The sequence below is a fragment of the Asterias amurensis genome, chromosome 21, assembly GCF_032118995.1.
Source record: "Asterias amurensis chromosome 21, ASM3211899v1".
In the NCBI taxonomy this organism is placed as follows: Eukaryota; Metazoa; Echinodermata; class Asteroidea; order Forcipulatida; family Asteriidae; genus Asterias; species Asterias amurensis.
This window is the reverse complement of record NC_092668.1, coordinates 7,466,507-7,607,873: the sequence shown is the minus strand read 5'-3', so window position 1 is coordinate 7,607,873 and position 141,367 is coordinate 7,466,507. Positions and strand designations below refer to the sequence as shown.

At 38.0% G+C, this 141,367-nt stretch overlaps 7 protein-coding genes across 13 annotated transcripts; 4 read left to right on the top strand and 3 right to left on the bottom strand.

Annotated features, from left to right (window-relative positions):
• Nucleotides 1-837: 837 nt before the first annotated feature.
• On the top strand, nt 838-26,054 carry LOC139953197 (ras association domain-containing protein 2-like). 2 transcript variants are annotated; one of them, XM_071952655.1, is made up of 11 exons: nt 838-974; nt 8,830-8,892; nt 13,442-13,561; nt 14,818-14,899; nt 16,259-16,768; nt 17,265-17,418; nt 17,932-18,050; nt 20,143-20,240; nt 22,687-22,743; nt 24,515-24,598; nt 24,767-26,054. In XM_071952655.1, the coding sequence occupies exons 3-11, from the start codon at nt 13,503-13,505 to the stop codon at nt 24,783-24,785; spliced, it is 1,182 nt and encodes a 393-aa protein (XP_071808756.1). In that variant the 5' UTR covers nt 838-974; nt 8,830-8,892; nt 13,442-13,502; the 3' UTR covers nt 24,786-26,054. The 2 variants fall into 2 exon arrangements, with proteins under 2 accessions (XP_071808756.1, XP_071808755.1); XM_071952654.1 differs by lacking the exon at nt 8,830-8,892.
• A 10,869-nt stretch (nt 26,055-36,923) lies between these two features.
• LOC139952978 (marginal zone B- and B1-cell-specific protein-like) lies at nt 36,924-50,317 on the top strand. Its single transcript, XM_071952331.1, has 5 exons — nt 36,924-37,720; nt 40,523-40,654; nt 42,258-42,370; nt 43,166-43,270; nt 47,031-50,317. The coding sequence occupies exons 1-5, from the start codon at nt 37,607-37,609 to the stop codon at nt 47,209-47,211; spliced, it is 645 nt and encodes a 214-aa protein (XP_071808432.1). The 5' UTR covers nt 36,924-37,606; the 3' UTR covers nt 47,212-50,317.
• A 133-nt stretch (nt 50,318-50,450) lies between these two features.
• On the bottom strand, nt 50,451-60,565 carry LOC139952977 (renalase-like). Its single transcript, XM_071952330.1, has 7 exons — nt 60,336-60,565; nt 57,652-57,757; nt 56,975-57,126; nt 55,773-56,042; nt 54,780-54,953; nt 53,082-53,257; nt 50,451-51,858 (listed from the first exon to the last, which is right to left on the bottom strand). Exons 1-7 carry the CDS (start codon nt 60,454-60,456, stop codon nt 51,682-51,684), a joined length of 1,176 nt encoding a protein of 391 aa, XP_071808431.1. The 5' UTR covers nt 60,457-60,565; the 3' UTR covers nt 50,451-51,681.
• Nucleotides 60,566-61,051: 486 nt separating this feature from the next.
• LOC139953005 (uncharacterized) lies at nt 61,052-81,815 on the top strand. Of its 2 annotated transcripts, XM_071952389.1 has the most exons (7): nt 61,052-61,191; nt 65,968-66,040; nt 66,598-66,720; nt 67,307-67,482; nt 70,300-70,373; nt 71,530-71,622; nt 75,654-81,815. In XM_071952389.1, exons 1-7 carry the CDS (start codon nt 61,148-61,150, stop codon nt 76,355-76,357), a joined length of 1,287 nt encoding a protein of 428 aa, XP_071808490.1. In that variant the 5' UTR covers nt 61,052-61,147; the 3' UTR covers nt 76,358-81,815. The 2 variants fall into 2 exon arrangements, with proteins under 2 accessions (XP_071808490.1, XP_071808491.1); XM_071952390.1 differs by lacking the exon at nt 71,530-71,622.
• A 488-nt stretch (nt 81,816-82,303) lies between these two features.
• LOC139953159 (cilia-and flagella-associated protein 96-like) lies at nt 82,304-91,534 on the bottom strand. Its single transcript, XM_071952587.1, has 8 exons — nt 91,265-91,534; nt 89,637-89,807; nt 88,491-88,710; nt 87,234-87,371; nt 86,848-86,923; nt 86,113-86,292; nt 85,327-85,502; nt 82,304-84,888 (listed from the first exon to the last, which is right to left on the bottom strand). The coding sequence occupies exons 2-8, from the start codon at nt 89,746-89,748 to the stop codon at nt 84,843-84,845; spliced, it is 948 nt and encodes a 315-aa protein (XP_071808688.1). The 5' UTR covers nt 89,749-89,807; nt 91,265-91,534; the 3' UTR covers nt 82,304-84,842.
• A 3,195-nt stretch (nt 91,535-94,729) lies between these two features.
• Nucleotides 94,730-104,427, top strand: LOC139953268 (tsukushi-like). Of its 3 annotated transcripts, XM_071952744.1 has the most exons (6): nt 94,762-94,836; nt 97,213-97,333; nt 97,998-98,109; nt 98,522-98,665; nt 99,564-99,734; nt 101,273-104,427. In XM_071952744.1, exons 3-6 carry the CDS (start codon nt 98,043-98,045, stop codon nt 101,434-101,436), a joined length of 546 nt encoding a protein of 181 aa, XP_071808845.1. In that variant the 5' UTR covers nt 94,762-94,836; nt 97,213-97,333; nt 97,998-98,042; the 3' UTR covers nt 101,437-104,427. The 3 variants fall into 3 exon arrangements, with proteins under 3 accessions (XP_071808842.1, XP_071808845.1, XP_071808844.1); XM_071952741.1 differs by lacking the exon at nt 97,213-97,333 and having other exon boundaries at nt 94,730-94,836; XM_071952743.1 differs by lacking the exons at nt 94,762-94,836; nt 97,213-97,333 and adding an exon at nt 96,659-96,930.
• A 7,077-nt stretch (nt 104,428-111,504) lies between these two features.
• On the bottom strand, nt 111,505-140,053 carry LOC139952822 (cell division cycle and apoptosis regulator protein 1-like). 3 transcript variants are annotated; one of them, XM_071952065.1, is made up of 20 exons: nt 139,914-140,053; nt 137,589-137,661; nt 135,491-135,783; nt 134,856-135,067; nt 134,049-134,163; nt 133,608-133,746; nt 131,862-132,219; nt 131,166-131,391; nt 130,103-130,383; nt 126,345-126,573; nt 124,146-124,223; nt 123,804-124,019; nt 123,112-123,297; nt 122,400-122,498; nt 121,056-121,166; nt 119,664-119,760; nt 118,772-118,965; nt 117,341-117,497; nt 115,426-115,620; nt 111,505-113,844 (listed from the first exon to the last, which is right to left on the bottom strand). In XM_071952065.1, the coding sequence occupies exons 2-20, from the start codon at nt 137,653-137,655 to the stop codon at nt 113,528-113,530; spliced, it is 3,570 nt and encodes a 1,189-aa protein (XP_071808166.1). In that variant the 5' UTR covers nt 137,656-137,661; nt 139,914-140,053; the 3' UTR covers nt 111,505-113,527. The 3 variants fall into 3 exon arrangements, with proteins under 3 accessions (XP_071808166.1, XP_071808167.1, XP_071808168.1); XM_071952066.1 differs by having other exon boundaries at nt 119,664-119,748; XM_071952067.1 differs by having other exon boundaries at nt 126,357-126,573.
• Between the last annotated feature and the right edge of the window lie 1,314 nt (nt 140,054-141,367).

The window sequence follows — 141,367 nt, the reverse complement described above, 5'->3', positions numbered from 1 at the left end:
AACGACAATCAGATAATCTTAACTCCCAACTTTTATTCAACTTCTCAAAAACACGTCCACTCGGGACAACATCAGCTTCAGAACACCTCAGCAATAATCAATACACGCTAGCAAAAGGGCGCCAAAACAACAAACCGCATCCGCTCAGCACACCTGGATATCTCTAATCCTATACACATGTTATACAATTGTTATACAATTGTTATACAACAGTCAATGCACGTCATTATTGTCCAATCACAGCACAGTTCACACGTAGCTGGTTTATACACGCTGTAGTTGTCGTCAGATTAAATTTCATAACAAAATTCCCCAGCAAAGGCGAACGTCTTCGGAAAAAACTAGCATTTCAAAAAGGTTAAAAAAGAAAGATGTCCAACTTCTGGCACTACAAAAAAAGGCAGTTATTAAGTCGCAGCGCTAGTTAATAAGTGGCGGCCGCCAGTTAAATAAGTGGCGGCCGCCACCTAATAATCGGCGACCGCCAGTTAATAAGTGGCAGCCGCCAGTTAATTAAGTGGCGGCCGCCGGTTATTAAGTGCCGCCGGTTATTAAGTGGCAGCGGCCAGTTAAATAAGTGGCGGGTGACGGCAACCAGGTGAAAGAGAGACACTACAACGTTTAAGAGAAACGCAACGTGGCACTAATGGGCTTCCGTAGTAATGTAATGTACACGATACATGTACTACTACACCGCTGTCTTCCTGGTTCCGACCTCTATCTCAAACACACAAATATTCGCTCGGTCCCAGCACACTCCCTGTTATGAGATAACAGGGGCCGGGTGAAACTAACAAACCACCAGCAGAATAACTTCCCCTTATAACAGAATACAGAACAAGTCGTTCTACTCCTCCCCCCATAATTCTCTCCAAAGCTCAGCTAGCTGCAAACACAGCTCCAGAATCTCCTCATACTCTATTTCTATCATGTCTTTTCAACAGAGAAAGTGTTTCTAGTAGTCCTATTCTTAGGTAAGTAGGGGGATTCCTACTAAATTGTTAAGATTTGCTTAATCTAATGTTTATTTTAATAAATTTTTTATCGGAATGCAATTTCAATTTGAACATCGATCGGATTGCCTGTTATTCTTTAAAATGCAGTGGACACTATTGTGGGTGCGTTCGTTTAGCTTCCCTGGTCAGCCCCGGTGTGTGGCGGTTTTGTTTTCCAGGACGAACGTGTGCAGATAATTACTCACGTTCGTCCTGGAAAAAAAGGGAAGGTAAACGAACGCACCCACTAATTACTCAAATTAGTTATTAGCATAAAAAAAGGGGTGTCACTATCAGTCCGCGCAAAGTGCAGATAAGGCAACGTTGCCTTATTGTGCAACATTGAGTAGCAGAATTCGGAAACGTTGACGAATTGCACTACTTCAAAGTTGCACTATTCAGCAACTCTTGCATTCAAACACAAAAAGGGAATCGAAAAAGGCTTTGTTGGAATAGTTAAAATCATATAATAGTATTGTACAGTTCCTTACCCAACTTTCTATCTGTGCAAATCAAAAAGTTATCTGTGCATTTTCGCGCAAATGGCTTTTGAAAATCATCACTCCACACTTGCCGTTCAGGAAAACTGCGACGCCATTTTACTGTGTCAGATTGTATCCTCGTCCAGCGGTGTTAATTTATGCAAGTTTAAAACCCACTCTTTTTTTAAAAATAATATTGTTTATAGTCAATCAAAAAAATAATATTACAGTTTTAGATTAAACTTAATATTTTTTATTGTTAAAATTAAATAAAATAAAAAACTTTATTGATGTTAAGTTTTTAAATGTATTGACGTGCCTGACCATTCATGAATTGCGCGAAACATAAACAGATGGCGGGAAACTTGGAAAAGTAATAACTATTTTAGTAACTTTGCTCCTTGCCTTGGCTGAGTAGTTTGGATAACAAATTTTGTATGTAGACGAGAATTTCATATTAAAGCAGGGAACCTAAGTAAATATAGTGACAACTTTGGCAAGAGTAGACCTGTCTATGTCCATGGGACCGTGGTTTGAAACTTGAGATCGGCCTGATGCCGGAATTTTTCATTTACGCCAGACAAGTTCGTTGTGGTGGACCCAAAATATTTTGGAGGTTGAGAGAGGGGGAGATGTGCAGGCGGGTCTCTAACTTAGCCATCCCGGCCCGTCCCATTGACATAATTGATTTAAAACAGTAGATTGCAACCAAATGTAAACAAGTAAAAAGGAATTAAACATCAGTGATATAAAATAATTAATTTTGGTTTGTGCAATCTTTATTAATTAGGGCAGAACTAAACTTGGTATATCCACTGTTCAACAAAAACTATTGGGCACGCCAATCAGCAGGAAGTTATGTACTAATTAGATGTCCTATTCAACATTCTGAACACACATGGTGGCAACATTTTGTTAACTTGGTAAAAGTGTAACATTGTTGTAATTGCTGACTTCCATTTGATTTGAAAATCACATTTTTTGTTAATTTTTGAAGATTTATAAAATGTTTATTTAAGAAGTGTTTTTCACTTTGATGTTTACTAAAATTGTGCAATCTTGATTAATCATTACCATAAATGAAACTTTTGTGTTTTTGTATGAGACAAATTTTTAATTATTTTTATTTACATTTTTTTTAGTGACCATACAGTTTGCAATTTGCCATTTTTTATTTTAAATTATTCAATCACTGTCAGTAAATTTTTCTAGAAATAACTTTACTTTAAACACAAGTTATAGTTTATATTTAATATTTATTGCTCTTTCAATGTTAAAAATAAAACCTAGAAAATGTACACTTTTGAAATATTAGACTTAGAAAAAAGTAAAAAGTTTGAGAATTGATAATATTAATAATAATATAGGTATTTATAGCGCCTGAACTAAACAAGAACCAAGCAAAGCAACAAGAAAAACAAAACAACAAAATATTAATGTCGAGGCTGACTGAAAAAGTAGGTTTTGAGGTTTTTCTTGAAAATGGCAGTAGAAGATGATTCCCTGACGAGTTTTAGGTAACTTGTTCCATTCCTTCGGCCCATCCAGAGAAAAAGACTTGGAGCCGGCAGATCGGGAAAGCCTATGCTCACAGAGAAGGAATTAAATCGTCATTATAAATATAAATACAAAAAAGAACTAATCAACGTTCAGAAATAATTTTATTAAAGAAATGTGTTACAATTAAAAACTCAATGTAAATACAGAATATAATTATGAAGCTTAAAAAATGAATAAATAAACCTTTAAAGGAACACGTTGCCTTGGATCGGTCGAGTTGGTCTTTGAAAAGCGTTTGTAACCGTTTTTTATAAAATGCATATGGGTAGAAAGATGTTGTAAAAGTATAAATACAAAGATCCACACAAACATGACTCGAAATTGCGTGGTTTTCCATTTACCTCGTCGACTAGCACGTCGGCCATTTATGGGGGTCAAAATTTTGACTCCCATAAATGGCCGACCGTGTTAGTTCGCACAGTAGAAGGAAAACCACGCAATTTCGAAGCAAACTTGTGTGGATCATTGTATTCTACTTTTAAAACATCTTTCCAACCATATGCATTATATAAAAAACGGTTACAAACGCTTTTGTTTTGACCAACTCGTCCGATCCAAGGCAACGTGTTCCTTTAATCATGATGCTATTCTCACGTGTAGTATTAGCTCCGCCCCCATACCCCACCCCTCCTCCATGCTCCACCCCACCCCATCCCCAACCAGCCCAACTGTCCTAAAACAACAGTAAAGATGTTTTATTTTACCCTCAGACCACATAAGCTGATTAGCATTGACAGTATTTCACCTTGTTTTCAACGTAGCTTACATTTTTCCACTTTTACACCGGAAGTTGCATTATTGCGCTACTGGTTGCACAATAAGGCAACGTTGCCTTATCTGCACTTTGCGCGGACTGCTATATACTGGAAAACACCGGAAATTACCGGAAAATACCAGAAAAATACCGGAAAACACCGGAAAACTACCGGAAAACTACCGGAAAACTACCGAAAAATACCGGGAAAAAAAACAGAAAACACTGGAAAGTACCAGAAAATACCAGAAAATACCGGAAAACCCCATGAAGTTACAAGAAAATAACTAGTGTTTGGACCAGTCCATTATGATGCGGGTAAGTCAGATTTAGCAATAGAGGGCGGGCGTCATGCACAGTGCACACTGCGGTGAAGGTCTTCACATGAAGCCCGCCCTCTGTTGTTGACAAGTACTAAATCTACCCGTATCATAATGGTTTGGTCCAAACACGGTTTTTAAGCCAAGATGGCGTCCGACCGCTTTCCGTGCAAGTGAAGTTTTTTTCTGGTTAAAAAATACACACTTTTCGTGAAGTTTTTCCATTAAATTTATGTATACATATAGTTCTAATATATCTATGGTTTATTGGCCATTTTGGAGGTATTTAAAACTTGTTGGCGGCGCTGTGGTCTTGTTGTCGGCGTTATCGGCTTGTTGTCGGCTTTTAGTAGGACCGCGTTTTGAGAATTATTATTTGCTGGTGTTTTCCGGTAGCTTTCCGGTATTTTCTGGTAGTTTTCCGGTAGTTTTCAGATGTTTTCCGGTGTTTTCCGGTAGTTTTCCGGTGTTTTCTGGTAGTTTTCCGGTGTTTTCCGGTAATTTCCGGTAATTTTCCTCAAATCCCATTTACTCAAATCCCATTTGGTTTTTGCTTTTTATGTTTTGCTGAGAATCTATATAATCATAAAACACAGACAACTTAATGGGATCATATTGGCGCGTGGATTTCTAGATGACGCAAAATCGCCCGAAATAGGCAGTAGTGTAGTTTCATATGACCTTTGACCTTTGTTATATTGGTGGGCCAACATGATCCCAATTTTTTTTCAATTGAAATCTGTTTAGGAACACTCAACTTAACCAAATACAAGGAAACATTGATGGGATCTTGTTGGCATAGATACTTACAGTGATGAAAAAAGTGAATGTTGTGCCAATTTAGGCCAAAATGTGTGGAATGACAATACTTTAGAAAATTTTCAAAAAATCTTTTGACATGCAAGTTGCAGAGATCCCAAGATTCTTTTTTCATTTGTCATTAGATGAAAACTGTTCCAATACCCAGTTGCCATAAAAAAAAAAAATTGTTGTTGGCGCGCGAAGTTACGGAGGTGCGAAAACGCAATATATTGGTAAAATTTGAACTTTGACCTCTATTATCTCTCTGCGCCAACGAGATCCCACTCACTTTGCACTTAAATTTGTTTGAGGGATGCAAGCTCTTTCATTTGAACTTGTTTAATTCATGGGATCTTATAGGCGCGATGAGTTATGAGGCATTGAAAATGGCACGAGGGCACTGTTCGTCAAAGGTTCAGGTGCGCGTAACATGATGCGCCAACGAGATCCCAATTTTTTTTTTTACTTTTGTTATGAGCCCAACTGGAGGTTTCAAAAAATGTTTTACTTTTGTTGGGATGACCTTGGCGCACATTTTTGTGTTTACAGGGATTGTACTATTCGTTTCTCGAGGGCTTTTAGGCCGAAACTTTGATAACTGGTAACTCCAAAACCGAAAGCGTCAGCAAACTAAAATTTTGGATTTATTCGTTTGGTATGATGATGTATCACTCTAATTTTTTAGAAGAAGATCTGAGAACCCATGAATCACCACTTGGTACACTCTTACAGGCAGGGACTCTTAATATTTTAGTGGGAAATTACCTCTTTCTCAAAAACTACAGTACTTCAGAGGGATCGGTCGTTTCCCACAATGTTTTCTACTATCAACAGCTCTCCAATGCTCGTTACAAAGTCAGATTTTAAGTTAATATTTGTTTTGAGTAATTACCAAACGTGTACCTTCCCTTAAAAGGAGAAGAGGAATGTAGTTTTCGAGAAAGAAGTAATTTGCCACGAATTTGATTTCGAGACCTCAAGTCAACTTAAGTTTAGAGTTTGAGGTCTCGAAATCAAGCATCTGAAAACACACAAAAGGTCACAACTTTGTGTGACAAGGGTGTTCTATCTTTCTTCTCGCAACTTCAACGACCGATTGAGCATATTGTTGGGATACACCAACTGTGAAGACTAGCCTGAACATGCTGAATACCAATAGTGTCCAGTGTCTTTAACAAGAGGTATTATTACCGGTACTATGTTATGTATTTGCAAATAAGATTATAGTTAGGCCGAGCTTATTATAATAAATAAGAAGGAAAAAACAAAGAGAAAAAAAATACTGTATGTTGGAAAACAGGAAAGCAAACAATAACTAGATATAGTGTTTGTAGAAACAAACACTAGGTGTTCAGCTATTGTTGGGTCAGTGTTATGAAAAAAAGTGTTGTTAAAAGCTCGTCAAATTGCAAAGAAATCAAAGCCAAACAGTTTTCTCGATGTGTAATAATTTTAAAGCATCAAAAAGTGTACATTTCAACCTAAAAGCCTTTAAATAATGCCTTTTCAAAGCATTTTACAGACACTTCCGGTTTAAAAAGGTCAAAAGGTCAAGGGAAGGTCACCAACATACCCATTTTTGTGTGAAGTACGATGTTTAGATTGTCAAAATAGCTTTTGTGTAGTGCTGGGCGAATAGTGAAATTTTGATATTCGGATACCGCTGGCCAACTATCCGAAATTAACCGGATATTCAAATAGTTTTTTCGTCGCTAGAGGGCGCTGTTCGTTTGTGAATGAGATCGTATGGGCGGATTGATGTTAGTTTTAGACAGTGTCACTCGGTCATTCATAAAAATGTCAGTTGTCGCCCGACGTCTGTGGATATTCGGATATTAAAAGAATATCCGGTTACTTAGTTGTAATTACAGAACTATCCGGTTTATAAATAGCTATTCGCGCCCTATGCGGATATCCGGTTAAGAAAAAAAAGGCATTCGCGGTTACGGATAGGAAAACCTTTTCGCCATTAACCGGATATTCGAATAATTCGCCCAGGCCTACTTTTGTGGTAGAGGAAATGTGAACTGATGAATAATGACGGCTGGAGAAGAGACTAACTAACCGGAAGGGATTTTTTTTTAAACACCTTGAAAACAGACTACGTACGTAAAGCCCTTTCATATGATGTAGATTGTCGAAATAGCTTTTGTGGTTGAGGGCATAGGAACTTATGCATAATGACGACTGGAGAAGAGACTAACTAACCGGAAGGGAAATGTTTGTTTGAAAACGCCTTGAAAACAGACTACGTATGTTAAGCCCTTTCATATGATGTATAGATTGTCAAAATAGCTTTTGTGGTTGAGGACCTTATGCATAATGACGACTGGAGAAGAGACTAACTAACCGGAAGGGAAATGTTTGTTGAAAACGCCTTGAAAACAGTCTACGTACGTAAAGCCCTTTCATATAATGTATAGTGAATCGATGAAAAGAATAATTGTTAATAGCTCGTAAAAATGCAAAGAAATCAAAATGAAAACGGATTACTTTCATACATTTAATTTTTTTATTTCTACCACTATATTCAACGGGATCTATAAACAACATGCATACAACAAATATTCACAAGAAAAAGCCAAGCTGAAAATCTTTTTGCTCATGAAAAATGATAGGATATTTCAAAACAATAAACTTTCGTTAAACAGCAAAATAAGCCATGCCATTGTTAACTTTAGACTATTGAAAGAGGCACTTGTTTTAAATCAAAATAATGTAAAACGAAGACAAATCAAGGAAATGGCAAACCTAAGCCCCTCGTGTATTTTGACTTAAAGGGAAGGTACACTATTGGTAATTGTCACAGACCAGTATTCTCAACATATGTATAAAATAACAAACCTGTGAAAATTTGAGCTTAATTGGTAATTGGAGTTGGGAGAAAATGATGAAAGAAAAAACACCCTTGTTGGACGAACCCGTGTGCTTTCAGATAGGAATAAGAGACTTCTAGCTAGAAGTCTTTTATTATTTTAGTGAGACATTAACTCTTTCTCAAAAACTATGTTACTTTAGAGGGAGTCGTTTCCCACAATGTTTTATACTATCAAAAGCTCTCCAATGCTATGTTACCAAGTCAGTTTTTAAAGTAATATTTGTTTTGAGTAATGACCAAACGTGTACCTTCCCTTTAAAACATAAAATGAGTTAAGCAATATTTCTACCTGTGGCTGTAGGTTGTATCATGGAAATGAGGAATGCAACACAGCGAGTGGAAATCTGTCACTGGATCAAAAACCATTCCGCTGAATTTTTCATAATTTGTCGTATTCTGAAGAGGCAAAAATAACAAGAAAGTTAAACAAAGTATCTCAAGGAAAATCAATTCAAGCTGAAACTGTTAAAATAAAGTCTTGAAATTTATTATGATAGATTAATCAGTTATTGAATTATATTGTGTTCTCTAGGATCAGCTGGTACTAGTAGAAAAAAATCAAAGTTAGGAGTTGACACAAGGAAAAGTTAGTGGAAAATGCAATTATACTGTTTTTGAAATGAACAACTTATCAACGAAACAAAAGGAAAATGTCACCGCAGGCTTTTTTAAACACGCTTGTCATAAAACATGACTGACATAAAACTTAAAACAGGCTGCCCATTATTTCTTACAAGTCACACAGTTTTACCTCACCGTTCGACAGCCAATGGTCATGAATACCAAACGTTCCCTAGTTCAAAAGCATTACCACATTCACCAATTAATAATAAAGGATAGTATTTATAACACTTGTTTTGAAAGCATTGATTTTCAAACAAAGCTTACCATTATCACCGTGTAGACTGCTGTTAATTCGGTCCAAAGCACCCTTCACTTTTGGGGACTGGTTGATCAATGTTACGTCTCTGCTTCTCTGTGTTTGATCAAAACACGACCAATGCCGTCTTTTTCTGCTTGTATTTTCTCACGTAATTAGAAGTCTTACGAACCACTGAAGTAGGTGGCCATCTCAGCGTAACTTTGTCTTCAACCCTGCAAGGTAATTTTAAAACCTTTAGAACGAGTCAAACTACTCTTTTATTCCCATTCATGTAATCATAATATGCCTTTTCGGGTAAAAAGTAATGAAAGTATAATAAGTAAAGAATGAAACTCTGTAAAACTTTTCGACGTCCTCGCATTTTTTTATATATGTTGCATTTTTATGACGCTTAGTATTATGCATCTAAACGTTTCCGAAAGCAATCGGTTATAAACAGCTCCAGCTTGTCTTTATCAAGCATGTAAACACCCCCACATGACGCGCTCTCCACCAATGGGAACAGCGAAATTGTCTTAGAGATTTATGGATAATTATTTTTTTACAAACTATCGCCTTTATTTTAGTTTCTAAATTCAAGATGGGCCACGCAAACTCGAGCAAATTTGCACATGCTAATGAAGTTTGGGTGCCAACCTCGACATGGACTGTCATGGCATAAAATGACCCATAGGGTGCCACTCAAAAGTCAACTCGCCATTAAACAGTACAAGATGGCAGCAGAAACAATTGAAGATTGATGAGAAATTCGTTAGGCCTACATTTATACAAATTAGACAGATCGATGATGTTTTAGCTTTATTTTAAATGTACAGTGTATGTATGCAGTGAGACAGATAGCTTCAAGTTCATGTTCAGACTGTTCAAAAAGACTGACTGACGAAGATACTTAGTCCCAGGCAATAGGAATTATGATTCGTAACATTTAGAGCAAAAAACAAGGAAATCTGCCGTTTTGGACTGGTTGCCTATATGTAGGCCTATAGATGTGTCTACAGAATGGCCCTGTGAACTTATTCCCTGAGTAACTCATTGCCTACCAGTAGTTTACCACTCTCCAGCTAAACCTAAATTGTGGTAAACTGCTGAAATTTAACCTCAGGAAGTTCTGGCATTGGGAGGTAAATCTGAGATTTCAACACTCTGGGTCGGTTTTCAGCAATGGCTTAGATTTGGTCAATTCGTGAGTAACATGACCCTGCCTGTTTTAAATGGCTGTGAAAGAACTCGTCGCTTCCTGTCATTCCCTTTTACATTGTGCAACCTCTTTTGAGGTTCAGTTTTGAAGTTGTTTTTTTAAAGAAATTTTTGGGAAGATGCTACATTTCAGGTTACTAAAATATTCATTTACTTAGTTAAACAATCTAGTATTGGCAACACAAAAAGAGAATTTACCTTTCTGTATTGAAATAAATGTAAGAGTTGTAAGAATTGATTGTACACGTTACATAGAAACTGTAATTTACACAACACAATAACCAAATATAGTTTCACTAATTATTTACATAATTTCTTTTCTTCAATAACAACTGACTAAGAAAAGTTTATAAATTCCTCAACAAATAGGCCTTTATAACCATTTAAAATGATAATATTTTTAAAGTTGTTTCTTTTCTTTTCAGATCGGATTTTTATAATTATCTTGTCTTTGCCCATTAAATTGCTTATTGCGTTTGTTTGATTACAGAGACAAGTTGAGTTATAGGGTATGTTCAGACAGCGTACTATAGACCCGAAGAGCAGCAGGGGGTGGTCGTAAAAATAAAATCCCTTGGGTTCAGACAGCACTGAGTTAAACCCGATACGGTTTATCTTTGGTTTTAAGAGGTCAAAGCAAACGCGACCCCATTACTCTTAACATCCTGTTTATTGGCCTGTTCATTGGTCACTGTGTTTTTACATAATGATTATGGAGGTCAATGGGTCGACTGTTGTGAGTTAAACCGGATGTTGTCTTTTTATTCTGTCCACACACAGTGTTAAAGGATAAACCCGAAGCGGTCTAAAGATAAACCCCCTCCCTGGACGGTTTATCTTTTGTGGGTTAAACTCGATTCGGACTAACTTTAGAACCGTTCAGACACACAGAGTTGAACTCGGTCGGGTTGAACCATGAGTTAAACCACTTTTAGTACTGTGTCTGAACGACCTCTTAGTTATGATTGTACTGATCTGACTGTGCTGTAGGTGAGTATAAGTAAAATCAGGACTTCCTTGACCCATTGTCCTGTGTGTTAGACCTTCCTTCCTCATTGAAAATACCACAAGCCTACGTACATGTTCATGCCTTTGTCATTCAGAGTATGCACACATTGTTTAGAAAAACATTGTAACAACATGAGAATGCTGTTAGTGTATAAATTATACATTGTATATACAATACAATACAATGGGTTTTTATATAGCGCCATTTCATTTAGACCACAGCGCTTTAAACGAACAATAGCAATGCAGATAATACAACAAATGAATAATAAAGCAATAAACAGACACTAAGGAAAAAGATGTTTTTTAAGTGCTTTCTTGAAAATAGGCAGTGAAATTGAGGTGCGTATTGTGATGGGAAGATGGTTCCACAGTCCTGGAGCGGCTAAGGAAAATGATTTAGATGCAGCGGATTGAAGAGATTTGCTGCTCGGTTTATTTTCAGCAATACGGGTTTTGTCTGATGCTGAGCGAAGCCCAGCCCTAGTTTGAATGTGAAAAGAAAAACAAGATGAAAGATATGCTGGTGCAAGTCCATTTAAGCATTTATACACATGCACCAATATTTTGAATTGAATGCGCTCTTTCACCGGGAGCCAATGTAGCTTTTTGAGAAAAGGAGTTGCATGATCATGTTTAGACGCACAAAATATTAGTTTGGCAGCCCAATTCTGAAGATGTTGAAGTCTATTAATTTGAGTTGTGTTCGCTCCAAGTAAAAGTGCGTTGCCATAGTCCAATCGTGAAAGAACAAGAGACCTTGTAACACTGCTACATGTGTCAACGTCTAGAAACCTTCTTATACGTATAATGTTACGCAGATGGTATGACACAGACCTAGACAATGATGTTATTTGTGAAGACATAGACATAAGATTGTCAAAGACAATGCCAAGGTTCCGAACAGTTTTAGTGGGTGTGATAATTTCATCTCCAATATGCAGTTGAACACTGGGCATGAGGCGATTGAAATGAGGTGAGGTTGCAACAAAGAACTCGGTTTTATTGTTGTTTAGTTTCAACATATTTTCAGTCATCCAGGATTTTAATTCTACAATGCACTTTGTGAGCGCCTGTAAGGCAGACTGAATAGATGATGAATCCGAAGGTGTGAAACTGGTATAAATCTGAATATCATCAGCATAGATGTGATAGAGTAGATTGTTCCCCTTGATGATTCTACCAATGGGAATGGTGTAAATGGTAAAGGATTTCGGTCCAACAATTGATCCTTGCGGCAATCCATAAAGCATATCGTGTGAGGCTGAATAAGTATTGTCTATCAAAACCTGTGTTGTTCTACCACTGAAGTAAGACTTAAACCACTCAAGAGCTGTCCCTGTAATGCCAATCTCACATTCTAATCTGTTGAAAAGGACATTGTGATTAACAGTGTCGAATGCGGCACTTAGGTCTAAAAGCACCAGGAACACGCCCTTCTGATTGTGGATCATGCCCATGATATCACTTTTGACTTTCAGTAGTGCGGTTTCAGTACTATGAGACACACAATAAGCTGACTGAAATTCCTCACCCAAACCGTTTTTAACAATGTGATCATTGATGTTGTTGACCACATGTTTCTCTATCAGCTTAGATAAGAACTTGATGTTAGCGACAGGACGATAGTTCTTGAGTTCGTCTGGATTCAGTGACCGCTTCTTAATGAGAGGGTTGAGTACAGTATGCTTTAGAAGCATACTGTACTCACATGTCTATGACCTATTGTACATCTTACATCACAATAAGAGCTAAACCTTCTCATCTCGAAGCCTCGGCTTTGAATTTAGCTTGAGGCTCCGTTCTCTCGTCTGAAACCCTTGGCGCTGAATTACATGCATGCGCAAAAACAACTGCAAATTGTCGAATCCAAAGCAAAATCCAGTCATTTCAAAAAGTGCCATAGTCTCTTCCCCTATGCCTGCCCAGCCATTCATACACTTCCCTGCATGTAGGCCTACCCTGGTATGTATCACCATGGAGGAAGAAAATCCACACAGTCTGCATTGTTGATTGTGTGCTGCTTGGTTTTCACATGGCCCTAACTTATTAGTTTTCTGTCATGTCTATACAAGTTCTTTCATATTTCTCATTTTTTAAACATTATGTAAGTACACAGTATTTGATGCATCCATCCTTGTTGCTGTGTGTCCATGGAATTGCTATTTAAGGCGGACTTGTACACCTGTACCTAGGCATGATCTGACAATCAACAGCACACAACAATTCGCATTTTACATGAAACTATGTTTGGCCATTTTAGCTTAGACTGCTCCTAGCTTAATTCACACAACCCATGGGGACACCTGTACCATGTCACTTATGACTACTGTCCACCATGCTTTTCATTTTAAAACTCAAATAACATAATTATTTACCTTGACTTCCCATGGCTGTCCAAACTGGAAGTAAACAAATTATTTGAATTTTCTTATCGTAGGCAATAATAAAAGGGAATTCAGTCTTAGTTTCTGAGGATGAAATAACCCTGGCTCTCTGCCTACTAATCTTAATGATAGTACGTGTTTAATGAAACATTTATACAACATTTCTTTTTGTACAGTTGAATGGCAGTTGGATGAGATGTGTTGATTCTTGATTTACACATACGAGACTTTTACAGCATGGATTCTCAGGACGTAGAGGAGCATAGAGATAGAATGTATAAGACCATAGTACAAAGGTAATTACCCAGTGTATCATTCACCATTTCAATACCATTGTCGAGTTTACTCGACCACGCAATGCAAGCACTTCCTTACCATTGTCGAGCGAGTTTTCTCGACAATGCACTGTGTTGTGTCTCTGTACCATTGTTGAGTTTACTTGACAAAAAACGAAAGGCCCTGTGTTTGAGAGCCTGTATTTATTTTGTTTGGCGCCCTCTGTTGTTGGGTTTTTGATAGACATTTTACTTCAAAGCATTTTACAGGCACTTCCGTTTAGACAAGTCAAAAGGTCAAGAGAAGGTCACCAACATATCCATTTTTATGAAGTACGTGAAGCTCTTTCATATGATGTTAAGATTGTCAAATAGCTTGTGTGGTTGAGGAAATATGAACTTATGAAATACTGACGACTAAAGAAGAGACTAACTAATTGAAAGGGGAAATGTATTTTTAAAACGCCTTGAACGTAGACTATACACGAAAGTAGGGCGCTCTATTGATGAGCACTGGAGTGTGACACTATACTACACGTGTTGATGTACAATTTTTGTGTAGTTCTTTGGATATGAATTTCTTATCTACTTTATTATTATTGTTATTCCAAAAACGAATTTTAAAAAACCCAATGTACAACATGTACAACATTTACAATGTACAACCCCCTGGCTTAAACCAGCAGGAACAAACTTGTGAAAATTGGAGCTTGATTGGTCGTCGGAGTTGCAAGATATTAACAAAAGAAAAAGACACCCTTGTCACACGAACTTGTGTGCTTTCAGATGCTTGATTTCGAGACCTCAAATTCTAAACTTGAGGTCTCGAAATTAAATTTGTGGAGAAATACTTCTTTCTCGAAAACTACGTCACTTCAGAGAGAGCCAGTTCTCACAATATGTTTTATACTATCATCCTCTTCTCATTACTCGTTACCAAGTAAGATTTTATGCTAATAATTATTTTGAGTAATTACCAATAGTGTCCACTGCCTTTGCGTCATAATGACAGCTGTTTTTTTCTTTCAAAGTGTTAATTTTGTTTATGCTAACGAGAATATAGGATATGAGGGAATTCATAGTGGGGTATCAATAGAAACTTGGTTTGTGGTAACAACATGTTTGTATCTACTTGCCAGTTCTTAGAGAACTGTCTTTCTTATTCTACCATGTCGGTAGTGCAGTTTATTACGATCCTAGATGCTAAAGTACACAAAGTAGTCCCAACCTTGTACTTGTTTTGTTTGTTTTATTTGTTTATTATTTGTATTTTACAGTTCATCATTTGCACTGAATTTGAAAACGTTCAATATATACTTCAGTGACAGCAAACTGAATCAACAGCTTCAAATAGTACAGGTATGTACATGTACGAGGTTTAATGCCCACTGCCATTAAAAATGCATTCTGTGAGTGCTTTATTAAAATCACATGTGTACATGATTTTAACTTGAAATGTTTTCCTGAAGATGATTGCTTTTTGGTACATTCAATTACAAACATGAGACAGATATTTTAGTGCAGACATTATTACAAGACTACTACATGTATGTGTGCCCATATTGTTTATTGATAAATACCTCGGACAGTTTCGCTATTCCTATTGGTGGAGAGCACGTCACATGGGTGCATATTAACCTTTGTTTATGACCAGTAAAAAGTGTTGAAACATGGGCGTGACACGCGAGCTTGCACCTGTTGCAACGGCTGAAACAGTTGTGCCACATCACGCAATACACGCGACGGGCACAGCATTCCCTTATACGGAGTTGTTAACCGGCCATTTCATAGCTGGAGGGGTAATGCGTTAAAAGATATCATTGAAAAATTATAATTTTTGCATTTATTTTACTTTATGACCAAAAAGTGTTGACTTTTTTTGACCAAAAAGGTATTTATGAATGGGAATCAAAGTGTTTTGAATCGGTTTTCAACAAGTGGTTTAAACCTGCTGTGGCCTGGTTCTTGATAATTTACCTCGACTGTGTCTCGGTAAAATTATCAAGAACCAGGCCTCGTTGGGATTAAACCACTTGTTGAAAACCTCTTCACCACACATTAATTTACTCATTTAAATAAGGGAATAAAAGGGTGGCGACGAGTTTTTCAACGTACGTTTAAAGTCGGCATGGTCGGCGGCCGTCGGCACGGGCCTTTATCGCACGACAGCGACCCTGCAAGGTTTTAAACAGACATTGAAGAACGAGTCACTACTCTTTTATTCCCATTCATAATTGCCCTTTTGTTAAAAAAGCGTAAACAAATACAGTTATAGACACTTTAACAATTGAAAATTTGAGGTTTGAAATATTATTTTCCATAACTTTGTGAAGCATCTGTACGAGGCGCGTGGGTTGTGTGTACGCGTGCGTGCTTAGATCACGCGCTGATAGCTTTGATTTGCGCGTTACGCGTGATAATCTTGCACGCCCGACACGCGGAAGCCAGCTCAGCGTGCATAAACAGAGCTCAAGTGTACATTAACAAAAGGTTTATGCACACCCACGTGACGCGCTTTCCACCAATAGGAGTAGAGAAACTGTCTGATGTATATATAAATTGTTTTTCTAAGATGGCTCCTGAGTTAGCATATATGCTCATTTTGAAAGAAACTTGTGAGTTTGATGTGTACTTATGATTGGTATACATGCTGGTGACCGACTGTTTGTGATTCTTTATTTGAGATCCATTTTGACTGGCAATGTGTGCTCTTTGTAGGAGAATGGGGTTTACATTCTGTTTGGAATGCTAAAGATTTACTGGGGAACTCAGAAGGTGATACGACTGAAGAAAGAAGAATTGAGTTGGAAAAGGAAGACTACACGCCTCGGGTATGACAGTGGGCTTGATGAAAAGCTGATGAGTGCTATGGGAAGTGGTGCTAAAAACAGACGCTCGCTGACAAGACAGCATGAAAGTCTGCCTGAGTTCTCTGCTAATGATGGCAATGATCATGATAGCCAGGATGACCAAGAAAGAACCCAGAATAGTTCAGACACTACTGCACGAAGAGATCGTAACTCAGATGCTGGTTTAGATTATTGGAATAAACAGGCAGTGAAAAGAAATGATGACAAAAGGAGTGAGAAAGGTGACACTGGGGAAGAGGATGAAGAAAACACAGTGGACGAATCCTTTGGAAGAATGGGACTTTCTGTAACAATGCCTCGCAAGTGTAACCTACAGAGAAGAACTATGTCATTTAGTGGTCATCTCTACAATAGCAAAGTAAGGGACTAACTTGCATGATTAACATATGTACCATGTAGTTCATTTTCTTTAATACAAAATAAATTTGAAATAAAAGTTGCATCCCCTGAAGGTGATCCCTGGCTGCCGCTTCCTAGATTGTATTGTAAACTTGGGTGTGATCCCTAGCTAAACGACAGTAATAGTGGTATGGCTTTTTTGAATGGCACCCAAACAAAGATACGGTAAAAAAAGGGGAGAATGCCAACACGGGGCTAGATAGCTCAGTTGGTAGAGTGCTAGCATATTAACCTGGAGGCCGTTGTTATGTTCATTACAAAAAAACACTACTTGTATCTTGAATAATACAACGTTGTAACAAATAAAGCTTTAAAGCCTTCTGTTATAACTTAAATGCATTCAACTGTTTATGTGCATTAAACAGATTTAATCCAACTAACCCTCACGTTAAAGATGTTAGTATTGAAATTGTGAATCTATTCTCAATAGCGTAGTTACACCTGATTCTTTCCAGACAGCAGTATTCAGACCAAAGTATGGAACAATCTCTAATGTCAGGGTTTCAAGCAGACAGACAACATCGGAAGTTATCAGTATGCTACTGAAAAAGTTTGCAGTGGAAAATGTTCCTGAGGAGTTTAGTCTTTTCTGGGTTTTGCAGCATGGAGGTTTGTATCATTTGATATTGAAGTTTAATCAACACGAACAAGGTATAATGTGGTAAAAAAAACCACTGACAACCTACATTGGATGTTACGCATAATAGATTTTATCAAAATTAATTTGATACATTCATTTATACATGGCAAGGTACAATCGAGATGCACTTAACCTTGCTCAATGTTCATTTTTTCCTTATCTTGTTTTTCTTGATTCTACTTCAAAATATGAATATTATAGGCTCTGACCTTTCCCAAATTAGTCAAAGATGGTTGGCATAAGTGGACTGTCCTACAGCATAGTACATAACAAAAGGGTTGGTTCCTCAGGTTGTACATGTTGTAGTGCACTTGTATAGTATTTGACAGATCACCTGCTAGAGCATTGCAGCAGCCATTCTTTCTCTCTTTGTTGCAACCAATATTGCTATTTCTCCATTGTATTTATTTTGTGTATATCTTAGCAAGATCTTATTCTATTGAACCTTTGTTTTGCAATGGTTGTCATGTTTCTTGTTTCAGAAACCCATGCATTCCAGCCCAATGACTTTCCATTGTTAAAGAGAGTACAGCTTGGACCTGATGAGAATGTGGCCAAGATATTCATCAAGGAGAAGAAAGCTGGTGAAGTATCTCCTGAGGTACAGTTGTTTTTCCTTTTCTGGGTCACATGTTTGTTTAGCTCAACAACAGCAGGTATTTGTCAAAATTGTCATTACATGTACAATGTACATATATACGCTTGAGGCTGAGTTACAAAAATTTAACATAACATCAAAATGTTCCGTTTTCTTTTTGTATCATTGGACCCAGCACCAACGCAAGTCATGTCTCTTGGTATGGGGGAAACTTGGCTTATTGACATGTCATCTGGCATCAGACTGCTATGCAAATCCAACAGTGTGCTGCAAAATAATAGCAAAGATGTACAAATTCAAAACATTGTTCTGGTGTAGAAATACTTATTTTTAAGTAAAAGAGATGTGTTTTTGGAATCTTTTTTATTATTGGCAAGCTGTAGAGCATTGCAAACCTATGTAATACCAATTTCTGATCGGCGTCCGTCCGTCTGTCCGTTTGGCCGTCCGCGTTTTTGGCATGTAAATCCTTATTGCAATGATGTTCTGACCGGAAACTTAAATCAAATATTGCTTTTTACATACAGATACATATGGAAAGATAAATATTATAATAATTATAATAATTTGGGGGGCTAATCATCCTTACTCGCAGCTAAGAGCTGGATTGCGAAGAACGCGGCTACAACGTGTCAAGAAGCTGGCATGCAAGGGCGCCTTTGGCTGCCAGCCACATCAACCCATTATGACCACGGAGCACAGCCAAAGATCGAAAGTGTTTGATTTTTTTCCCGAGGGAGGAAAACCGGATGGTCTGACAAAACCCTTGTGGCACAGCAGAGAATCAAGGCACAACTCAACTCACATACCACCTAAAACTCAAAGAGTGCATCACTGGATCCAGTTGAATGAGCTGAAACAATGAAAAACCTTATGGTCTTAACTTTTATTGTAATGATGTACACATGTACTGACTTGAAACTTAAATCAAATATTGCTTCTTACATACAGATGCATATGAAACGATAAAACTCAAAGAGTGCATCACTGGTTTCAGTTAAATGAGCTGAAACAATGAAAAACCGAAATGGTCATAACTCCTTATTGCAATGATGTACTGAATTGAAACTTAAATCAAATATTGCTTCTTACATATAGATGCATATGAAGAAAAAAAAACCTCAAAGAGTGCATCACTGGTTCCAGTTGAATGTGCTGAAACAATGAAGTCCTAAATGGTCATAACTCCTTATTGCAATGATGTATATTGACTTGAACTTAAATCAATTATAACTTCTTGCATGTAGTTTCATACATAAAAAATAAAATTTAAAGAGTTTATCACTGGTTCCAGTTGAATGAGCTTTAATAATAATAATAATAATAATAACAATAACAATAACAATAACAATAGCAATAGCAATAGCAATAGCAATAGCAATAGCAATAGCAATAGCAATAGCAATAGCAATAGCAATAACAATAATAACAATAACCGTATTTATAACGCGCCTTTTGCCAAAGGATACAAAGCGCCAGGTATTATTACTGCAAGGAGTGGGCGAAATTTTGAGATATAAGACCTAATCCTTAAGCACCATGTAATGGTTTACAAGGTGCTATGGCGCAATATGCTGCCAATCCAGCCAGGAACAGGCAAACCCCTTCTCTTTTCGATAAGTGCACTGGGTTCTTTTACATACGTTTACACAACACATGGGACCAACTTAAATCAAATATTGCGTAGATAATATAAAAAGATGAAACTCAAAGAGTTTATCACTGGTTCCAGTTGAATGAGCTTAAGCAATGAAAACCTTAAATGGTCATTACTTCATACTTGTCAATGTCTCCATCCTTTTGCCCATCAGTTGATCAAATAATTGGTTTTTCTGTCAGTCATTGGTTCAATCTGGCGATTGACAGCTTTCCGTGGCAGCTTCGCTGTCTAGTTATTATTATTAAACGCAAACTGTGTGAAGTACAGTGCTCATAAAGAACTGAATGTAAAGTAGTCTACCTTCTACAAAAAATGCAAAAAAATACATGCACTTATTTGGGTCTGAAATTATAAAAAATAATGATTCCATTGTTCCAGTAAGGTAGATTTTAATTGTTACATAGATGTATAATTTATATCTACGTCTATTAACAGGTAGCACAGTATGTCAATCTTCAGTTCTCTGAGTTGCAAGCCATTCTGAGGAAATTCCAAGAGGAGGAGGAGAAGGAAGTTTTGAAGATTAAACAACGGTAAATTCTTGCTCTTTATAGTGATTAAAGTGTGTGGATCATCAGTAAACAGTCGACTCTCGTTAATACGAGGTCCGTTTCCAGCAGCTCAAAATATTTCCGATCAAGCTAATTTCAATGCACTATGCACAAAGTGCATGACAAAATAGCCGCACGTGAACACATAGATAAGGCTGCTGCAATGGATAACTACATTATGAGCATAGGGTGAATGTACTGCCAAAATCAGACTAATAAAACTGTTTTAACTGAGTTCGTTTAGTTTGAAAGTTAAACATAAAGATTCATAAAATTTACATCATTGAACAAATGTTTGAGATTTTAACTTGCTATTCTGGTTTAGTAGCCAAGTTACGGTGAAAAACTTTGGTTGCAGCTAGCTGCAGTTAACAAATATCTTGTTTTCATCAGTAACCACCAGTGTAATGCTACATGTTGATGGTTCATTGCTAACGCGGGCTATCAGGGAAATCTTACTGATGCATTAAGTATTAATTGCGCAAATAATTTAGCTTTTCATTTTCTGTGAAAGTGCACTTTTAAAACTCAATGGATAATATTTTTTTTCTCTGAAGATTCCACATGAATTAATAAATACTGACTCATATGGAATCTGCTTGTTTGAAACCGTTGTTTGAGGTAGGAATGCCTCCTAATCCTACCATTGTGCAGAGTATTGATAGAACAACCCTGCTCACTGACTCGTTACTCCAGTTTCTGATGAGTATTGCTAGCTTTAACATCCAGTTAGCACCTCTATTGATAGTCTTACCAGCCATAAATAATAACATTTTTGTTGCTGGAAGGTAAATTTTAAATATTTTTTTGTTTATTGTTTTCGTTACAAAAGGGTTGAAAGCAACTATTTGCTCTTAAGGGCCGACGAAATTATCTCTTTGTAAACGTGTTCTCGCTACCACAGTGCTCTTATAATCCATATTTTAATTTATTGAAACACGCACGGGGCAGTTCGGGACCAGCAGAAAACTTTGCATTAACCGTAATTCGTAATATGCGAGCTCATAATTAGGGGAGTTGCCACTTGCAGATATACCAAGGTCAGAGACCAGCAAGATATATTCCCCCTTCTCCGGCTAAAATGATGTCCAAAATCCTCCAATCATGACATCTGCCTGTCGAGTCTATGCTTGAGGAGCGTATTTAATAAAACCAATAGGGACAACCTTGTGGGCAATCTACATTTTGCGCTCTGCAGCATTGTGCCGAAAAGCGTGCGCAAACTGCATTCACACTCTGTTTGTATAGTACATTGTACATGTAGCTGATGATTTGGAATAATTGCGTGCAATCTGCGGATTGTGCACATTTTGTAGAATGCGCTTTTTGTACACACAAGCGCCGTATGCAATGCGTTGTCGATATGGATCACGTTGTGGATCACAAAATCATGAGCCTCAAATCACAAAGATAGCGGTTTAAAAAAATTAGTTTCCATGTTATTTACAAATTTGAAAATAAGTCCGACCCGAGGGCTAGAACTTGTGGCTTTATAAGAGACAATAACTTGAAACGAAATAAACGAAAATCCTTTACAAGTTCTTTAAGGAGAAAGTGTCATTAATTGCAGCCAACTCTGTTTGTAGTTCTTCTTGCTCCAATATGCAGCGAAGGTCCAGCAACCTTGAGCTCATGAATTAAGATACAGCTCTGACTTTGTTCGACTCTGTCAATGTCATAAAAAGCAATTTTGTATGAAATTCTCTGAACATAGTACTGGAGCACTTTACTTGTACGTATATGTATGTACTTTGTAAAATACATTAATGTTGACATTATTGAATTAACAGCTACATGTAATAGGCAATACACTGTACATCAATCTTTAAAAGGATTACATAGAAATATAAAATGCAGCCTTTACCAATCATGATCAAGGATATAATTGAGTACATTGTATAGTGATTGACATGTATTGACATGTTGCAGCTGACATTGCTGCATGACACATGTTTTGGGGACTTTTGAGGCATTGCATGGTGAGGTATCAATGTATACAGTTTGTGGTAACATCATGTGTAAGTTAAGTAGGATTTGAAACTTGGCATGGTGGAAATACAATATGGAAAGGTTTGCGGCAACACCATGTCATGACTATCTTGACCAAGTAAAGCATACCAATATCCTAGGAATACATCAGTTGACAAAAACCTATCTTGGAACAAGCATTTAAATGTTTTGGCATGTACATGTAAAGTTTCAAAAAACTTACATTTTGTAGTTCTGAAAAGAACTGTCCTAAATTAAGAAATCTGCCGGGACTACTACTTTTGCTTAGTGGATTGAGTGGACTTCACTGCCACAGAGTGAATTCTTTAATCTACAACCTATGCATCGACCATCATGCATACAGTGTCATTATTAGTTACACACATACTGTATGATCATTAACAAATGTGACTTTTATTTGATATTATTTCCTTTTCAGATACTCTCAGTATAAAGCTAATCTGCAGAAGAAGATCTCACTCTTGCCAGTAGAAGTGTAGGTATCATTCAATATCCCTCCTGAATCCTTAATGTACATGCAACCACTCAATGTGAGCCATGTGGTGTACATACTTTGATTGGGTTTGGCCACACACACCAACTACTCTATCCTGAATCCATTCTGCCTAATGCATACATGATGTCATTGGCCAATGCTCTATATTTGAATACTTGTTGCAATAGAGGATGAAAGAGATTAAAAGAAATTACACAGTGACAAATAACACTGTGACAAGAGTATTTTACAACCATCTAAAATACAAGGGTGTCACCCAACAAACTGAAACCTCCGAAAGTAAAGGAGCAATTTAAACTACAAAAGGAGGTCTACAAAAATAGGAAGCAAACAAAGAAAAAGAATACAGGGACAAAAAGCAGGGGATTATCTTTTATATTTGGAGTTGACTATGTGGCAAGTAATAGGCAGGAATGACATTCTGAAGCGATTAGTGTGGATTCATGGGGGGAGAAGAGTAAAGTGAACGGGTAGGATTTTGCATAATGACGCGAGGCTGTAGAGATAATGGCAGATTCAAACGTGCAATGTAAATATTTAACATTATGCCAATCGTTTTGCAAGCCATTTTGATGACCTGTTCCACTCCATGACTGGAATGGTTTTAAGACTACCACAAGACATTGATGCAGAAGGTCATAATAGATGAGGTATTAAACACTTTGGTAAACATAAAATAAAATGTTGTTGCGAACATTAAATGATTTAAGATACGGACAAAATACGTCGAGTGTCTATAGCCCCTTTCACACGAGAGCAATTTAGCAAGGGTCCCTTGCTAAATTGTAGCATGGTTGTAAGATTTTACAAAATGTACCTCGTGTGAAAGGACAATAATTTTTGGAGTGTCCAGGGTCCCTTGTCAAATCTTGTCCAACATTGCTACATTTTGTCGGAGGTCGGACCTACGACAAAATCTTACACTAGCGGAAGTTTTGACCAAGGACGTGGGCTACATCATCGTGTGAAAGGAACCCTTGTTTATTGAACGACGTTCTAGGTGAAAATGCCCATACAGCGCGTGCTATTGTTGCCCATACAGTGCGTGCTATTGTTGGTGCTACAGTATCTTGTCCAATCAAGTTGATCAGGATTACCAATTCTTCATACCACTCTCATGTCGCACAAGGGTTGTTAGGTTTTTTTAACTTTGCAGTGGGAAAGCTCACAAAATCAGTCACACATGGTGATAACAAATAAACAATCCACGCTTGTAAATTTGTAGCAAGGGACCCTGGCTACATTTTGGCTGTGTGAAAAGGGCTTAAGTGACCTTAGCAAAAAGTTTCTCATACATGTAGTATTGATTTTCCATATCGAATTGCTTGCAACAGAAGTGCCAAGTTATTTTAATTTATTCACCATTTCAGCTCTACTGCCATACAAATAGATTCAATATCAGTCTTGGCTTTAAGGTAGTCAAACACAATTTCTTGTTTTTTGACGCATTCAGTGCTGAATTATGTAGGAAGATTTGTCTTACATAGAAATCAAACCAGTCCGTGACATGTGATCAGCAGATTTGTTGATGAAACATGACTTTTCACTGATTCTGTAGTTAATAGAATGAAATGAAAAAAAGAACTTAGGAGAACACACAAACTTGAGGAGCACTGGTATTTGAATGAAATTTTTAGTTAAAAAATAAAACCCTTAATTAGTTGCTTAAAACGTATAGTACCAACACCTATTACCTATTTCTCTTTTTAATTTGTTAATTTTTTTCCTATGTTTTGATATTCTCCTGCAGGGTTAAAGAATCAAAGTCTCAAACCAAACACAAGGGAAAAATCAAGAAGAAAGGCAAAGACAAAGGCAAAGATAAGAAGAAGAAGTGAGACAAATACTTAATCTTAAACATATAATGATTAATTAATTAGCATTGTGAGGTAGTATCCTTTTGTGTACCACACACAAAGATCCTTGTCAATTGATTTGTATAACATGTGCCATCCATTAGTCTGCCATGTACATGTACTTACTGCTGTGACATTCCATACAGGTCCAATACTGATAATTAAAGGACACTTTGCAGTGACATTCCCAAAGTAAACATTTCCTGCTCCAAATGAGTCAAGATTCTGAAAAGGCAGAAAAGGTAGGGTCATGGAGTCATCTATGTTTATATATATTGGGTTTGCGGTAACACCATGTCTTTATCTACAGCAAGTATATATTGATACCTCTTCATGCAATGCCGTCATTTACACTGTACATAGTTGTTTGGAAGTTTTTTAAAGAATGGCATTTTAAAAATATATTTATTGTTTATTATGAACAAGTTTCAAAAGACAAGCATCTATGTGCGAGTTATATAAAATACAAATTGAATGCATTTTATTTGTCCATTGTGACGCAGAATATAATCAATGAAATTGATTGGAAATGGAATAGTTTAGAATTCACCTGGTGATTATGGTTTGTCACGCTGCACTCAAATGCATCCTTTATTTGTAAAACAAAAATTATTACAAAATATAAACAAGCCGGTGTCATTTCTATTTGCTACACCCTACATTTCGTACATGTCAAGCCATGGTTCATTTCAAGATTGTACATGTACATGTTGGTAGCAGTTTACATAGCCTAATGAGCCTTGTAGTCTCTTGTCAAGCTGTCCGCATATTCACACTGCATTGTTTGAAACTCATCAAACGGACAACACGCCACCTCAACAGTGACGTCATCAGTGTCAAAGTAATATTTGAAATTCTACGTTTTATATTTGAAAACCCCGACTCCTAAACCACACAAGGGTTTTTGACAATCTATACATCTTTGGAAAGGTCTTTGAAAACTAAATAAAATCAAACAGACCCAAGTCTAACCTTAACGTCTGGTCTAGACTAGAAGTTAAATTGAATAAAAAACCTATTTTTAACTCTGTAGCCAAAATGGATGGGAGTTTGAACATAGTAAATGTGTATGAAATGACCATTCATAAATACCTTAGACAGTTTCGCTATTCCTATTGGTGGAGAGCGCGTTACGTGGGTGTGTATAAACCTTTGTTTATGACCAGTAAAAAGTGTCAAAACATGAGCGTGACACGCGAGCTTGCACCTGTGCTTATAAGACAGTTTCTTCATTCCTACTGGTAGAGAGCAGCTGCCAGGACAGTTGTTCCACATCACGTGATATGCGCGACGCGCACAGCATTCCCTTATAAGGAGTTTTTTACCCGAGGGCCTTACCATTTCATAGCTGGAGGGGTGTTGGGTTGAAAGAAAGATTTAACAATTATAATTTTTGCATTTATTTTACTTTTTGACCAAAAAGTGTTGATGCACATAGTAAAATAAGGGAATCAATGTGTGGTGAAGAGGTTTTCAACTAGTGGTTTAAACCCGCCAAGGCCTGGTTCTTGATATTTACCTCGACTTCGTCTCGGTAAAATTTTCAAGAACCAGGCCTCGTTGGGTTTAAACCACTTGTTGAAAACCTCTTCACCACACAATGATTCCCTTATTTTACTATGTGCATCTCCACAATTTGGCCTTGAAAGCCTTTTGGGTAGATTTCGGCGTGTTTTAAAATTGCATTATTGCAAAAAATAGTTAATGGCCTGACGTTTCGACCCTAGCAGAGTCTTTCTCGAAGGCTAAATGACAACACAACAAACATGAACAGGTAACTAAGTGAAACAAAAGCAGTGAAGTGGAAATACATGAATGGGGTTAGAAAGCATGCATGAAGAAGCAGGGGACCCCCTGATACTGAATTATGCCAGTCAATATGTGTTTTATAACACAGCTCGGTCTTAAATGTCAAATAAGAACAGAAATCTGGAAAAGAAAGGAAGTTTTGTAGTTACAGTTCACGGTCAAGAGAGGGCACTGTAACCGGGCACTATTTTCAAAGACTAGTGCCCGCTCGGGTACTAGTTCCCGCAAAACACACGCGCGCGATCACTAGACTATATTAGTCCATCCCACGTGACCGTGTTTCAGACAACCAGAATACAGAACAAGAAAGAGGTGTGTTATAATGTCGTCTATTCTCACTCGGGCCTTTGAGTGACCAGAAGAGGGACTTATTTCAGGTGGCCGAAGTCAATATGTGTTTTATAACACACCTCGGTCTTAAATGTGAAATAAGAAAAGAAAGTTCAGGGTTCAAATCAAGAGAGGGCGCTGTAACCACGCTCTATTTTAAAAGACTTGTGCCCAGCGAACACTATTCCCCCAAAACATGTGTGGGCAATCACTATATTATCTTAGTTCACCCTTAGTGACCATGTGTCAGCCAACCAGAGTACAGAACAGGCAAGTGGTGTGTTATAATAAGGGAATCAATGTGTGGTGAAGAGGTTTTCAACTAGTGGTTTAATCCCAACGAGGCCTGGTTCTTGATAATTTACCGAAACGAAGTCGAGGTAAATTATAAAGGACCAGGCCTCGGCGGGTTTAAACCACTAGTTGAAAACCGATTCAACACACTTTGATTCCCATTCATAAATACCTTTTCGGTCAAAAACATCATCACTTTTTGGTCAAAAAGTAAAATAAATGCAAAAATTAGAATTGTTATTAAAAATGATTTCTTTAAACACAACACCCCTCCAGCTATGAAATGGTAGAGCCCTCCTCTGCCCTCGCGTAAACAACTCCTTATAAGGGAATGCTGTGGGCGTCGCGCGTATCGCGTGATGTGGCACAACTTTTCAGCCGTTGCTCTCGACCAATAGGAATGAAGAAACTGTCTTATAAGAACAGGTGCAAGGTCGCGTGGGTGTCACGCTTATGAATTAACACTTTTTACCGGTCAGTAACAAAAGGTTTATGCACACCCACGTGACGCGCTCTTCACCAATAGAAGTAGAGAAACTGTCTGGGGTATTTATGAATAAGGCAATAAAAGGGTAGCGACGAGTTCTTAAAAGGCCATTTAAAACCGGCAGGGTCGTTGCTGTGTGATAAAGGCCGAGCCAAAGGCGAGGCCCATTGCATGGCGCTGACCCTGCAAGGTTTTAAATGGCCGTTTAAGGACGATTCACTACTCTTTTGTTCCCATTCATAAATGCATTTTTGGTTAAAAGGTGTAATCGAGTAGGAAACTCTGTAAAACTTATCTGTTTCCGACATGCTTGAGCTCTTTACTGTACGTCCATATGTTGCATTGTTATGACCGAAACGACAGTCACACACAGCGTGGCCAACTCACCGACAGCGCCCGCATCGCCAATAGAAACGTCTTGCACCAAGACTAGTGTGCAGTATCCGAAAACAACCGGTTATAAACATAGCTCCAGCTGGTCATTATCATACTTTTATACACCCCCACGTGACGCGCTCTCCACCAATAGGAATAGCGAAACTGTCTGGGGTATTTATGAATAGATAATATAAGTAACGAATATCTGAAAATGAACAGCTCCAGGTGATGGGACGCAGCATTCAGCATTCAGTATTCAATTCATTACAATATTATTAAAAGACACTGGACACTATTGGTAATTGTCAAAGAGCAGTCTTCTCACTTGCTGTATCTTAACATATATGCATGAAATAAGAGAGAGAGACTGGAAGGAGAGAGCCGGTCCTTTACTTAAAAAAGGACGAACATTCGCCAAAATACCATCAATAATAATAAATGCCATAAGCCAATTACGCTTGTATGAAAATCTCTTCTGTACAGGTTTTAATACTTCCAACCCATAGCAAACATACAAAAAGTTACAACACTACAGTACACATACACTACATGTAACCTACATTACACAGTGCACAAAGTTTACAAAAAGGTCAGCACACAGAGGCTAATAAGTAAAGGGGCACTTGGGACCTACATAACAAACCTGTGAACATTTTAGCTCAATTGGTCATCAAAGTTGGGAGATAATAGGAAGAGAAAAAACACCCTTGTCACACAAAGTTGTGTGCTTTCAGATGCTTGATTTCAAGACCTCAAATTCTAAATCTGAGGTCTCAAAATCAAATTTGATGGAATTACTTCTTTCTTGAAAACTACGTCCCTTCAGAGGGAGCCGTTTCTCACAATGTTTTATATTACAACACCCCTTAAAATTATTCTGCCTTTTCATTGGTTTAGAGTGCGTCACATGATATGTCTTAGTTTTACTAAACGGCAGCTGTGTGATAGTGCGTCGTTTGCCGTGTGATAGTCCGACGACTATCACACAGCGTGCGGTACCCAGACGTCTTTTTACCCACCTCGAACCCAATCAGTTGTGCATATATGTATCTGAAACGCGAGTACGAAAGTCGTGTACGAAGATGATAAATAGTCTGTTGGGGTTTTATAAAAAAATATTGACTGCTTTAACTTGTGCTATGGTGAAAATTACAAGTACAACTCTATTTCGGTGATCCCGGGACCGTTCCATTTTCCCTTGGCTGCACCTCGGGAAAATAGAACGCTGCGGGGAACACCTCGGGTGTCGTAGTTTTAACAATAGCACTCAAAGCAGTCAATATTTGAATACTATCAACCTCTCCCCATTACTCGTTACCAAGTAAGGTTTTGTGCTAATAATTATTTTGAGTAATTACCAATAATGTCCACTGTCTTTAAGGACACCATATAGAGGTAACCGCACCACCTAATGACATCAAATGTCTGTTATGAATTCTTGTACATTGTATCTAAAGTCTTGGAACATGACACTGACACCTTGTTGCGATGGAATAACAAATAGTCTTCTAGTTTTTTGGAATGAAAGTTGCACACTCGTAGATGTACATACTGTACATGTATACATGACTAGATATAATATCTGAATACTTTTGATAAACCAGAAAATATTTAAAACATATATTTTCAATAAATATATAAAGTTTTAAGGTTAGATTGTTTTATATTTTTAAGAGTAAATTTATGAAATTGTAATGTTGTTGTAACATATGCAAGCATTTGTAAAGACTATGGAATTACACTACATGATATTTTGTATCTTTTTATCAGTGTAAACATATATATTAATAGATTAGGGATAACTAAATTCCTTTCATGCATTCCATATCTCGTTAGTATAATATAGTGGTAAGACCACATCCTGGCAGACCCTACCTCACACATGCAATACAGATGTTCTCCAATCTATATTGTTATCCTGTTCCTATGTGTGACTATTTCACTGACACAATCACACTTGCCAGACCGGAAAAGAAAATGTCTTGAGGTATGTATGAAGGATTTATTTCTGGAATGCTTTGTTTCTGGAATTATCATTCAGGCTCCTCTAAGAAATTGTATTGAATGAATAAATACAAAAAAAAATTTTTGTGTGACATTACACTAGCTTTGTAGCTGGAACAGCCTAACTATTACATTTATAGAGTGTAACATCCTAACATGTGTACATGATTAATGAGACTGTCAAGCAGTCTTACCAGCAGAGTAGGTATCGCTCTCCATTCTCTCTAAAACTGTAATTATATGAGAAAAGAATGTTAAATGTTTGTCAATTGTGTAAGAAATATGTTGTATAAAGAACTACCACCCAGATGAGCAAGTTATTAAAAAGCAATAACAGATGATATTTTAAATATTTTTAAAATAATTATATAAAAAATGCACAAGATGTGGTTTTGTAAAAGACATCATCAAGTTGTGTGCATACGTGTTGGTTTTTGTTAATCAAAACAAATTTACATTACAATGCAGATTATAGTTTTTTAATTTTTTAAACATATATTGTTTGTTTACTCCAGTATAAGTTTAGTTTGTATTTTTGTTTAAATCCTCACACACGTAAATTTTCCCAACATTTATTTTGAATTGAGAATGAAATAGTGTGGTTGGACATTTTGAGCCAACAATAATTTTTTTACTGGAAATATGCTCGTCAATGTCTTTGTTTTTACAAGTGATAACTGTATTGCTATGCACTGTTATCAATAAGAACATGGAATTTAATTTATTCACACGTGACTTTTTCATGATTTGTGGTTCACTTTCACAACTAATTATAATTGATAGAACCTCATCGCAAGTGTGAATCAAAGCTTTATATTCCACGTTTGATTTGAAGGTGTTTTAGTTACAACATGTAACTGTAAGGTCACTTTACTACACCAATTATGGGCCACATTGAGTTATACAAATGTATATTACAATCAACTTGAAAAATAAAAGGTTATTATTTTGAAGCAATCAAGTGTTAAGTGAATACTTATAGGTAAGAGGTTTGTTCTCCAATTAAACGTTAGCGTAAGCAAACTTTTCACATAACCAATTAAACGTTAGTTACCATTTTCAGTTAGCAAACTTGTCACATAACCTATTAAACGTTACCATTTTCAGTAAGCAAACTTGTCACATAACCAATTAAACGTTACCATTTTCAGAAGCAAACTTGTCACATAACCAATGAAACATAACCATTTTCAGAAGCAAACTTGTCACATAACCAATGAAACATAACCATTTTCAGAAGCAAACTTGTCACATAACCAAGATAAGTTACTCTCAACCCTTTTGGTAAAACTTCCCAAAATGTCTTACTAAAGTGAAGAAACAAATTTTTAACCAAGCTGTATTGGCCAAGACCACTGGCACATTAAATAGCACTTGTATAACCGTAGAAATCGTTTTCAAGTATTTGAAAGAATTAAAAATTGATATAAAACTTTCAATTTAAAGCTAAATCGTCGCAACTTATCTTGTTCACAAGAAAAACAGTGCCAAACTACTCTCTCAGCCTCTGCCATAAAATAGGTACATAATTCTGTATTCACCATCGGTATAAAGTATTATACACAACACTAGTCAACTCCACAATCTCCCAATGCAAAAAGAACCAATTTCTCTTGACACCAGTATAAACAAAGTAGTTGACAAATTTGGGGGTCCGATTAGCCTTTTGGATCTTAGAACAGCGTGTTTGTTTCATTGGAATTGTCATAACTTTTTAGACATGAGATGACACAACCCACATTTCTGATTTGTTAAAAAGAAATGGGCTATCCATTCTTTATTCTCATATCAAAAACGGACATCTTACAGAGATGGTTCATTAACAGTCATTTCTGACTTGCTGATAATACTACTCCCCGGTTTTCATCCCAAAGTTATACCTTTCAAACGCAATACAAATGGGAGAAGATGTATTTGTGTCTACGGCACTCCCTCACCGTGCAAAACAGCAAGCTTGTGTACCTCAGATCAGAAAAATAGTAACACTAAACTCGGATGCTTGTATTCGCATGAACCATTAAGAATAAGTATTGGAGTTACTATAACTTGAAAATAATCGTATAACATTACACTTTAACTAGTTTTATCTTCAAGAACGATATGTCATACAGTTTTTGATTATAGAGTGAAATTAAAATGCATCAGCTATGTACCCAATGCAATGATTTACTACATAGAATAATCGGTATATATAATTATCAAAAGTTAAACAATCCGATACAGGAGGCTTATAAGGAACCATCATATGAATTGTTTGGAATGAACTAAATAGTGCGAGTTTAATTTGAGAGAGATCCCGGAAGAAACCCATGATTCAGTGAGCCATGATCTAGATGGATCAAGACAGTTGTCAAAGGTATATAAAAGAACACTTTACACATGATATAGAAAACTTTATTTAATCATTATTAATATTATTATTATAATTATTATTATTAAATAAAGTTAAACAATACGATACATGAGGCTTATAAGAAGCCACCATATAAATGGTTTGGAACGAACTATAAACCGAAGTTTTATTAGGTATCCGCAAGAAGTAATCACGCTAATTCGGCTTTTCGGGGTGGCTCTAAAAAGTTTATTCCCCGGGCAGTGAAAAGGGAAGAGCGGCCATCTTGTTTTTCTAATAGTCAATTAACTCTGGAAATCGCGTTTTTACGGTGCAAATCGACCAAGTTGAGCAGCCTGAACAACTTTCCTGTGTGTGGAGGCATGCAAAATTCTCAAAACCTTGTGAATTACAACTTTTTTTGTGCAAAAGTGACGTCATAATTTGACCAAAAATCGTTGATTACCGCCATAATATCACAGTGACGGAGTTCAAATTTGCACCGGCACATTCGGGTGGGGTATCCGCAACAAGTAATCACGCTAATTCTGCTTTTCGGGGGGGCTCAAATATTTAAAAAGGGTATTCCCCGGGCAGGAAAAAGGGAAGAGCGGCCATGTTGTTTTTCTAATAGTCAACTCTGGATATCGACCAAGTTGAGCATCCTGAACAACTTTCCTGTGTTGAGTCATGCAAAGTTCGCAAAACCTTGGGAATTACACCTTTTAGGTGCAAAAGTGACGTCATAATTTGACCAACAATGATCGTCTATTTCCGCCAAAATATAATACTGACGGAGTTCAAATTTGCACCGGCACAGTCGGGTGGGGTATCCGTAATAAGTAATCACGCTAATTCGGTTTTTCGGGGTGGCTCGAAAATTAAAAAGTTTATTCCCCGGGCAGGGAAAAGTAAAGAGCGGCCATCTTGTTTTTTCTAGTAGTCAATTGGAAATCGCTTTTTGACGGTGCAAATCGACCAAGTTGAGCATCCTGAACAAGTTTCTTGTGTAATGGCATGCAAAATTCCCAAAGCCTTGGGAATTACAACTTTTTGGTGCAAAAGTGACGTCATAATTTGACAAAAAATCGTCTATTACCGCCAAAATATAACAGTGACGGAGTTCAAATTTGCACCGGCACACTCGAGTGGGGTATCCGCAAGAAGTATAACCAAGCTAATTCGTCTTTTCGGGTGGCTCGAAAATTAAACAATTTATTCCCTGGGCAGGGAAAAGTGAAGAGCGGCCATCTTGTTTTTTCCAATATAGTCAACTCTGGAAATCGCGTTTTGACGGTGCAAATCGACCAAATTGAGCATCCCGAACAACTTCCCTGTGTGGAGGCATGCAGAATTCGAAAATTTTGGGAATTACAACTTGTTGGTGCAATAGTGACTTCATAATTTGACCAGAAATCGTCGATTACCGCCAAAATATAACAGTGACGGAGTTCAAATTTGCACCGGCACATTCGAGTGGGTAAGAAGTCGACACGCTAATTCGGCTTTTCGGGGTGGCTCGAAAATTAAAAAGTTTATTCCCCGGGCAAGGAAAGGGAAGAGCGGCCATTTTGTTTTTTCTAATAATCAACTCTGGAAATCGCGTTTTGACGGTGCGAATCGACCAAGTTGAGCATCCTGAACAACTTTCCTGTGTGGAGGCATGCAGAATTCGCAAAATCTAGGGAATTACATTTTTTTGGTGCAAAAGTGACGTCATAATTTTACCAAAAATCGTCGATTACCGCCAAAATATAACAGTGACGGAGTTCAAATTTGCACGCGCACACTCGGGTTGGGTATCCGCAAGATGTAATCACGGGCAGGGAAAAGGGAAGAGCGGCCATCTTGTTTTTCTGAATCGCGTTTCTGAGTAACCCCGCTTACTTGAGCTTTTTGCTACCAAGAAGTGTGCAAGTCGCCCTAAACTTTAAAAAATAGGATTAAGGGACATGCCAGGATGACTAAATTACAAACTGCATCTCTCTAGCATTTTTAGTTCCAGAGTTATTCCAGTGCATTGCTGAAAGTTTTTATTTCTCCTGGCTAATTTTTGAATGAGTATTATTTTTGGTTGGGTTCCTGACTGCGCCGTGTGTTTGTGTACATTGTATACACGCACAGTGTACGTCAACCTTTAAGGGGTGCCTGCTCACTCCGTTGCGTCTAGCCCCGCCTTAAAAGTCGTCACAGCGTTAAGTTTCGTACGAGAGGAAAGCCCTTGAAAATGGTAATCCAGTGGTGGAAAGATTTTTAAGATTGAGCATGATACTGGGATCGAAATTAACCGTTGTAAATTTTGTTTTTTTTCTCTCCGACAGCTCTGTGCACAAAACTCCCTTAGGGGAGGTTGTTAAAATCGTTTCTGAGCAACCCGGCTTACTTGAGCTTGTTGCCATCAAGAAGTGTGCAAGTCGCCCTAAACCTTTAAATTGGATGCAGGGACATGTCAGAATGGACTAAGGTACAAACTGCATCTCTCTAGCGTTTTTAGTTCAAGAGTTATTCCAGAGCATTGCTGAAATATTTTATTTCTCCGGGCCAATTTTTGAATGAATATTATTTTTGGTTGGGTTCCTGACTGCGCCGTGTGTTTGTATACATTGTATACACGCACAGTGTACGTCGATTTTTAAGGGGTGCCTGCTCACTCCGTCGCGTCTAGCCCCGTCTTAAAAATCTCTCTCTCTCAATACAATTATAAATGTGTTATTTATGCGTGAAGTCTCGAAATCAGTTCAAATATTTTACTGAGAAGTTAACTTATCATTATCTCAAAAAGTAGATGGTGTATGTAAAACGATTATCAAGGCCGGGCTCGAGCGCTCATTATGCCGGTGGTATGCTGGAGGGTGGAGGCTTGTGGCAAATGAGGTTACTTTTGATTATACATTTCATTATTAACATTGACCCCCTTGCCATTAATGACGTCACAAGCTCGAAACAGCGCCCTCAATGAGATCAAAGGAAGACATATCAAGTTGGGTGAGAGTTGTCCGTGGTTTTGTAATGGTGTTTCCAACAACATCAAACCTTCCTTGCTCTATGATCAAACGAAGCCGGAGACTCAGGGCCAGTGTAGCAGGAGATCCCCCATACCCTTTGGCCACGTGTGGTATGCTTTGTTTTCTTGAACCCTAAAAATGTGATACATAAAAATTAAGACTCAATTCTGACAGTGAATGTCGAACTCTAACTGGCATCTCTGAGTTCATTGATGTTTCTGCCAATTTCAGAGATCACTCTTTGTTCCATAACCAATGTGATTTGTGGTTCCAATGTTTAATTGTAGAATGGAAATCATATATGTGCTGGGCTCGTTGAAATACGAAGAAATCTACAAGGCTTACAGGGAAGACAAAGTGGGCATCTTTCTGTGTGACGATCCCAAGACGGGTTTCTGTAAAAACACGAACGCTGAAGAATTGGGAGTCGAGCCAAAAACACCACTTGCGGGGATACAGGACGCCGATTTGAAAACCGAAATGTTGGCGGTATTGCAGACGTTTTCACAAACTTAAAAGAAATGGACAGGATGTGAAGGGAAAAGGGGAAAGTTTGATGGAAGGAGCGAGAGGAGAATTGAACAAGAAATAATTGTAACTGTTGTTATTTTTGGTATTATTTTGTTTTGAATGACACTGCTCTTGTTTGCTAATTTATGTAAAGTATCTCTTAGTGGTTTGGTCGGTGTTCGTTGGAGGTTGGTGGGTGTGTGGTTTGTTTTTAGTGTGTGTGGTGTGTAGTGTGAAGTATATAGTGCATGCAATGCCCGGATTAGTCTTGCTCAAGGCAGTCGCATTATTCGCTCCGAAAAGACGCCGCTGTAAACCCACCCGTATACCCTGTTCATGGTGCGTGCGATCACACCGCATGACCCAACCGTATACACACTGTCAGATCGTACGAATACTGTTCACACAAGTCATCGCACTCGTACCACTAACCGCATGCGGAGGCCGTGAGGCCGACAGCCTTGTCGGGTCTGTATCTTTCGGGTTTAATGTGTTGTATTGAAAAAATTCCACTAGTGGACGAAATTGGGGGGGGGGGGGGGGCTCTCGGATATGCTAATATGCAGCTCATGAATATGTATATCGTTCGTCAGACCTATCAGACAACACAGGATGTGAGGCAAATGAATTATTCATTTTGACGTCCAATCACGCACTTCCCTTATCACGACCTTTGGACCCTATCATGCTCGTGTGTGGTGTAAACATGTCTCGTCTTTCGCGGGCATTATGGTAATGAGCTGACCGTGGGAACTCTTCGCTTATTATAGTAATGAGGTCAGTGGCTTCAACACAGACCCTACAAGGCTGTCGGCCTGACGGCCTCCGCATGCGGATAGTGTACGAGGGCACCGTGTCGTGCGATATTACGCAGAGTGATTACGGGTGGGTTTTATACAACGGCGGTCTTTTTTCTGAGTGAATAATTCGACTGCCTTGAGCAAGGCTATGCCCGGATGGGGGTCACGGGCATTGTTGAAAACAACTTTGCCGAAACCACGCGTCGGCACGGTTAATTTGAACGGGATACTCGTATTCGATTTTAAAGGCAATGTAGTGGACACTATTCGTAAATACTCAAAATAATTATTAGCATAAAACCTTTCTTACTGATGAGTAATGGGGAGAGGTTGATGGTATAAAACATTGTGAGAAACGGTTCCCTCTGAAGTGCCATAGTTTTCGAGAAAGAAGTAGTTTTCAACGAATTTGATTTCGAGACCTCAGATTTAGAACTTGAGGTCTCGAAATCAACCATCTAAACGCACACAACTTCGTGTGACAAAGGTGTTTTTTTCTTTCATTATTATCTCGCAAGTTCGGTGACCGATTGAGCTCAAATTTTCACAGGTTTGTTATTTTATGCATATGTTGAGATACACCAACTGTGAAGGCTAGTCTTTGACAATTACCAATAGTGTCCACTGCCTTTTAAGTGTTCAAGATGTATTTTGTTTTATGGTGTTTAACTGGGCAAGTTCGGGTGGCGACCATTTTGGTCATTGTTCCATGGTTACCTATGCATTGAATACATCCTACAGGTACCATGCAAATTCAAAGTGGTGACCCCGAAGGCCGGCGTGGTGAAACAATCCACTTTGTAGTAAGAGTGACAACAGAGGGCGCACTTCTGGTAATTGGTTTTTGTTTTTATAGCCTCGATCCACCTGCTGCATAAACAGTGTGAGCGTACGTGTCCCAATGTAATTCGTCCACGCGTAGTTTATCCGTCGACTGCTACGGCACTGCATGGGACACTGACACTTGATTTTCGCTGTTAATGTCAAAATTTCAGTTACAATAAATATCTGAACCTTGCCAAAAGTCATTCTGAAAAATGGCGAAACAAAACTGTGTCGTGGTGTTAATGTTTGCGATGATAAGTCTTGGTGTTATTGAACGTGTGGCTGCCGGGGGAGGTATGGAGTTTGAGCCCGATGAAAATGCCGAGGTAAGCACGGTTACGTTTTTACGGTGAAAAATAATAAAATGTCTACTGTGTATTTATTAGTCAATTATTTAGCTGCGAGGATACAACAGATATTATTGTTGGTGTATTGACCTATGAATGCAAATTGCAAGCCTATTTATAAAGTATTTAAATGCTATTGCTACCTGTGGGAGTGTGGTTTAGCAGTTTATAGCAACTGTTGCATCCAGCAACTAGCTCATGACACCCCAGAACCAGTGACCTGGTGACGGTCACTGTGGAGATTGTTTCAGATTTTCACAGGTACAGATACAGATAAATCCTACAACAAGTGGTACGCTAGCATTAAAAAAAACAAAAAACAGTATCGTAGGAGGTCCTGTTTTTGAGGTGTCCCTAAAATCGTGGCACCTTTTACCTCTCTTTGCGCGATGTAAACAGTCCCTAGATAAAAAATGTGTGTTTTTTTGCCAAGCAACGAATCTCCTCTCCCTTGACCAAAACTTAGAAACACGTAAGGCTCCACTGGTTACTTGCACTTGTAAATGCAAAAAGTTTGTTATTTTCAGGCAATTCTACAAGGTACAAAAATATGTCATAATGTTGAGGCCATATAAAATATTTGCCAACCGAAAAAGTTTCATCAAACACTATTTCAATTCACAATTCATGATGATCAAATCATGTGACTGAATATTTTGCTGAGCATTCTGGAAAAAAAATACAGAGGCTTTAAGGAACACGTTGCCTTGGATCGGACGAGTTGGTCAAAACAAAAGCGTTTGTAACCGTTTTTTATAAAATGCATATGGTTGGAAAGATGTTTTAAAAGTAGAATACAATGATCCACACAAGTTTGCCTCGAAATTGCGTGGTTTTCCTTCTTCTGTGCGAACTAACATGGTCGGCCATTTATGGGAGTCAAAATTTTGACCCCCATAAATGGCCGACGTGTTAGTCGACAAGGTAAAAGGAAAACCACGCAATTTCGAGGCATGTTTGTGTGGATCATTGTATTCTACTTTTACAACATCTTTCTACCCATATGCATTTTATAAAAAACGGTTACAAACGCTTTTCAAAGACCAACTCGACCGATCCAAGGCAACGTGTTCCTTTAAAGAAGCCATGTGCCTTAATCATTTTCTAATATTTTTGGAGATTTTTATTTTTTAACCCTCATACCAGTATTGTTATTAATTTTAAAATTTAAACATCAGCTTGTTGATTCAATTATCACTGTTATTTATATTGTAGGAGGTACTGTTTTCGAGTTGTCCCTAAAATCGTGGCAAATCTTTTACCTCTCTGTGCGCGATGTAAACAGTCCCTAGATATAAATTGTTTGGTTTTGTTTGCCAAGCAAAGAGTCTCCTCTCCCTTGACCAAAACTTAGAAACCTGTAAGGCTCCACTGGTTATTTGCACTTGTAAATGCAAAATTGTTGGTATTTTAGGCATTTCTACAAGGTACATAAATATGTCATAATGTTGAGGCCATATAAAAATATTTGCCCACCCAAAAAGTTTCATCAAACACTTTTTCAATTCACAATTCATGATGATCAAATCATGTGACTGAATATTTTGCTGAGCATTCTGAAAAAAAAAATACAGAGGCTTAAAGAAGCCATGTGCCTTGTATCATTTTCTAATATCTTTGGAGATTTTTATTTTTTAACCCTGGTATCAATGTTATTATTAATATTAAAATTTAAAATTAGCTTGTTGATTCATTTATCACTGTTTATTTATACGCTTTATTGTAAATTTTTAAGAAAAGAAAGGGGAAAAAACTAACTAAAAGTCAGATTTGAAAGCCAATAATTATTCACACTTTTTAGTAAATTATTTTTGGTGTGTTATTTTTTTGCAAATTACCATGGTAATTTGAAAGATTTAATTAAAAAATATTTTGAATAAAACAAAGACAACTGCTGGCTATACACAGAGTCTCAAAGAACACTTGTAGTAGCTGCAGATATTTCTTCCATGTATGGCTTCACTGGGAAACCATAGGCTACTTTCTTGTTTGCCGTGAAAACAGGAAAAACTCAAAACAAATGAGGCTATTTGAAGTCATCGAAGATCGGTGTGTAGTGTGAACATTTCAATGTCCATCAAGTTTTAATATATGTTTGCATACTTCATATTAACAAATGAAGATAATTAGGGCATCGGTTTATGTATGGCATCATTATTTTTTTCCCCAAATCAAAGAAAAAGGCATAATACTGTGAAAACTGGTAAGAGGAGGATACATCACATACAAAACCATTGAAATATTGAAAGAAATCAACTTTTATTTAACAACTTACTTTTATTTTACAATAGTCTAGTTGAAAAACATCTTCATGAATTTTTCATTCAATTTTGAAACCAGGCATAATACATTACCAAAATTATGAAATCAAGTGACAATTGATCTCAAATTTTGGCTGTAAATTAAATAAGAACAACAAACTTGTAGGAAAAGTTTCCGTTTAGCGGCCACCACTTTTTCATTCAATAAGTATCTAATTAACCTCATGGAGATATCCCTTTTTCTAAAAATTAGTGAAATAAGTGGTGGCGCCATCAAAAAGTTAATCTTGTAAAAAAAATCTAAGGTTGGCTCCCCTGTAGTTTCTAGAAGTAATTGAAGGTTACCTAATTTACGCACTAGACAAAGAAACTGAACTGGGGCGCTCTACTATAACTATGACCCAGTAACTGGGACACTCTTACTAGACCCAATAAATTTTGACTTCAGAAGTGATACTACAGTATCAGTTCAACCCTGAAATTATGCTTAATCCTGGCCCTACTAATTTTGCTTTGATAGGTTTATGATTCTGGTTTTGCATCATCCGGTAAATTGTCCTACACTACACCGGATCTTGACGATGAAGACCAGCACTCTATGCACATGCCTGACCAGCTACTGTGTGATGCTTGCCTAGTACTGGCTCATATGGTGAGTTTTAGCCCCTTTAAATATTGCTAATACGTCAGACGAGAGAGTCAGTGTATTAGCAGTATGGAGCTAGAAGAGTTCTTATATTGTTCAAAAGCTTTACATGGTGTGGATAATTAGGAATAACTATGAATAAACAGTAAATGTGTGGGTACAACCATACCGGTCAAGAATAGCTTGAAACCTTCCCACCAAAATGAACATCCCTCCAGCGATAGTTAAGCTCAACCACCACCAGCATTTTCTTGAAGATGGGCAGAGTGCACTGTTCAATGCGTCGAGACCATGCACGTACTCTGGCTCTTTTTAGAGTTAAGGCCGTGTCCGAACTGGCGACTTCGGCTACAGCTACGTCTAGATCAGCGCGTCTGTCAGTGTTGAAGAATAGCAGACGCGCGCGCCCTAGCCGTAGCTGTAGCCGAAGTCGCCAATTCGGACACGGCCTAACACTCCCCCAAAAAATATTTTCACTTGGTTGCACCCACAAGTTGACTATTTAATCGATAGTTTCTTCCTAGGAGTGTTCTTGTCTAGATTTGATACTGTCTACTGAATTTACATGCATTATTGGCTTGTGAAATCTGTTTTTTCTTTTCAATCAGCTTCATCTAGTGGTGTGTCAAGGCTGAACAGTTTATTTTACCAAACCTAAGCCCTGGTGTTGTCAGCAGCAGAGTTTGGTTTTTAACCCCAGTAATGACACTTGTGCCCATAATTGCTTTGTTATAAGTTGGGAAGGTAGTGCATTCTGCTCTACCAGCCAGGCTCCTAGTGGATGATACCCATGCCTTCATCCCAATGGACTGTGAAGGGGGTAACCCTGTTGGAACCCCAGGAGTAGGTGGCAACCTGCGTGTGGTTGCAGTTGGTTTGGGCCGACAGCCCAAATAGTTTAATGGAACACGTTGCCTTGGATCGGTCGAGTTGGTCTTTGAAAAGTGTTTGTAACCATTTGTTATAGAATGCATTTAGATTAGAAAGATATTTTAGAGGTAGAATACAATGATCCACACAAGTATCACTAGAATATGCATGGTTTTCCTTTTACCTCGTCAACAAACATGGTCGACCATTTATGGGAGTCAAATTTTTGACTCCCATAAATGGCCGACCATGATAACTTGAAAATAAAAGGAAAACCACGCAATTTCGAGGCAAGTGTGTGTGGATCATTGTATTCTACTTTTTAACATCTTTCTACCCATATGCATTTTACAACAAACGGTTACAAACGCTTTTCAAAGATCAAGTCGACCGATCCAAGGCAACGTGTTCCTTTAAGTATAGCCCTCAATCTGAAATAGCCGTTAAGCGATCTCTCATAAATAATATAAATCTCCCCAATCTCTCATAAATAATATAAATCTCCCCAATCTCTCATAAATAATATAGAAATAACTCCAGGTTTCACTTCTTGATTATATTCTGCAGCGATGCATTCACATGAATCTAATAGGCCTATTTGTATAATATCAGTTGCTTTACTTTTGGGAAAAAAACATACAGAAATGCATGAACTGTTAAAGTAGCTGTCAAATTAACCTTGCCATTAATCTCTCTGAGCTCTCTTTTTGTTTCAATCCCAAAACATTTCTCCCTGCAGTTTCAAGAAAAGTTTGACAAGATGAATGCAAAGAGACCATCGCTAAAGAAAAATCTCCCAGAGTCGGACATTCTTGATGGGTTTGAGGATGTTTGCACAAATGATTTTAATTCGTAAGTGTCTATGTGCTCAACAGGTCAAAGTTTTATTTTCCACCTTCTTTTAAGGGCCAGGTATTGCGCCTGCATAATCAGGCCTGGTTGGAGAGGACAAGGCCATTTTCATTTTTCAAAGGGCACTTCCATTGAAAAATCTTTAAGTCTATGGGATTTCTGAAGAGGCACCAACGCCAAGACGAGGGCCCAATTTCATAGAGCTGCTAAACACAAAAATTTGCTAAGCATGAAATTTCTTCCTTGATAAAAACAGGATAACCAGCCAAATTTCCATGTGCTTTTCAGGATAAGCAAACAACAGCTGACTGAGTATTAAGCAATATGCAACAAATGGAAATTTAGTCGATAATCCTGTTTTTATAAAATCCCCCCCCCCCAAAAAAAAAAAAAAAAAAACCCAAAAAGAACTGACCAGACAAGAAACATCCTTGTGACTCAAAGGGGAAATAAATTTGAATTTAGGTTGGTTTTGGTAACTGACATAAAGCCACCATATTATTTATGTATGTGAATGACTTCAATTTCTTCAGCTACACCATTCATCTGGAACTCTCTACCACATAATTTTAGATGTTGTCTTTGTGCCGCAAAATTCAAATCTCTTCTCAAAACTTATCTTATGTCAACGGTTTTCATGGACTAATTTAATTGTGTCTGTTTTTTTTTGTTTTACCGCTCATTGAACACCCAGCAGGGTGGATATGTGCTCATCACAAGTCTTTATTATTATTAACAAGAAAACATCAAAGTCTTATTTCAACTAAATTCATTATTGGTTTATTTTCTTGACAGAATTGGAATAAAAGAAATCAAAGGAGTGAAGAGATTATCTGGACCTGGACTTGACACCAAAGATGTACCTGGAATAATGCAAGGAGGTGGCAAGTGGCCTGGAAGGTATGTTAAAACCGGTTGAGACACGCGCTCCAGAGTCGCAGTAATGCTTCGCAGATTTTGGGGCATTAAACATTTTCCGCATAATACTTTTACATAACCCAATACTAATTGTCAAAATGCTTCATACTACCAAAAGCTGCTGTAGGCTTTTAAAGGGAAGATACACGTTTGGTAATTGTCAAAGAGCATAAGTTTTATCATAAGCATAAAATAACAAGCCTGTGAAATTTTGAGCTCAATTGGTCATCAGAGTTGCGAGAAAATGATGAAAGAAAAAACACCATTGTTGGACGAATTTGTGTGCTTTCAGATAGGAATTAGTGAGAAATTACCTCTTTCTCAAAAATTATGTTATTTCAGAGGGAGTCTTTTCCCGCAATGTTTTATACTACCATTTTCATTCATCATTCATTCAGTCGATGCGGAGTATCGGATGATGGCCCTCCAAACACGTTGGTCCTCCATTGCTGTTCGCAGCTCTTCCCGACGCAGTCCAAAGTCCCGACACAAGGTGTCCACATAGGTGGTTTGTGGTCTAACTCGGGAACAGTGACCTTGAGTAGGGGCCCAAAGCACAAGCTTGCTCGCTGCCAGCTCAGCATGTCTGAGACAGTGACCTGCTAGTCTCAGCCTTCTTGCCCTAATCTTGGTGCTAACTCTCGGTAGCCCACCGTAGAGCTCCAGGTTTGTGACATGCCTCTCCCAATGAATCTGTTTAACACAGCGAAGCATTCTCGTATAGCAGCCGTCCAGTCTCTTCTCTAGACGACTGGCTAGTGTCCAGGACTCACATCCATAAAGCAGTACTGATTCCACAGTGGCAGTAAAGAACTTCACCTTCAGGGACTGGGACATCTGACTTGACCATATGTTCTTCATGGAGTTGAGTGCCTTCCAGGCAAGAGCGATACGACATTTCACATCTTTCTCAGTGTTATTAACCCATGAGCCCAAGTATTTGAAATCTGCTACCCGGTTCAGCTCGGAACTGACGGTTGTCTTTAAGGGGGTGGTAGTGTTGCTGTTAAATATCATGTACTTTGTCTTCCTGGTGTTGAGAAATAGCCCCACTCTGGCACATTCGGTCTCTGTTCTTTGCAGAATCAGTTGAGCCTGCTCAATCTCATCAGATATCAGAATGATGTCATCTGCAAAATCAAGGTCTGTGACCATGACTGGAGCCATCAGTTGCCTGTCTGAGTGCATAGTCTAGCACGACAATGAAGAGATATGGTGCCAGAGTATCACCCTGTAACACCCCTGCTGATATTAGGAACTCATCTGTTTCTCCATCTGGTGATATTACCTTAGCTCTGGTGTTGTTGTAACTATCGCTGATTGCATCCACAAGCTTAGCGGGTATACCATATGCCCTCAGGATATTAATCATCTTGCCACGATGCACTGAATCAAAAGCCTTCTTAAAATCAATGAAGGTCATCACGGCTGGTAGGTTGTTGGATTTTATCCCTTCGATTATCCTCCTTAGGGCAAGGATCTGTGCTACTGTTGATCTTTTCTTTTACTACCAACAGCTCCCCAATGCTTGTTACCAAGTCAGTTTTTAAGTTAATATTTGTTTTGAGTAATTACCAAACAGGTACCTTCCCTTTAACCAATAGTTTTTATTGCTATTAATTTGAAGAGTGATTACTAAATGTATACCTTCCCTTTAAGGACAATGCTTGCAAATATCTGTTTTTACAACAGATAAAATCTCATGTCTGCATAACTGCAAAACAATGCAGCTTGGGTGTTCACTTTGTCCCCCAGGAGAACCCATATCACTCTGGTTTTGAATGCTCTTCACTGGCTCCCTGTTCAATATCGCATTCAATACAAATAACTTCTGCTTGTTTTTCATTCTTTACATGGTTCTGCTCCTCAGTATAATTGTCAATTAATTACCCGTTACAATCCTTCTAGGTGTCTTAGATCATCCACGTCTTCGTTACTGGTTGTTCCCAAAACCCACAAGAAATTGGAAGATAGCGCTTTTCTCATGCCTCTACTTTGGAATAATCTGCCCCTTATAATCCGTAACATGTCTTTTGTTCATAAGTTCAAGGAGGCCCTCAAAACTAACTTTTTCACTGCTGATTTTCATTAGGTTTTTGTGTTTCTTTCCTCGTGCCATGAGCACCACTTGTGGTGGATGCTGGCGCACTATACATGTATTATTATTATAATTAGGCGTTGCCCGAATGATTCATTGTTATTGTTCGTTTTTGTTGTTGTTGCTTCTTCATCTTCTTCTTCTCTCAGTCCCTTCTCCTCGAACAAAAGCACACTTCCCAAATTCGTATAAACTTGAAACTTCGTACATAGTTAGATATTCACTAGGAGAGGAAAACTGTGTAAGTTACGTCATGATGACGTCATCCATTTTTGAGTTGTGAATATTTAAAGTTAATTATTTCAAAAAATCACAACTTTTGATCCACACCATGGATTTATACAATCCATACCCCATCGGAAAGGTCGTTAAAAACTAAGTGAACACCTTGCAGACAAGACCCCATTTTGACCTTGTCTTCTGGTTAACATTTTTGTATATTTTCGTTTAAAAAAAATCCATTTTTGATTTTGACTATACGACCATACTACATTGATTAATATGATATTTGTCCGATCACTGAAGTTAAGCAATATTGGGCCTGGTCAGTACTTGAATGGGAGACCACTTGGCCACCCTATATTTTTTTTAATTGTTAAAAATATTTTCTTTATATATAAATAGCTTAGTTTTTAGTCTGGTTTTCAAGGCGTTTTCAACAAATATTTCCCTTTCGGTTAGTAAGTCTCTCCTCCAGTCGTCATTGTTCATTATACAAATATTGAGTGGCTTAGAGTGGAATGGGAGGAATATTATCGCAAGGTAAAATTTGGACTGTTCCATTTCACGAGGCGAAGCCGAGCGCCTCGTGAAATGGAACAGTCAAAATTTTACTGGGCGATAATATTCCTTCCATTCCACGAATTAAAGCCACTCAATATTTGTTTTATATAACTGACTAGATCCTTGTGTTTGACAACCAAAAATCATTGAGCGGCGCGTAGTGGCAACTATGAACAAATTTAATAGCAATCGGATCACAACCTTTTGCACAGGTGCTCCTTTGTTTACGCAGCGGCGCGGCGGTGCTGTACTGCTCGGAAACCTTGGGAACAAGGATGATCCTAACTGTTGAATGGGAAATACTATTCCCCATGGGCGAATAGGTCTTTTTGATCGCCGGTGCGGATGGGAGTAATAGTGAATGTCACGTGAAGTAAGTTCCACCAATCAAATGACAGGGATCTGTATGTCAGTTATATAAAAGTTCCTATGTCCTCAACCACAAAAGCTGTTTTGACAATCTATACATCATATGAAAGGGCTTTACGTACGTAGTCTGTTTTCAAGGCGTTTTTAAGAAAAAATTCCCTTCCAGTAGTTAGTCTCTTCTCAAGTCGTCATTATTCATTAGTTCCTGTTTCCTTAACCACAAAAGCTATTTTGACAATATACATTATATGAAAGGGCTTTATGTATTTCACAAAAATGGGTATGTTGGTGACCTCCTCTTGACCTTTTGACCTGTCTAAACCGATGTGCATGTAAACTGCTTTGAAAATTCATTACTTCTTGGATTTGTCGCTTTGTTTATTGTCCCCCAGGCTTGTATTTTCGACTCCCGGAAGCCGAACACCTTGTTTTTGTTATGACAAAAACTTAAGTCTAGTTTTATAAATGTTTTTCTGTTAATTGTCCCCCCAGGATGCAACAAGTATGCAACCAGTATGTTGGAGATTTTGAGGAGGAGACCATCTATGACACTTATAAGAAAAATACGATGAAAGAGTTTTTGTGCTTCAAGGAGGGACGCCACTGTGCGAAGAAAGATAAGAAGAAGCAGAAGAAAACTACCAAGAAAGCTGCTAAAAAAGTGGAATTATAGTACATTTTTTTTATTTTACTTTTGTTGTAAGGTATTTCAAACTAAAAGGTATTAATACAGGATTGGTAAGGGTGGAAACATCATTGTTTAGTTTTAGTCAGGTTATGAAGTTCTTATTGGAACCAGTTTTCCTCTGTGTAATATTTCGCTCTGAAATGAGGTAAACTTCAAGAAAACTGTGACTTAAACCCTTAAAAATGCAACAGCTGATTTGGGTTGTGAAAACCCAAATTGAAGGACATTGTGTTTACATGCTGAAATTTGTGTATTGTTTTCCACTATTTGCTGCTGACTCGATCAAAGTTGAAGCCCAATTTTTCAGAAGTTTGTTATTTCATGTATGAAATGCAGCTGATAGTCAACTGTCCAGATGAAGGGTTGGGAAGTTCCATTGTGTCTATGTTTCTTTTCCTGTCTTGGATCTCCGCAGTCAGCTTGTACAATAGGGAGACGATATTGGAATACCCACTGATATGGTTGATCACACAAAACAATAACACTGTCTGCGACTATTTTTTCAGCTCTTACCAATCCGGTATAATACCTTCAGAAATGGTAGATGGATATGTGTATTTATTGTTAAACTGTGTGTCTACTTGTTGACACAAAGGTCTTTCATAAAGGGTTTAGGTTGACAAGTAAATGGTAAAAATCATATTAAATTTATTTTAAAACAAATTCAAATAATACTGTTGGGACTCACCAACATAAAATTATGTGTGATATTGTTTTGTCCGGACAACTTGTTTACTGTGGCAATTCTTTTACAGATTCAAATGCAGATGAAATGAATTCACTAAAAGTGTAGTATGTTTTTGCATTTTCTTTTTAAGTTGTCCAAAATTAAATCAAAGTTCAAGTGTTGTTCATATTACTGGATAGTTACCACTGCAGGAGCTGCATAATTCACTGCCTTGAAGGATTTGATGCGTCTCCTTGTAAATATTTAAGGTACATGTATAGAGTCATAGATTGGTTTTTGTACTGTTATGTAGATTCACATATAGGCCTATAGACACAGTATTAAGACAGGTACATGAACAGCCACATGTGAAGTGTGGCTGAGAAACGATGAAAAACTGTCACAGAATATTCACAAGAACATTGAATCCAACCATGTTGTATAGCAAGGTGATTTGTGTACCAACCACATCTCTTATAGCATTTGCGAATGGACACCAACGTGCATAAATCTGAGAAATGATTTATGAACTCTTTCTCAGGGTGAAAAATTATCCAAACTTTTTTACTTTGAAGGGAATCCTTTAAAAAACAGGTACACTGCCTCTCACCATGAAAGTTTTCATGGGCATTTATTTTCGTCACAGGGTAAACTCTTACCATCTCCTTTTGTGTGTTTTGACCCTACCTTTTAAATTTACATCAATATTTAATTCTTATTTGTAGGATTGCCAAAGAGCTTTATATCTGGTCAATCAAACATTTCGAAGACCAAATCTTCAAAATCTTTGAGGCTACTTTACTCTGTTGTGGTACTACTACTTTCATTGCCTTAAAGGGAAGGTTCATGTTTGGTAATTGTCAAAGACCAGTCTTCTCACTTCTCTTAAATAAAATAACAAGCTCAATTGATCATCGAAGTTGCGAGAAAAAGAAAAAGAAAAAACACACTTGTTGACGAATTTGTGTTCTTTCAGGTAGGAATAAAATACTTCTAGCTAGAAGTCTTTTAATATTTTAGTGAGAAATTATCTCTTTCTCAAAAACTACGCTACTTTAGAGGGAGTCGTTTCCCACAATGTTTTATACTATCAACAGCTCTCCAATGCTCGTTACCAAGTCAGTTTTTAAGTTAATATTTGCTTTGATTAATTACCAAATGTGTACCTTCCCTTTAATGCATCATCTTTTGTTAACTCTTTGTATTTTGTATGTTTCTCATAACAAACTGTTTTGGGATTGTTTATTTATACAGAACGACTTTTGTGAAAGTCCATTGTATACAAATATTGACTCCTCTCAGTGTTAAAACTAAATCTCGAGATGATTCTTGCTGCATTCTATTTTCCAGAGGAGAGGGTGTGATAATTAAATATTTAACGAATTTTATGAATTTATAGCATGTTACTTCATTAACATGTTGACAGCCAACATGTTATGTGGATGTGTCTCACTGGGTGTGGCTTTAGCTGGGTGTGGTTTTAGCTGGGTGTGGCTTGCCTATCCTAAATTATAAAAAACACACAATTACACAAGGCCTTATACACATTTTCGCACAAAAAGTACACAAGGCTAATAAAAACCTTGTACACATTTTCAAGCAAAAAGTACACATTTTCACGCAAAAAGTACATAAGGCTAGCCTTATACACATTTTCAAGCAAAAAGTACACAAGGCTAAATATAGCCTTATATACACTTTTTCAAGCAAAAAGTTTACATTTTCACCAGAAAGTACACATTTTCGCGCAAAAAGTACACAAGGCCTTATACACTTTTTCACGCAAACTAGTACACATTTTCGTGCAAAAAGTACACAAGGCTATAATTAGTCTTGTACACACTTTCACAACAAAAGTACACAAGGCATATAGCCTTATATACATTTTCACAACAAAAGTACACAAGGCTATACTTTGTATACATTTTTCGAGCAAAAAGTACACAAGGCTGTAGCCTTGTACACATTTTCCCGCAAAAAGTACACATTTTCACACAAAAAGTACACAAGGCTTATAACTTGTACACATTTTCAGGCAAAACTACACACAGCCACATGTTTTCTGGAAAAGCGTACACATTTAAGGGCAAGACGTACAAAACAGTCAGGTGGATATGGGTCACATTGTCATAGTTACTTTTTATTTAGCTTTGTTTTGTTTTGTTATTCTTGATTTTACTTATAATAAAAGTACTTCACTTTAATAGTGTAGTGTGAGGTGCACATTTGTACATAAAAACACAAACAATCTTTACAATGTAGTGGGAGAGTAGTAATACTTTTTAAATTTTTCTAGTAAGACATCATTTCATTCCAAATATTCATAAAATAGTTGATAAGTAATTTATTTAAAAGTGTAAGTTTTAAAGCAATATGTTTTTGACTCCAAATGATTGAAATAAAGAAGACGACGAAAATTACAAAATAATCTACTAATAGACTACAATGTAATGCTTTGTCTGAAGATTATATTCTTTTTGGTAGTTAGAGGTAAGGCACATTCAAAATATCAATAACAAAACCTGACAAGATTTGCATTATTGGAATGATCAGCAGTATTTGATGAAGGGGATGACATATTATAGGCCTAACCCAGTACCTCAGTCACAGCTACTTTGTTCTTGTAAGGGCAAGAGCCTTGGTACCCCTTGAAATGTTTACTACAAGAACAGGTGCCTTATGAAGGAAAACAACTGCCCTGGCCTAATAAAGGTGATTGCATTACAATGATTGATACAGTATCTCAGTCCAGAGTCAATGGAAGTGATTGCCACCATGTTCCTGGCCATTGCCTTGGTGCCCCTTGCAATGTTTAGCACAAGTAGAGGTGCCCCTGCGAAGGAAAACAACTTCCCTGCCCGAATGAAGGTGGTAGCATTAGTAGGGTTGATACAGTACCTCAGTAACAGAGGCAATGGATGTGATTGCCCTTGTAAGGGCAAGAGCATGCAATGGCATTGCCTTGGTGCCACCATGTTCCTGGCCAGTGCCTTAGTGCCCCTTGCAATGTTTAGCACAAATAGAGGTGCCCCTGCAAAGGGAAAAAACTTCCTTGCCCTTAAAACAAATTACCAGGCTGGCATTTATCTTAGTTTATTCTTCCACAAGCCAATTGGACTCGGGGGTTTTTTGACCTTTCTGATTTACTCCGTAAAAATTTATAATTTAAGAGGCCAATCAGTTCAGGGCGACTTCGGCAGCCAGACACATTGCTTGAGATCAAAAGTGTTTGATTTTTCTGGAGAAAGAAAAACCAGAAGCCACAGGAGAAAATCCCTTGAGGCATAGGAGAGAATCAGCACATTACTCTACTCCCATATGGCCATAGCCGGGAATCAAACCATGGCCACAGTGGTGAGAGGCGTGGGTTTAAAGGCAGTGGAAACCATTGGTAATTACTCAAAATAATTATTAGCATAAAACCTTACTTGGTGACGGGTAATGGGGAGAGGTTGATTGTATAAAACATTGTGAGAAACGGCTCCCTCTGAAGTGCCATAGTTTTTGAGAAAGAAGTAATTTTCCACGAATTTGATTTCGAGACCTCAGATTTAGAAATCAACCACCTAAACGCACACAACCTTTTGGGACAGGGGTGTTTTTTTCTTTCATTATTATCTCGCAACTTCGATGACCAATTGAGCATAAATTTTCACAGATTAGTTATTTTATGCATATGTTGAGATCCACCCACTGTGAAGGCTAGTCTTTCACAATTACCAACTGTATCCACTGCCTTTAACGCCATGCCATCCAAATGACACATCAAAATCAATAGTGTATAACGTCTATACTTGATTTGTTTCTTCGAAATACTTGATCAAGGCTTCACACGCCGTCTCTGCAGACGAGATACATCCATCAAAGTTAGAATGCGTAAAAGCATCACCAGCTGCGACTATTGCATAGGTAGGTTGCTGGGCCAGGAACACACCTCCAGGGGCGCCTTCATATGGAGTAGACACCTAGCAAGCACACCAAAATATTGCACGTCAATGGTGAAGAAAAGATATCATTGTTGCAGTTTAAAGGCAAAGTATTTGTTTTGTGATCTGATTGATTGTTTCAATCCAATAATGTAGATGTACACAATAAAACTAACTAAAAGGTATTTGTTTTTTAAAGATATTGATGAAAATCAGGAGCGAATATGTCCGGGTAGGAAGCTAATAGGCCTTTTTGAGGTATGGCGGACTTGATAGGAATGTACTAAGTGGTTTGGGTGTATGTACACAAATTTACCCAAACCTTATAGTGTTGTAGCATTGTGTCCGCCATATTTTAAAAAGGCTTATTGGAAAAACACAATCTGAGAAATGTTACTGACAGTAATGCTTCTCAGATTCAAATAGTAAAAACTGATACATTTTTACATTACAACATTACTTTGAAATGAAATGTTTGTAAAAATTGTTGATACTATGGAACGTTGATGTACATCTAGCCTTGTAACCAAACGTTTTTGGTATACACACAAATTTACCCAAGCGTAATAGTGTTGTAGCATTGTGTCCGCTATATCTCAAAAAGGCTTATTGTGCCTAGTACCTGTAGGTATATCTGAGGTGCCTCTCAGTGCCTTCTTAAATCCACGGAATCAAACATCTGAACCCTTTCTACAGGGTGGAAGCAGCCTGCGCTGCACCAACATATCACAGGTTATAGACAACCTCAATGCCATTGGCCTACAACACATGTTCCTGCTGCCCAGGATCAGCCTGGATGGCACAAACAAATTTCTAACATTGAAAACACCTGTGGCCAAAACATCTTGGGCCAAATAAGCCCTGAGTAGCGTCAACAGTATATATAGTATAAGAGATGTTAAATTTGCATCGGGGATAAAGAATATTAATTTTGGTTTTTACCCACACACCAATGTGTGTTAGCATTGTATACTCAGAACTGACCCGAGTCCTGTGAAAAAATATCACACGCATGTTACTCGGGTGGGATTCGAACCCACGACACTTGCAATTCTAGAGCAGTGTCTTACCAACTAGACTACCGAGGTTGCCCGGTAGCTAGAGGCAGTTCGAATCCTATATTTTGGTAGCGGGCACCGCAACAATATAAGCGATGTTAAATTTGCATCGGGATAAAGAATATTAATTTTGGTTTTTATCCATACACCAATGTGTGTTAGCACTGTATACTCAGTACTTATAAATATAATATATATATTTACCTGTGAATATCGCCATCGTTGACATTTGACCTTTGCTGGTTCTGGGAGGTCAGGCATCAGCTGACGTAAATGTTGCATGATGATTGATTGTACCTCATCCTTGTCCGTCTCAAGGTATTTTATACCAAATGGGACACTTGTGTGAACAACAAGAGATGGTCCTTGTTTGCTGGAATCTGTAGGGTAGAAAAAAAACAATTGTCTTAAAGCAATCGCACAACATAGGTGAACAGTATTGTCCAAAGACCCACACTTTGTGTATCATAACTTAAATATAAAATAACAAGCCTGTGAAAATATAGGCTCAACTGGTCATCGGAGTCGGGAGAAAATAACAGGAAAACCCACCCTTGTTTCCGCACGTTTCGCCGTGTCATGACATGTGTTTAAAATAAATATGTTATTCTTGATATCGAGAATTGATAATTATTTTAATGTTTTCTCAAAACGTAAAGCATTTCATGGAATAATATTCCACGTGAAGTCTTTCATCATTACCTTCTGTAAACCCTGTAAGTTATTTGTAAATCTGTGAACTTTTAATTTTTGTTCTGTTCAGAAAGTGTCCAATGGCTTTAAAGGTGGGGTCATTGTTAAGTTTTTGCTTTCTGTCAATGTAATGGTGATTTACTAGCAAAATGATCAAGAATGATACAATGGACGTAAAAATTCAGCTGAATACAGAGTCTACTTGTTCAGAAAACAGCAACAAAACAGTCACTGTATTTTTACACAAATGTAGAATCCATCCACATTTAGCGAGGTGACACAGGGTACCAACCACATATGGCAGCAGCATTCACTAATGGACACCAACCCTCTGAAATCTGAGAGACGATTCAAAATAATAATTATAATAATAGCCAGTTTTTATATTGCGCTTTTCACATCCGGAGGGCTTCCAAACGCGCTTCACATTATTACCCCTTATCACTGGGCCTTAATTCACTCCTTAAACCATCTCAGCTCCCTTGTATGCAGCCTATGCTAAATCAATCACAAGAACCATCTCTGCCCTCACAGGTACCCATTTACCCCTGGGTGGAGAGAAGCAATTATAGTTAAGTGTCTTGCTCAGGGACACAATTGTCACGACCGGGGTTTGAACCCACACTCTGCTGAACTTGAGTTCGGTGTTCTTATCCACTCGGCAACGACACCCTGCATGAATCAGTTCGCATATTCAAATGTTTTTAAAGCCATTGGACACTTTTGGTAAACAGTATTGTCCAAAGACCCGCACTTCGTGTATCACAACTTATATATAAAATAACAAACCTGTGGAAATTTAGGCTCAATCGGTCATCGGAGTCGGGAGAAAATAACGGGAAAACCCACCCTTGTTTCCGCACGTTTCGCCGCGTCATGACATGTGTTTACTATAAATCTGTAATTCTCGAAGTTTTTGAGAAAGAAGAAATTTCCACAAATTTGATTTTGAGACCTCAGAATTAGATTTTGAGGTCCTGAAATCAAGCATCTGAAAGCACACAACTTTGTGTGACAATGCTGCTTTTTATTCTTACATTATTATCTCGCAACTTCGACGACCAATTGAACTCAATTTTTCACAGGTTTGTTGTTTCATTCATATGTTGAGATACACCAAGTGAGAAGACTGGTCTTTGACAATTACTAATAGTGTCCAGTGTCTTTAAGATGGAGAACTTTTGTAAATATAAGATTGTTGAATCTTACCAACTCCTCTTTTCTCTGTGTCTACCGAGATCCATCGGATGCAAGGATCTTTCTGAACATAACGAGCACACGGTGAAGTATCCAGAGATGTTCCCTGATCAAAGAACAGCCCCAAGGCGTAGCGGGATGAATATGACACAGACTGTAGTTTTGATTTCACTCCACTGTTTTTAGCTGTGGTAAAATGAAATAATAATAAAAAGACAGTTCTCTAAGAACAAACTCTACCTGGCAAGTAGATACACACATGGTGTTACCGCAAAGCAAATATACATTGATCATAGATACCTCACCATGCAATGCCTCAAATCCTATTAAACAAAAAAACTGTTTCAGCCAAAGGAACACAAATAAAAAAAAAGAGAGCTAAATACAAAGTTTATCAACTTGTTTGAATATCGTTGATTGATTTGGGGTTGAACAAAGAAAAGCGACTAGAACCCCAAAATACTTTACCCAGTCAGTTTCCCTTGTGGTTAATAGTTGCATTCCGTTAAGGTGATCCCCTGGCTGCAGCTTCCCAGGTTGTATTATAAACTTGGGTGTTATCCTTTACTACACGACAGCTAATGATTGTGTGGCTTATGACTGGCAATCCTTACAAAGATATTGACAAAATAGGGAGACCGCCAATATAGGTCCTAGATAGCCCAGCTGGTACAGCGCTGGCACTTTACACCGGAGGTCTTTGGTTCGAATTCTGCTTTAGTCAACTCTTCTTTGTTCAATCCCAAATCATTTAAAAAAAAATTATTAAAAAATTTACTCTCGAATTAAACTCAAGGTTGATCGCTGGCACATTAATCTGGAGGTCACAAACCTCAATTTTTTTCTTTGTTTAACCAAAGATTCTATAAAATTTACCCCATCAGTATCTGGTTCTGGTTCTGGTGAATTACTGCACAATCTCCAAATATTGGGATGTACACATGCAGGTGACTGAGCAGCTATGATTTATTACTTGATAATAAATTTTCGGCAAATTATTCTTACCAAGTGCTTCTTGAACCAAACCCTTCAGTTGAAGAATTTGAGGTGCTGGCATCGTCAAGATGACAGCATCGAATACCTCCAACTGATCTTCCTGTGGGTTAGCAATGATCTTGATGGTCGTCTGCGTTTCTCCTGTCACTGAATCACCCTCCATGACATTGGGCTGAGAGTCCATGTAGAGTTTGACGGATGGAATCGGTGGTTGGGTGGAATCATTCATGTTTACTGCTTCTAGTTTGACAAGAGGGCGTTCATATTGCACTGCGGATTCTGTTATATAAAATGGATTATCAAAATAAAATAAAAATCTCAAGGTTTTAACTTGTGTCATCCAATAAGGTTTGAAATGTGCATGGTGGGAGTATAATTAGGTGAGGTTTGCAGTAAACATTATTATAATATAATAATAATATAATATTTAAGTCTTATAGTACACACAAATCTACCAAACAAGGTACTCAAGGCGCTGATATATACAGACTTTCAGGAAGATAGGAAATTGCAGTGATGAATTCTGAGACCCAATGAATAGTGCTATGATTAACTCTCTGACCCCTGAAGGGGCACAGCAATTTCCCTCTGGTAGGGGGTACCTCCATGATGAAAATGTAAATTTGTAATGAAACTTTGCAAGGGCACCGCAACAAAAGCACAGGGCACCACTGCAATTGCTGTGGGCGCTAGGGCATAATTGTGCAAAGACATATAAAAGTCAAGAAGCTGTTACCACAGCCACAGTACAGAGACAGACCCCTCATTAGGGGTGTTGAGACATAAACAAAAGATTATGCCTGAACTTAAAACAAAAAACATACTTTAAAACAGCAACAAAACAATCCAAGTTAAGAAACTTTACAGAATTGTAAGTACTTTATATACATAAACTGACAAACCTGTAAAAGTTTGAGATCGCTCTGCCATCTGGGTCACAAGAAAGAAAGTGTAAAAACCGATTACACTTTTTGCATGACATCGATTACAAAAGAAAATGAATAAAACGCTCACTGAGCGATAAACTGTGAAATAAGTTTTCTTTGATTCCCATCAAATGTGACATTTCAGACAGAAATATTTCGAGGGATATTTTCTACTTTTATCATCATTAGACCCTGTAAGTTTTTCTGAAATCTGTGATCTTAGACAATTTTTTTTCTTACCAATTCTGTAATGTTCCTTTAAATACTAAAGATAAAGATTTGTACCTGAATTCTTTAAGAAGTGTTTGACGATTGAGCTTACTCCTTGCGGTGTGACGTAGTGCACAGTACCTTGCTCATAATGACTATCTCTTGCACCATCAATGGTCGCTGTCAATGGTTGCAATAAGCCATTGGTCAGAAGTTCCTGGTGGTAGCTTATGAGAAGGAGAAGAAGCAAGTAAAAGAAAAAGTAAATTTAAAAAAATTGATGTCATTCTAAAGTTTAGAGATCTTCACAAAAGAAGCAAGGTAACTTGATTAAAAAACCTGTTTATTTTACAGTACAACAGTACAGGCATACTTGTCTTCATTAAAGACACTTGACAATATTGGTAATAGTCAAAGACCAGTCTTCTCACTTGGTGTATCTCAACATGCATAAAATAACACAACTGTTAAAATTTGAGCTCAATTGGTCGTCAAAGTTACTCGAGATCAGACTAGTCTTTGGAAATCCACCCCTGGTTTTGGCTGCATATCACACCACAGCACCTTGTAAAGAATAACAAAGTGCTTTGTCAATAAATTGGTCTAAAAAGTGTGGCTCCGCAAAACCTTAAATGAAAATACTGAATGTTGAAGACTTTGAGCGTCACTGACTGAGAGTATGACGGTGTGAGCACTACATAAGAAGTCACTAGTTACTATCATTATGTGTGTTACACTGATGGGAGCTGTACCTCTCATGTTTCTTTGCATAGTCCGGTGTTACAGTGATGTACTGGGCTCCAAGATCAGCGGTGCACTGTGGGTTATCAGGACTTCGACTTGTACTCATACGACCACCTAAATGAGAAGACATCAAGTGGCAAATTAAATACTGTAAACTGTAATGTAGGCAGCGACAAATTAGGGTCAGGCATGGTTAGTCTGTGATGGTGTAGATGAGTGCTATTGTTCTAAATCCAGCTCTGTAGACGATGTGACCTATGTTTACATTCAGTTACTTGTTACATTAAGTTACTCGTCTTAATTTTAAGACTGGCTATAATTCTACGACATTTTAATATCTCTTGGGACTAGTCTTAAAGGGACTGGTCCTGACTCTTTGCGGGATCGACCCCTGATATGATATAATTGTAAGTGTATTTCCTATATGGACACCTTTTTAAAGTATTGAAGTTTAACTAATCTTTTTATAGTAGTGCTTTTCCATAATTTTTTAAATTTCGCGGTTTGTGGTTTTAACTATTGGCTGGTCCATTTTGTGGTTTATATTTTTAGAAATCTTTTATGCTCTTTGGTTTTTTTTGCTCTTGTTTGCAGCTATTTTTAATGTGTACAGCGCCTTGGGGTCCAGTCATGGATGTAAGGCGCTTTATAAGCGTTGTTTATTATTATTATTATTATTATTCAAACTGCCCTGCCTTCTGTTGACAAAACACTGTATACGTCATGTTTCGCCGGGCAAAAAGACTCGTAGTCATGGTAAGATTGCATACACTTTCTAGCTGGCTGCCAAAACACAAAGGTTTTGCCCGGCGGTATGCACGCGAATCATGTTATGGTTTTCGAGTGACGTCAGAGGTCACATCGTCTATACTAGCCCTTTTGAGGTAAGGTTTAAAACTGGCTCTAGCAATCAGACTAGCTCGGTGGTTTAGCAGTGGCGGTAATACACTGTTCTAGCAACCAATGCAAAAGGTCAGGGACTTGGGTTCGAATCACATACAATTGTTTTTCCAGTGGATTTGTTTTCACAGAACTCGGGAAAACTGAGTAAACATGTAAAGTGCTTACAAATCGGTGTAGGGGTAAAAACAAATTGTATTTTTTATCCCTGATGCAAAATTAACATGTTTTTATAAAAAGTATTAGTTCTAGTTGCGGTTCCCTCAGCTAATAAAGGACTCATGTCAAACTGCCTCTATCTAGCTTTGGCTTGCTCGGTGTTTGCGATATAAGGTACAGTCATTTGACCAGTTCGGGATCATTGACCAGTTCGGGATCACTTCAACTTTGCAATAACCAAATAGTTATATCACTTCTCATTATTACCAATTTCTGTTGATAAATGTGAAGATTAACACCCATTAAACCAACAAACCCAAAATAAGGTGCCAAACATCATCAGCAAATAAATTATGGCTGTTTTCCTGAAGGTTGTCTGCGAAATTTATCATTTTTTTGTTTAAAAATGTTGGTTGAAAAACACTGTTAAAACTTCTTACCTTTAGAATTGGAGTGCCGGGGCAAAAAGTATTTATGTAAAATGATAAAAATGTGTAAAAAAACATTCCTGTAAATACTGTGCAGACATCTTGTTTTTTTGAGGAGACGAAGTTACCAAAATCTTCTTTAGGGGGGCAACTTACCCTTGACCAGTTCGGGATCACTCAACATCTCATTGCGTCAAATGGTGCCGCACTAACTTACTAAGTATGGTAAAATCATACTACTGCAGTAGAAAGTTTATTCAGATGATTTTGAGAAACATTACTTCAACAAATTATTTTAGATTCTTTTTTTTTTTGAGAAATTTAAACTTGGAGGGGTCGATAATGCTTTTTAGGTTCGCTTCACTTTTTCATTTGCCTTTGCTGTTGTTTTGTGGTTTTGTCACTGGGTTTTTTGCGCTGCTATTGAAGACACTTGCATGACATTCACTAAACAAATAAAGTCCAAGTCCATGCCAACACACCTCTGAAGTTTCGTGTCCTTGAGAGACAGTTTTATGAATGGGAGTATGGGTTTGCAACAAAGGGCACTCTACTGATTCAGAATAGATTCAACTGATCCTGAACTGGTCAAACAGGTGACAATACTTTTCTTAAAGCCTCTTCAAAAGAACTAATCTTTTTGTGTCAGTGAATACTTGGTGAGTTTGATGTCATGTTTAGGTAAACTGATAAACTTTTTTGTTTAAAATATCAAAGAGATTGCAACAAAAAACAATGTGAATTCAAAAAGTGATCCAGAACTGGTCAAACGACTGTAACCCTCCTACTGTCGGCAGGAGGGTTACGTTATCACAACTATATATACCCTAGGTCACAGGTGGTAGTACAGCGAGTTGGAAGACAATGAAAAGGTTGTGGGCTGGGTTCGAATCCCACTTGAGGTATAGACCTTATGCACATGACGTCATTTCAGTACGGCGCCCTCGCCTTGAGATTGAGGTCAAAAGGAGGTTGTTCATTGGCCAAACTATGTGCGTTTCGATTGTTTCGTCACCGTTTGACCTCAAAGATGGCGGCTGGATAACGTCTATGCATAAGGTCTATTTGCATGTATTTACAGTGCTTGGGTAAACACAAAAAATGACAACTCTAATGTGGCCTATTGAGGGCGCATTTTCATTTACAAAAGTATTTTCAAAATCTACTTATTTTTATAAATAAATCAAAAAATAAAATTGCCAAACCTGCTCCTCTCGCCTTGTCCCACACCACCAGCTCAACTTTATTTTTCAAATTCTGCCTCAAAATATTGGCGCAAAGGGCCCCCGTTGCCCCTGCACCAGCTATAAGAACTCTCGGCATCATTTAGCTGTTGGTTTTTTTATGGAGGAGGTAAACTTGGAGGACATTGACCCCGACATTAATGTGTTGTGTAGCTAGCCGTGTACACACACACTGTGATGTGTGACACAGAAGATTCTGCCCCCCCCCCCGGCGATTTGTTTGTGACTATTTGACCTACAAAACTAGATAAAGTTATTTTCGGAATTTACCATTCTTAAAAAGGTAATTTTTATTTTCAAGAGAGCCTTTTAAGTTTAACACACTGGCTGCCAGGTCATTTGTCAAAAATTTGAAACCATAGTCATTGGATTTTATTTAAAATTGACATTTTATGGTCTAAAAAAACAAGGATTATAATATTCCGATGTAATAACTGATGAGAATTTGATAGCTTTTGAAAACTTTACCCCTTCAAAAAATAGTTGAACCGTGTTGACAAAGAAATAGGTCAAAGGTGACATTACGTGGCCCCTCGCGCAGATACATCTCTGCTGTTTTAATCGCCCAAACTTGCTCTATGTGGAAACTTCTATCTCCATCATTACAGTGAAAAATAAGTAAAGTCATGTGTTTGGGCTATAAAAAGCAACTTCTTTTTAAAATTATGTATTTTTAATGCTGACACCGGGTGCTGTGTATCCGGAAATCAACAATGATTTTGAATGAGAATATCGTGTTATATCGATAATTTTGTAGGAAGAAAATCACAATAATGGGGAACTGCCTGGAGTCTTGCTTCGGTTCAGTTCGAAAAAAGTGAGTAAATTATTGTTTCCTAAAATTTACTGTGTTTGCCCAAATCCCGGACGTGGTTTATGGAATTATGGGATGAGGCTAGACCCAGTAACTGGGGCGCTGTACTCCTTTTCAACAATTTTTGACTTTATCTGTCGTACTAGCGCCCCAGGGAATGGCACAGAATTTTAACGAATACCCAGTTTTTCGCGACACCCAGCCAAAAGAGGGGATTTTTCTGGTCATCGCCCCCCAAAAAAAAAGAAAAAAAAAAAAAAAGGGGAAAAAATATGATAAATAAATAAAAACCGCTGTACTTCATCTAGGCCTACGATTTTTGTGCATGGTTAAATTGCTTCTTATAATGTTTAGTGCTGCCAGTGTCACTGTAGAATTTTTTTTTATTTATTTATCATCTTTTTTCCCCTTTTTTTCGTTTTTTTCCTTCTTTTTTTGGGGGGGGGGGGGCGATGACCAGAAAAATCCAGACCAGCAGACTTCATCCAGAACCATCCAGCTTCATCCAGCAGACTTCAGACCAGAAAAATCCCCTCTTTCAGACAATATTCCCTTTCTGAGAACCTTTCACCCCCTTTCTGATAATTTTCCAACAACCCGGCACCGTGTAAGTTACGTTGCCCAGGATTGAACGCACGTGGGCACTCGCTAGCTGCAGCGCCTGTACCCATCCCCGTGTACAATGTATAGCATTCGCTGCAACGCCTCTAACAAGTGTAGCATTAAACAGCCGTTGATGGACATCCACCCACAATGCGACGCCATGTTTCTAGTTACCATACACATCCGAAAATCGCAGACTTGTCAATCGCTCCACGATGCGGAGTTAAAAATCATCGATTTGGAGTTTAAAAAATGATCGTGAGTACAATTAAATGCCTGATGTTACATCCTAGACGTATCGAGAATAGAGTAGGCGATTTTTGAGCTAGTTTGTTTGGTCTTTTTGTCATTTTGAGGCATTTTTTGTGGCTGGGTGTCGCGAAAAACTGGGTATTCGTTAAAATTCTGTGCCATTCCCTGGGGCGCTAGTACGACAGATAAAGTAAAAAATTGTTGAAAAGGAGTACAGCGCCCCAGTTACTGGGTCTAGGATGAGGCTAACTTCTAAAAGAATAAGCAAATATAAAAAAATAAATCAAAATCGATAGTAGGGCCTATTATCATGATTATTATACACATATTGACTGACTGACAATGGATACGTCTATTCCCACGAGGGACTTTATGCTTTCAGTAACCAGAAAAACAGAAGAGTGACCTATTTCCCGAGGCCGAAAGCCGAGGGAAATATATATAGAAGAAAATGGTAGGCCCCTCTTCTGGTCACTCTTCTGGTCCCCTACTACCTAGTTACCGAATTATGCCAGTCAATATGTGTTTTATAACACAGCTCGGTCTTAAAAATAAATGTCAAATTAGAACAGAAAAAGGAATTTTGTAGTTGTTGTTCACGGTTCAAGTCAAGAGAGGGCGCTGTTACCGCGGGCACTATATTCAAAGACTATTGCCCGCTCTGGTACTATTCCCGCAAAACATGCGCGCGTGATCACTAACTTATTGGTCATCCCACGTGACCGTGTTTCAGCCAACCAGAATACAGAACAAGCAAGAGGTGTGTTATAATATTAATTAGTAAAGACAATAATTCAAATCAAAGTAGGTACATTCACAACCGCTAGAGGGCGCTGCGCGCGCTGGACCAATTTCCGTTAATGAGAAACTGTGCCGCGATCTCAAGTAGTGCGCCAGCCGTCGCATTCTGCATCGTTTTTTGCGGAGGGTTATATGGTACTTCTACTTATGTGAAACAGTTCATTCGTAAAACTAACCGGAACTACATTAAAGATGGCGATTTTCTGAAGTGTAAAAGTGAGCATTTTAACTATTCTTTCGGTGGATTTTTGGTTTGGAAAGTCAACGGAACGTCAAAATGTTGATAGTTTGATGCACTTTTATTCAAATAAAAGGTACTTACAGACGTTAGGAGTTGATCAGAACTATATATTTGTTAAAATTGAGTCTTTTTTCATATGTTACTTTTGGTTTGAAAACTGTTCATTGTAGCGCATTTTAGCGATCGGCAATTGAAAATGGTCATACGACCACGGGAAACACGCAATTTTAGGTCCCATGGCAAATTGTTGGTTTGGACGCTACGCGGCTTACGCTGGTCCCTGCTATGTTTGCGCGGTAATATATAAGCATAGATGGTACTCGGTATGGTTGATATGTCAACAAACTTTGGATAGATTATTGAATGGAGGAAGGAAAAGGGGAATAATTTATTATTTTTAGTGAGATAAATTACTAGTTTTGTTAAAGATAAGACTGTTTGGTCTTACAGATTGCCCAAGGAGATAAATTATTTAAAAAACTAAGGTAACCTGACAGTGACATGATGATGAAATGAAACCTACCTCCATGATTTATATATGCTGAAACAAGCATGGTATGGTTGATGATGGTATTCGGCTTGGGAGGGGGGGGGGGGTACACAAATAAATAAATACATCATTCAAAGACACACCTGTTTAATATTTATTCTGTTATCAAAGCTTAATTCATTCATACTGCTTCATGAAAATTGTTTGTGCGGAGGGAGTTCACTGTTTCATATTTTTAAATAAGCAGAGTGCAAACTAAAATTGAACTAAAAAAGTAAAATCAAATAGCAATCTCTCTAGAGCTCAATCTCACTGAAGCTTCACCAGAGGTCATGGCTCTCGCTTCTTCTTGACTATCTACTGACCACATCCCTAGTACCCAGCAATAAATGGAAATCCTTTACAGAAGTACACTAAATGCATGATTGCAGCATTACGAAGGAAGATACCCTCTAGCTCGCAGGCACCCTACTTAATAAACTGCGACTTCACTGTAGTCTGCACACATATTTGGTTAATACGCGCACAACCTAACAGCGCGTAGCCATAATATCTTCATACATTGAAGCCTACACTTTACCTGGAAGAAGAAAGAACTTCAGAATGTTAATATGTGTACACAGTAGTGATGATAAATGCAAATTTTCTCAGATTTTTCCAATCTTTTTGGTAAACGTTACCTTTGACCTTTGATTATGTGACCTTTGGACATCAAAAGGTCAAGTGTTTGACCCCATATCATTGACCTTGAGTCTGAGAAGGGTCAAGTGCTTGCTCTTGTCTTAATCTTGGTGTAGGTTGGAACTTTTCTCATTGTCTATTCAAAGTTCCAATTTGATGTCCCTTAAACATGTACTCAAAATACACCTGTTCACATTGTATAGGGCATTTTAATACACAAGGTCACAGTTTTTTGTATGTAAATATGGGCCTAAAACAATGACCTTTGACCTGGCGTAACTCGTCATCCCATTGACCTATCCCCACAAACTTGGTGTCAAAATGAATGATTCAAAGAGACCTTTCCAACTAGACTAGTCACAGCTCCATCACATGTTATCTAAAATTTTGTGATTCTACCTAATCAAAGGGAACTTTGAAGCCTGCGTCAGATTGAATGCATCCACATTTACAATTACATGGCCATTTTTAAAAAGTTAATTGCAATTTTACTGACTAATTTAACTTTAACTTTAAAGTTGAAAACAAAAATAATGAAACTATACAATTATTTTATAATATATTAAATCGTAAATTTGATGAAATCATTTTCAATTTCATATACAGTTGCGGTAACGTAACCCTCCTCCCAACAGCCAAGGAGGGTTACGTTAATCGTTATATAAAATATTTAAACACTATATTAGGATAGGCCTGGGCGAATTATTCGAATATCCGGTTAATGGTGAATAGGCTTTCCTATCCGTAACCGCGAATGCCTTTTTTTTCTTAACAGGATATCCGCATAGGGCGCGAATACCTATTTGTAAACCGGATAGTTTTGTAATTACAACCAAGTAACCGGATATTCTTTTAATATCCGAATATCCGCGGACGTTGGGCGACAGCTGATAGGAATGTTTTGTCTGAATCCTTATGAAACTTCTATTAAGACAGCATAAAACAGCATAAATTAAGTATTTAACTATGCTCACCTCCGTGAAGAGTTAAAACAATGACATTTCTGACGTAATTTGTTCAAAGATTACGAAAGTTTTCCTTCATGTAGAGTCAATCACGATCAAAAGAAAAAGCAAATCGCCATCTTTAAATTAGATCCGGTTAATTTTATGAATGAACCGAGTGACACTGTCTAAAACTAATATCAATCCGCCCATACGATCTCATTCACAAACAAACAGCGCCCTCTAGCGGCAAATTTTTTTTTTTATATTTTATTTTTATTTTTTTATATAGCGCCCTCTAGCGGCGAAAACAAATATTCGAATATCCGGTTAATTTCGGATAGTTGGCCAGCGGTATCCGAATATCAAAATTTCACTATTCGCCCAGCACTACACTATATTATTAATAAGGAGTTTTTAGTAAAGATAACACTTATATTAGGCCTATTTACATTTTATAAGCTACAAAAAAGTCAGTTTGTTTGGAATTTGGTTTTGAAGGAGATTCTGCAATATTAATTGCAAGATGCCGGTTATATGATATCTTATGAACAAATCCACCTTCGCCGTCGGCATGGAGGGTTACGTTATCGCAACTAGCAATGAACATGCGCCCGCACAGTGACTGTTTTAGGGGACTTATAAGAGTCTAGTCCATATTACTTGCATAAAATAATGCTCAAACACATACTCTGTTTTTCATTTATTTCTCTGCCCTTTTTTTTTTTCAATGAAGAGATCAATTTAATCTTTTTTTTGTTTCACAGCAAGACGAGTTACTTCACGGGAAGATATAAAGAATACAATGTTGGGATTGAGTTTGAAAGTTTAATCGAAGATGTAAGTAAAAATCAAGAGACTGACACTGTTCATTTGTTACTGTTGCATAATAGCAAGGTTCCTCCCTGCACAACACTGATTAAAAATGCCTTTCGTTCTGAGAATTGGTTTGTTTATTTATGTTCAAAATTGTTTTCATATTTGTTATGACTATGATATATGAAAGGAAAACCTAACCTTGTATTACTGGATTTGTATTAAGGTAGGGTCAAAGATTAGTAATTTACTCCAAAAATTAATGACCGACAAAAACAAGCTTGGTGAGAAGCACTGCAGCTGTTGAGGTTACGTAAGTAAAACTTATTTTGAGAAAGGATTCCCTTTGATGGTTAGGATAACTTTCACCCGAAAACATTTGAATCTTTCTCAGAAAGTAGACAGTTATCATATGTGAGAACTGAGAATTGATTTATTAATTTATTATCATATCGCTTTTCTTATTTTGTAATGGAATGCAATCTGATGCTAATAAAAGGAAAAACCAGCCCTAAACCTGGATCTATTCCAAAGAAATTAATAAGATATTTTTCTAATTTACCTTATTTTTAACTACTCAGGACTTGGCCCAGCAAGCTGAGACCAACATGGTAACAGATCGTGAAAGAGATCATCTCCTGAATAAGAGATACAGCGATCTCATCAAAGACCAGAAGAGAAGGGATGCTGAAATTGAAGCTGAGGTATTTTTAATTTTTTAAATTTTTTTAAAGAAAGATAGGTTGTTCAAGTTATGAATTCTGAGATCCAATTATGTAGCACCTTATAATGGTTTACAAGGTGCTTCAGTGCATTCAGCAGCCTCTGCCAGGAACACCGGGGCCAACCCCTTCTCTTAACACAAAGTGTTACTTGGATCTATTACATGGACTACACAACGCATGGGACCAACAGGTAAACGTCCCATCCGAAGGACGAAGCAATAAAGGTTAAGTGTCTTGCTTAAGGACACAAGTGTCATGACTCTAGAACCCACATTCTGCTGATCAGAAACACCAGAGCTTGATTATGGTGATCTAAGACCTCTCAGCCAAGACTCGCATCCCTTAATCTCAAAATTTGGAAGATAGAAATTAAACTAGTAGAAGTAATTACTCATAGGGGAGTTTTATACAGTGCAAGATGGTATTAACCAACGGTAAGTTTTAAACATTATAATGTGTTTTGTCTAAAGAAAATTGTGTACGTTTTTTTTTCCCTAACCAGTTAGCGTTAACTTGTTAAAAATTTAATAGATGTTACAAATTGTTTTATCAATCTTTTTATCAGCTTAAAAGGCAGGAAGATAATGTTCGGTTAGAAGAAGAAGCCTACAATATAGCGAAACGAGAATCTGCGAGAGCCGCCCGCCAAACGAGGGCTCTAGAGCAGCAGAGAAGTAAACCCATAGCCAATGGCACGGCCAAATCATCTTGGCTTGGGGACAATGAGACTGAATGGAATGTGTAAGTGCAGGCATTTAATAATAAGAATAATATTGAAGTCTTATATAGCGCACGTATCTACCAAACAAGGTACTCAGGGTGCTGAGTATATACAAACTTTCAGAAATGAAGGTTATTGCAGTGATGAGTTCTGAGACCCAATTATTTAGCACCTTAAAAGGGTTTACAAGGTGCTTTGTTATACCTCGGTAACAAACTGTGAAGTTTGATTGGTCGAGAACCAATCATGTAATGCGCAACAAACGCATGTTACATGGCTCAGCGGGCCGGGTTACATGAAAAGTGATGTACACCGGTGTACATCACCTTGATCGTTCCCAGCGTTGGTCGATTTCGCGCTGTGTACGAAACAACTGCGGGTTCAAGGGAATTGTTTCTTGTTCGTCTGCTTATTAAACAATGAATAGTCCGACGTAATAATGTTTGAAGATGATAACAGAACTTCGAGAAGAGGAATTACAATTATACAAAGGTATAACAAAACAATTGTTGCACGTTGTGACTGGGGTCCATGGGTTTTGTACACCCTCGAGGGAAAATGGACCCCGTCACAACGTGCAGCAATTGTATAATGGCGCATACAGCAGCCACAGCCAGGAACACCGAGCGAACCCCTTCTCATTTTACGATAAGTGCAGTGGGTTCTTTTACGCGTTACACAACATATGGGACCAACGATTTTACGTCCCATCCGAAGGACAAAGCAATGGTTAATAAAAATAATAATAATAACAAATTCTTATATAGCGCATTTCACAATAAACCGTATCAATGCGCTTTGCATTAGTCCCCTGGTCATATGGGCCAATAAACATCCCTTTAATCTTTAATCTTTAATCTCCCATTAGGGAGTATACAGCCCCAAGCTGCCGTGGCGCTCCGAAAGCTTTTCATTCACAATATCAACCTCTACCCTTGCAGGTACCCATTCATACCCCTGGGTGAAGAGAAGCAATTATAGTAAAGTATCTTGCTCAAGGACACAAGTGTCACGACCGGGATTCGAACCCACACTCCGGTGAAATAGCACCAGAACTTGAATTCGACGCTATTTACCACTCGGCCGCGACACTCTACGTTAAATGTCTTGCTTAAGGACACAAGTGTCACGGCTTGGGCATTTGTCACATTGGTAGTTGTCAAAGATTAGTACCCAGACATTGGGCCTTTCTCAAACCTTGGCTTAGGGTCTGGCTCCAGGCTCCGTGTTCTGATGTTCGTGCAATACGTGCTGCTCCAAACTGCAAGTTAAAGGCATCCTAAGCCTGAGCTGGAGCCCAAAACGAGAATTAGAAAGGCCCTTGGTGTGACCAAACGTTAATACTTGTTATACCTCTGTACTGATTGTGAAGTTTGATTGGTCGAGAACCAATCACGTGCCGTGCAACAAATGCGCATGTGTCGTGTCTAAAGATGTGCGCTACGCGTAATGCACAGCGCGCCGGGTAACAAGAAAAGTGATGTACACTCGTGTCCATCACCTTGATCGTTCCCAACGTTGGTCTATTTCCAGCGCTGTACGAAACACACGCCGGTTCGAGGGAACAGGTGAAGAATTGTTTCTTATTTGAGCTGTTCATCTGCTTATTAAACCATGATTAAACTATACATTGCTCCGTCTTACATGTAATAATGTTTGAAGATGACAACAGAACTTCGAGAAGAGGAATAACAATGTTACCAAGGTATAACAAAACAATTGTTTTACGCTGTGACTGGGGTCCATGGGTTTTGTACACCCTCGGTAGCTTCGCCTCGGGTGCCATTTTCCCCCTCGGGTGTACAAAACGCCATGGATCCCGTCACAGCATGCAACAATTGTATAATGAATAGCACACTTGTGAAAGTTTCAGATCAATCGGTCATTGGAGTCACGAAAAAAATAGTGGGAACAAAACCGTTTTTAATCTCAAATATGTTTAAATGAATTTCTGCAAAGAGCACCATTTTCGTTCAAGTAAATCTTTATTAAGAAAATGTGTAGCTCCCTGAAAAACACCATGCATGCAGTGATTTCATTGATGGGGGAAAATAATGCCGCTGCAAGTAGACTTAATCCATTCTTGTCTAAAGCAACCCCTCTCACCCCACCCCTGACCGTTTTTCATTAACAGTTGTAGATTTTGACTGTCATTATCTAACCTTTGTTTTCCAAATCTCAAAACCTAAACAGGTTGAATCATGTTTTTGCCAGCTGTTTTTTTTTGCAAAATAAAAAACATGTTTGTGTTCTCTAGGTTATGGGAAAGACTCACATATAATGTTCCATCCAAAGGTTCGCAAAACATGAAAGTGTGAGTTCTATGCATGCATAAATGATATGCCTTGTATTGAAAGCAATATGCATTTTCCTTGCCAGTATGATTAAAGCCCGGTTCATACTTCCTGCGAATGGGAATGCGAATGCGATGCTAATTTGACGTCACGACCCTCCTCGCAGTGATATTCGTAAGTGAATTGACCCACTGCGAAATTATTCATTGCGAGTTTGTCAACATTCGCTTCGCATTCGCAGGAAGTATGAACCAGGCTTTAGAATGTTTTTTTCTTCTGGAGTATGCATATAAGTTTGCATGTATACAAGAAGGATCTTAAAGGCACTGGACACCTTTAGTTATTGACAAAGACCAGTCTCCTTACTTGGGGTATCCCAACATATGCATTGAATAACAAACCTGTGATTATTTTGACTCAGTTGGTCATCGGAGGTGCAAGAAAAAATTGAAAGAAAATCACCCTTATTGCACAAATTTGCATGCATCCCAATGTGATTCAATTGATTAATGTCTTTCTATATGTTTGTTTTAACATAAACAGAGCAGGAGGTGAGGATGATTTTGAAATGTTCCTTGAGTCGGTGAAGGCACGGTCTCAGACAGTCAGGGCTAATGGTGAGTTATCAAATCAACTTAAATGTAATAACTAGTTCTTATTAACTAGTTCTTATAAATAGCGCATTTTACTAAGGGAATCAATGTGTGGTGAAGAGGTTTTCAACTAGTGGTTTAATCCCAACGAGGCCTGGTTCTTGATAATTTTACCTAGACTAAGTTGAGGTAAATTATCAAGAACCAGGCCACGGCGGGTTTAAACCACTAGTTGAAAACCGATTCAACACACTTCGATTCCTTTTCGGTCAAAAACATTAACAATTTTTGGTCAAAAAGTAAAATAAATGCAAAAATTATAATTGTTCAATGATTTCTTACAACACAACACCCCTCCAGCTATGAAATGGTAAAGCCCTCCGACGCCCTCGGGTAAACAACTCCTTATAAGGGAATGCTGTGCGTGTCGCGTGATCACGTGATGTGGCACAACTGTTTCAGTCGTTGCTCTCGACCAATAGGAATGAAGAAACTGTCTTGTAAGAACAGGTGCAAGCTCGCGTGTCACGCCCATGTTTCAACACTTTTTACTGGCCATAAACAAAGGTTTATACACATCCACGTGACACGCTCTCCACCAATAGGAATAGCGAAACTGTCTGAGGTATTTATGAATATGACTTATCAATGCACTTTGCATTAGTGCCCGTATTTAAAACTTGTCATATTCTGATGTGTTAATGGTAGCAATCACAACCAGTTTCATGGTAAAGTAAAGTTACATTCACACACAATAAATTAATTAGTTGAATATTCACATTAAGGAAGAAATAATATCAGTTGCTTCTTATATAGCGCGCACATCTGTCACTCAGTGACGCTCAAGGTGATTTTACATACAATATTTTCTTGCAAGGTATGTGGGTTTGAATTATGAGACCTATTCCTTTTACACACAGCAAAATGTAATGGTTTACAAGATGCTGCAAATATGAACAGTTTAAACAAGTTGTATGTTGCACAGTTTTTTAGTTGCCCACAGGGCAAGCTCAGAAGTGTTTATCTAGCACACAGCAGTTTTTACTAGACAATGTAATTCTGGGCTTTTGTTAAGGGCGAGCTCTCCCAAAATACTGGTAGGCTTTGCATAATACATCTAGGATTCTGGTTGAATTTGTTAGTATTTAATCTATTGCTATATATTTTTGTACACCCTTAGTGGCCATGTTGTCACATCAACAAGAGGGCCATACTAACAAACTATCACATAAAGATTCCACAACTGGTTTGGAATGGGATTATGAGGAGGAAGGTAATCTTAAACACAGATAATCCACTTCACCGGATCACCGGGTTCCCCCCAAATGTAGAAACTATCAGAGTGTATCTGGCAACTTTATCACAAAAATTTTGCACAAAATAATAACAACAGAAAGATTGTCCCACGACAATCACAGGTTGTGTATTTCAATTTGAAAATGAAAATAAAATTGAAATGTACGGTGTAAATTTGAGGTCCAGATCACTTATAGTAGTTCTGCAAATGGGAAACCTCTGCTCATACCATTCATTTACTTGAGTGTAGAATGATTAATACACATAAGTGCTACACCCCACTGTAATAAAACCTTGTGCTGCTACCATCCAAGCAATGGCAGTGCGCGGCGCGCAACACTTGCGCGTATGGATCGGTCTACATGCATCACATTGGTGAAGGAAATTTCTTTCTCTTTGCCTGGCAGACATTCACTTTCAGGGTAACCAAGTCATTTTCTTAAAGGCACTGGACACTACTGGTAATTGTCAAAGACCAGTCTTCTCTTTTGTTGTATCTCAACATATGCATTAAATTAACAAACCTGTAAAAATTTGAGCTCAATTGGTCGTCGAAGTTGCGAGATAATAATGAAAACACCCAAAACAAAACCTTGTCACACAAAGTTGTATGCTTTCAGATGCTTGATTTCGAGACCTCAAATTCTAATTCTGAGGTCTTGAAAACTACATCACTTCAGAGGGAACTGTTTCTCACAATGTTTTTTACTATCGACAGCTCTCCATTACTCGATACCAAGTAAGGTTTTATGCTAATTATTATTTAACAATTATTATTATTATTTTGAGTAATTACCAATAGTGTCCACTGCCTTTAAGGACTCATTGGAAAATGAGTGAATCACAAAAGTAAATTGGACCTTGGATTCTATCTTTAATGTTCTGTTGTGGCAGGGTTATCTTATCATATTCATCATGACTGCATGCTGTTTTTCTTCTCCAGAGTTTCTTCTCTTTTTCTATAATTTCCTCTTTCTTTCTTATCCTCAATGACTTTTAATGCTTTCAGAGGATGATTCTGATGTAGAATGGCCATGAATTTTGTATCAAGGTAGATGGGAAACGTTGCTTCATGTTCTGGAGAATGACATTGTTTCTTGATTTATGTTGTCAACCTCAATGCTGAATGCAACAAGATTCAACAAATCTAAAATGTAGGATTCAAACTGCCTCTAGCTACCGGGCAATCTCGGTGGTCTAGTTTGAAAGATACATTCATCACATTGTCGACATGAAAAATAAATGTCCATTGAATTGAATTGAATTGAACACTGCGAGTCTAGAATTGCAAAGGTTGTTGGTTCGAATCCCACCCAAGTAATAATATGCCTACAGGTGATTTTTTTTCACAGAACTTGGGAAAGTACTACATAAGTAAGCAGTGCTAACACACATCTGTGTAAGGGTAAAACCAAAATTAAGATCCAACAAGTTTAACCCTTTATAAAAGGGTCTGTTCATTTCTGTACACATTGCTGACCTTGTTGGTTTATTTTCACGAAAGATTTCTTCGGAACAAAAACAAAAACAACTCCCAGAAATACATGGTTTTGTGTTAGATTCAATGATAACATGCAAAACATTTGAAAATGTCAATTCAGTCCAATAACTTCTCTTTGACCCTTTTGTTTGAGTGGAATTTGGTCAAATCTTGCCGCTGTTTGTGACCGCTACGGGCATTTTGGAACGAGGTGGTCTCTAAAAGGTTGAAGATCTTTTACTTTTTTGAGTCACACCAACTGACTAGAATGGATCCTTTTACATTCAGCAGGATGTTTGTCATTGACTTTCATCTACATTGTCTATTTTTGAAGTATTTGTTGCAAATTTGAATGATTCATTTCACCCTTGTGCTTGCCAATCAAATGTTTGTTTATGGATGTATAATGTTGCACATGATCAGTGCTGTTTGAGTTTTTAAGAATGTGGGCTGAACTGTGATGTTTTAAGTTACAAAAATTTACGTTACTTGACACTTAAAGGCAGTGGACACTATTGGTAATTAATACTCAAGCTAATTATTGGCATAAAACCTCACTTGGTAATGAGTAATGGGGAGAGGTTGATAGTATAACACATTATGAGAAACGACTCCCTCTGAAGTGACGTAGTTTTCGTGAAGTAATTTTACATGAATTTGATTTTGAGACCTCAAGTTTAGAATTTGAGGTCTCAAAATCAAGCATCTGAAAGCACACAACTTCGTGTGACAAGTTTTTTTTACTTTCATAGTCACAGGTTTGTTATTTTGTGCATATGTTGAGATACACCAAGTAAGAAGACTGGTCTTTGACAATTACCAATAGTGTCCACTGTCTGTAAAGCTTTCCTTTATGATTTATGCAATTAGTTAAAAAATGTTCACAACACCTTTTTTCATATCACCAACAAGCAACAAGACCATTATAAACACATCGACTATGTACCACCCTTCCCATCCAACATGAAATCATTGACAATTGTGATTGTTTGCCCTGACATGACCAGGCCTAATGCTTCGTTGTTGAAAGAGCAAGGGCACTAAAGCGTTTTCTCCCTGGTAAAGTCTATGAGGAAATTGTAAATTTCTGTTGAAACATTTCAAGAATCTTGCAAAACATTTGAAACTTCATACTCTTTTGCTTTGCTTATATGCATACATGTATATGGAAAAAAAAAGTTTCACTCTATCGTACGACATAATAATTACACTGACACATCAAATCTGATTCCATGTCACGTAAGTACTTAAAATTCAAAGCAAGATGCATAAAGATTTATGAGACAACTAAATTACAATGTTCATCAAAAAAATGCACTTGTAAAGCATGTTGAATGTTGTATTATTTTGCATGTTTAGTCTTTATGATCTGTCGGCATAATTATGTTGTTGAAGCAAGTTGAATCCAGATGGAAGTTTTTATTATTAGTATTGAGCGATGTTTGAAGCTTGCATGGTGTAAATCATAAGAGAAATGGGCAAACTGCAGGTGCAACTATAACCAAATATGTATAGAACAGGCCTGTAAATTTCTACAGGAACATTTCAAAGGCACAAAGGCATTGACCAGGGGCCTTGGAGGCAATTGCCTTCATTGCCTCTGTGAAAAATGAGGCCTGAATCCATGTGAAAAATGAGGCCTGAATCCATGTATAAACTATTTTGGGAGAATTATTGGCTTTGACAACACCGAGTGAAGCCATCAAATTCAAGTTACACAACACAGTTCCACAAAACCATTGGCTTGTAAGTCAACAACATCAGGTCACCACTACTCAACAAGCTAATCCTTCTAGAAGCAGCTCACTACGACAATGTCACACTCCAACGCAGTACATCCAGCAATGTCACACTCCAACGCAGTACATCCAGCCCAGCAGTCAACTCCCATGCATCTCCAGTCAAAAACCGCTTGGACCCTTCCCACCAAATTTGCATCCCTACTTAAAACCTTAGCATCATCAGCAGTCTAGCATTCTCTTTAAAACGAGCAGAGTATTATATTGTTTGAAATGTCGAGACAACATCGGTTCTTCCCAGAACTTTTTTGAATGAGTTTTATACTAAGTTGCACACGCAAGTTTAACTAGTTTTTTTCTAATATTGAGCGTGTTGGAGAGAAAATGAACTTTTATACTAAGTTGCACACGCAAGTTTAACTATTTTTTTCTAATATTGAGCGTGTTGGAGAGAAAATGAACTCCTACAGAAAAATGATCATTAAAAGGATTTGGAAGTAAATATTAGCAGCATTTTCCAGAAGACAATCAGAGAACAGTTACACTGACCAACATGTCGGTACAAACTGGCTCTTCTCAGAGCCACCACTACTCACAAGAGATTTTACATGGTGTCACTGCAAATCTTTCTTAGTATTTTCCACCATGCATTGTCATAAGTCTTATCTAAACATACGTACGGTAGGTGTTCCTTCACTCCACAAACATATTTTCAAAGCCCTTAACATCAAATCTCAACCAAACCTCTATGATGATTTTATTTTCATTTTATTTATATTTTCTTCACAGCTGGTTTGGCAGCCATTTCATGCCCAACTACGCAGAGCTCCAGTGTTGACGATCGCCTTCCTCTTCCAACCAAAAAGACTCCAAACAGTAACTCCGAAGGATTAGTCAGTGTTCAGGACGCACCTAGTGAGCAGGTGGAATCAGACTCAGACTGGGTCCCAGACTTTGTCGGTGCATCATTGGAAGGCGTATCATCGACGCCAGACTTACAGACTAGTCATGTGACGGAAGCGTCTCAAGCACTGAATTTTTCTCAGCCGTCCCCGTTAACGAATCTGACCGACGTTGAGGCTCAGATGCATTATGGGGAAACTGTAACTCATGAAACTACAGAGACTATTGGCGAGATCGAGGAGACAAAAAGTCACATGACACAACTGATCAATGTGCAATCTGTTAATGAACCTAATAAGTTAAATGGCATCGTACTGACAAACAACGAAGTTGACAAGCAACTTCCTTCACAGCCTGTCAACAACATATCCGTGACAAAGTCGTCAGAATTAAATGGCGTTGCATCTACAAAAACCCAAGATGATAAGCAAATTCCTTCACATGCTGTCAACAACAACATATCAGTTGCAAAGTCATCGGAAAACAGAACAGAGGAATCAACAGAAACGAACAAATCAGCTGCTGCTGAAATTGAAGATGAAGATCCTTTTGACTTTGACAAGTTCTTGGAAGATTTGGATCTGGAATGATGAGATTATTTTATTTTAAAGGCAAAGTGTACCTTTGGTTTTTTGAGCTGTTCAATTGATTTAAGCCGATGTGAATGTGTAGATATATTACATTTGTACAATAAAACTAAACTGAAAATTTCATATCAAAAGGTGGTAGGGTTTTTGAGATATCACAGAAAATCTTAGGCGGTTTTGTTTAAGCAGGAAGAATCTTAGATACACAATCTAAGAAATGTTCTGAACAGTTGTTTTATCCTTCTCTTCAAAATCACATTCCTTAGAAGAGAATTGTTTCTCAAAAATGTATACATGATCAACAGCTGCAGTGCTTCTTAAAGGTATGTTACAGAATTGGTAAGAAACAAAAAACCTGAAGATCACAGATACATAAAACTTACACGGTCTAATGATGATGATAGTTGAAAACATCTCTTGAAATATTTCTATCTGAAATGTCACATCTGATGAGAAATAAACAATCTAACTTCGCGTTTTGAGTTTATCGCTCAGTGAGCGTTTTATTCATATTTTTTTTTTTGCATCGATGCAATGCAAAATTTGTAATCGGTTTTTCACTATTATCTTGTGACCCAGATGACCGATCGCTCCCAAACTTCTACAGGTTTTGTCAGTTTATGTATATGGTGGATTACATAAAGTGCTTACACTGCCAGCAACTGTTTTGTCAGCAACAATCAATTCTGTAATGTTCCTTTAATAAGTACGATTTTCTGGTCATTAAATTTTGGAGTAACTACCAAAGATATACCCTCCCTTTAACGAGAACTGAGAATCCATACAACTCCGTTGTCGCAAACCAATATTGATACCTCACCATGCAATTCCTCAAATCCTATATACTTTGATACAAATTCAAGAACCGACTCCGCCGTAGCGCAGTTAATAACGATCCTTTGTAAAGCTAAAGTAATAGTCCTAGCCAATTTTCGACTGCAAAATCTCCCGAACATCCGATAAATCTACTCCGCGGGAGTAGAATAAAGAAAGGCAGTTCTCTAAAGAACAAACTCTACTGGCAAGTAGACACACCCACAAACCAAATATATAATAACTCCATTGTTGTCCAATTTTTAAATGCAAATGTACATAATATATTGGAAGAGTAACCTTGACAACATGAAAACTATTATTCTATTGTATATTTATATCGCTGGATTGATGATGTTTAAAGGCAGTGGACACTATTGGTAATTACTCAAAATAATTACCATCATAAAACCTTTCTTGATTACAAGTAATGGGGAGAGGTTGATAGTATAAAACATTGTGAGAAACAGCTCCCTCTGAAGTGACGTAGTTTTCGAGAAAGAAGTAATTTTCCACAAATTTGATTTCGAGACCTCAAATTTAGAATTTGAGGTCTCGAAATCAAGCATCAGAAAGCACACAACTTCATGTGACTAGGGTGTTTTAGGGTGTTTTTTCTTTCATTATTATCTCGCAACTTCGACGACCGATTGAGCTCAAATTTTCACAGGTTTGTTATTTTATGCATATGTTGAGATACACCAACTGTGAAGACTAATCTTTGACAACTACCAATAGTGTCAACTGTCTTTAACCAAGTTTTGCTGCACACAGAAAACCATTGCTTAACAGATATGCCATTGTGAGGTATATTTATGGTGAACATTTCTTGCTTGGTGCTCAGGCAATAAACACGTTATTTAAAAAGGTATTAAACAGGATTGGTAAAAAAATAAGCGATTAACAAACGGCTGTACTCGCAAAATTTACTGTGTATAAGATTGTTCTTAACTGTGCATCAATCTAAATTGATAAGTAAAGTGTGATGTCACAGTACACACCACTGTGGTAATACTGACAATTCGTCATAAGTTAAATCTTGGTGCTTGGTCATTGCCTTGGTGCCCCTTGAAACGCTTAAAATATAAATTTACAATGTCAAGAGAGAAAAATTGCCTTGGTGCCCTTGCCGTTTCAAGAACAAAGCATCAGGCATGTGTTAGTATCAAGTGAAACTACACAAGGTGTGATTGAACCATTCTTGATCTCAATTTAATGTGCTGCTTACACCTGTTTCAGACAGGCGCTCCAGAGTAGCCCTGAGCCGAATTCTGAATTAAGTACATGAAACAGTTAGGAGTGACTGGACGCATTAGAAGTCGAAAGATCGACTGTTGCAGTTGTTCGGAACGACTCTGGAGCGCCTTGGTTTCAGATATTGATCTTGTCATGAGCCGAGCAAATGTAAATGTTATGTTTAGTTCGCCTGTCTGAAACGAAAAGTTATTTGGGTCTTGACCTATAGTCGCTCGTAATCTATTTGGTTCGGCGCGCCTGTCTGAACCGGGTGTTACTTAGTGTTTGACATTCCATCCTAAATCATGATGCATACAGTGTACCTCTTTATACCTACCTTGCGCTTTCATGTTATAGGACATATCATAAGAAGTGCCACTTAAAGGTGGAGGGTCATAGGTTGGTTTTTGTCAGCATAGTAATATTTTTTAGTCAAAATTATATAGAAAGGTACAATAAAGTCACATGTGAAAGTTTCAGATGAATACAGTGTCTACTCGCTGAGAAAACAGTAAAACTCTTGTGGTATTATCACATGAACGTCAAATCCATCCACGTTTAATATGTAGCTTTTGTTTGGGATCAAGGTATCACAGTAGTTTCTGTTCTAGTGATACAGCACCATGTATCATATTTTGCCAGCAAATAGTGCATGGTTAAATTGTAAGCAGTAAGATAACTTTTTATAGCTATTTAATATTTCTAAAGTTAAAGATTGTACAATTTGTTTCAGTTCAAATGATCAAAATTTTATTTATTATTATTATCTCAGTTTAAATAATATATTTAAATCACATATTTGCATATTCCCTGCACAGTTTTAAAAGTATGAAATGCGATTTTTTCATAAAAACTGTTTCCACAAATTAACATGAAATGTTATCTTTATTTGATCAGATTTCTTTCTTAATTTTAGTATCTGGTGGAATTAAAAATTCAGCACAATAACACGCACTGTTTTATTGGAGCATGGACGTGATGGAAGTTATTAAATGCGTTTTCCCTTTAGAAATCATTATTTTCAGTAAAAATGTCGACAGCAAATGTACACGAATCAGCAAATTTAGTTTTGTCTTTATAAATTGGGGTGCTATGTTAGAGACACTGGACACTATTAGTAATTGTCAAAGATCAGTCTTCTCACTTGGTGTATCTCAACATATGCATAATATAACAAACCTGTGAAAATTTGAGCTCAATCAGTTGTCGAAGTTGCGAGATAATAATGAAAGAAAAACGCCTTTGTCGCACAAGTTGTGTGCTTTTAGATGCTTGATTTTGATACCTCAAATTCTAAATCTGAGGTCTTGAAATCTAATTCAAGGAAAATTACCTCTTTCTCGAAAACAATGTTACTTCAGAGGGAGCCGTTTCTCACAATGTTTTATACAAACAACAGCTCCCCATTGCTCGTTACCCGCAAGTTAGGTTTTATGCTAATAATTATTTTGAGTAATTACCCACGTTCGTCCTGGAAGAAAAAACCGCCACACACCGGGGTCGACCTACCTAGGGAAGCTAAATGAACGCACCCTTTATATGAATGGAAATAGGTCAAACCTGGCGGCCATTTTGTGGCAGTTAATGGGCATTTTGGTACAGACGCTTGTGGTTATTATAATGGTTTCTAAATGGTTGAACAGCTATTGCTGCGTTATACCTTTATGTATTTTTTTATCTGGGTCACGATTATAAATCAAAGATGAAAAACCTGCCACAGTTATTCGCATAAATTTTCCCAACACAAATAGATGTTTGGTACACCACGATATAAAGACAAACAGCTAGTGATTTTGTCCAATGGTGGATGGCCTACATGTAAATGCAGATTCCTTCACATATTTTATACTGTACAGAAACAACTTGTTTTTTTATTTAAAGGAACATTACAGAATTGGTTTTGCTTACAAAAAGGTTGCTGGCAGGATAAGCACTTTATGTAATCCATCATAAACTGACAAACCTGTCGAAGTTTGAGATCGATTAGCCATCTGGGTCATGAGAGAATAGTGAAAAACCGATAAAATTTTTGCATTGCATCGCTGCCAAAACGAAAAATGAATAAAACGCTCCCTGAGCGATAAACTCCAAATGCGAAATTAGACTATTTGTTTCTCATCAAATATTAAATTTCATACAGAAATATTTCAAAGGATGTTTTCTACTATCATCATCATTAGACCGTGTAAGTTTTTTGTAGATCTGTGATCTTCATAATTTTTGTTTCTTACCAATTCTGTAATGTTCCTTTAAATTGATTAATGCCCAGGCCTGGAATTTAACGGAGGCCATCACAGAGGTCATGACCTCTGTTGCCCTGGTCTTGGCCTTGGTGGCCATTAAAAAGTTTCCCATGAGAGTTGAAGATTTTCAAATGGAAGTGCCCTTTACAAAAAATAAAATGGCCTTGCCCTCTCAACGATGAAATTCTAGGCCTGACTGCCCAAGTGATTTTGTTGACAATGCCACTCAATGTTCATGATGTTGCTTGTCAAAATATGTAGTATCGGTACCAAACGTTATTACAAGGAAATTCTTGCTTTAGTTAAATTATCAAATGTTTACTTAATTGCTTCCATGGGTTGCTAAAAATAAAAGAAAAATGTAGAGTAAATTAATTTGTAATTCTACCGTTCTTTCATGTATGTACAGTCAGGTCTTGTTAAAAAGAGCTTACTATAAATATAAAGAGGTAACATTATGAAGTAAGAATCTCATTTCTGCTTTGTGTTTCCTTTGTTTTGCTGTCCACATTGTTCCTAGTATAAAGGGAGGCTGCTCTCATACCCCCTACATTCCGAAAACTGTTTGTATGTGTATATTTTTCAATTATAAAATGACATTTTCAAATGTTTTTTTTACAAAAGCACAACAATTGTAATTTTTTAAGGGGGTGATAAATTCACAAGATTTCAATGTTTTTAAAAATTAATATCACAAGGGGTAAGCCTTAGTGATTTTGTTCTTTCAACTGCTTTAAAAATTTAAAGTGTTGCTTTTGACATTTTTTGTGGGATAAAATCACAAGGGTTGCAATGTTGTTGATTGTTGACTGCTTTGAGATAAAATCATGAGGATAATGACCCTTGTAATGCAGTTCTTTTTCGGAGATAAAATCACATAGAGCAAGCTTAGCAATTTTGTCGAGGTGTTCCGAAAATCTCTCATGATTTACGCGCTAGGAGTAGGAAAATAGTGTGCAAACGTAGGGGTGTAATCATTAAAGGAACACGTTGCCTTGGATCGGACGAGTTGGTCTATAAAAAGCGTTTGTAACCGTTTTTGTAAAATGCATATGGTTGGAAAGATGTTTTAAAAGTAGAATACAATGATCCACACAAGTTTGCCTCGAAATTGCGTGGTTTTCCAAATACTGTGCGAACTAACACGGTCGGCCATTTATGGGAGTCAAAAATTTGACTCCCATAAATGGCCGACCGTGTTAGTCGACGAGGTAAAAGCTAAACCGTGCAATTTCAAAGCTTGTTTGTGTGGATCATTGTATTTTATTTGTACAACATCTCTCTACCCATATGCATTTTATAAAAAAACGGTTACAAACGCTTTTCAAAGACCAACTCGACCAATCCAAGGCAATGTGTTCCTTTAATATAAGTAACAGTACCATGGATCTTGTTAAAGCGAGAAATGGCTGTGTTTACGACCTTGAAGAGCAAATTTACTAAAAAGTTTTGTTAAGTAGCAATTCATTTACAAGGGACAAGTGTCACTGACAAATGTTCACAGACAAGTTACACACATAACAAGCATACACATGCCTTACTGAAGGTTGATTCAGCAAACAATCGCAAAAAATGGTTTGTTTTAAGTGCAAAATAAGGTCAAAGTAGACGTTGAAGTTAAACTTATAAGAAGAAAAAATGAGACTGACAATTAAAATTGTACTTCAATACAGTACACAGTTTTTAATAGTACTTTTCTTTCTTCCAAAAGGAACAGTTTTTGTTCTTTACACACAAATCTTATCTAACATGATAGGTTGTTGGATTTAAATGTTACATGTTGAAATATATATCCTTGTTAGATGAAAACTTAAGGCTCGTTACCAGTAATTATATAACAAATTGTAGAAGTTGATCGCATTAGGACTGGGCTTTCCGTTTGTGAACAATTTGAAAAGTCGCATTTCCTCTGCTGGTTCCCAGGTTGTAGACCTGTACTAAACTTCTAAGAGGATGTCTAAGAGCCATGTCACATGAGGCAGTTTACAGGCAACCAGTTCCAGACAATCTCAAAGAAGCAAATCCATTCTTATTTCAATGTTCATATATTTTTCTTGGGAATCTGAAGACACTGATGGTAAGATTACTAATGTGCTACCAAAGGAGTCCCAGGGTGAATTTTACAAAGACTAGTCATATCTGAGTTAGGACGAGTTACTCGTCCTCTCGTCTTAACTTAGGACTAGTATGAACTGTAGTTGGTTGCCTGCAAAAGTTGCCTCGTGCTTCAATGCCTTGATCCAGCCGTAAGCCACAGCCACCAATTCCAACAAGGTCAATATCTCTCGAACTGCCTATTCACCTCTGCATCTCAAGACACAAAACTTTGCCAAAAATGCTTAAAGCAATCGCACAACATCGGTAAACAGTATTGTCCAAAGGCCCACACTTTGTGTATCACAACATAAAATAACAAACTGAAAATTTAAGCTCAATCGGTCATCGGAGTCGGGAGAAAGTAACGGGAAAACCCACCCTTGTTCTGCACGTTTCGCCATGTCAGGACATGTGTTTAAAATAAATCCGTTATTCTTGATATCGAGAATTGATAATTGTTTAATGTTTTCTCAAAAAGCATTTCATGGAATAAAATTTCAAGGGAAGTCTTTCACCATTCTGTAACCCCTGTAAGTTATTTGTAAATCTGTGAACTTTTAATTTTTGTTCTGTTCAGAAAGTGTCCAATGGCTTTTACACACACGTGATTTAAGCCACAAGTCTTAGCTTAGAAAGTTTTGTAAATGAAGCCCTTTTCTACAACTGTAAGTACTGCTAGGCATAACCGAAATTATGGGATGAATGAAAAATCAAATGGACTATTTAATTTTTTTTCAAATCAAAAATTGTGCATGCTAGTTATGTAAAACATGAAATGATTGAACACTCTTTATACAAACAGACTTATGAATTGTACAAAAAAAAACTATTAAAAAGGACGGAACCGTATCATAGGTACTTAAAATAAATATGTACAATTTATATTTACTATTTACATATTAGTCCTTATTGTTTCAAAGAACGCGCAAGTAAAAAAGGACAGAAACTATTTTGGACTTAATTAAGGAAACTATTTTGGACTTAATTAAGGAACGCAATATAAAGTATGCAATCCACAAGCTTCATTTGATTCAATGCAGCTCAAATAATAGTTTTAAAACAGTTATTAAATTTGTTTGAAGTATGGCTGTACATGTGTAAATAACACATGGAAAAGAATTTTTAACTGTTCATAATTTAACCACTTTATGTCGGTCATCGAATGATGTGTTTTTTCCGCAAATAATACTTTGAAAGGAAAGTAATAGTTACTCAATAAGTAAAAAACATACTGACGCTTAGCGGTTAATGGCACTGGACCGTTGGTAAATTTCAAAGACCAGTAGTCTCACTTGGTGTATTCAAACAATAGCATCAAATAACAAATTTTGACTCAATTGGTCATCGATGTTGCTAATAAATAATTAGAGAAATACATCCTTGTTGCACAAATTTGTGTGCTTTTAGATGCCAGAGAAAGGCTTGAAGCCTGAAATCTTTCTCAAAAACTACGTTAATTCAGAGGGAGTCATTTCTCAATCAATGTTTAAAGACACTGGACACTATTGGTAATTGTCAAAGACCATTCTTCTCACTTGGTGTATCTCAACAATATGCATAAAATAACAAACCTGTGAAAGTCTCGAAATTAAATTCATGGAAAATTAATTCTTTCTTGAAAACTACGTCACTTCAAAGGGAGCCGTTTCTCACAATGTTTTAAACTATCAACCTCGCCCCATAACTCGTTACCAAGTAAGGTTTTATGCTGATAATTATTTTGAGTAATTACCAATAGTGTCCACTGTCTTTAATACTATCAACCAGTTGCTATCAACAGCTTTTCGTTGCTCGTTACCAATTCAGTTTTTATGCTAATGTATTTTTTGAGTAATTACCAAACGTGTCCAGTGCCGTTTAGGAAGCTTTATCTGAGTGGAAGGGGGTACAGATACTTCTAATCTCAGAACTGAAACACATATCTCTACTGGAAGATGTTACACAGCTGATCAACAAACAGCGGATGGACTAGTACAAGTCGAATGGAAGGCATTCCTTCATCTTCAGTTAGGAGACTAGAAGACAGGATGCGGAATCCACATGATATTCTGTCGTAGGGAAGTTGAGTTTCAAGATGGCAACCTACATCAGCTCTGGAATTACATCGATGTAACGACTTGCCTGTAATTTGTACTATTAATGCTCCTGAAAAAAGAAAGGAAAAAAAGAAAAGCAAGTTAATAACTTGTTATTTTCTTCTCCTGGAGCTCACAATGTTTTTGACTACAATAAGTAGATCGAAATATTGCCCAGAAACATTTGACTTATAAATTGTCTCTATAGTCTGTGGTATTCAAATGTATTCTTGTAACTAAGCAAGTCATTGTTCAAATCTAACTCATAGTCATACTATCGCTACAGTTCATATTTACAGTATGAATTTTGACGTCACCTGGCTGTTTTCACAGCAAATGGTGCGCAGGAGTTGAGCAAAAGTATACTAATGTGAATTGTTTGTTGCAAATTTGTGATGTCGAAATTCGCATGAACCAGGCTTTATTGTGATATATTGATCAGATGTTGTTATAAGCTCAAAAACAAACCCCAAACTCCCTGAAAAACAATAGAGAATTTTTAACTTACTTGACAACATTCTGGCCAATAATTGACGTTGTGGTGGCAGTTTTTGGACCTGGTGATGGCATGAATATCTTGCCAGTGCTGTTCATTGGAGGTGGTCCCTTCTTCCTCTTTGGTTTATAAGGGTCATTAGAATGTGATGGATACGGGTCAAATGTGCCAGCTTTAGAACCACCGATCTGCAATACAAAAAGGGGTAGATGTTGTTAAGATAATGCTACAATTTTTATTTTATTTTATTTGTGACACTTTAACAGTTTGTATTTGTAACATTAGAAATAACACTATTATAATGCCAAACTGTGTACATTCATTCATTTATATACAATCAACTTACATTCAGTACATTCAACTTTTTAAAATGCACTTTTCAAAATTGAATTTTAGTACACAATCAATAGCACAATTAGCACCAATAAAAGCATGAATAGAAAACAAGAAGAAATGCCGAGTTTTAGATGTGAGAGGAAACCCACAATGGGGGAAACACTCTGATTTTTATTACGATTTTCTCATAGAAAGAGCCTTTATCCCCGCCTTTTCCAAAAGTTAAGCACTACACAAGCATTAGGTCTGATGAGTGTTCAACTTGCAAGTATGATATTTTTCCAATTCTTATTTGATTTCTAATTTGTTCAGCCCCCCAAAAAAGCAAAATTGTTAATAAATAGTTTTGTCTAACAAAAGCCTACATCATACGCACATCAATGTCAGCCCCTTGCACTCAATAATAAACTCCCTATTTTTCCCCAGAGGGTCAAATACTGAACTCAGAAAAAGTCTACTTACTGCTTTTGCAGGATGGCTAGGTCTGAACGGCTTGACATCCCTCTTTGGTGTGCCAGTCTTCTTGATAGGAGGCAAGGGTTTGTCGGTAGCATACGGGTTATGATCGAACATGGACTTTGGGTGCATCCCCAGCTTGAAGGCGCCACCTTTTGTTTGGCTTTTATGCGCTTCCAGCTCTTTCTGTTGGTAGAAAAGTGAAAAGAAATACAGATATTATATCAAACTGTTTACACACAAACAGAAAGAGAAATGTGTTGGGTATATAAAAAAAAAACATGGTGTGATAAGGTCTGAAATGGATCATTGGGAATGTAGTGGGTTTGTGGCATTGCATGGTGAGGTATCAATGTTTTAGCTTTGTGGTAACACTATGTGTGTATATATCTACTTTGCTTTGATATTTTTTCTTGAGAACTTGTCTTGCTATATAATCTATTGTGGAGTAGATTTCTGAATTTAGGTGACTACCTCCTTCTGAAAAGAACTGCCCATTGATCAATACTGCTTGGGGAGTTTGGAAATCAGCCAGGACTACTACTTTCCCTGAGTGGATCGAGAAAACTTCTTGCTATTAACTTCACTGTATTAACATTTCAACGAGCCTGCTCTTCACTGTGTGTAATCTGGCTTATCCATTTCACTAAAGCTTTGCCTCGTGATATAGAAAAGCCCAGATTACACCTCGCGAATATATTCTGCGACATTGTATCGAATATTCGTGTGATATTCACTCACCCTTCTCAACTCCTTTCCTTTGTTGTATGGATTTGAGGAATATGTGTAGCCTTTACCAATGGTTAATGTTGGGTATCTGTGTAAAAAAAATTAAAGAAAAGCTGTTTAAATTAAAATAATCTCTTGAATTCAGAGTGATAATGATGAAAGACTTAGTGAATTCTTGTAATGACTGCATCCATTCCTGTATGCTTCAGTTTTTCAGGGCACCCTATAAATGAGGAAATAGTAAATTTCTACTTTGGTATTTCCAGGGCACCAAGGCAATGACCAGGAGGCATGGAGGCAATCGCCTTTGTTGCCCCCCGCGAAGCATCAGGCCTATGCATTGGACAAATTGGCATCTTTGGCATTTAACTTGAAACAAAATTTGTAAATGAACTTACCCGTAGCCTGTTCCAATCTTTCCTGGATTGGTTGTGAAGTTTCTGCCGTCTGTTTTGTAGGGTTTTCCTGCTTTCTTGACTGGGCTGAAGGCTCCTACAGCACCCCCTAAGGTTCCATAATGGTTCCCAAGACCACTCCTGTAATAAAAAAAGAAATTTGTGTGTAATTAAGAAATGTTGCATCAAACTGAGTAATAATAGTGGCTTCTTATATAGCGCTCATATCCGTCACTCAGTGTCGCTCAAGGCGCTTTACCATTCAGTATATTCCTGCAAGGTATGAAAGGCTACACCTTGCAAAGGTTTACAAGGTGCTGTGGTGCAATCAACTGAGGAACGCCCGGGCAAACTCGTTTTCGTTTCAATAAGTGCACTGGGTTCTTTTATGAATATCCGCGGACGTCGGGCGACAAACTGATATGAACGTTTTGTCTGAATCCTTATGAAAGTTCTATTAAGACAGCATAAAACAGCATAAATTAAGTATTTAACTATGCTCACCTTCGTGATGAGTTAAAACAATGACATTTCCGACGTATTTTGTTCAAAGATTACAAAAGTTTTCCTTCACGTAGAGTCAATCACCATCAAAAGAAAAAGCAAATCGCCATCTTTAAATTAGATCCGGTCATTTTTATAAATGAACCGAGTGACACTGTCTAAAACTATCAATCCGCCCATAAGATCTCATTCACAAACGAACAGCGCCCTCTAGCGGCAAAAGAAAATAATTTTTTTATATTTTTTTATTTGTTATTTTTTATAATAGTGCCCTCTAGCGGCAAAAAAATATTCGAATATCCGGTTAATTTCGGATAGTTGGCCAGCGGTATCCGAATAACAAAATTTCACTATTCGCCCAGCACTACTGCTGATCAGAAACACCAGAGCTTGTGTCCAGTGCTCTTAACTGCTAGGCCACGACACAACACAGAGTAGGTATCGGTTTATTTCCTAATACAGTCAACTCTCGTTTTTATAAAGAGCAACAAGGGAGTACATTCAGTGAACGATTTCCTTTGTATAGCAGAGCAAAATGCTATGCAAAATGTGTCAGTCGCTACTCAAAAATCACCAATTGCTACTCAGCATTAGCAATCACTGTGCACAAAATCTGTTCAGTCAAAATATTTCGCTTTGCAAAATTACCAGATGAAATCGTTCCCTGACCTTCTAGTATACCAAATATAGAGTACCAAATACACATTTGGACTAATAATAAAACCTTCCTTTTTGATACACGTCAGAAAAACTTACTGCATCTTTGTTCCACTGCTTGGCAAGAACGCCTTTCCCAAGTTCTTTTTGCTCTCCTTAAGTTTGTACTGTCTCCTCATTTTAACCGGGTCACTGTAAGCTTCTGATTCCATGACCCTTGTGAATTTCTCACTGAAGTAGCCTCCCTGCCCTGCCGTCCGGGTCTTACTTCCTCCAGGTAACATCTGTTTGCCCTTGTATGCGGCGGTGTTGAACTCTTCTACAAAATGCAAAAAGTGATCAAACATTTGTTTTAAAGGTTTTTGTACAGCATTGGTAAGAATAAAAACAAAATCATTGTTTAATTTAAGTTTGTTAGCTTACTGAACATGAAGTTCGTACGAGGATCATTTTATTCAGTGAAATATTGCCCTCTGAAATGAAGTCATATTCGAGAAAACTGTATCTGTAAACCTAACAAAAGCTAACAGCTGATTTTTAGTGTTACAAAACAAAGGATGGACAATGTGTTAATATCATAGAGTTATATATAAGAACTAGAGGGCGCACTGGCCTATATAGGCGACCCGGCATGCGCAGGCGGCCATTTTCTAAGTTGACAAAACAGGCATCGCGTCAGCGTTCAATAAACCCAAATTCCAACATGTACTTCATATTCAACGCCCGTACAGAATGGCACGCGTGTCTCCTTGCCGTCCTGTCACACTTGTGCAAGAAGCATCACCAGTGCGCCCTCTAGTTCTTTAATATATAACTCTATGGTTAACATGCTGAAAATTGTGAATGGTTTCCATAATTTACAGGGTATTCTGCACTTATCTCTAGCGAGTTTCACAAGTTAGCAGCAATTTTTTGCCTGAGCATGTGCACACTTCACATTAATAGCTATTCTTTGCTCTCAAAGGTAGAGCAGAAATAGGGCCCTTGCCCCATTGGCAAAGTATGGTGATAGCAAGTGCAGAATTCTGCAGAAATCAGCCATGAAACTGGGCCCTTTGATGGATTTCACAAAGAGTTAAGAATTGTCTTATCTTGAGTTAGGATGAGTAACTCCGCCTACTCAGAGGACTACCCTTAAGTTTTTTTATAACTCACAGGACTAGTTCTTAGTTAGGACTAACTCGTAGGTTACCTCATAAAGGATGAGAATAAAAACTGAAATCTCCATAAAAACAAAAAACTCACTTTTTCCAGCCATTTTGTACTTGTCGCCAATGGTAACATATTCCATCTCTTGGAATAACCCAATGCGCTCCATATCCGTCTTTCCTCCTGTGGTTTTCTCCCCCGGGGCCATCTTGAAGCTGTTTGTTTACACCCGATCACCAGAAGTTTCTTCCCTTTGGGGTTTTCTACCTGGGTATCAAGAAAAAGAGTAAAACATCAACAATCATAATCAGGTTTTCTAAATAATATATTTAAACAGAGTTATTAAGAATTCACAGTAGACTGGAAGTTTGATTGAGAGAGCATCCACAATAATTATGTTGCTCCTCAAAAAGTCAGACATGTCAGTGGTTGCAGGATCTAATTTAAAGTAAGAGGTCATTACTTAGGCATTAATCATATTCATAATTAACCATTATTAACGCGTGTCTAACAAAAAAGCGGAATTAAAAAGCACTTGTTATTGTTACCAATACCAGATTATGACGAACGGTCATAGCCTCACTATCACTAATTTCTGTAATAACACTAACACTGTTACTGTAGTAAGTGTAACAGATTAACACAATATCAATCATATAATTACAACAAAGTTTACAAACACATACAATACTTTACATGCTTTACAAATTACACAGACGGGCCCGTCATATCATATAGTTAGGGCTAAAACCCCGATCCGATGCAAGTCAAGTCAAGTGTATTAAACATGTTAAACATCTTCCCCATCGGATGTCGGACGTTCGTACCTTTGCCACTTCGTACCCTGGACACTTCGTACCTTCGGGACACTTCGTACCGTAACAAAATTGGTCACTTCGTACCGTGGGCGGGGTACGAAGTGACCATCAGCTGAGTCACTTCGTACCTTCAGCCGAGTCACTTCGTACCTCCATTAAAATGTGTATTCCTCAATAATTTAATGTTCGTTGAGATAAAAAATTAATAATAGGCTACTTAATGAATTATAATTTTTGTTTGAGTATGTGAATGTCATTTTTAATGTGAAACTAATATTTTGTTTAACTTAATTACCGCCAAGGACAACATCTTCCACCAATATTTTTTACAAATATTTTAAAGTCAAACAATCATGCAATCGTCAAAATGGCTCCTTGGTGTCCCAACAAAATAGTAACAGTTGGTTTGTTTTGCTTTTATTTCATAATCATCCGATCACAAAGCACAAAAAAAATCATAAACGATGCAGAAATCCCAAATTAGTAGGAAGGTAGGAAGTGTCTCGTGAGAAGGTACGAAGTGACTCGTGAGAAGGTACGAAGTGTCTTGTAAGAAGGTACGAAGTGTCCAAGGTACGAAATGTCCAAAGTCACTTCGCACCTTGAAAAGGTACGAAGTGTCCAGGGTACGAAGTGGCAAAGGTACGAAGTGGCAAAGGTACGAAGTGTCCTGACACCTCCCCATCTACAGCCTGACACAGTCTGACACTGACAGTCTATTATAAACTTAAGTTTTTAAGAGAATAAATAAGTGGTTAGTGTTAGTGGGTAGGCCAGGGTAGGAAGTTGTGCCCGTGGACTATGCACTGGCCGCTCAAGTCATACTGCGCTGGCTATTGTTCGCACACTGACTCACTAAAATCACTTCCCCCCAACACCAGCTAAACATCTAAATTCTTTACTTACCGCCGTTGACAAATCCAGAAAACCAAACCAGTTCTAATCGACGGTGCGACTTCTTTTTCAATGTATATCTTATAATACAGTGCTGCGAGAAGATCTAGTTAAACAAATCGTAGATATATTGTGGTCTTGCTTCTATAAATCGTGTTCAGAAATTTGTTTTACATCACTCCATCAAAATGTACACGTAAAGAATGCATTAACGACCGGTGCAGTGTGTGGTGTGTATATGGCCGCGCGAGATCTAGGGCGCCGGCGACGAGGTCTTTGTAAATAGTAAACACATCTAAATCTTTACCATTGTCGCATGGCAACACTGTCAATGGTGTCCGAAATCAAAGCACGCTTACCACTGTAATGGGTACCAGCTATATTTCTAGGTACTAGAGGGCGCTGTTCAAATTTTGTAGTTTGGGAAAAAGATATGTCAACAGAGGGCGACATTTACAATATATATAATATATTACTAGCGGGATGCCGCGCTTCGCGCGGCACCCCGCTAGGATATAAAAATCCTTTACACAAATATTTCGAAATGTGGGTGAGGGTGTTATACGCCTCTCTCAATATTTATGCATGGCGTCATAATTCTAACCCAAAATGAAGCTATTTCGCACGTCAACCACTACTTGCAGTGGCTGTACCCACCTCGTTTTGGGTTAGACGACGTACCTTATGCATACTTCTAGAAACTATAAGGCTCCCCCGTGAGCCTTTTAGGGGGTCTAATATGTTGGGCCTCCCTAACGTTACACGTTTTTCAAATCAGCGTTGATAGGTGAAACTGACCGTTAGCCAGCAATAACTAAAGTTTCTTTTGTACTACACTACCAAAACTTTCTCCACACACTCAATATACATTCATAATGCTTGCATTTCCTTTTTAAAAAACATCGTCAAAAATGACATTTTTACGTCCCACGATACATAGCGTTGCTACAGCACTATAAGTAAAGCGAGTTTTTGGAACATGCTGTGTGCCACAAATCTAATTTATCTACTGTTTTTGTTTTCGGGGGGCGGGGGCGGGGGTGGTAAGAGCGTAGGCCTCTTTTTAGTTTACTCTCATCTGAATTGGTCTTGTAAACTTTCTGGTCAATAGGCTGCATGTATAACGGGAGCACTTAACGTGAACGTCAAAAAAGTGTTTTGCAGGCAGAGTGCCAAGTCCAGAGGCTAGCTATGTGTGAGATTTTTCAAAGCTCAACCCCCATCCCCCCGGAAAAAAAATTGCCAGTTTAAGAAGGCCTTTTTAAATCGCCGCTCAACCTTTTTTTTTTTTTTTTATAAATAAATAAAACAATGTGAAATTTAATTGTGGACAAAAAGTGTTTCAAAATGCATCAAAAGCCTCCTCAGAATAATTAAAACTCACTTGAGGTACACAGGAGATGTTGATGGTTAATGTGGAGGTTCGATTGTGTCAGATTATATCCTTCCAAACTTGAAAAAAAATAGACTAAAAGTGATGTCCAAAATCAATCGCTCACTTCTTCTGCCTGTTGTGTCTTCGCTAGTGGAGCGCATTTCAACGAATTTGCTAAAAGAATCGGAACAAACTTGTGCGCAATAAGCGTTTTGCGCTCTGCCGAATTTGAGCTGAACCTACTGGATGAGCAAAAGAGTGCGCAATCTGCAAATTTGCGCTCTGTTTGTACAAATTTTGTACAAAAAATGTCGTTAATTTTTTTCCCGATCTCGCCCCAATAATGGTTGATGTGCGTGTGAGCGTGAGACAGAGCCCAAATGCGTGAGTCTCACGCCTAATGCGTGAGACTTGGCAGGTCTGGTTTTGTTTTATTGTCACTTTGGGCTTATTGCATCTCGCGAAATTTGAACGACAAACGACACAATTTCTGACCGCGTTCATGTTCACGCTGCTCTAGGAACAAACCTCCATACATCCCATATCTCTGGAACCCTATATCGTACAAACTAAATAAAAACGATAAACTCGTCCCCACTCCTTAATTTTCTCTAACTTATTTCACTTTCAGAAGAAAGCATGTCAAGTCATGTTTAGGGTTTGTTATGTCCAGTTTGGGTCAATAGACAAACTCCTTAAAATGTACCCCATTCAGCCGCACGAGGTCTCTTTTGTTAATATTATCTCCATGAGTAACCAACCCGACGGGCCGATGGCTAAATTAGGCTTCAAAATGGATTTGGCAAAATTTACATTCTGAGACCTGACCGACACACTGCTCTAACCAATTTTGTGAATGGACTTATTCAAAAGGAAACTTAATGTCGTTTTGCTTAACAACTTTGACCAAATGCAAAGCAAAGTTCTTTTTTTTTACAGCTTCAAAACAGCCTTTGACGTGTGTGTATAAGTTTCACCATGAGTAAGGAATGGTTTCACAATTCTACCGCCATGGTTAAACTCTGAAACTGCAACATTATACCTCCATGAACAGACCGTATTCTAAAACGGTATTCATGTACCCATTTGAGTTTACTGGCAAAAGGTCCAAGGTCGCCACCCACTGTCAACCTAAAGTGGTCCCACGGCGACCTTCTTCACCAAGCAACAGGTGGCCTGTCTCAAACCAGACAACACACCACTCACAATACACTGACCAGAATGGCTCTTTGTGTAAGGCCCCCCCCCCCAAAAAAAATGTTATTAATTGTAAAGTTCCCTTAGACACCTTCCAACCTATAGCCGGCCCTACCCAATGTTTCCAAATTATTAAGCTTCCGTTTGATCCCATCCTTGTTCATCATGATAATTCTCATGCCGTTTGGAAGTGAATGCTTTTTTATAAATATTCTCCATTTAATCTTTTCAACAAATGAGTCACTCGCAGAAGGATTTCTAGGAAGTCTGATAACAACGTCGACCAGTGGTTGACACATGGTCACCTGCGAAACATCAATCTACGGTACTTAATCCATTCAATGCAAATTCGGTCAAATTCGTGAGATTGGTTTCGGATTTGTCCTGGCACCCAGCCTCTTCGACCCTTTCGACCCTGCGCGGCAATGAATGGACCAGTCCGGAGAAGCATGCTTAGTACAACACGAAAGTAACCTGACCAAAAAGGGCGGATCGAATGGCGGGTGGGCGTTCAAGGGGCAATGAATGAACCAATCCGGAGCACCATCTGCGAAACACTGTCCAATGAGTCGCCTGTCAGAAAGATTTCTAGGAAGTCTGGTAACAACATCGACCAGTGGTTGACGCACGGTCGCCGCCCAAACTTCCTCCAATCACATGACTTGTAAGTGCGAGTTTGGATCCGGGTTTTGCAAACTTGCAACCCGACGTCTGAAACCACACAAACGTATTGAATTCCACACAAACAACCGTGTTGGATTCCACAAGGATGCCATACCACTGGACCTTCTAATTTTCAATCCAAGATGGCGCAGGTTACGCTTTTAATAGTATAGATTTCTAGGCACAAGAGGGCGCTGTTTAATTTTTTAGTTTTGGAAAAAATTAGGACAACAGAGGGCGACATTTACAAAAACAAACTGAAAACGTGGAATGTCACGAATGTGGTAAACAAGTTTCTGCAGTTAATAAAAGGGATTGGATTACACTCTTTTCTGAATGAACCAATGAAGTAAGTGAATTGATGATGGATTATGTTGATAAAAGAGAAAAAATTAAAAAAATACTTGTTGAGTGCAGTTGAGTTTATTTAAACTAGATTTAGAAGTTAGAACTAAAACAACTAAAAAAATAAAATTTTAATTTAAAACTAGAGATTGAGAGGGCATTGAGAGTTTGTGGACAACTCAAGGTGTTCGGTTACCGGGAGTAAAAGCCTGGATTAAAAAACAAGTAGTTACACCTTGCTTTGTTCTCAAGATTTGTAATAAATGATTCAAATTGCAAAAACTGTCAAAACAACCTGATTACTCTAGTAAAAGATGTTTGGTGATGTCATCGGTAATATTTGTTTTAAACCAGACCTTTGCCAGACTTGTATGCTGTGATGGTAAAGCATCAAAGGATGTATATTTCTTTACTCCTCCATGATTTCAACCTAAAAGGCATTAAACAACGCCCTTTCAAATCATTTCACAGTCACTTCCGGTTTAAACAGGTCAAAAGGTCAACGAAAGTTCACCAACATATCCATTACTGTAAAGTACGTACAGCCCTTTCATATGATGTATAGATTGTCAAAATAGCTTATGTAGCTTTGGAAATATGAACTTAGGAAATATTGACGACTGTAGAAAAGATTGTAATGGGCATGTATGTTTTAACCGCCTTGAAGGAAGACTATTCTTCATGAACCTTTTTCGCGCTCTATGGATGATCAATGGAGCGTGACTCTGTTGCACCACAAATACACTACACGTTGTGTGTATGCCTACGTGCAATGTTTATGCACATACCAATGGGGATTTACGTTCTGTTCTTTAGACGTGAATTTTGAAATTTCCAACCTCTTTTTTGAGCCAAAAGACAACATCGAAATGGGGTCATGTCTGTGAGGCGTTTACGGAGTTTTCAATAACAATTCTGATGGTGTTTCGATTGTAAGAATCCCTCATGTAGATCAAAAGTTATGATTTTTTGAATTAATAAACTTTTAATATTCATAACTCAACAATTGATGACGTCATCATGACGTAACTCACACGGTTTCTTCTCCTAATAAATATCTAACTATGTGTGAAGTTTCAAGTTCATACAATGTTTGGAAAGATGTTTTTGTAGGGGGACAAGGGACGTACAGAAGAAGAAGAAGTATCAAAAAAAAAAAAAAAACGAACAAAAATAAGAGGTGTTCCGGGCTGTTGGCCCGAACACCTAATAAACCGAATTTTCCGGTGTTAACTGTTAATTTATGTCGTATGACAACAATACAAATTAATGCATGATGATCATGTCATTAACACCATTTACTAAACACTCGGTCAATGATTAATATTGGTTGTGGATGTCACCATGCAGTTTACAGCCATCATTGTTGACATGACGATTTGATTTGAATTGATAAGAAAATCAGTTAGATCCTCTACAGTTTGCTTACAGGGCTAATCGTAGTGTTGATGATGCCAAGCTATTCATGTTAAATAAACTGTACACTCATCTTGGGAAGCCATATTCTCATGCTAGGATTCTTTTTGCAGATTTTTCATCAGCTTTCAATTTAATGCAACCTTACATTTTAGCCAAAAAGCTTATAACTGACTTTCATCTTAGTGACCAACTTACTGCTTGGATAATTGATTTTCTCTCTTGTCGTTCCCAAACCGTTTGTGTTAATGGTAAACTTTCTAATGTAATATTCACTACACAGGTTCACCGCAAGGTTGTGTGTTGTCACCACTTTTGTACATTTTGTACACAGACAACTGTAGAAGTAGCCATGACGATAGATTGTTAGTTAAATATGCTGATGATAGTGCTCTGATTTCACTCCTTACGGGGCCAGAAAATAGTCATGGTGATGCTCTCAAAGAATTCGTTGAGTGGTGTGACGACTCGTACTTGGAATTGAATGTTCAGAAAACCAAAGAACTTATTGTGGATTTCAGAAAAAAGAGTGTAGTTGTCCCTACGACCATTGTTCACGATCAAGCAGTAGAAATTGTTGCTAAATACAAATACCTGGGCACTATTTTTGATGACAAACTCAGATGGGACGAGAACACCGATTTAGTTGTTAAAAAATGTCATCAACGGTTATATTTTCTCCGTAAGTTAAAGTCCTTCTCTGTTGACACAACTATCCTTAGTCTTTTTTATCAGTCGTTCATTGAGAGTGTGTTGTGTTTTTCATTCATTTCCTGGTATTTTAACTTAAGTGTAAAGAACAAAAACAGTTTGAGAAGAATTGTCAGACTTGGGTCTAAAATTATCGGAGAGCCACAGAGAGATCTGACCCAGTTCTGTGAGCAACAGGTACTTAGGAAAGCACAATCAATTTTAACCAGTGATAGTCATGTACTCAAACAACTGTTTCAATTCCTTCCTTCAGGACGTCGTTTTAAACTCCCCCTTTGCAAAACAAATAGAAGGAAGTTCTCTTTCTGCTGAATGGTTGATGTTTTGCACTTGTTTTCAACTGTTTTCGTGTGCGGGATGTCAACTATTTGGAGGTCTGGTTCGCCACTGTTTACCTGTTTATGTTTTATTGTTTTGTGGTTCTTAATATTGTTCAAATTTTAATGTTTTTATATGTATTCACTTGTATATAATTTGTACATATCTGCCTTGTCATTTTGTCAAGTAATTGTTATATTTTTATATTTTTGTATATTGTATAAATTTCTCTTAACATTTTTATATGGAGCTGGTCTACTGTTGTAATTGCCTGTAAAGGATAAATAAAGTTTTTTGAATTGAATTGAATTGAATTATGAATCTGCTAATACTATTGATTGAATCTATATTTATAAAACAAGCAAAGACTGGGATTCTAGGAAAGGTAAGTAAGAATGGGTAAGAACCCTCCATGGTATAAGAAAAAAGAAGACTGTGATTATCGCAACGAATCAGTGAGTAAGCTATGCACCATAGTTCAAGTATTGACGGGCATTGTTTATTTTCGAACACTCTTTGTGGCTTGCGCTCAGACGTACACGCCAAGGGCAGGCGCTGATGGCAACCCATTTTCAAAGTAAACATGACCATGGCCTCCGACCATCAGGAGGATGGAGGGTTACGATTATCGCAACTACCCTTGATCAAGATGGTGTATACTGTAAAGGTGTGCCTAAATGCCTACCGATAAAGCCCCATTATCTGTTTTACATTGTACAGAAGCAAAATATAATCAAACAACACATCGTCAATTGGGGTTTTAAAATGGCAGCTGAAGAGGTTACAAGAGTTGTTCACCGATGTGAGCAGGCAAATGAAGATGGAAAACTAGGTGAGAGACAAGCATTGTTTATTTACTTTATATTTCAGAGTTGCACTCAAAGTTACGGGCAACGATTGGTTTTTGTCAATGTATTTTTATTTAAAGCTGTAAAAAAAATATATCAAAAGTCACAATTAAAACTTTCTGTTGAATACAGCACAGTGTGCCTACTTGTTGAGAAAACAGTGACAAAAGTCACAAGAACGTCAAATCTGAGAAGCGATTCATGCGAGCGTATTTTGGGGTGAATAATCATTCAAACCATACTTCAAAGAGAATCCTTTCTCAATCTAATACGTTCTATCAACAGCTGTGCTTCTCACCAAGAAGTTTTTATGGTAATAATTATATTTTGGACTAATATTATCAATCTAGGCTGCTCAAAAAAACAATATTTTTTATTTTCAACACATTTTTTCAGACCTGTCGCGCTGTCTGCTGACATCTTTCCCTGATGCCGTTTTCCATCTGACAAGGCAAGCAACTGTCAAGTCTTGTGACTTATCACATAACGAGCTGAAGAAACTGACCCTTAAATTTGCCAAGAAATTTACTCTTCTAACAGGTAGGACAATCAAATACAATGCACATTGCTAAAGTTATTGTTGTACCAGTATTGACTATTGTATTGTGTTTGTAATTTGTAATTTTTTCTTCAACTTTGTAATCGTTTAATGTTTTTAGTGCAAAGCGGGAAAACAAATTTCACTATTTATTTGTAAACTGTGATGACAAAATTGAATTAAATTGAATTGAATTGAACAGTACCCTTTTCAAAAACTGCAGGCATGAGGTTTCACCTTTAAGGGGGCAACAAGACAATTTTCATTTTCAAAGGGCACTTCTTCATGAAATCTTTAAGTCTATGCCCATGGGCAACTTTTCTAGGGGCACTAAGGCCAAAACCAGGGGTTTAATTCCAGGGCTAACACTTGATACAGTTTGATACAATTTCCCTGGTCAGTTTCCCTCAAGGTTTATTTATATAGCATTTTTTTTAGCTTCACAACAAAACTTAAAGGAACACGTTGCCTTGGATCAGTCGAGTTGGTCTTTGAAAAGCATCCTGTTACCGTTTGTTGTAAAATTGATATGGTTAGAAAGATGTTGTAAAAGTAGAATACAATGATCTACACAAATATGCCTCGAAATTGCGTGGTTTTCGTTTTGCCTCGTCAACACACGGTCGGCCATTTATGGGAGTCAAAACTTTGACTCCCATAAATGGCCGACCGTGTTAGTTCGCGACGTAAATTGAAAAACGTGCAATTTTTAGTGATACTTGTGTGGATCATTATATTCTACTTTTAAAACATCTTTCTAACCATATGCATTTCATAACAAACGGTTTCAAACGCTTTTCATAGACCAACTCGTCCGATCCAAGGCAACGTGTTCCTTTAAACTAAGAAAATGTATGCTGTTGAAGTTTTTAATGCTAAAAATTTTCCTCTAATTTGTAGTTCTTGACCTGTCTGCCAACAAACTAGAAAGTCTTCCAGAGAACCTGGACCAACTGACTTCTCTCCTCAAACTTGATGCATCTAATAACTGCTTGAGAGTTTTTCCTGTATCAGTTGTTTCAAATCTACCAAAGATAGAGGAACTAAATCTACAAAATAACAGAATTTCAGGTAGATAAAATTATTTCATTCAGAAAAGTTTCCGTATCCTGCCACCACTTTTTCCTTGGCTATGAAAGAAAATAGGGATAATTTCTATATGGCGCTACCGAAATTTTCCTATTTCTTCCTGGGCCTCTTCTTGTGTCGGAAGGACAGTACATAAGGTTACAGTAAAAAAAGCGTTAGATATGAATGCGCAAAATTGTGTTACTTGCCAGTCTCCTTTTTGTGTAGCTTTGGGTGTAGACTCCTTGGCTGCTTCCCTCTTCTCTCCCTTCATTTTGGTCAAATCTCTTTCTAGCATTTATGCAACTCTTTATGCCAGCCTCCTGGAGACGAATGTTTGGTGTGTTGTACTCCAGCATGAAGTCCTACATGTAGTTAAAGTCTTTGGCGACTTTGAGTTGGGGATGGTTGGTCTAGTCTACCTTGTCTCGTCTACAGTATCCTCGCCTAAATCCACTCAGTATTTGGCGTGTGGCGAGGGTCTAGCCCAGGTTGGATTCCTCCGTTGCATGCAACTGACTGATGTCCTTCAAGGGCTAACGAGGGTCCACACAAAACAGTTCTGAAGAATCCAGAAACGACAAAATCCACACAGGAAAAGCGCTGGGAAGTTTTCCTTCTCAACCCACACATTTTAAGCCAACACAGGACCTTGGATTTTGGCAAGCGTTGATTTAGAATATTAGGACAGACTGCTCTCCTCCAACTTCAACCTAAGACTGGCTGGTACATCTTGAATTCCACTGTGCAGTGGGTGTACACCCCACCAGAACAATATGCAATACTTAAATAACCCTTTCCTAACAACAATAAAAGTAGATGCCAACACTCCTTCATAGCACCACCCTAAATACTGCCCTCTCTGGAGTCTTACATTTTAAATATAATTTGGCGCCCTCTTGAGACCCTCCTCTAGTCTGCACAAAACTTCTAGCTAACTTAAAGGAGCTAAATTAAAGATGCAAACTTGTACTAAAAGCAAAAAACAGATAGCTGAAAGTACTCTGAAACAATTAAGTAGGGTTTACATAAAACAGTTGAGGCATTTGTCACAAAGCCAATTTCAACCTCTACCCTCACAGGTACCCCATTTAAACCCCTTAGTGAAGAGAAGCAATTCTAGGATAGCATCTCGCTCTACCAGTGTCCTAACTGAGATTCGAACCCGCACTCGTATAGGGGCCAATTTAATAGAGCTGCTTTTAAAAGCAAAAATTTGCTCAAGCACAAAAATAGCTTGCTTATTTTACACATGTTACTGGCCAAATGTCATGCCATATATATTGCTTTGACTGGTATTTAGCTGTTGTTTACTGAGCATTTAACAAATGAGTTGATTCTTGGCCGGTACTCTGATTTTACTTAGCAAGGATGTTTCTGCTTAAGCAATTTTTTTTTGCTTAAGCAGCTCTATTAAATTGGGCCCTGAACTTTAATTTGATGCTCTTAAACACTCGGCTATATTACCCTATAAACTATAAACTATACTTGCAATTTCTATTGTACATAATCAAAGTAGTTTGATTCCAATTTATTGACAGATTTGGACAGCCAGTCCTTAGTCTCAGCTTCTGGGAACTCCCTCGTTGACATTAATCTGGAGATGAACCCTTTATCTACTGAAACGAGAATCATCCTTCAAAATGTTTCGGATGTCAATATCAAAATAAGTGAACCAGACGATGATTACAACAGCTTGGACTGATGATCTGTCAAGCCAGCCAACCTCTACATCTCACCCCCTCCACCAACCAACTAATCAGCAGATGAGTTATTGAAAAGAACTTTATTGAGCTCGACATCCATGTTTGGTCTGTCAAGCCAGCCAACCTCCACCCCTCCCCCTTACCCGATTTAACAGTAGTAGATCTATAGACCCCTTGAATATGAAGTCTCACTCTTAAAAAGCGCCCTCACATGAGGCTAAAGGAGACAAATCGTTGGATGATATCTATTCTTTGTGCGCAAAAACATGCGTGTGACCTCAGCGTCTCTGTAGTGTTCGCATTACGTTAGAGGTTTAGCGATAACAACCCTCATGGGATGCACACATTTACGCAGTCAGTTTCCTTTGTGGTTTATGATAAGACAACTTGTCCAAGGAACCTTAAAAGTACTCAAACTTTTTAATAAAAAACATCAATCAGACATTATACTAGATTTTGGGGGTTGAACAAAGAATTGACTAGAGTGGGATTCGAACCTCCGGATTAACGTGCCGGCACTCTACTAACTGAGCTATCTAGCCCTTGATTGGCAGTGTCCCTATTTAGTCAATATCTTTGTTCGGGGGTGCCAGTCAGAAGCCATTCAACCGCAAACAGCCGTGTAGCCAGGGATCACACCCAGATAACGATACAACCTGGGAAGCGGCAGCCAGGGGATCACCTCAAGGGGATGTGACTTTTTGTTTCAGATATATACTAGATTGTAATAAAAGGTGCAAAGCTCAAATCATGAGTTCAATTGGGAGAAGTAGAGCAAGGCATGTATTTTAATATTTTTTATATTAAAAATGTATAACGCTGTATTCATTGTACAGGGTTTTATACTATATAAATGTACAATTTGATAGACTGGGGTATGGACTGTTGTATTTATTTTGAGGTAGACATTGTGGAAAACTTTTACTAAAAGTTTGCCGGTTTGTTTGTTGATTTTCCAATCAAGGGAACTTGGCAAACTCCCAAAAGAGGATATTAATGCCGAGCTGGCTACAGCCAATCTTCCTCATACAAACATTGTTTAATAGACACTGGACACTATTGGTAACTGTCAAAGACCAGTCTTCTCACTTGAAGATATGTATCAAACAAACCTGTGAAAATTTGAGCTCTATCGGTCGTCGAAGTTGCGAGATAATAATGAAGGAAAAAACACCCTGGTCACATGAAGTTGTGTGCTTTCAGACGCTTGATTTCGAGACCTCAAAATCTAAATCCGAGGTCTTGAAATCAAATTCGTGTAAATATACTTCTTTCTCAAAAACTACGTTACTTCAGAGAGAGCCTGTCCTCACAATGTTATATACTTACTATCACAAGCTCCCCATACTCGTTACCAAGCAAGGTTTTATGCTAATAATTATTTTGAGTAATTACCAATGGTGTCCACTGCCTATGAATTGCATTTATAAATCAATCTTCGTTCTTGGAGCCTTCTGGAAAGGTTCTGCTAGGGTAGAAATATCGGGCCACTATCTATTTTGTTTTTTCCTCTGAAGTGACACAGCGATTTTGTTGTCAGTAAATTGTCTTTGTACAAACCAATTAAAATTTTTCAAACCTGCTTCTTGACATAAAATCTGCCTTGTGTTGTTTATTCTAAGAGTTTGGCCCACATCTTTGTAATCTACTTTCTCTAATTTATGGTTTCTGCGACATTTTTTTTGTTTTATTGGTGCGAGTGTTTCTAAGAACAAATAAAGGAATTAATAATATCCAAAATATTAATTTCAACAGCATTCAAGACTCATTTTGTAATTATTAACTATTCTTAAATATCCACTGTAATTGTACTTGACTGTAATGTCATGACAAATAGGAAAGGTCAACTAACCAAAAGAATAGCTGTCCGCTCTAATGCTAAACATAGAAGCTAAGTACCGGGATCTCAAGTCGACAAAACAGAATTCACAAACATAAACACGTACATGTCAAAGTTGTTTGTTAAACTCATGTGTTCCTACTGTCGCTCACAGAGCTATAACTGAGAAAAAATGAATAAAGATGAATTGTTACTTGGGGTTGTAATGTTTTCGGCAGTGTAATAATAACAATAATAATATTGAAGTCTTATGTAGCGCACGTATCTACCAAACAAGTTACTCAAGGTGCTGAGTATATACAAACTTTCAGAAAGATAGGTTATTGCAGTGATGAATTCTGAGACCAAATTAGTTAGCACCGTATAAGGGTTTACAAGGTGCTACAGCGCATACAGCAGCCGCAGCCAGGAACACCGGGGAGAACCCCTTCTTTTTCCGATAAGTGCACTGGGTTCTTTTACATGCGATACACACAGTGGGCCAGGTCAAGGTCAAACTGCGCCAAAATAGGCTTTTGGCGATTATTTCAAAAATCAGTACTTCCATTTTGTTATTGCTCTTAATAGTCCAGGGGTATGTAAAAAGAAAGAATTAATGAACAAAATCTCTTCAAAATGGTAAAAAAGTGCGGCAAAACCGTTGAACTTAATGGGTATTTTAACTTGCTGCCCTGAACGACTCATAAAAGATAATGCCATGAAAACCGTGTCGATGGTTGTTTATAGTCTACATTTCATGAAAATTAAATTAATAATTAGTTTAATTTCTGTTTACTGTTTGAAAAGGTCTGATAAATCCCATAAAATGCCTCGTTATTTTCATTCATTTCAATCAGAGACATAGGAAATATAAAGTGCTGTCGATTCCCCCTCTAATTCTAACTTTTTTCAGTAGCCTGAACCTTCAGGAACAGTCTAAAACCAAATTTGGTTGCGACTTTTTGCGACTTTGGAAATTATTCAATTTTGAAGTTGTATACCCCTATGAGAAACGCCTGTTTTGACTCAACCACCTGTAACAACTCGTGCGTGTGTCAGCGGTCGAATTTCTCTGTTCAGCATCAAAGAAAGACCACCATTTATGAGTACCGCTTTTAGAAACCCTTATGAAAACACACTTTGCATCGCAAAAAATTGTTCACAAACTGTTTCTTTGATATGCCTAGGTTTAATTGAAGATTACCACCTGATAAATATACACAGACACAAGGATTTGTTGTTGTAGTGAACTCTGCCAAGAGTTAATTTATTCCGTACTCTGAATTCGGTGGTAAAACGCCCATTCATAATAATATAAGGGATTTCCCTTTATTTAATTCCATCCAGTGATATCCACACTCATAAAGAAGTATACCAGTTCCCATTATAATACACTTTGCGACCAATTCGCAAAGGGTCCCAATCCCTCACTTTGCGAACGGTAAATTTCCAATCCGCAAAGGTTCCCACTTCTCGGCGATTTGCCAAAGAAGGTACCAGACTAATTACAATTATTATAATTATAAATGCACTCATTGACTGGAGAAAACTCCGGGTCAATGAGGTTCCCACTTCCAGCGAGTTGCCAAGAAGGTACCAAATTAATCTACTTCTTTATATACAATCACATCATTTTATTACCACCACATTTATCCATATCAATTCACATAAATGAATTTACCACTTCCTCACAGGCTACAATGCCTATTAGCTTCTTGTTGATAGGAACAACCTAAACTTACCGCTTTAAGTGTAAGTTGTAAGATTATCAGTCATATCAATCTGTACCACGTATTCCGTAATACCCTGACCCTTCCATTAACCCCAGGGAGGGAGGGAGGGAATTTTGCGAAACTATACAATCTATCTTAACTCCTCGGTGGCAGAATATTCAATGACGGTTCCCAGAAAGACATGCACCCTTTCCCCAAATGCATTGCTTTGGTTGGTTGAAAAGAACAATGGAACCACGTCTGAATGCGCCCTGACAATCCCAATCGCTTATAGCCCCGACTGTGCAACCTGACTATAATTATGCATATTTCCTGGTGTTAAATCGGTTTACTGCGTTACGCATTAAACCCTATTACCACCTGATAAATATACACAGACACAAGGATTTGTTGTTGTAGTGAACTCTGCCAAGAGTTAATTTATTCCGTACTCTGAATTCGGTGGTAAAACGCCCATTCATAATAATATAAGGGATTTCCCTTTATTTAATTCCATCCAGTGATATCCACACTCATAAAGAAGTATACCAGTTCCCATTATAATACACTTTGCGACCAATTCGCAAAGGGTCCCAATCCCTCACTTTGCGAACGGTAAATTTCCAATCCGCAAAGGTTCCCACTTCTCGGCGATTTGCCAAAGAAGGTACCAGACTAATTACAATTATTATAATTATAAATGCACTCATTGACTGGAGAAAACTCCGGGTCAATGAGGTTCCCACTTCCAGCGAGTTGCCAAGAAGGTACCAAATTAATCTACTTCTTTATATACAATCACATCATTTTATTACCACCATATTTATCCATATCAATTCACATAAATGAATTTACCACTTCCTCACAGGCTACAATGCCTATTAGCTTCTTGTTGATAGGAACAACCTAAACTTACCGCCAAAGCAAATTTTGATATAAAAATTTGCCCAAACACCCCCCCCCCCTTTTTTTATTTTTTATTTTTTTTTTTTTTTTATTTTCTTTTATTTTTTATTTTTTTTTTTTTTTTACAAAACTTTCTCCGAGTGTCAACCCGTCTGATAAATTTTGATGGAACCAAATGAATCATGTCTTGCCAGTACGCACCTTCCGGGAAGGGTTAATGAGATGGGGGTGTTTTATAACAGGTGCGTTTTGCATCTCCCGAAGTATCTTCTTTGCATACATATTTAAATCCCAAGTGCAGCGTTTTTCTGCCCTCCTTTAACTTTACCTTGATACTTCACCCTTAACAAAATGTCTGACCAAATTAACCGTGTGTTGGGTAGGATGTTCCTAATTACCTTTAGGCTCTCTTTACCCTATGTCTACTCTGTCCCGAACTTTCCTTCAAGATATCTTTGGTCCTTAGATATAACACTATTGTCGTCGGGACCTCGCCTTTTGCCAGGTATCTACTGAGCCTAGTACCAGCCGTCCAGGCGTGCCCCAGACACGTCTTTCCATGTCACTTGTACCACCACTGTGTCGCTGCTGTGGCAAATTATACTGTCCCGGTATCCACGTTCTTGCTTCGGATTGATGAACATCTTTAGGCTCTCTTTACCCTATGTCTTATCTGTCCCGAATTTTCCTTCACGATATCTTTGGTCCTTATATGTAACACTATTGTCGTCGGGACCTCGCCTTTTGCCAGGAGTCTCCTGAGCCTAGTCCCAGCCGTCCAGGCGTGCCCCAGACACGCCTTTCCATGTCACTGTACCTCCACCGTGCCGCTGCTGTGGCGAATGATACTGTCCCGGTACCCACGTTCTTGCATCGGATTGATGAACATCTTTAGGCTCCCTTTTACCGTATGTCTTATCTGTCCCGAATTTTCCTTCAAGATATCTTTGGTCCTTAGATGTAACACTATTGCCGTCGGGACCTCGCCTTTTGCCGTATCTCCTGAGCCTAGTCCCAGCCGTCCAGGCGTGCCCCAGACACGCCTTTCCATTTCACTGTACCACCACTGTGCCGCTGCTGTGGCGAATGATACTGTCCCCGATAAACATCTGTATAAAAACAAATTCAAAGAAAAACAGCCTGGGTAATCTGTTCTGACCAATATTTTATCTTGTCAAAGTCTTGTATGTAGTTGAAAATGTTGTACACAATTTGTTAACCACCAACTCAACATTCACCAATCTTGTAAATGATTATTTATCTTAAACGGCAATATGCTAATTAAAGAAGCGGTTGTCTACACTGCTTATTTATGACCTTGCTACAAGCTACCCCTTTTTAGACAATTGAAAACATTAAGTCTGGCCTAATGTAGGATTCAAGTGCTCCAGACTTCCATCTCCCCATACTTTTGATTTGTTCCTCCCAAACCCCAAACATATCCTGCAACTATGAAATGAAAAGGGTGTGGGGTTTACCTGAAGGCCTTAATCCCTACTTTAAGATGTGATTAACTTGTCTGGCTGACATAGGGTCCCCCCTCAATGTACAAACGGTGAAGTATTGGCATTCCTGTCAATAGAAATGATTGAACTTTACCCACTTGATCCGTTTTTGAATATCTTAGAACTACTTGCAAATTCCCTTCCTGATTAAAGGAAATATCACCAATACGCAACGCCCGGGAATTTGCCATCGTGAGTTGTAAACTCACTCACCCTCAGAATAACCGAAAAGGGCAACCAAGAATGCTGCTTTTAACAGCAGAGCTTCATATGCTGATTATACTTTAAACATTAACTATGCTACTTTAATAAAGGTCATATAAGTCAAATATGGTATGTCTGCAAGCTATGCTGCAACCGGATGAAGATGTCTGCAAGCTATGCTGCAACCGGAGCAACTGATTCCTTTTTAATCATTCATCTTCTCTTTTCATCTTCACACTCTTCTACGTTTGCATCGAACATTTTTGTCTTCACTGTAAAAATTACACCCTGTAATTGAACCTATTTTTAATCATGCATCTTGTCATTTCATGTGTATGCTCTGTTACATTTTAATCCAACATTATAATGGGTTACTTTTTGTAACCACTTTACGAATTGTTATCTTCACTGCCAATAATTACACCCTGTAACTTGAATAACCGGATCACTCGATCATTTTTAATCATGCGTCTTCTCATCTCATGTACATACTCTGTACGTTTAGTCCCACATTATAATGTTTGTTACTTTTTGTAACGACCGAATTTTCGTCTTCACTGACAATAATTACACCCTGTAACTTGAATAACCGGATCAACTGATAATTTTTAATCATGCGCCTTTGTTGTTCAAATACGTAAGCTTTACGGTTTAGCCCGCCTCCATTGTTCGTTACATTTTGTACCGTCATTTTTACGACACAACGTGTCATTGCCATGGAACATCAGTGCTGTGTTGACCGCCAGATACGAAAAACCAACCGATATTGGAAACGTACACCTGATCTATGCAAATCAACGCTTTCAGGTTCAAGCTAGTACTGACCTCACTGCTAAGCTATGGTAGCTGCTACTGTTACCGATGATACTTAACTATATAACGACTAAAAAAAAGACTAAATTAACAAAGCTTTAATGTGTATATTGAAAGCATAGCCAGATAAGCCTTACCCTGGGTACCGCACCCAGTCCTATTCAATGTTCCCGCCAAACCATTGAACCGTGTAACTCTTTATACTTAACAAGTATAAAGCAGATTTATTCTAATTCGCCTCAGGACCCAACCGAATAATTCAATATTTTGCAGACTGGCGGTAAAAACTAGCCAGACTGCTCAGCACTGGAAATGTAATGGAACATCTTGAATCTTGCCGAGGGTCCAAGCGTCTACAATCCTCTTTCATCTTAGAAACAATGTAACTACCCTTGGGATCCTCCCATTTGTGCAATTTATGAACATATGAAATATAACTGCAAGCATAGAGAATCACACTGGATTCACCAACTCAAGACAGTCAAGTCCTTTGGACTAAACATAAACACTGGTGTTAAATAAATTCCCGTTACCCCCACTTCACTTCTGCTTGAGAACTATAATGTTGTTTATATTCTGTAACTCAAGTATAAATTAATTTTTTAAAGTTGTTCCTATATATTTGTTACTATAACAATCTCATGTAAGTAACCCCCTTTTTTTCACAGGTCCCTCATACCTATTTTTAATACCATCGTACTTTTGATCTTGCTTTTCTCTATCAATTGACCATTGTTAATTGCATCATGATGCAACTTGTTCTCTAATTCTACCCTTTCATGTTTCCCTGCATTGTTAACGAACGATGCATTTACCACTTTTATGGTCCAGTAATCCATCCTTTCATATGAAACCTCCTTTGTCCTCGCCACTCTACTCGTATTGGTTCATAGCCACCAATTGTTTCTGAGATAGAAACTTCGATTGGCTGTTATTTTCCCGCTTCTTTCTTTCCCGCTTCTTTCTTCCTTTAATCCATTTCCCCTCTCTTTTTCTATGAATGGGTATGTATTTGTTTGTACTTGTTTTATGCCTCTGAACTAGGTCCGGTTTGGATCGAAAGCTAAGGCCATCTATACCACCCTATTCATTAAACATATGAAATACCAGATACGTATGTACAAATGGAAGAAGATGCAAAGGTCTTTAATTTTAATATTATGCAATAGGCTACCCCTTGATTTATGGAAGCTGGCCATTTAGTGCCTAATAATGATCAATCATTCCGAAAGGTCATAATGAAACTTGGTATTGCCCTTCTATTCTTTATGTACACTTTGTTCTAGAGCTTGATTAACACATGGTGCTGTGACGTGCAATGCCCATAATTCATCGTCAATTATGCCCATGATCTAACTGGTGTTAATTGCTGCCTCATTCTAAAAGTGCGCCATCCCCCCTTATTGGACGAGCTGCTGCTCTCTGTGCGTACGATCTGACACTATTTCAATAATTCTATGTGTTCTATGGAGATGAGCTCGCAAATACACTGCTACATAAGTCAAAAATGCAGAGGTCCATGTAATGTATAGAAGTAATTGGACGCCTGTGTTTATTATCTTTCCATATTATAAAACCCCCCTCGTTTACAGCCAGCAAGAATTATTGTGTCTTGACCGCTATTTGTACTAATATAGGGTCACTCTGCTTTATAAGATCACAGCGAAATCCACAAACTCGCTATGAATAATCTTAAAAATTTTAAGGTTAGCGGTAGGCTATTTGTACTACTATAGGGTCACTCTTCTTTGTAAGATCACAGCAAAATCCACAAACTCGCTATGAATAATCTTAAAAATTTTAAGGTTAGCGGTAGGCCCTCGCCCAATTCGCTACAAACCGATATCAATGGATTAAAGGGAATTGATGGTTAATTCATATGCTGCATGTTATCCGCCATCGGTATGCTTCAAGAGCCCGCTGTGCAATCAATGGACCCCCACATGCAACTGCTCCCTACTGTACTTATTTTGCACCCTGCATTTGAAAGTTGGGCACCACCCAGTTCAATTGAAGATGATGTCCCTCCTAACCTACTCAATGCCCCATCCCTGTTATGTATGGAATACCCTGAATATTGACTAGAGTTTGCCAAGTTGTACACTAAACTACTAGGCTTACTTATTCCTGATTGGCCTGACTGACACAAGCTCTGACTAACTTTCATATTAAACGGCAAGCTGCCAGAAAAATTATGATTGTCCGCCCTTTCTTGTCCTTGTGTACCTGTACTCATGCTTTGAGAATGTTGGTCCGTTATACCCCGAGTTACGTGTAAAGGCCATGAAATATCCTGACTATTAATCTGTGGGATGTTCGCAATTATTGGCCCTTTATACATACTAGATGTTTGAAACCTTTCCGTATTCACGGTACTCGTGTTACCTACTAGCGTTACTGTTGGGGCTGTACTTGCCCCAGCATTAGGTCTGAAAATGTAGCGACTCACCCGATTTGCCCGGCTAGTAAGCCATCGGCTTCACCACTCTCTGTAGCCGCCCATCTTCGCCCTCCTCATCAGGTATCACTTGGATTTCTTCAATGCGGTTCCCACTTCCAGCGAGTTGCCAAGAAGGTACCGAATTTTGCGAAACTATACAATCTATCTTAACTCCTCGGTGGCAGAATATTCAATGACGGTTCCCAGAAAGACATGCACCCTTTCCCCAAATGCATTGCTTTGGTTGGTTGAAAAGAACAATGGAACCACGTCTGAATGCGCCCTGACAATCCCAATCGCTTATAGCCCCGACTGTGCAACCTGACTATAATTATGCATATTTCCTGGTGTTAAATCGGTTTACTGCGTTACGCATTAAACCCTAAAAAAAATGAACAAAACGCATATTAGTAGTTATTAAACTCTTGCTGACCAATCACGATACAGGACTAAGATGACGTCATAGACCTTTAAAACCATGACCATCAAATTCTATGTATCAGAAAACCCGTACAACCAACTTTCCATCATAAATATGTTTAAATATAATTTTCATCAAAAATATGTTGAGATATACTTTGGCGCACTTTCATTCAATTCTGGCCCACTGTGCAACAGTTTCTCTTGAAATGCTCACTTCTATAGAAACAACAACAGAAAGATCGAGATTAACTTTGCACACTTTATTGACTGTAAAATATTTAGAAACTACTTCGATTCTATTGATTAAGTAGAATATTACAATCAACTTAGCAAATGAAACATTAAGTTTGGGAAATTATCTTGTGTATAACTGGAAACAAGTTTGTGTAGCAATTCTTCACTTATTCGCCTAGGGAGCATCTCAAGTCGTTACCATTACGGCAAAGCTCCATTAAAGACACTGGACACTATTGGTAATTATCAAAGACCAGTCTTCTCACTTGGTGTATCTCAACATATGCATAAAATAACAAACTTGTGAAACTTTGAGCTCAATTGGTCGTCAAATTGCGAAATAATAGTGAAAGAAAAAACACCTTTGTCCTGTGAAGTTGTGTGCTTTCAGATGCTTGATTTCGAGACCTAAAAATCTAATTCTGAGGTCTTGAAATCAAATTCGTGGAAAAATACTTCTTTCTCGAAAACTATGTCACTTCAGAGGTAGAAATTTCTCGTAATGTTTTATACTACCAAGTAAGGTTTTATGCTAATAATTATTTTGAGTAACTACCAATAGCGTCCACTGCCTTTAACCCCTAGATGAAGAGGCCAAGAATGCTACAATTCCACCGAATGGGGGAAGGATTGGAGCTAATTTGCATATATTATTTCCTTTGCACCTTGTAACTACAGCATGAACTGATTGACTCAACTACCTAACTCCTTGTTTGAACTTTGCTGACATTTTTCAGTATACACGTATGGTTATAGTTCACAAGCCCACACAATAACTGTCAAATTACCTCTCAACTAAATGCAGTACATGTACACAAACAGAAGCAACAATACATGGCAATCAAACTAGCATGTTACTCTGCCTACTTTAGTCTGCTTTCCTGTTTTTGTTTTGTTTGCCCTGGGTAAAAATCAGATGTTTTATCTTTCATAAGAAAAATCTATTAATGATTTGTCGAGATGTTTTTAGTGAAAAAAAAAAAATGGCATTCTACTTAAACTTGAAACCCCTCTTATAAAAACTTGATTTAGCACTATCTGTTTATAATTAAAATATCTCTTTGGCTCCGACATCATACTATGACCACCCTCACATTTCTAAATTGAAACGTCTTTGAAACAGAATAATTATGCTAAATATTAACCGCAGTCTTAAAAACCTTTATATTTCAGTCATATCAAATGTTTGGAAATATGAAATCACATTGAAACAGCAGGACACTTGAAGGATACAGGTGGATGTTTTTTGGTGAATTTCTTAAGAAACAACTTTACATACTTGGTAAGGTAACAATTAATACTCATAATCAAAAGATACTTTCAAGTTTTGATCCACCACTGCATCATTCCTACATGTTTAAAAAAAGAAAGACGTAAACTCTTAAATATGCCTTACAAATTTTGGCTATCGATCAACGGATGGTTTGTTGAGCTGATAAAAGGGAAAAAAAACTGTTCAACTGCAAAAATATCTCTTTAAGACCAATATGCACCACAGAACAAGAGATATTTCACTGAATAATTATAGTAAACTCAATATTTTGAAATATTTCAAAACAACATTCTTTATTAAAGGTATCATAGAGGATTGTGAAAGGATAGCGAACATCATTTTTAAATGTTTGTCCGAAAGCTGACTGATAATGAGGTTCATTCTAGAAAACATTTGTTCAGTGAAATGTTCCCCTCTGAAAGGAAGTGGTATTCACAGAAAATGTACCTGAAAACCTAAAAATACAAAAAAACGCAACAGTTGATTTTGGTTGTTACGACCAAAATTAAGGACAATGTGTTTCCAATATGTTTTAAACTTTTTTCTCTAGACTCACACAATGGATTACACCTAAATTTTCAGTTTTGTTATTGTATGTATTTTGATAGTCACATAAAACATGAACGCTGTCTGCAACAATTTTGTCAGCTCTCCCAATCCTGTATAACACCTTTAACACATTAAAATATAACAAAATTTAATGTAATTTTTTCACCTAACTGAGGCTCCCCATAAAAAAAAAAAACAACCATGAAAAACATTTACTTATCATCTTTGGTAGATTTTGAATCCTTATCTTTTGTACTTTCAAACTCTTTCTTGATCTCAGTTTTCCCTTTATCTTTGCCGTCTTTGTCTCCGTCGGCTTTCTTGTCGGCGAGAGCTTCTTCCAGCTTACCCATGACCGATCCCAGGGATTTCTTAGAGGAGTGAAGGACGTCCTTGTACATCTGCGCTTGTTTCTCGGCAGACTTCAACTGTTTTTCCGTGGTGTAGAGACGTTTCCGCATATCGTCCAAGTTCGCCACCATACCTTGAGCATTGGCCTCGGACGACGACACATTGGTTCTCAGACTATCTGTAGATATCACAACCATTTAGAGAAAAACTATTATTCATAAATACCTCAGACAGTTTCGCTATTTCAATTGGTGAAGAGCGCGTCACGTTTTTTTTTTAAAACCTTTGATAATGACCAGTGTTTATAACCGGTTGTGAGCGGATACTCCGCGCTAGTCTTGGTGCAAGACGCTTCTTGTTACGGGCGATGCAGGCGCTGTCGGTGAGTTGGCCGTACTGCGTGTGAAAGGAAAACCAGAACGTGCTGCACCAAGACTATATTATGCGCATGCGCACGAACGGAAATAGGTGTCTCAGTCATCACAATGCAACACACAGACGTCGTACATATACATACCATGGAGGTAGAAACATACATGTACAGAGCAGAGCTCAAGCACGTTGGAAACGGATAAGTTTTACAGAGTTTCTTACTTTATTACGCCTTTTAACCAAAAAGGCATTTATGAATGGGAATGAAAGGGTAGCTACTATTTCTTTCACGGCCGTTTGAGACCTTGCAGGGTCGAATTGACGTGTGATAAACCCTCGTCTTCGGCTCGGGCCTTTATCACACAGCAATTCGCCCCTGCCTGTTTTAGAGCTAGTCGCTACCCTTTTATTCCCTTACGCTTTGATAACAAGTATACACTGTAATTCTTATGAACAGGGATGATATTTAATCCTTGGAAAACAGTAGGAACCCTTTACCGAGTGCAAGGGGAGGTATAAGTAAAGAACTTTCTGCACTACCTGCCAGTCTTCTGATTGATAATACCCAAGCCTACCCATCCCTATAGACTGTTAACAGGCAAACCTGTTTCAGCCCTAGGAGTATGTGGCAACGACCCCCTGGAAATTGTTGTTGTAGCCCACACCTAGAAGTGGCTGTCAGGCCTGGTGTGTCTGGCAACTTGCATACAAAAAAAAAAGGAAAAAAGGAAAGAACCCTAGACAATAGGCATTTCAGGCTGTTAAATAAAATAGCGCAAAAAATCTGAAGTCAAACAAAAGTAGGAGAAATATCATGCCTGTTAAAACCAATTATAAAAGGTGTCCAACGCCTTTAAAGGAACATGTTGCCTTGGATCGTTGGTCTATAAAAAAGCGTTTGTAACCATTTGTTATAAAATGCATATGGTTGGAAAGATGTTTTAAAAGTAGAATATAATGATCCACACATAATTGCCTCGAAATTGCTTGGTTTTCATTTACTTTGCGAACTAACACGGTCGGTCATAAATGGCCGTCCATGTTAGTCGACGGAGTAAAAAGAAAACCGTGCAATTTCAAGGCATGTTTGTGAGGATCATTGTATTTTACTTTTACAACATGTTTCTACCCATATGCATTTTATAACAAACGGTTACAAACGCTTTTTTATAGACCAACTCATCCGATCCAAGGCAGTTCCTTTAATCAACTTCAACCAGCACCTGTTGGCCGACTGCGCAATACAAGGCAGAGCTACATGACAAACGACATGGATCTGCTTGGAGGCGCGATGGACAGGGCCAAGTGGAGGAGAGCCAAAAGGCCAACCCAAAACATACTGGACAACGGCCTTAAAACCGACATGATAAACCAAGTAACGACATACCAACAATGAATTCCATTTCATCAATTTTGCGCTCGGCCATAAGACGGTCCTGTTCACTCTTCTCAACCTTCAGGAGTAGGTTTTGGATGTCAATGACGCTACCTTGGTAAGTTACCAAGTATGCTGAATCGTCTTCATCCTGCTTAGTCTTGACTGGTGAGGTCTTAGTGCTCGCCTTCAACAGTTCATAATTACCTTTTTTTATAAAAGAGATTGACAAAATAAAATACACAATTCATTTTACGTACATCTTAGCAATTTCCACCTCGCCTTTCACAGGTGTTCGACAGTTCATAATTACCTGTTTTTATCAAAGAGATTGCCAAAATAAAACATAAAATTCATTTGATGATCATTTAAAGTAGTAGTCCTGTTCGATTTTCTACTTTCCACCAAGGTAGTAATTAAAAAGCAGGACAGTTCTTTTAAGAACTGAGAAGTCTCCCAAATTCTGAATATCTACTAAGTATATAAAAGCAAGACGTGTTTTCAAAAGAACATAATCTACCTGACATGTAGACACACACATAGTGTTACCGCAAACCAAATATAAAATAATCATTTAAAGTACATCGCAGCAGTTTCCACCCAGTGTCATTTAATTTGCATAAAAAGTGTACAAAACCCTTGTGCTGCCATCACCCCAGCAATGGCGGTGCGAGGTGCAGCAAATGCATTGGTCTTTAAGCTAATTGCAGTTACATGAATTCAGGTTAAAAGTAACGAACCGCAAGACAACATAATTTTTTGTTGAACAAAGAAAAATGAATACTAGAGCTGGACTTCAAACCACGACCTCCGCATTAACGTGCCAGTGCTCTACCAACTGAGCTAGTATACAGCCCAATGTTGGTGGCCTACCTACTTTGTCAATATCTTTGTTCAGGATGCCTGCCAGAAGGGAATGAAACTTAAAGGAACACGTTGCCTTGGATCGGTCAAGTTGGTCTTTGGAAAGCGTTTGTAACCGTTTGTTATAAAATGCATGTGGGTAGAAAAATGTTGTAAACGTAGAATACAATGATCCACACAAACACACCTTGAAATTGCAAGGTTTTCCTTTTATCTCGTCAACTAACACGGTCAGCCATTTATGACTCCCATAAATGGCCAATGGCCGACAGTGTTAGTTCTCAAAGTAAAAGGAAAACCTAGCAATTTTGAGGCAAGTTTGTGTGTATCATTTTTAAAGATATTGTAAAAGTAGAAAACAATGATATACACAAATATGCCTCGAAGTTGCGTGGTTTTCTTTTTACCTCGTCGACTAAAATGGTCGGCCATTTATGAGAGTCAAAAGTTTGACTCCCATAAATGGCCGACCGTGATAGTTCGCGACGTTAAAGGAAAACCATGCAATTTTGAGTGATACTTGTGTGGATCATTATATTCTACTTTTAAAACATCTTTCTAACCATATGTATTTCATAACAAACGGTTTCAAACACTTTTAATAGACCAACTCGTCCGGTCCAAGGCAACGTGTTCCTTCAAAGGGTTTTGGTACCTTTTGCAGATCAATGTTGTGGCTATTACATGAATCCCTACTAACTGGGAATGGAAATGTATGTAATTTAATTTACCTGTAGAAGTTTCAACTTCATTAGTCGTCAAGTTTTAAAAGAAAAAAGTGAAAATCACTTAGCATAGTTCTCAGGACAGTCGCGGAAATCTGTTTTACATGCAAAAATAATTTTTGTCTCACCAAGACAAAATTTAAGGTAGTGAATTTTTCTTTCAATTTCTCAAATGCTACAGCACCTCAGAGAGTAATATTTTAAGGGAAGCTTTCTACACCCATTATCTTTAAACCATGTAAGTTCGATACTGTGGATGTTTGTGTCGTACAAAAAGTACCCAAACCCTTTAATGAACTAAAGACAAAGAGATGTCTGATGTTGGGTTGTACACCTACCTTTGGCCAGCAGTGAGTCAGAAACACTGCCGTTTATTTGCTGTTCGGCTTTACTGCTTTCAGATTCTTCTGTGGATTTATCCGTCAGCTTGCGATAGTTGAAGATCTCCCTGGACATGGAGTCTCGAGAGACAACTTTCTGAACAATCTTCCGAACCTAACGAATTAAAAATTTACGTGGTAACATAATGGCTACCTAATAATAAAAAATATTATAACGTTATAATAATGAAGACTTGTTGGGTGTTCAAGGCACAACAAAACACACCTAAGAAAACGGACACAACCAAATTAGTCCTTGAAACCTGTGGCATAAGCTAAGTTTTGAGAAAAGTTTTAAATTTTGTCGTTTAAAGCGGGATCTAAGATGAAGTGGTAGAAAAGGAGCTGTCGACCCATGAGTGTCGAGACTTGGGTTCCTTGAGGACAAACATCGTAAGGCACTTAACGGATTTGGGTACTTTTTGTAACACAAAACACAATGTCCACAGATTTACATTAAACTTACACCGTTTGAAGATAATGATACCAGAAAGCATATATTAAAATATTAGTTGCTGAGGTAGGTAGCTTTTGAGAAATGAGTAAAACAATCGCACGAAAATACGATTTTACATGCTAAAATAATATTTGTCTCATGATCTCCGAGACAAAAATTATTTTCCAAAATTATTTTCCATTGTTTTACTCGTCATTCTACTTGTCATGTGCTTTACGGTCGTGGTACTGTTTTGTATACACGCACGGCAGCGCTCTCTTAGCGACATCCAACACATGAACAAACTTATCATGTGCATTTTGTTTCACACTCATCATTTTCTCTTGCTCAAAACTCACGTTCTGGTAACTGAATATGTATGAAGTATAGTAAAACAATTATAACATGGTTTATTTCGGGTGACTAGTCGATGAGCTCCCCTCGGTATTGGAAATTGACAATTTAGTTCCCGAGGCTTCCCCTCGGGAACTAGTTTATCAACTTCCAATACCTCGGGGAGCTAAAATCGACTAGTCACCCTCAAACCATGTTATATTTGAATATAACTTGAAATAGTTAGCATAACAACTTACTTGGCTAAGAGCAATGGAGAGCTGTTAGTAGTATACGAAATTGTGAGAAACGGCTCCCTCTGAAGTATGGTAGTTTTTGAAGAAAGAACTTATTTTTCAATAACATATTTGCATTGAATTCCAGACCTCAGCTAAGGTCTTAAATTCAAGGCATCTGAAAGTACACAACTTCGTGTGACAAGGGTGTTTTTTTCTTCCACTATTATCTCACAACTTTGGCGCCCAATCTAGTCCAAATTTTCACAGGTTTGTTATTTCATGCATATGTTGGAAACACCAAGTGAGAATACTGGTCTTTGACAACTACCAAAGGTGTCCAGTGGCTTTAAAACAATTGAATGGTTCCAAAAAGGAGGTTACCTGTGATCTAGACAGATGTAGACCAATACTATGTATGATTTCCTCGGTGTCTCTGTCCACTAAGTAGTTGGTGTGATTCTGATCAAAGTAAACACAGGACAGGAGAAGATTGGGGTCTGTCGTCTCGAGCTTTGGACGTCTGGATTTCTTCTTGGGATCTTTCTTCTTGTCGTCAGATTTCTTTTTATCATCAGCTGGGGATTTGTGAAAATGTTGGAAATTTGAGTATTTTTATTTAATCGTATCTATACTTTGAGAGCCGGTATGCTTTGGTAACTACTTCCATTTCTTCATTTACTTTCCACATCAATGCAAACAATAAGAAGCAGGGGTACATTCTATTAAAGGTAGTGGACACTATTGGTAACGACTCAAAATATTTATGAGCATAAAACCTTACTTGGTAACGAGTAATAGGGAGAGGTTGATAGTATAAAACATTGTGAGAAACGGCTCCCTCTGAGGTAATGTAGTTTTTGAGAAAGAAATAATTTTCCACAAATTTGATTTCGAAGGCACACAACTTTGTGTGACAAGGGTGTTTTTTCTTTCATTATTATCTCGCAACTTCGACGATCGATTGAGCTCAAATTTTCACAGGTTTGATATTTTATGCATATGGTGAGATACAGCAAGTAAAAAGACTGGTCGTTGACAATTACCAACAGTGTTCAGTGTCTTTAAAGGACTAAATAGAGGACCAATGGCATTCCTGCCAAAACTAAAACTTGCTCCAACATGTTTTGATAACCAAGTCACCATTGGGGGTCAAGTAGAGTATAGCCCACAGTCCACTAAAGTTGCCGTTGCACAGTTAACGCCATTGGGCTGAACGTTTTAAAACTCAGCAACATGGCAGGGCAAGAAACATTGACAGTGATTCCAAACTTACATTCTTCCTCTTCTTCTGCGTCACTTTTTCCATCTTCTTCTTCATCATCTCCCTGATCTTCATCATCCTCCATTCTGTCTTCATCCTGATACAATAATTGCATTTTTATTTCATTTATTCTGGTTGTGAAGCCACAGGATTCTCAGTAAAAAAAGTACTTAAAGGCAGTTGACACTATTAGTAATTACTCAAAATAATTACTATCAGAAAACCTTAAGTGGTAACCAGTAATTGGGAGAGGTTGATAGTATAAAACATTGTGAGAAACAGCTCCCTCTAAAGTGACGTAGTTTTCGAGAAAGAAGTAATTTTCGATGATTTTGACTTCGAGACCTCTGAATTAGATTTTAAGGTCTCGAAATCAAGCATCTGGAAGCACACAACTTCGCGTGACACAGGTGTTTTTTCTTTCATAGTTATCTCACAACTTCGACGACCAATTGAGCTCAAATTTTCACAGGTTTTTAATTTTATGCATATGTTGAGACACACCAAGTGAGAAGACTGGTCTTTGACAATTACCAATAGTGTCCAGTGTCTTTAATCACTGTACTAGCCAAGAAACCCATGGAGAGAAGAAGTTTCAGTTTGACATGTGGGAGGAAAACCCCAGAGAATTATTCAAGGGAAAACCACATCCATGATTCTGAGAGGGGTCCTAGAGGTGGACAGCGAGGACCAACCCGATAGCTGAATAATTCAACAAACTCAAGAAAACATGACCAATAAAATCCCTGAAAGATTCAAATCAATGAAATTTAAAGGTCCTGGAAAAAAGACCCATCATGAAAACCAGCGACATATAAACAAATCATTGACAATCTTAAAGGGAAGGTACACGTTTGGTAATTACTCAAAACAAATAAAAAAAAAAAAAAAAACTGACTTGGTAACGAGCAATGGAGAGCTGTTGACAGTATAAAATATTGTGGAAAATAAAATCCCTCTGAAGTAACATAGTTTTTGAGAAAGAGGGTTATTTCTCACTAAAATATTAAAAGACTTCTAGCCAGAAGTCTTTTATTCCTATCTGAAAGCACAAAAATTTGTCCAACAAGGGTGTTTTTTCTTTCATCATTTTTTTCGCAACTTCAAAGACCAATTGAGCCCAAATTTTCACAGGCTTGTTATTTTATCCTTATAATGGGATACACCAAATGAGAAGACTGGTCTTTGACAATTACCAAACGTGTACAGTGCCTTTAAAAGTGGGGTAATATATTAAATTAATAATTCAAAAATCTCAAGTAAACACATTCAAATAAATCCTGCATGAAAAAAACTGCATGTGCGTGACTTTCGTATTTGGATCCACCTTGCGCACAAGTCACAAGTCTTTGCATTACCAGGCCTAGGATAATCTCAATTCAAATAAAGTGGAACCAGTTTTACCTTCTCTGTTTCCTTTTTGTCTTCTTTGTCTGCTTTCTCATCTTTTTTATCATCACTAGACGTTTTCCGTCTCTTAGCTTTTGGCTCATCCTTGTCTTTTCTGTCTTTGTCCTAAAAAAAAACCCAATAACACAATGTGTTACTTTAGTTTGCCGTTATAAAAGTTCACCTATTATTACAAGGCCGAACGGCCGCTCCAATGTTCGGGCTAAACTTAACTAATTTGGGCTATAGACTCAAATCAACTGCCACCAGGGGGCACATTGCCACCTATTCCTGCGGCTGATACAGGGTTATCCCCTTCACAGTCCGTTAGGATAGAAATGGGTATCATCCACTAGGTGCCACCTATTCCTGCGGCTGATACAGGGTTATCCCCTTCACAGTCCGTTAGGATAGGAATGGGTATCATCCACTAGGAGCCACCTATTCCTGCGGCTGATACAGGGTTATCCCCTTCACAGTCCGTTAGGATAGGAATGGGTATCATCCACTAGGTGCCACCTATTCCTGCGGCTGATACAGGGTTATCCCCTTCACAGTCCGTTAGGATAGGAATGGGTATCATCCACTAGGTGCCACCTATTCCTGCGGCTGATACAGGGTTATCCCCTTCACAGTCCGTTAGGATAGGAATGGGTATCATCCACTAGGTGCCACCTATTCCTGCGGCTGATACAGAGTTATCCCCTTCACAGTCCGTTAGGATAGGAATGGGCATCATCCACTAGGTGCCACCTATTCCTGCGGCTGATACAGGGTTATCCCCTTCACAGTCCGTTAGGATAGGAATGGGTATCATCCACTAGGTGCCACCTATTCCTGCGGCTGATACAGGGTTATCCCCTTCACAGTCCGTTAGGATAGGAATGGGTATCATCCACTAGGTGCCACCTATTCCTGCGGCTGATACAGGGTTATCCCCTTCACAGTCCGTTAGGATAGGAATGGGCATCATCCCGTTAGAGCCTGGCTGGTAGAGCAGAATGCACTACCTTCTTAACTTTTTACGAAGCAATTGTTGAGGTTTAGAGCCTTGCTAAACGACACCAGTGTCATGACCAGGATTAGAACCAACACACTGCTGATCAGAAATACCCAAGATTGATTCCAGTGCGCTTGACGGCTTGGCCTTTGCACGTCAATCAATAGACCCTTATCACGGTGCAGCCATCTTGAATTTCTCCCATTGATATCAATGTTACCACACCGAAGCTGGAAGAACAAAAAAGTCTGGTTCCTAAATGCAAAATGATTATTATCATTCATTATTGTTATTGGATATGAGGACAAGAACAAGAGGCAGCAAGCATGTAAAGGTCTATAGGATGATTAACAATGTACCTTTTCCTTCTTTTCTGGTGCTTGGTATAATGCCTTGTAGATATTGAATGCAAAATCTCGTTGTAACATCTCATTGAATAACTCTGCAAACAAAGATACCTGAAAAAAGCCAGACAAAGATATTCATTTATTCATTCATTCATTTCTTTTATTTTCACCACACACAAAGAAAAGTGATATAATTTACATTAACTTATAATGATTAAGGAAAATATAAGTAGGATTTTGTGTGAGGATGGAGGTCTCCAAGAAGCATCTTTATTGATAACACGCAAATCGAAAACACCCATTGTAAACAATTTTTAGGATTGTATATTGATCAATCTCTCTTGGAATAGGCAAATTAATAACACTTGCTCAATTAAAAACTGTTTGTAATGTGAATTCAAATTTGTTGTTGTAATTTTGGGACCACTTTGGTTCTACGTTCATTGCTTTAACATGGTAAGGTTGCGTTTTAATGGTTCTCGTTGTTCGATGTTGGTAATCCATCAACAGTTTAACACATGAGAATTGTTATCAGACTACCTGACGCAAAGAGAACAAATTCTATTGGTTGAAGTGCTCCAAGCAGAACACGCCCACTCATTTAACCAATAGAATGCGGTCTCTTCGCATCGTGATAGTTATCGTTTTCGTTATCGCTTCAGTGCGACTTGGCCTTTACCCAACTGAAAACTGCTAAGCTTAATCTTAAAAAAAAAGTGCTTACCTCAAATGAATGTTCTTTATTGTCTTCAATCCTGTAATCTAGGAGAACACTCAGACACACAACGTTGCATTCAAACTTTCCACTCTTTGCCGTGCTGGAGGGATGGACTATTAGAGAGGGACTCTCTGGTAAGCTGTATTTACGCTCAAGATCCTTCTTCTGTTTCTCATCAAGTTTCTTCTTGTCCTAATAATAAAAATAGTAGAGATGCATTTACAATGAGCCATCTATCTAGTGTACAAAAACCCTATTCGGAGGCGCAGAACGTCCTTCGGATGGGACCTAAAGCCATTGGTCCCGTGTGTTGTGTAACAGGCGTAAAAGAACCCAGTACACTTTATCGAAAAGAGAAGGGGTTCACCCCAGTGTTCCTGGCTGTATGCGCAGTAGCACCTTGGAAACCCTTATAAAGTGATACATAATTGGGTCTCAGAATTCGTAACTCCAACAATTTATTTATTATTATTATTATTATGTGCGCTATATAAGACTTCAACATTGTTATTATAATATCAAGGGTACTGTGTTGACCCAATTCACCTGACGTCATCATCAGAATAATCTTGGAAGCGCCATTTGGTGGGCAATGTCACTGTGCGTTAGGCGATGCGGCGACTTAACACGTAAACCTATTGCCCACCAAAATGGTAAGCGTGCCATGAAAGGGGTCAACAGGCTAATTAAATGCTTACCTCTTTCTGTAAGTCCGTCTCCATCTCCTCCTCGTCCTTAGTGTTATCTTTGAACGTGACATCATCTTCAGTCCCTGGAGGTCTCACTGCAGCCTCTCCTTCTTCTTCCCTTTCGGCCTCCATCTTCAGCGTCTTAGTGAGGCGGGCGATAAGTTGTGACTTCAGCCCCTTGGAGTTCAGACCTCGGCACTCCAACTCCTGTCGGAGGTCATTTACCTTTAGAAAGGACGAATGAAGAAAACCGTTGTTGCCAAATATTCCTATTCTCCGTAGTGTGAGAGCAGCATGTATACACAAATTGGCACAAAGCAAAACCGGTTCATTTCCTGACTTCGAACTCACCTTCATAGTCTTGGGATCGAGAAGACTGAAGTGTACTGGCGTCATGGTAACCGATGCCTCGGACTCTTCCTCCTCCTCCTAAAAAGAGGAAAGAAAAGGCAAAATGTCAAAACTTGGTCCATTGTTAAAATGAGACATCAATTCACTCTATTTTTTTAAATGAACGAAACATGTCTAAAGAAGGATAAGATGTTCTCTTGACAAGGAAGCTTCGGAGAAGCTAATTATATAACTAAACAAAATTACAAATAGTTGTTGATCAATATTTTTATACTTGGTTGGAAAAAAGCTTATTTTTGTTGTTTTTTTGGTTCACAAAATAAGCGAATTGTGATGTTTGAGTCCAAGGACTCTTTTTGGTAGATTAATAATTTGAGGAGTTTCTTTCTGAAGGCTTATTAGAGTTTATAGATATTAATATTCTCGTGAGAAGCTGGTCTCCATATTTCCGAGAGGCCATGGAATCGGTCGTGTCTTATCTGTCAGTGAGATGGATATAATAGTGAAGTTAAAGATCATGTCCTGAGTGGACAATGGGATGCTTTCCAGATAGATCCTCAGTTCTGCGATGAATAAAGTGGCATCCCTTCGTATTAAAAACACAAACAAATGTCCAATTGTGTTTTTATTTTAAAAGTGTTATTCCCCATGCTACCAGCAAAGCTGAGAATTAGAATTAAAAAATAAAAAAAAAATAAAAATAAAAAAAATTGACAAAATTGTCCCCAATGAAATGGTAAAAGATCAACCAAGTTAAACAACACTTTTGTTGAAACCCGACCCATCTAAATTGAAGGTGTGCTCCAAAAAAAGGGAAAAAAGTTATGATGCCTGGAAGATTTTTGACGAGTTGCTCAAATTGGCTCACTGAAAGAACCACGGAAAGCCTTAAGCTTTGTACTCACTCCGACTGTAGAATAGCTGTAAAAAAATACTGTATATGCCTACTTTGTATAAGAAAAGATGAGTTTGAATGGTTAATGCCCGGCTTTGCCCCCTTTGATCTAGTTGCACTTTATCATTCAGCTAAGCAACAAATTGATTCAGCTTGAAGAACATGTTGTTTTAGAAAGTCGCTGAACAAAAAAAGCAGTCAAAATTTTCAGGAGTAAAATCTTTCCGAATGCATAGTTTTGCTCCATTAAAATTGATGTGTGGTGACAAACCCGTTTTGCGGTGTTGACAACGGTTGTATATTGAGATGAATAAGGGACTATGTCAAAATTAGTCTAGGACAACCAAGTGATCCAGTACCATCCAGGGCAAGGTTTTTTACCTGCTGTAAATTCCCCTTGTTTGAAATTGGGTGTCGGCGAAAGTTCATTGGGGCGAACCTCTTCTCTTAATACGGTAAGTGAACTGGGTTCTTTTACATGCATTTACACAACACATGGGGCCAACGACTTTACGTCCCATCCGAAGGACAAAGCAATGGTTAAGTGCCTTGCTTAAGGACACAAGTGTCATGGCTTGGGATAAGAAAACACACTCTGCTGATCAGAAACACCAGAGTTTGAATTCGGTGCTCTTAACCACTCGGCCACCAATTGTATTGTAGGAAAACAAGCAGGATGGCTCACTTTAATCAACTTCTTGACACTAAGATCTTAGTTTTGAAATAGAATGACATCCAAACTATCCAGATCGCTCAAAAACCGCAAGTTTGTTTCTACTACAACCAATCTTCATAGCTCTACTTAATGTAAGCCATACATCGGCGCAGGCCAAATGAAGGGAATTCTGTGCAGAAATTGGGTGCATGACGTCACGCAGAGAATGGTGATTGTCTGGGCAGAATTCGCCAGTAAGCAGAGAGCGCTAAGTGGCATGTCTTTAGTGCATGGGAGAACTGTATGCCGCTCAGTGAAAAACAAACGTGTCTCAAACAGAAATACAGTCAGACAAAAATCCAACGAAAATTTGACATCAGAGAATTGTTCTCGGACTACCTGTCCTAGATTAATTTTGACAAGACCCCTCAAATAGTAATCCGACTTTAATTAATATAAGTTAAAAAAATATTGGTGTATTAATGCTGCTCGGACAAGCAAACAGTTAGGTAATAAACTTGTTAAGGTATTTTTGGTTTTCAATAAAATAGAAATACATTGGGGAAAGATTAAAAATGTTTTTTTTTTTAAAGAAGTTATGTGTTGAAAATGATTTTTTTGTGGGTTAAAAGTGAGTGTGTAGAAATACTAGTTTCTGTGCCTGCAAGTCGCTGCTCGGTGTCTTCCCTGGAGGCTGTTGTTGCAGCTCCTGGAGTTTCTGCTTGTAACGGGCTCCGAGCCCCTCGAACTCCGCCCTGGTGGGTAAAAGATGCCATACATCCGGAAGGAAAATAACCACAGTTTCAACACAGGCGGGGACAAGCTGGCCCTTGGAGATCCTCTCTGGGCGATGGTAATGCAGCTCAAGAAACCGGAACCTGGTGGGGGTTTGAATGACAGTGCATTAACGAAACCCGAGCCCCTTTTAAGGGATAGCTGCGGGTCTTTTTTATAGTCTAGATGTACATTTGAAAAAAGTATGAGTGAGGTTAAAAATGGTAAGACTAGGATTGGAGTCGAAATGAATTTTAAATATGACAGCTGGTGACATTTTAGAATACAGGGCATTGTTTTTTTGTTACAAGTGAGGAGGACAATTTAAATTTCCATCTCTGTTCCTCTTTATACCCCCAAAGTTATACTTTAAACCGAACGAACCCAACTGTTTCAATGTTAATGGTAGAATACAGGATTGGTAGATCTGACAAAATAGTCACAGACAGTAAGTTTTGTGTTATCAACCATATACACATTACATGAAATGACAAACATTTATAAATGCATAATGCGGGAGCATCTATGCGCAATACACATGATTACCTAGCAGTGCTGTTACCAAGGAGTCTCCAAAACAAATACTCAACAAAAATCAAAAATTTATATTTTGAAATAAAGCCAATCTTTGTGATTAACAGGCCTCAGTGATACTTTGTTGTTGTGGGGGCAAGGCCTCTGGCAAAAGAGCACTCCTATATTAAGGGCACGTTACAAATCTACTGGGACATTTTAAGAGGCATCACGGCATCATTGAGGGGGCATAGAGGTGATTGCCTTTACTGACTTCATGAAGTATGCAATGTATTGACTATTGCTTGATCTGCAGAGGTAATTAAAGTGATGAACATTTCCTTATACTGAGGTTAAATTAAACTCCAGTGTACACCATGAATGTTTTATAACTTGGTTAATTAAATTATTCTTTTTTTTAATGTCACTGTGAGTTTGAAGAATTTTAGCCAAAGAAATGACAAAATAACTTTTTAATCGACTTGTTCCCCATTCGTTAGTCATTCTTAAAGGGAAGGTACACGTTTGGTAATTGTCAAAGACCAGTCTTCTCACTTGGTGTATCTCATCGTAACCTTAAAACAACAAGCCTGTGAAAATTTGGGCTCAATTGGTCATCGAAGTTGCGAGGAAATGATGAAAGAAAAAACACCCTTGTTGGAGGAATTTGTGTGCTTTCAGATAGGAATAAAAGACTTCTAGCTAGAAGTCTTTTATAATTTTAGTGAGAAATTACCTCTTTCTCAAAAACTAAGTTACTTCAGAGAGAGTCATTTCCCACAATGTGTTATACTATCAACAGCTCTCCAATGCTTGTTACCAAGTCAGTTTTTAAGTTAATATTTGTTTTGAGTAACTACCAAACATGTACCTTCCCTTTAATTGATGATACTTGTTCAATAAAGAACGAGATGGTATAGGTCACTTTACACAACTCAATAATGTCATAAAAACACTTACACAATTACAAACACTTACAAAAACTTACATTAGTTCCGCTGAACTAAATTTTCCAGTCATCCATACACATTCATTAATGAGCCAGCAATATTTAAAGTTATACGAAATGTTAAGTAAATCAATCGTGGACACAATGAGAAAGCATGTTAATTGCTCAAACATCAACCTGTATAAAAAAAAAATGTAATAAGTGCGTACCTTTTTGCTGTCCGCAGAAGCTTGCGCGCAACATGCATTTCAAATAACCCAGTCTAGAGATTTAACATTGAGTACCATATGCATTGATTGTGTTTTGTGTTAAGCTTGCGCGCAACATGCATTTCAAATAACCCAGTCTAGAGATTTGGCATTGAGTACCATATGCATTGATTGTGTTTTGTGTTAAGCTTGCGCGCAACATGCATTTCAAATAACCCAGTCTAGAGATTTAACATTGAGTACCATATGCATTGATTGTTTTTGTGTTAAGCTTGCGCGCAACATGCATTTCCTCCGAACGCACTTTAGCAACCAGTCTTTGATCGTAGGTGACCCGAGCATGGTTTTACTGAGGGTTACTCTTGTTCCACGACATTCAAACCATTTCTCAATTGTGATTGACCTGAGCGTTAATTGTCTTCCTGATCACGATGGTTCCGCCATAGCGCAAAGAACAGAGGGTCATTCCAACAGCTTTATTCTACGTACTGTACTGCATCTCTTTGGAACTCCTTGCCTGGTGCATGTTTCCCTCCATCCTACAATCTAGATTGTACTAAAAGGAATATCAATTCCTGCCTCCAGCTCTCCTGATTTATTTTCATGTTTAATCATTTTCTTCTTGTATCACTAGAGTGGCTTTTAGCCTTGTTTGAGGCATACTTGCATAATATATATTTTTTTTTTAAGTGCAAGCAAAACGCAGATTGACTTGATGGTATCTTTACTTCCGGGTGAATCCTTACCATAAACAAACTTCACAACAAGTACAGCATGGTCTTCACTTCACTAACTACCAATGCTTACATGCCGACTCCAACTTGCTGTTGCAATCCAACTCAAACTTACCTTTTTAAATGTTTGCTTTGCTACAGAATGTCGGCCGTAATAAAAGTTCCGCATAGTAACATTCTCTTACTTAATCTCTATGGAAAATGATTTTTTATTGCACTTGTTTCTTCTCTTAGAATATTTTTGTGCCTACTGTAGTTCACAAATTGAGGAATTGCGCATCGAGGTCAACAGAGGCATTAGTAAACATTAAGAGTTTTCTCATTTAAGCAGTCACCTTTCATACCACGAATCATGGTTGCTGTTGAGGTCTTACAATGAAAGATGTTAGGGGCCATTAAGAAGGGTCAATAGTTATTTCTAACATTTTGTTTAAATGGGTATGACTGACCCATCCACCCCAAATTATAATCTATAGACCATGTGAACTTTGTTTAAAATAAGTGTGACCTTGCACATTGTTTGGCTACTCTGGCAGGCAAGATACTGCACTGGTCATATGGGAAAGTTTACATTTTGTGTCACAATCTCCACATAAACCCAAGAGTTATGAAAGTAAAAGTTGAACAAGTTTTGAGATGCGCCCCCTTTTATCATATCAAAAGTTGATAAAAATTGGACAGTGAAATCTTCATAAAATATAAGATTTTATGTTTTCTTCCATAAGGCTGTGTACAAATCATGCCTGCAGGAAGTCCAGGCTTGGTGGCTCTTTTGTAAACATGTAATGTCACAGGTCCTATCATCTATACACTAAAGAACAAAGTAATGCCTCTAATGAACTTTATTTCTATTTCCTGAGCATCAGTCACATTCAGTGGCCTTTTCCTGGATGAATCAATGTTTGTTTAACATTTACTATTCTGAATGGCCCCTTAGCTCTAAAGGTGTAATCAATCATTCCTCCATGAATTAATGTTACCCTCAAATAAACATCAAAACAAACCGTGGATGAAGCGTCTTGCAGACCGCATATCTCTGGAGAACCACACTAAGATGCAATGACCTGACCTCTAAACATCTACAATACCTCGATAAGAACACATCACTATTTTCAGATACACCATAGTTATCGTAACACATGCATGCAGGAATGTTGCATAAGAAAGAACTAAAGTGAATGTCTTATTAGATAAATTGTTGGCGGAAAAAATAAAAATAAATACATACCAGTGAAGACAATCACTCAGATCGATCCCGGTCAGCGCTTTGGTTGTTCGGATAGCAGTTTTGATCAACACAGTGGTGTCGTTCAGAGGATCCTGACCATCCAACGACGGGGACCAGGGACCCCCAATGGCCATGGCTTCATTTTTACCCTTCTGACCGACAAGGAAGTTGATGAGACGGGTCGGATGTTGGAAGTTCTCGCGGACATCGCTGGAGTCCTGTGGCCTTGAGCAACACTGCTCGTAGAAGTCTTCCAGGTTGCTTGATGCCATCATCATGACCTGGGTGGGCAGAAATAAGGGTAGATGTTAAAGACACTGGACACTATTGCTAATTGTCAAAGACCAGTGTTCTCACTTGGTGTATCTCAACATATTCATAAAATAACAAACCTGTGAAAATTTGAGCTCAATTGGTCGTCGAAATAGCGAGATAATAATGAAAAAAAAGGAACTCTTGTCACACGAAGTTGTAAATCTGAGGTCTCAAAATCAAATTCGTTGAAAATTATGTTACTTCAGAGGAAGCCGTTTCTCACGATGTTTTATACTATCAACCTCCCCTATTACTTGTTACCAAGTAGGGTTTTATGCTAATAATTATGTTGAATAATTACCAATAGTGTCCACTGCCTTTAAGGCACTGGACACTTTTGGTAATTACTCAGCTAATTGCTAGCATAAAAACTTACTTGGTAACGAGCAATAAAGAGCTGTTGATAGTATAAAACACTGTGAGAAACGGCTCCCTCTGAAGTGACATAGTTTTTGAGAAAGAACTAATTTCTTACTAAAATATTTGAATTGAATTGGAAACCTCTGCTAAGGTCAAACAGCATGATAAACTGCCCTCCTTCCATGACTATGCGGGAGAATTCCGCGCAGAGAGTTAAAACTTAACATTGCTTTGTGATTTTCACTTTTTGTTCACCAAAACTTGACGACTAACGAAATCTGAAACTTCTACATGTTAATTTTATTACATACATCTTCATTCACCGTGAGTAAGGGTTCATTTCATGATTCCAAATCTTGATCTACAAAAAGATATCAAAACAGCATACCTTTGCACTGTATTTGTAGCTTGCATCAGACGGTTCCAATACCGCAGAGTTCTTCTCCAGGGGTTCAACGTCCTTACTCATGACATGGAAGCTACAACTGTTGCCTAACCCAAGAGTACGATGCAAGGGGAAAGCCTCTTGCCAGGTGAAGTTAGACGCAAAGAAATCACTTGGGATATACATGTTACTGTAACGCTTACGGAGTTCGATGACATTTGTTTTGGAGCTGAATATTGGCAAAAGATACAAATCAGAAGTATAATGATATTAAACCTATGACATTGTGGTGTAACGACTGCTGATGTTATTACTAATAACGCAAGTATTATTAGTGTTTCTCGTGTTCTAAAGCCCAATTTATACTCCCTGCGAATGAGAAGTGAATTTTGACCTCACAGAGCTGTTTTCGCAAGCAAATGTTTCGCAGGAGTTGAGCAAAGCACAACTGTTACGAATCATTCTTTCCAAATTTGTGACTTGAAAGTTTGTATCAAACAGGCAGAAAGCATTTCTATGAGAAGGATTTCATGAGATTGTTCATTTTTGCTACTTGGTTAAGTCATTTTTTTTGTGTGACAACTGTCATAACAAATTATTACGAAAGGTTTGAAAAATAAAACTGTTTTAAGCAAAAATGTTGAAACTCCCGGTACTAGGTGGCAAGGTGAATGCTAATCCTACATAATATATACTTACATGTCTAAGGAATGTTTTGCAATCTGTACAACATAGCGAGGTGCAGGTCTGCGAGTCCTTTTTGGTGAGCGTCGAGGAGAATAGGAACGGTGATGTGCAGGGGGCGTCTTCTCTCGCTCTATACGTCGTCGATCGCGCTCACGTTCTCTTTCTCGCTCTCTCTCGCGGTCTCTCTCTCGGTCGCGTTCTCGTTCCCGTTCCCTGTCTCGTTCTCGCTCCAGTTCCCGTTCACGTCTTCGCGATTCCCTGTCGCGGTCTCGCTGGTCGTAAGAAGTACGCAGTGGGTCAGTGCGGACAGGCTCAGGTCGGCGCTGAACCTGCATTGGGCCATGAGGGTGGGCAAGTAAGCCTGGTCCACCTGTACGTGAAGAGAATTAAAGACTGGTCAGTTAAATCTTCATTAATAATAATATTAAAGTATTAAATAGCGCACGTATCTACCAACAAGTTACTCAAGGCGCTTAGTCATGTTAGTATTCTACAGAAAGATAGGTTACTAAAGTTAGGAATACTAAAATCCTTCTCAATATTTTTAAATCTGTCCTTAAGACTTATCTTTTTAAAGAAGCTTTTTACTGATTGTGCATATAAATATATTGTTCCTTTACTTGTTTGTTTTGGTCTGTCTTATGTTTTGCAATTTTAACTCTTCGGATTGTCCTGTAAGGTTCTTGTATTTTCAGTTTGTTTGGATTGCTGTATATTTTCCTGTTGTAAAATGTTACATTTTTTATAATTATTTTGTTATGCGCTTGTGTACATTTTATGGATTGGGCGCAATATAAATGAAAACATTATTATTATTATTATTAAGACCCATTTAGGTAGCACCTTAAAAGGGTTTACAAGATGCTACGACGCAATCAGCAGCTACAGCCAGGAACACTTTCTTTTTGATAAGTGCACTGGGTTCTTTTATTTTATTTTAATTTTATTTAAAATCTTTAGACATACACAATAGTTACAAGTTGTACAGGGGCTGTCAAGGTTAAAACAAAAGTATAAAACCTGTCACCAAAAGCTGTGTAAACCCAGACCCCTGCACACAAAAGAAATTATTCCCCCCAAAACAAAAAAACAACAGCACCCACAACAAAACACCGTAGCAATAGGAGGAAGGAACAACAACATGCACTGCACAACACTTCACATGATATTCAGTTCAATTCAATGTCATCATCAAAAAGTACAGGCAATAATATATGTGAATGTGGAGGCATGTTCCAAAAAGCGTAGCTTGTCAAAGAACAGCCTACAAATCAAAAGCTTTACAATGGACAAAACAAACACAAAACAAGAACACGTACAACAACAAGTAACAGTTAACGTGTACGTCGATATCAAAATGGGGGGGGGGGGGTGTTTCCAGCAACAGTAAAATAGGTTAAAAGAGTTATCTGAAACAGCTGGTGGATTAAAGCATACTTTAGCTTTTAGTTTGAAAAGAGTGAGTGATTTACTATTACAAAGTTTACCCAAAATTTATTTTTCAAAAGCTTTAAGGAAGATTGTGTTATGATGATTTTCTTGTGCGGGCAGCCAAGTAGCTGACATTTTTATCCGACCAGACTCTCCATTGTCCAAGTTACTTCAGAGGGAGCCGTTTCTCACAATGTTTTATACTAACAACAGCTCTCCATTGCTCGTTACCAAGTAAGATTTTTATGCTAACGAATATTTTGAGTAAATACCAATAGTGTCCAGTGCATTTTAAGTTAAATGTAAAATGTTAAGAGATGAACTTACCAGGTCCTGTTGGTACTATAGGTGGAGCTACCCCTTGTCCCATTCCAACCTGAGGTTGCATACCCATCATAGAGGGGGGAGCTTGGCCCATTAGACCTTGGCCGGGAGGAGCTTTCAATAACGGTATGCTCTGCTGCTGCTAAAAGTTCAAAAAAGAAAGGATTTTGCTGTTTATATAAATCATTTTTATGCCTTGTTGTATAATACACATATTACTATTATTATTATTATATCAATAAATAAATAAGAGATACAGACTGAAATTCACAGTGTATGCTCTCCATACGGACTACTATGTTGTGGTGATGAAAGATTTTAGATAATCATTTGGCAAATTGAGCTCTTGGACTTCTGAAAACTGTCTGAAATGTAATGTCCGTAACGCTGGCATTGTCCATAAGGGTTTAGGGTAAGAAAGGGGATAGGTGATTTTTGTCTTACCTGACTGGGTAGAACTTGAATTCTAGTTGCATTCCATTTGAAGGGCATATTTGGATTGTATGTAGCTTCCACTAAAACTCTCTCCATGACTTTGGGCAGAGGTCCTTTGACAGAGCTATCAAGAAATTGAAAAGAGAAATAAATTATTGATATTGTCCCCTACAATAGACCCTTCCAAGGAACGATAAATTGCGCATGTGTACTAACATTTTGGTTGGCAAAATGAGGGTTCGAATCCCGGTTGTGACCCTTGTCTGTACGCATGCTTGAATGTAATTAGCATATAGAAATCAGCAGGCCTGATCTTTCTTGGAGGCAGCAGAGGCAATTGCCTCCATGCCCCCTGGTCACTGCCTTGGTGCCCTTGCAATGCCAAAGTAGAAATTAACAATTTCCAAATAGGGTGCCCTTTACCTAAGAGAAAATACCTTTATTTAAAAATTCAAAACATTTCTTTAAAACACATAAGAATTGGTCACGTGATATATTGTCGGGATCCCGACAAAAACTAATTTTGAGCACTTTATTTCACTGCTACTAATAATTGGCGGACTTTTTCGAGCAATGGCTCAAATGAAAGCTTGTAACTTTCTCGACCCCCATCGAAATACCTTGGGTCAAATCGGCCAAAAATCTGACATAGCATCTTTAAGGAAACAAATGCCATGCCTTCTGTAGCCTTTGATCTTGACCTTGGTGCCCCTTCAACGACTTGGTTTCCAATGGAAGCGCTCTATCCAAAATAACCATGCCCTCTCAAAGATGAAATTCCAGGCCTGATAACTGTTGTGACAATTAAGTACGTACGTCATTTGAAAGAACACATCTTCATCCACAAAGCCGAATGTATCATGCATTTTGGTGACAGTGCCAGTGAACACCCTCTGCTTGGGCTGAGGGGCCTGGGTGGAGCGAGGTGCTGGGTAGCTTACAGTCAGCTGGGCTGCATTTCCTCCTACTCCGGCTGGGTTATTCTGGGCGATTGCCGGTGCTGCCATGTTGGACTGCAGGGCATTCATCTGAAATGTAACAGTTACTTTTAATTTAGACAATGTACTTTACCAAACAAAATGCTCCCCACCAACCTTCTCTGTTTGAAACATCATGTACTAATTAGACAGGCACCAAACCGCATGAGTACATTAAGTACATGAAAAGTTTGACGTCTTAAACAGTTAAAAGCAACAGGACACGCTAAAAGTTGAAAGATAGACTGTTGCAGTCTTCCGGTACAACTGTGGAGCGTCTTGGTTTCAGATGTTGGTCTTGTTATGAGTCGAACCTAACGTAAATGTTACGTTTAGTTTGCCTGACTGAAACCAAAATTTATTTGGGTCGACCTTAAGTCGCTCCTAATCTATTTGCTTTGGCGCGACTCTGGCACGCCTGTCTGAAATGGGTGCGTTTTTTTTTTTTAAGTTCCCATTTGACTTTGCCATTACCTGGTTGACCTGCATTTGTTGCTGTTGAACCAGTAGTTGTTGCTGTTGCTGTTGCTGCTGCTGTTGCTGCTGTTGCTGCTGTTGTTGTTGCTGCTGTTGTTGCTGTTGTTGTTGCTGTTGTTGTTGTTGTTGCTGCTGCTGTTGTTGTTGTTGTTGTTGTATTTGATAAGCGCTAGCCTGGGGAATACCCTGTGCTACCCCTGGCGCTCCCATCTGGGCGTAGACACCAGCCGGACCACCAGCTTGTGGATTTCCAATTAGAGTGGGCCCCTGAGCGGACATTACTGCTTGCCCTACAAACAAATGCACAAATAAAACATTAAAGGAACAATGCAGAATTAGTAAGAAAAAAATGATGACGATAGTAGAAAACATCCCTTGAAATATTTCTGTCTGAAAGGTCATATTTGATGATAAATAAATAAAACTAATTTCCCATTTTGAGTTTATCGCTCAACAGGCATTTTATTCATTTTTTTTTTAAAGCAATGTCATACAAAATGTGTAATCGGTTTTCACTTTTTTCTTGTGACCCAGGTGGCCGATCAATCTCAAACTTCTACAGGTTTGTCAGAAAATATTATGCAGTAATGGATCTTGGGAATTAAAAATTAGTCGCGACTAGTGTCAAAGTCGTAACTATTTGTGGTCACGCAGTAAAATTTACTTGTCGTCCAAGCCTAGATTCAAGCACATCAGACTTGCAAAAAGGATTTCAACAAAATGTAAAATTGGGTATTTATCCAAAGCCATGAATTTTGAGCACTTCTTTGATTCAAGTCTATTTAGGCCTATTCGTCTACCATGTAACTGACCCATTTCGCAATAGTTTCCAGGGAAACATTTTTCCACCACTAAAGAAATTCTGGGCAGAACCCTGCATTAAAGGGTACTTTTTCCTTAAACACAAAACACAATGTCCACAGATTTACATTAAACTTACACAGTTTGAAGATTATGATAGTAGAAAGCTTCCCTTGAAATTTACCTACCGAGTAGTGCTGGGCAAATAGTGAAATTTTGTTATTCGGATACCGCTGACCAACTATCCGAAATTAACCGGATATTCGAAGAGGTTTTTTTTGCCGCTAGAGGGCTCTGTTCGTTTGTGAATGAGATCTTATGGGCGGATTGATATTAGTTTTAGACAGTGTCACTCGGTTCATTCATAAAAATGACCGGGTCTAATTTAAAGATGGCGATTTGCTTTTTCTTTTGATCGTGATTGACTCTACGTGAAGGAAAACTTTTGTAATCTTTGAACAAATTACGTCAGAAATGTCATTGTTTTAACTCTTCACGGAGGTGAGCATAGTTAAATACTTAATTTATGCTGTTTTATGCTGTCTTAATAGAAGTTTCATAAGGATTCAGACAAAACATTCATATCAGTTGTCGCCCGACGTCCGCGGATATTCGGATATTAAAGAATATCCGGTTACTTGGTTGTAATTACAGAACTATCCGGTTTATAAATAGCTATTTGCGCCCTATGCGGATATCCGGTTAGAAAAAAAAAGGCATTCGCGGTTACGGATAGGAAAACCTATTTGCCATTAACCGGATATTCGAATAATTCGCCCAGGCCTACTACTGAGGTGCTGTAGTTTTTGAGAAATGAGTAAAACAAATAATTTTCGTCTCAGTTTTAGCATGTTAAAACGTATTAACCAGTTATGCTATGGTTTTGGTATAATATCATAACTGGTTAATGGCATTTAACGAGCTAAAATAATTTTCGTCTTCCTGAGACGAAAATTATTTGTTACTTGTTTCACTCATTTCTCAAACACTACACAACCTCAGTTAGTAATATTTGATGGGAAGCTTTCCACTATCATTATCTTCAAACCCTGTAAGTTTAATGTAAATCTGTGGACATTTTTGACTAAGTACCCGAATCCTTTAAGGCCAAATCACACTGCAGCGATAACAATAACGACGCAAAGAGAACGCATTCCATTGGATGAATTGCTCCACGCAGATACGCCCATGGATGCTCATTCAACCAATCGTGGGCCCGCATTGTTAACATATTCTCGCTGACGTTATCGAGGCCTGTGTGACTGGGCCTTTATACAATAGAGATCTCACTCACCTAATCCTGCTGCCCCTAGCTGTGACCAGGGAGGATCTTTCCTTGCTGCTTGTCCGTAATGTGCCATGGTTGTCTGCAACCAAGGTTTGAAATGTAATTATGGGTTAAAACATGTTAAAGGCAGTGGACACTGGACACTTGGCCTGTTGGTAATTACTCAAACTAATTATTAGCATACATGTTTCACATACGCACATCATGCACTAACTTACGTGTTAACACTTTCTTGCATTGATCAATGGCGGTCTACTATTTGCAACCAAATCGCTGTCAACTCGCGTCAACCATCCACTAAGCAGATGAGTTAGTCTTAACCTAAGACATCAGCGAGCAATTTACACGAAGCGCAGAACATAGTATACTATGCGGTAGCGAGCATTGACATTTTCACAAGACTATTCCATATGCAGGAAAGCACCCTCTGTTGTCCATATTATGTACAAGCCCTGTAAAAGCAAGATGGCGGCAGTCTGCTTTGCTGCTTAGAAATAATTTCTGCATAAAGCCAAAAATTTTACCTAAAACTTAAAAAATTTATATTTGAGCTGAACTACGTTGCAGTTTTATGCCTCCTAGATTTTAAATGTATATTATTGGAGGAGTTGAAGGCGAGTTGGCGGCACCTAACTAATTGACGGCGATTAACTGCAAGATAATGCCAATTGCAGCACTGTGCTCAAAGCCATGCGCATTTGGGCTCACATTATCAATAGACCTTGTGCACATGACGTCATTTCAGTAGGGCGCCCTCACCTAGAGGTCAAAAGGAGGTTGTTCATTGGCCAATCCTGTACGCCGCACGTACAAATCTGTGCGTTTTGATTGTTTCGTCACCGTTTTTCCACTAAGATGGCCGCTGGATGATGTCAATGCATAAGGTCTATTCATGATGATCACATCGCCAATGCAGGACTTAAATTCGAAAATAATTTCTTCCATGGATATATTATTTGTTAGCTGTGAACTCATTGAAAGTGTATTAAAGGACACTAAGGAGTAAGAATATATGAACGGAATTTCAACTTCTCAAATCAGGTAAAAAATAAAGAAAATTGTATTCAAATTCTAGTTCACAAAGCTTTATTCCCAGGACGTCAGTGCAGTGGCGGCACTGACTGACGTTCTACTACAGGGCTAGCACACTAAAGTGAGATCGCAGCGCAATTTATCTTTCATGGAAATTGGTGCAGCGCGCACAGCGCCCTCTAGCGGTTGGGACCGTTCCTAATTTTTTATGGGAAAAGTTTCCGTATTGGCGCCACCTTTTTTTCGTTCGATATGAAACAATATAGTAAGGCCATGAGAATGAAAATGATAGATTTGTGTCCATCGCCCGCATGCTCTGAAAGCTACCGCCAAAATTTTCATTATTTTCACAAAATTTCATTATTTTCACATAAAAGACTCTGCATCAGAAATGTTCAAGTTCAAATCATCGAACAAGGGTAAAAGGTTATTACGCATTTTAGTAGTAGTACTATACAAGGCAGACATTCCGCCGCGATCGTGATTTATTTGCAGTAAAACACGCATCTGCTTTCGAGCGCAATCAACAAATTTGCGCAAAGATATTCTGCGCAATTTTTAATTTGCGCCATGCACAATACTAATAGGCAAATTAATGTATTGAGCTACAGTTTGCTTAAAATGAAGATTGCGCATCTTCGTGTGCAAAATAATGAATAATGAAAAATGAAAAAAAGCCCGGACGCAAATCTAAAAATTTCATTCTAATAGCCTAATCTAATTCAACCCAATGAGATACCCCTTTTTGTAAAAAATTAGTGAAAAAGTGGTTGCGTCGGATAACTTTCCGTATGGCGCCACCACTTTTTCACTCATTTTTACAAAAAGGGATATCTCATTGAGGTAAATTAGATACTATATTATTTCATATCGAATGAAAAAGTGGTGGCGCCATACGGAAACTTTTCGGTTGCGTCATATAGAAAGTTATCCTTTTGAAAATTTATGATTTTGATTTAATATTTATCATGTTTATATTCATTTTTGGGCAGGGTTGGGGTTTGTTTAAAATTAAACTTTAAATTAATTAATATTAATAAATCCTATTCCTATGGACACCTGCAAACATTTCCCAAAGACGGTACACTTAATTAAATTAAGATTACTTTGAACTTAACCCAAACCCCCTCAAAACAGGTCTGGAAAAAGAGTTTTTCCCGACAAAAACAAGGCGAATGATAACAATGCATTCAATTGTCCGGAATTCGGGCAGCCACGAGCTCGTCATTTTGTTTTTTAGCCAGAGAGAAAAAAGACCCCTTTTTAGTCCGTGCTTCTCAATATTAACTGAATACTCACCCGTTTATCTCCACAATTTGGTAAGGAGGACCCAATAAATAGAACAGAATAATCTAGTTTGACACAACCGATTTTTGTCTTCAGAAGAAATGGGTAACATTTAATCACTGAATTCCACTTTCAACCATGGCAGCCATGATTGTGATTTAGGTTTCATTTATGCAAATTAGGCATGACGTAGTACACGTAATACCCGTTTGACCAGTAGTCTTGAAATGAGCCGTAAGGTCTTCGCGAGCAACGTGTTTTAAAAATACACACTTTTCGTGAAGTTTTTCCATTAAATTTATGTTTATATTACAGAACACATATAGTTCTTATATATCTATGGTTTATTGGCCATTTTGGAGGTATTCAAAAATTGTTGGCGGCGTGTTGGCGGCGCTCTGGTCTTGTTGTCGGCGTTGTCGGCTTGTTGCCGGCTTTTAGTAGGACCGCGTGTTTTTATCATTTCGTTTTTGAATAAGCGTTACCTCAAATATAAAAAAGGTAAGTAGGTTGGCTAGTGGTTACCCCCCCCCCCTGCACACCATTTCAATGTAAGTGTCGTTATTAGAAGGTAACCCCACCCATACGTGCAACAAGGAATTTGATTTTAAAGAGGGCGCTGTCAAAAGTGCTTTCTCACCGCTCATATGGGGCGCCGTCTGTCAATTAATTGTTTGGCACTTTTAAGGCATGTTTTTACCATGGTTTATAGCAATTAGATGTAAACCATAGAAAGTGTTGCGAAATCCTTTTTATGGTTTACATACCAGTAGTATTTTTTTTGGTGTAAGTTTATGGTTTACAAACCATGAACATGCAACAAACATTTGTAAATCATGGTTCATAACCATGGAAACTTTACGCATCTTTAAAACATGGTTTATAAACCAGAAAAATGAAGCATCAAATTCATGGTTTACAAATCATGGTTTATAAACCATGAAAGGTGGGTCATCTTAAAAACATGGTTTATAAACCATAAAAATAGGAGCACGAAAATCATGGTTTAAAAATTATGGTTTATAAACCATAAAAATTGAGGCATTTAAAAAACATGGTTTATAAACCATGAAAATTGAAACATGAAAATCATGGTTTACAAATCATGGTTTATAAACCATGAAAATCGTAGCATGAAAAACGTGGTTTACAAATCATGGTTTATACACCATGAAAGTTGAAGCATCTTGAAACATGGATTATAAACCATGAAAATTGAAACGTGAAACTCATGGTTTATAAACCATGAGATCGGAGGCATTGTAAAAACATGGTATGTAAACCATGAAAACTGAAGCATCAAATTCATGGTTTATAAACCATGAAAATTGAGGCATCAAATATGGTTTACAAATCATGGTTTATAAACCATAACAATATGTGCACTCACAAATCATGGTTTACAAACCATAAAAAACCGCTAAACAATAAATTGACAAACGGCACGTAAACGTGCCGTTTGTCAA

Bases quoted from the DNA above. Each gene is read 5' to 3' on its own strand.
- LOC139953197 (XM_071952654.1), top strand. From the start codon at position 13,503: ATGGATTCTCAGGACGTAGAGGAGCATAGAGATAGAATGTATAAGACC. The intron at 14,900-16,258 runs GTATGTACATGT...TGCTCTTTGTAG, and splicing joins AACAGCTTCAAATAGTACAG to GAGAATGGGGTTTACATTCT. The intron at 16,769-17,264 runs GTAAGGGACTAA...GATTCTTTCCAG, and splicing joins GTCATCTCTACAATAGCAAA to ACAGCAGTATTCAGACCAAA.
- LOC139952978 (XM_071952331.1), top strand. From the start codon at position 37,607: ATGGCGAAACAAAACTGTGTCGTGGTGTTAATGTTTGCGATGATAAGT. The intron at 37,721-40,522 runs GTAAGCACGGTT...TTGCTTTGATAG, and splicing joins AGCCCGATGAAAATGCCGAG to GTTTATGATTCTGGTTTTGC. The intron at 42,371-43,165 runs GTAAGTGTCTAT...TTTTCTTGACAG, and splicing joins TGCACAAATGATTTTAATTC to AATTGGAATAAAAGAAATCA.
- LOC139952977 (XM_071952330.1), bottom strand. From the start codon at position 60,456: ATGATGCCGAGAGTTCTTATAGCTGGTGCAGGGGCAACGGGGGCCCTT. The intron at 54,954-55,772 runs GTAAGAATAATT...ATTTTACCACAG, and splicing joins TTTGGTTCAAGAAGCACTTG to CTAAAAACAGTGGAGTGAAA. The intron at 53,258-54,779 runs GTAAGATTCAAC...TCTACCCTACAG, and splicing joins CACAGAGAAAAGAGGAGTTG to ATTCCAGCAAACAAGGACCA.
- LOC139953005 (XM_071952389.1), top strand. From the start codon at position 61,148: ATGGGGAACTGCCTGGAGTCTTGCTTCGGTTCAGTTCGAAAAAA. The intron at 66,041-66,597 runs GTAAGTAAAAAT...TTAACTACTCAG, and splicing joins TTGAAAGTTTAATCGAAGAT to GACTTGGCCCAGCAAGCTGA. The intron at 71,623-75,653 runs GTAATCTTAAAC...TTTTCTTCACAG, and splicing joins ATGGGATTATGAGGAGGAAG to CTGGTTTGGCAGCCATTTCA.
- LOC139953159 (XM_071952587.1), bottom strand. From the start codon at position 89,748: ATGGCCCCGGGGGAGAAAACCACAGGAGGAAAGACGGATATGGAGCGC. The intron at 88,711-89,636 runs GTGAGTTTTTTG...TGCATTTTGTAG, and splicing joins GTACAAAATGGCTGGAAAAA to AAGAGTTCAACACCGCCGCA. The intron at 86,924-87,233 runs GTAAGTTCATTT...TTTTTTACACAG, and splicing joins AAGATTGGAACAGGCTACGG to ATACCCAACATTAACCATTG.
- LOC139953268 (XM_071952741.1), top strand. From the start codon at position 98,043: ATGGCAGCTGAAGAGGTTACAAGAGTTGTTCACCGATGTGAGCAGGCA. The intron at 98,110-98,521 runs GTGAGAGACAAG...ACATTTTTTCAG, and splicing joins AAATGAAGATGGAAAACTAG to ACCTGTCGCGCTGTCTGCTG. The intron at 99,735-101,272 runs GTAGATAAAATT...ATTTATTGACAG, and splicing joins ACAAAATAACAGAATTTCAG to ATTTGGACAGCCAGTCCTTA.
- LOC139952822 (XM_071952065.1), bottom strand. From the start codon at position 137,655: ATGGCACATTACGGACAAGCAGCAAGGAAAGATCCTCCCTGGTCACAG. The intron at 132,220-133,607 runs GTAAGTTCATCT...CTTCACGTACAG, and splicing joins TATAGTACCAACAGGACCTG to GTGGACCAGGCTTACTTGCC. The intron at 131,392-131,861 runs GTAAGTATATAT...GCCAATATTCAG, and splicing joins GCAAAACATTCCTTAGACAT to CTCCAAAACAAATGTCATCG.